The sequence below is a fragment of the Paramisgurnus dabryanus genome, chromosome 3, assembly GCF_030506205.2.
Source record: "Paramisgurnus dabryanus chromosome 3, PD_genome_1.1, whole genome shotgun sequence".
Taxonomy (NCBI): Eukaryota; Metazoa; Chordata; class Actinopteri; order Cypriniformes; family Cobitidae; genus Paramisgurnus; species Paramisgurnus dabryanus.
In genome coordinates this window covers 52,909,673-53,053,851 of record NC_133339.1, presented here as the reverse complement: position 1 = coordinate 53,053,851, position 144,179 = coordinate 52,909,673, and the positions used below count along the sequence as shown (strand labels likewise).

Genomic DNA, 144,179 nt, shown 5'->3' with positions numbered 1-144,179 from the left:
ATTACTTTATCATAAATTCTGTGTAATTAAACCTCAGAAAAATAAGGCTACTAAACAACAGCAATGCACTGTATAATTGAATGTTTTTTTTTTTTTATTAAAATTTTAAGTTTAAGAATGTTTTATGTCATACATTTTCTTTGGGGGGGGCTAAAAAAAGGTTTGATAACCACTGCATTAAAGAACCATATGTGTACTACTGAGCATTAACATGTGTACCATGGAGAGGAAAATATGATGACTAGTTGCCTATAAGTATTATAATAGTGCTAAAAGTCAAACTTCAGAGCAGGGTCGCTGCTGGTCAAATGGGGGCCCTAAGCGGGCTTTTACGGTGGTGCCCTCTTTAGTTAAAAAAACAACAACAAAATCACACACAACTATAGTATGTGTGAGAATAGAAATATGCTATTTTTATCATTTAGATGTTTTCAGCAGTAACTGAAACCGTGGGTCCGAAGAAACTGTCTATAATTGTATTTTGACAGCAACACAATTATACAAATATGCTATTATATATTATAGCCTATATTTCTGCATCTGTACTTGTGTAGATAATGGACTTTAGCTTAATCTAATGTGACAAAGCTAATCTTACATGTCAGTATAAATCCAAGCATTTTTGGAGAATTACATAAATGTCAGAAAACAGCAGATGTCTATTAACAAAAGCAAAAGTTGTTATGTATGACTATGTTCTCAATAATACAGGTGTTTGATTGATTTAATACTCAAGCATTCAGCTAAGTAGGTTTTGATAATTCAAATAATAAATACATGTACTCCTCATGTAACACAGTCTCACCCCATTTCGTCAATATTTGACGACACTTGACCATTCGTCAATATGTGACGCGGAGGGTATACCTTTCGCGTCATTTTTTGACGAACTGGGGACTTCAATACTATTACGTCGGTTGCATTCTCTTCTCCTATTTTCTTACCAATTGTACGCGAAATTAAACAGTTGTCACCTGGCGTTGGGGTTAGAAACAGTTGTCACCTGGCGTTGGGGTTAGAGTTAGGTTTGGGTAGGGATGTCATTATGTAAATCTAACCCTAAACCGACGCGAAATTGGTAAGAAAATAGGAGAAGAGAATGCAACGGACGTAATAGTATTGAAGTCCCCAGTTCGTCAAAAAATGACGCGAAAGGTATACCCTCCGCGTCACATATTGACGAATGGTCAAGTGTCGTCAAATATTGACGAAATGGGGTGAGACTGGGTTGCCTCATCGGGATCCCTGGCAGTAGCATTCAGCGACTGCAGTACATCCAGAATTGTGCTGCCAGGGTCCTGATGAGGGTGCGTAAAACTGAGCACATCACACCCATCCTCCATAAACTCCACTGGCTTCCTGTTAGGTTTAGGATTGAGTACAAGATCTGTCTCCTTACCTATCAGTGTGTCTACGGCAGTGCACCATTGTACCTAAAAGAACTAATCAATGATCATAATCCAATCCGACACCTCCGTTCTGCTGATAGTCACAAACTCCAGGTCCCTAAGTCCAAACTCCGCACTATGGGAGATAGGGCCTTCCAGGTGGTTGCACCTCGACTATGGAATTCCCTCCCCAACTACCTGAGATCACCACAGTCCTTAGAGGTTTTTAAAAATAAATTAAAGACCTATTTATTTTCTATTGCATTTTCTTAATATAATCTTGTTCTTATGCGCTCTCTTAATTGTTTTTATGATGTATGTTTTTACCTGTGTACCTGTAGCACTTTGAGACATGTCCTTCATGTATAAAGTGCACTATAAATAAAAATTCTTATTATTATTTATTATTATTATGTAGTTATTAGCATATACAAAACAACAGATGTCTTAAGCATAAATATCTTTGCCATGCTTCAAAACTCAACGCGGCACAATGTTATTTAAACAACTGAAGTTACATGATATAAATTTGTACATTTCATTTACTATTTAAATCAGGCAGATGAGTTGGTGTCAGCAGCCAGCTATACATTTACACAGGCGTGTGAATGTGAACTGACCTGAAAGTGATACACAAGTTTTATTTCGTAATTTTCCTTTTGAAGACAGAACGCTGCGTCTTCCTGAGTATAGGTTTCCATCAATTGTGACATGTGTTACTCATAGACAGTAAAATTTGTTACTGTGCAAACGGATTGCGTATGATATGAAAGTATTTGTACTTTATTACTTGACACCTCTGTTTTGGACTAAACAAGAGTCCAGCAAACTATAAGTAATGCATTTCAATTAAATACTATTTTGCAACAGCCAATGAGCTATTCATTGTTTGAATTACATTGCACAAGACAGAAGTAGGAGATCTGATAACACTCTATATACACAAGAGTATATGTGTTAGAAACACGCTGGTATTGTCAAATCAGATTGTTTCAATTAGAGGATGAAAAACAGGGTGGAAAATGGTCTTAAATTACTTAAATTTAAAATCAAACTTAAATCATGACCACTTTAAGATTCGTCACATTAAAGATGTTCATGGAATCACTTAGAAGTTTTTTGTCTATTCCCCTTAAGCTGCATAAGAAGGTTAATATTTATGAATTTTATTACAAATATGTGTGATTCAAAATGGACTAAGAACATCAGTGAGCCAAGTACACAGCCTTGTGGGACCTAAGTTAATGTGTCCAGTGCATAACTCATATCATTTGGAGAGATTGAGTTCCTCACAAATATGAACACAGTTTTTCACAGATTTTGTGAAACTCAAGATATCCTATCTGAGCATGCTACACAAGTCCTAGTCCAAGCTCTTGTCCTGTCCAGACTAGACTATTGCAATGTGTTACTGGCTGGACTCCCAGCCTACACAACCAAACCCCTACAGATGATCCAGAATGCAGTGGCAGGAGTGGTCTTCAATGAGCCAAAGAGGGCGCACGTCACTCCTCTGTTTGTCTAATTTTTTGACGTATAAATCTCTTTAAAAGAGGGCAAAATTGCAAGGGTGTGCATAAGCAAATGTCTAAATTTTCCATCTGTTTAATCCCTTGTTGTCTATAGTCTAAATATTTCTTTAAGGATCATTCCTTGTTATGAGGACTCGTCAATATGGGGAGATGCAACACAATATTTTGTTGTACCTTATACAGATGTTTTTATGAAGTAATTAAGAGGCTTTTTGATGGAGAGATGCCATGCCAAGATGAGATCACTGATGAAGAAAGAGTAACATCAAAGCGCTCGGATTTACATGTTCTACAAAGACAAAAGCACAGATGCTTCTAGGAAGAGCTGGAAACATGGATGGAAAATAATCAGGCTATGGAATGATGTCATCTGGATGAGGGACATATCATCAGGAAACTGGCTGTACCTGGCACAGATTGGTACACACTGGGCTACATCATACTAGAGCACAACATCAAAGCAGGTGGCAGACTCTTAGAAAGGCCTAGCATGAACCAGAAGCATTAATGACTGACATCTAACTGGCACATGGGCTGAACAGTTATAAAAATAATATTAACATGATTAGTACATTTCTGAAGAATAGAAGTGCTGGAATATTTTTGAGTGTTTTATAGCATGTTGTTCGTCTCTAGGATTACTCCTAATGTCTATTAGAAGATCATTCACAGCACAACTGTGGTACAAGTTGAAAAGTGACATTTGCATTTAACCCATCCCATAGTGGCGTGCACAGGGGAGGGGCCGCAGGGGCTCAATTTCGGGAGTGACAACCATATTTACTTACAGGTGTGAGTCTGCAAGTGTCCTGTTCAGACAGCACATTACAACACAAATAGAACCCTGCCTGTATGAACGAGGAACCGACCTCAAACCCGTATGCTATTCGCACGCGGTGCCTGTAACCATAGTGACGGACGTAAATATAAAAACGACAGGTATTATACAATGTACAAAACTTTAATTATGTCATTAACAAAAACAGCTGGCGTGTGTAGGGTTGCCAACCGTTCCGTATAATACGGAATCGTCCCGTATTTGACACATAAAATTCTTGTTCCGTATTGAACTGATACGGAACGCAGTTTGTTCCGTATTTTATGAAAATTAATTCAGTGCAAATACATGACAGACACATAGCTTATAATGTCAGCCATGAACGAAGACGCGTCATTTGTATAAGAAAACCCTGACGGTGCGGTAATTTCTCCCTCTGTTTGTCTATGATCTGCGTAGCGTTGCAGCCCAATCAGGGAATGCCCATTGGTCGTTTCAGTCATTGTGATGTCACGTATCATAGCAACGATGACGACAAGTGACAACAGCGGGAAATGTAAAAATGACTTCATCCGAGCAGCCAGCGAAAAAGAAACGAGCACAAAAATATAGAATTGAATTGGAAAATGACTACCCGTGGCTGGAATGCATGAGGGACAATGAATACAAGGCCAATTGTACCATATGCCGTCGCGTTTTTTTCTGTGTGTCACGGCGGAGTGTGTGATATTACGCAGCACGCATGAGGAGATAATCACAAGAGGAGCGAGAGGCTGCGGGCACAGGATGGAGGAATGTTAAGGTTCATTGTCCGTCAGTCGTCTCCAGAGGCACATATGGTATGTAATTATGTGGATTTTTAAAACTCAAATATAGTTGATAAGAAAGTGATTATATTAAAAGAGATAGTACAGATTTAGCCTAACAATCCACATATATATCTCTCCAGTGCTCTCCCTCTGTTCCTGTGTCCCGCTCCCTCCCGTCTCATAATATGTCAATCATTTCTGATGGGTTTCTTATTAAATAATTATGGAGTTAGATAGCTCAAGGTTTAAAAAGGGGTGGGGTCTTTGAAGAAGGCGTATTATAAACTTAAAACCATGGTTCATTGTTGGCAAAATGATCATGATAGCCTTTATATTTCACATCTATGTGGTTCAGTCTTGTATACTTAGGCATACTTTGCTATTCATTAAATATTTAGGGCCTAAGAAGTTGTATAAAATATATTTATCTAAATTTATTAATTAGTTTCCACTATTTTCACCAAAAGTCTTCATTTCAGGGGTTATTTTTTAAAAAAATTATCTTCTGTGGGGGCATGTCACCGGACCCGGGCAACCACCCCACCCACCACCCCCCGTTCCTTATTTTCATTTCAGAAAGGTGGCAACCCTAGGCGTGTGTGTAACGCTTACCATTGTGCAGAGAAAAATAAACAAGGGTGGTTCCATATTTAAAGTTTTAATCTGCAAAATGAATGAAGCAACTGCGCTTTTGACCAAAGCAGATATATCCAGTACAAAAGTAATCCCAATGACTGGTGATATATTACGTCTTGTGAAGCAAATCGATCCGTTTTTGCAAGAAAGTGAACTTTATTTAAAGCATTTATAACGCAGTCACATAGGAATGCTTAGGTTACTCACGTTACCCCGGTTCCCTGAAATAACGGGAACAAAGCATTGCGTCAGTTTGCTGACGCTATGGGGGGAAACTCCTGTTTACTCCGCGAATGAAGCCTATTGGTTAACGTCTGTAGAAAATACAGACCAATGACGTTTGAGCCCGCGCAGGGCGTGGCACACGTCCCTATATAAGCCCGGGGAAATACGTCAAGAGCTCATTATTATTCGACTTAAGCGCGCAGCCGAATAACACTCGCTGCGTAGACGTTTGTAGCACGGCCAGCGACGCAATGCTTCGTTCCTGTTATTTCAGGGAACCGGGGTTACGTGAGTAACCTAAGCGTTCCCTTTCAATACGGTTCACTTCGCATTGCGTCAGTTTGCTGACGCTATGGGGGAAGCTAATCCCATCCCGCCGTGCATACACAACGGACTGAGGTGCCCTTACCGGAGAGACACTGCATGTGGCCCTAACCCAGCGTATACATAGCTCTAGCGAGCGCAAGTGAAAGCAACATATTTGAGACAGTAATATGCACACAGTGAAGTTTCTAAACGCACCATGATGCATATATAATAGAGCACGAGACGGCGGGTTCCCTGAGCGCGCCGTGAACTGTGCATGATTTATTAAAAGGTAGCCATGACGGTGAGTTCGCAGCGCACCGCACCGCCGTTGTCGCCGCCACATATACTTTAAGCGTCGAGGGCGCGCGACCGCTGTCCATCATTTCCTGTAGAAAGGAGAGAATATGCTCCACTTCATAGGTGTTTGGGTTTAAGTTTTTCGTCGTGCACCAGTCAGAAAAAATAGACCACTTTTGAGCGTAAAAGCGGGGCCCTAGCTTCCGATAGAGTATTTAACACTCGTCCTGAAAGGCGTGACGGTTACCATTCAAAGACCAAACGTGTAGATTCCATAGCTCCAGCAGTGGATGCCATATTGTCCCTCTCGCCTGAGATAGGAGGTCTTTCCTCAGCGGTACTGGCCATGGTGCTGATGTTTTCAGCTGCCATAGGTCGGGGAGCCACGGTTGAAAGTGTCGTAGCGCTAAGATAACCGCCCACATCTCGAGGTGGTTGATATGTAGCTAAGACAACTGGTTGTTCCACGTACCGAAGGCGGGTTCGCCGTCGCAGTGAGCGCCCCAACCCGTCGCAGACGCATCCGTAGTCACCACTTTCCTCCTGCTCACGGAGCCGAGCTCCTTGCCCGAGAGGAAAGGTGAGAGGATGTCCCCTTTCACGCAGCTGTACGTGATTTTGATCAATAAGCGGCCCCACAACCAAGCACGGGGCGGAACTTTCGCTTTCAACCAAAACTGAAGCGGTCTCATGAACAGCATTCCCAACGGTATTAGTGGGGATGCTGCTGCCATCAGACCCAGCATTTTTTGGAATCGTTTGAGAGATGTGAACCCGCTTTGAACGATGCCGCCTCGCGTCAGACCGTGAGCGTGCGTTCCGGTGTAAGCCATGCCCGCGTCTTTATCGAGTCGAGCGTCATGCCCAAGAACCGCTGTGTGGGGGTGAGCAAACTCTTCTGGAGGTTGATTTTGAACCCTAAATTCTCCAAATCCTGGAGTACAACGGTCTTGTGCGCGATAATTTCCCTCTCTGACTGGGCTAGAATAAGCCAATCGTCAAGGTAATTCAATCTGCGGATGCCGCTCTGTCTGAGAGGGGCAAGCCCCGCATCTGCACATTTGGTAATTGTTCGTGGTGCCAGAGATAATCCGAAGGGCAGAACTTTGTACTGGTATGCTGTCCCATCGAACGCGAATCTTAGAAACGGCCTGTGACGTGGTGCTATCGGAATGTGACAGTAAGCGTCTTTCAGATCCACTGATATGAACCAATCGCCCGGTCGAATTAACGCCATGATCCGTCTGGCTGTAAGCATTTTGAATGGCCGTTTGGCAAGAGCGCGATTCAAAACGCGTAGATCCAATATCGGTCTGAGGCCGCCGTCTTTCTTTGGAACGAGAAGGACTGTAAAAGCCTGATTCGCATTGATCCGCCGGGACCGTCTCTATCGTGTCTTTTAGCAATAAAGAACGCACCTCTTCCCTGAGGATCTGCATGCGATCATCTGGGACAGTGGTGTAGAGAACGCCGCAAAACCGGGGTGGTCTCCGAGCGAATTGAAGTGAATAACCGTGTTGGATCACGTTTAGAATCCAGCCCGGCATCCCGGGGGTGGATTGCCAAACGTGAAGTTTGACGGCGAGCGTCGATATGCTTTGGACGTTAAGCCGTGTGTGTGTGTGTGTGTGTGTGTGTGTGTGTACAGAGGAGGAAATTTGCTCTTTTTGTGAAAAGTTAAAAATTTGTTTTTCGCTGTTACAGCGAGGGTGTGTCCAGTGCCCGAGGGGACTGAAACATGCAGAACTTTCGTGGGCGGGCCGGCCGAAGCGGGACCAGAGCCTCTTTTCCTCCTCAGACGTTCTTCAGGGAAGGTCCAGCGTGATCCAGGGACGGGAACCGCGGCGTCGAGGCGGGCCAGCCGGTCGTGCAGGATGCTGGTGCTTGACCTCCGGTTCAGCTCTCTGCTGGGGTTGAGCTGGTGCTGGCTTAGGGCGCTGAGCTGGTGGCGGTTTTGTGCGACCGGTCTCAGACGCTGAGTCAGATCGTTTTGGTAGGAAATGCCGCATAGCCTGCGACGATTTCTGTGCCTCAGTGAAGCGCTGAACCGCTCCACAGCAGAGCCGAAGAGCCCCGATGGCGACACGGGCGAGTCAAGAAGGGCAACCTGATCCGTATCCTTGATCTCCGTCAAGTTCAGCCACAGATGTCTCTCCAGAACAACCAGGCTGGCCATGGCTCTTCCTACAGCCTGAGTGGTGACTTTAGTAGCGTGAAGGGCCAAGTCAGTTGCGCTGCGCAGGTCTTTAAAGGTTGACGGGTCCGGGCCTGCCTCGTCCATGTCACGGAGGAGTTTTGCCTGGTATACCTGCAGCACCGTCATTGTATGGAGAGCGGATGCAGCGTGGCCATCGGCGGTGTAAGACTTTGACGCCAGGGCTTTGACGGATGGTTCATCTTCGTTCTCCATCCACCGACTGAAGACGGGCAGAGATGGGCGGCGACAGTTTCCTCGAGCGGCGGCGTCTTAGTGTAGCCGTGTTCGTCGGCGCCGTCCACTACAGAGAGGACGTGGGAGACGGCGCTCTGAGCTCGGGTGGAAGGGGAACACGCCAGGATTTGGGGAGCTCCTGGTGAACCTCTGGAAAGAACGGCGCCTGCCGTTGGCGGGATGATTGACGGCGCCCGGGCTGCAGAAACCACTTGTCCAGCCGGCTGAGTTGAGGCTCTGACGGCGGCGACCACTGGATATTGAGCTCCGCTGTAGCTTGTGTCAGGATGCGGATGAGCTCAGAGTCGTGAGGACGCGACTCGGTTGGTTCTTCAGCGGCGGCGGTGTGGGCGTCGTCATCCGAAGCCGCCCAATCCTCTAACTCCTTAGAGGATGAAATCATCTCCAAGTTGTCACCGGACCCAAAGGAAACCATGCCGCTAGTACTCGGCAGGGGGCATTGGTCCTCATGGACGAAGGTGACAGGATGACGGCGGGGAGACAGAGCACGCGGGGGATGAGCCGGCGTGGACTTGGTCCTGGGGGCGTTTTCCAACTTCACGGCTCCGCTGCTGTTTAGGCGGGAGAGCACGGGAAGCCTTCCTTTTGAATATATCGAGGCGGGAGCGCAGCACCGCGATGGGAAGGAGCTCGCAGTGAGTACGGCCTCGGCGTGGGCAGGACCCAGACAGATGAAGCCCTCTTTGTGGAGATCGTCCACAGGCAAAGGGGCTCGGCATGAGCCGCAATGCCGAAGCAACATTATATCAACGCGCCTCTGCTCTTTTAGATGAAATTCGCTCTTTTATGCTCACCGGAAAGCGGCAGGGGAACACGCTGGTGTGTAGTAGTCCGCTGCAGTGCTCTGGTCGACGGCGAGTAAGGGCTACTTCTTCGGAGCAGCGAGAAGGTTCGCGCTGAAGGAGAAAAGTAATGAGCTCTTGACGTATTTCCCCGGGCTTATAAAGGGACGTGTGCCACGCCCCGCGTGGGCTCAAACGTCATTGGTCTGTATTTTCTACAGATGTTAACCAATAGGCTTCAATTGCGGATTAAACATGAGTTTCCCCCCATAGCGTCAGCAAACTGACGCAATGCGAAGTGAACCGTATTGAAAGGGATGTTGTAAATAACGTTTAATATCCTGCAAAAACTGATCGATCTGCTTCACAAGCAGCCAATAAGTCACCAAGAGTCATGGGGATTACTTTTGTATTGGATATCTGCTTTTTGAGCTCTCAAAGTGGCGGTTGACTTCCATTCATATGAAGATGGGTTTTCTGCAAATATCTTCTTAATTGCTGTACTGAGCAGTACTGTAAAGAGCTAAGTTTTATTTTTGGGTGAATTATCCCTTTTATTTTACACCAAACATTATATCGTCCAATTTTAAGGTTTTATTTTTTTGCTCTCACTTACTGGGATACACGCGATTTAATGCAATATGCTCTGTGGCGTCTATGAAGGTAATATGTATCTCATTAACCTTATGGAGCAATCCTGCTGCTTAGTTTGCAGTCATATCATGCAGGCAAAGCACTGGATGACGTGACAGACAACTGGTTGTCCAGTGCAATTCCTTTCACACGCCACAGCTTTTCTGTAAATACGGTTGTGAAACCTGAAAATTTACGGGTGTGAGGTCGGTTATAGAATGCGGTTGTCAAACCCATAAATAACCGAATTGCGTGTGAACGGAACCGTCTTAAGGACTCAAATACGGGTTTGACAACCGTATTATGGTACCCTGTGAACGCAGCCTTAGGTTCATGTTAACATGTAGTTAAAAGCTCTTACTGATCAAATATCATCGCGAGTGCAGCCTGATTCTTGTTGTTCACTTATTTGATGTAAAAGATTGTACTTAACACAACAAACAATACATCATTAGAAAGGTCTAAGGCTCAAGCGTTTGTATTCGACCTTTCTTTTATTTTTAAAAATTTAGAGACAGTAATGTCTTAATTTGTGTCACAAGTTATGAAAATCGGACTCCAACCTGTAAAATTAAATATGACCCGCAGTCGTCATGAAAGCACTTCACAAAACAACATTCCTCGGTGCTTCTGGTTCAAAGGCAGGCATGTTTGGAAACATATTGATTGATTTTATATGTTTCCTTATAATTTCTAAAGAAAATAGTAATATTTATTCTATTTTTATTCCAAACGCGGTGATATGAGCCACTGTTGAACTGACCTTTACACGAGTCTGTTCATTCATACGTGAAGCCTGAGGGAGCCCTCGTGCACCATCGCGGAGAGACACTTTAGAATTGACACACGAAGAACGCTTCGGTTGTTGTGGAAAAAAGTCTTAGCTTGAATCTTCATAAGAAAAAATACTCAGGAGACAAAGGTTCCAGGTGCCAAACAAAAATTACTTTATTCCCTCGAGCAAACAAAGTGAGACAATCAACACCCCTCAAAGAGGTGCTCAAAGATCATCTGCCCTCCCAACATCTGACTCCATTTTTATACAGTAAGATCAAACACTTCTTATCTGAGATGACGTACATTCTTCACATTGGTCTCGGTCTGCCACAATTAATTTATTTTTGTTTGATGTAGCAAAAGTGCAGCTGAATCCTTCCTCATATCTAAAATGATATATTCTGCTTATTGGTTCTCATGGCCTTGGCTTTCCCTGACACAAGCAACTTATTGTTAATGTGGCGAAGTACAGCCGGACGAATTCTCTAATCTAAAATGACGTACTCTTGTTTATCAGTTGTTTTGACCTTGTTTCTTATAATAATTGTGGCGAGAACAATTGCGGCATAGTCGCAGGATTGCACTTGGTCTCTTTTAATTAGGAAACTGAGAAAACAAAAGTTAACTAATCTAAAATGACATCCTCTTGTTTATCGGTCGTTTCGACCTTTTCTCATAAAACGAAAGTTTAACTGGGTGTCTTATAGCCTTGTGTAGAAACAATAGGCCTTAGGCCTAATATGTTATTAATACAGTATATGATCAGTAATATACTCAACAAAAACTACTATACGGTCCGGTTCGGAATTTACACTTTAAAGGGCATTTATCTACCCTGCTGCTAATAACATGCAAATAAAGATGTTCTGATGGATAAAACAAGAAGACAATAAACTAAATTAGGATTATATATGGTATATCTGTGTTGTTCCGGTCATGTTGGGAATTTTCATAATACAGTAACGTTATATTTATTTATTATAATGCAACGCTTTAGCACTGTGCAGAATACCAGAAAGAAAGAGTGTATTATCTTTTTCATTTTGCGATCTGAAGCCACATCAGCTCAAAACACTTGATCTGCTATAAAGTTAGTTTGGAGCAAAAATATTAATCCCACTATTTGTCTTGTTTTGATGGTGTGCTAAACTAACAAAGCGGTGTGTTTTAGATATGAAAAATAGGTTTAAGGAATAATTTTTAAATGGTTAAGCTTATTGTTTCTTTTTTTGTAAGTGAGACATTTAATCAAAGAAATAAGGAATTAAAACACTGGGATAGATCGGTTAACTTGCCGATTTAATGATGATAATAATAATAATAATAATAACTTAATTTATATAGCGCCTTTCAAAAACCCAAGGACGCTTAACAAAATATGGGGAGGGGAAGGGGGGGGCTACAGGCCATAGGCCTCAGTGAAGAGATGTGTTTTAGCTGCTTTTTGAAGGTTGTTAGAGAGGAGGCAGAGCGAATGGCATAAGGAAGCTTGTTCCAAAGTGATGGAGCACCCACATAGAAAGCTCTATCTCCAAACGTCCTTAGCCTGGACTTAGGGACAGCGAGCAGGTCCTTGTCAGAGGACCGTAGGGATCGTGCTTGATTGTATGGTTGTAGTAGATCACTGAGGTACTGAGGTGCAAGTCCATGGAGAGATTTGTACGTCAGAAGAAGGATTTTATAAGTGATCCGGGACTTAACTGGCAACCAGCGAAGCTTCTTCAGCATTGGAGTAATATGAAGTCCAAGTTTTGTGTGTGTAAGCATCCTAGCTGCAGAGTTCTGTACATACTGGAGTCTGTCAGTAGCCTTACTAGGCAGACCTAAAATGATGCCATTACAATAATCAAGTCGTGAGATGATGAAAGAATGAATGAGGGTCTCAGCGACAGAGTTGGAGAGATACTGTCGGAGTCTTGAGATGTTCCTTAGATGGTAAAAGGCAATTTTGGTAATGTTTTTGATGTGTTGCTGAAAAGAGAGAGTAGAGTCCATAATGACGCCCAGGTTGAGTACTTGCAAAGATGCTGAGATTGAGCACCCATCCACATCCAGTGTGAAGTCATCAACTTTTTTAAGAAGTGACGGGGGAGCAAACACCATGAGTTCTGTTTTGTCTTTATTGAGTTTGAGAAGGTTATTGACAAGCCAGTGCTTTATATCCTTCAAGCAATTGATAAGTGGCAAGGGTGGGAGAGAAGTGGAAGGCTTAGTACTGATGTAGAGCTGGGTATCATCAGCATAGCAGTGAAAATGTAATCCATGTTTCCGGATGATCATCCCTAGAGGTAACATGTAGATGTTGAATAATAATGGGCCAAGCACCGATCCCTGTGGCACGCCGTGAAAGACTGGCACTAGATCAGAGCAAATGCCTTTTAGGGTGGTGTATTGTTGCCTGTTGGTGAGATAGGATTCAAACCAGCAATACGCAGTACCAGTAAGGCCAATGATTGCTAACACTTTTATACATATACACATATAAAGTTTACAACATGAAAATGAAGTCCTCAAAACTTGATTCTCGCTGTTTTGTTTGCGAAAGTAAATAATATTTTCCTAACTTCCCTATTTTAGTTTGATGTGTTATTCATTTGTTACAACATTATTTAAATAATGCCAAGGAAAAAAAGAATAAAAAACACCAAAGTAATAAAAACATTTGATTGTTCTTTGACGTAAAAAAAATTATGACCTTTTAAGTCCGTCAGCCCCTGCCCCTGAGGAGGCCATCCCAGTGATTAGTGAACACACGCGGAGCAGTCGGCAGCTATCACTGCAGTGATGCTTCCATTAGTTTCTTCTTAAAAGATTAAATTCATCAGTGGTTCCCAACCTTTTTAGCCCTAAGTACCCCCACAGCCCTATCAGTAAACCTCAAGTACCCCTTCATCGAACTAAAACATAGTTGTGTTTTAAAGACAAATAATTGATCGTATTAATGAATTCATTCATTAGTTTTAAACATTAAAGTAAAAGGCACTGACTGATGAAGCATTTATTTTAGGGTTAGAGCTTAGGTTAGAGCTCAGTCTGACATTATTATGAATTATCATGCAGTCATTTAATATACATTGATCTGCAAATTAGCAAGCATGTTATCACCAAAACTTGTCACAATATCAAAACATAAAGGAACATCCTTTTATTCCTTTTATTTTTGCCATTAAATAACGACTTAACTTACTAAAGACACGCAGTGGATAATTAACTCTAAAAAGGTGTTATTTTTGCATCCTTACGCATTTGTAGAAGGTTTCTATTCAGAAGCAACATTAATGGGAGGAGAGTATTTAAATTAAGTTTGCCAGAGGAACATATTCATCATTTGCCAAGCCATGCTATGTTTAATTTGACGGAGAAAAGAGGAGTCACGAGAAGCCGTCTCATCAGGTGTTTCAAAACTTCTTGTAACCCTTCATCTTTTGTCCTCTGGTTCTTCTTAGTGTACTTTTCCTTTGTAAGTTTGAATTTTACACTCCGAATTTTCATTGTGATGTCCGTGGTGCTGAACTCAAGCGCATTAACTGAGGAGCATCAGCTCTGCTTATTTGTGACCCTGTAGTAATTTGCGCTGCTCTTAGTAGATTGCAATGGTGGTTATGGAAATGTGCTTATGTCATTATTCTGCCTGTGTTATTTAATTTCCTCCTTTGTAGTAAATCACACGCAGATATTTCCACTACAATTGGCGCTTGCTTGGAATTGCGCTCTCACGCCAGCTTGCCTCGTTTAGTAAATCTGGCCCTAAATTTACTAAAATCTCAATTGAATTTACTGATGATTCAAGTTTGCAAAGAATTGAAAGGATTTTATTCAAAATATAAAGAGAAAGAAAATGTGTTTAGATGTTCACTATAAATACAAAAGACATTGCACGTGACAAAATATGTAAGCCACTTTAAAAACAATGCAAATGTTTGTTTGCGTCATTTGAAACTATGCTATGGCAGCGGGAATGAATATAATCATTTTAACATAAGTTATAAACTTTTTGTTTTTAGAAGCGATTCAGGTTTATTGAAAATAGTTCTTGAATTGGACATCGCTACTGCGTTTTGGAGCATGCAGCGCATTTACTCACCATGGCTAATAATATTAATGCTAAGATGAATATGACATTTAAAGTGGTCATTTTTACAAAGATTTCCTCACAAAAATCACTCTTTCAGGTCAAAGAATGGATAAAAGAGAGACATTTTTATTAAAAGTAAATGAGATCAAAGCTAAATCTAAATCTTTTCACGTACCCTCTGGAAACTCTTCCCATACCCACTGAGGTTGGGAATCACTGATGATATGAGATTTATCTGTAGATAATTTGAGTTGTATGAAGGATCTTTTTTTATTTTAATAATGTTTAACAGATTCCGTAATAATCTAATTGTTTTTGTGGATTTGGCAAATAAAGCAAGAAAATGTAAGAGTATGTCTCATTGCTTTTACCGGGAAAGCCCAAGAGTCATTTTAAATGGACTCACACCGGTTTCTGTGAAACAGAGCACACACAGACACACAAACACACACATGCAGGCCAACCAAAACACTTTTAGCTAGAAAATACAGAGGAGTGCAGGACTGGTTTCACTACAGCAACACAGGAGCCCATTTGATGTGGCTTTACTTAGATATGTCAGAAAATAAGCGACTTGTGTGAAAAATGACAAATACAAACAGGCAAATGGTTAAATGAAAACAGGATCTGATCTGCTGCTCTGCCTGTTTATTCACCCTAGACGTAGATCAACCGATTGTGATTTTATTCTGAATACCCACATCCACACAAACAAATTATCCCATATTATCCATACAAACAAATTAGTCATCTCTCATTTGAACCGGTATACAAGCTGTCAACTCTACTGCTATAATCTTTCTATGCCAGGGTACCCAAAAGGAAAGCTGCACGGTCTTGAAGTAGTTAGTCTTCATTCTTCAAATGGGGCATCATCTGCAACCAATAGAGACGCTCTGCTTACGAAAGGCGAGCCTGTTTGACAGATGTCTCCTGATTCTCTTTACTCTACTGAAGTCCACTTCCTAGATGGCACATCGTGACTGATGTTTATGGTCAAGGTTGTTTACCTATTGGATAGCGAGCGTGCAGAACGCATTAATGGGGCATCTGATTGCTTTTATGCTGTATCTACTTTCACAAGCTCTTATACTCTTCAAGACAATCGGGCCATGTTTTAATTTGTCAACAAATGGTAGTTTGTGGGATTTTAAGAATGGTCTTATTTAGTAGGTTGTTGATTTGGCTTCACTGCTGACCCTTAACACCATCAAATGAAGAGAGAAAAGTACGCCTGCTAGATGTGTTCAGGTATGCCTAACACCTTAACCATACCAAGACTTTATAGTGGATCCCCGGGGGTGCCCAAAGAATTGGGTGTCACTTTTAAAGAAAATGAAAGCAAGTTCTTTAGAAAGGTTTAATAGATGGTGATCTCCGCTTTGTTCTTGGAATGAAGACCTCCACCTGTTCTTGATGATGGGAGCTGGAGTCGGTTCCTTTAAAGAGTCTGATCCTTCTTGATCTCTTTGATGTATCTTGACATAACAGTTCTAGCGAGAGGAATTTGATGAGTCTGGATGGGCTCTTTTACTTGTGTAGAGATGTATGAGGCAATATGAGTACCAATGGACTTGAAAAAGTCATATACTGTAGAAGAGCATTAACATTTACATCCATTTTACTTACAGAAGGTTTTCTGAGAAAACAAACAAGAGATTCATCAGCAAATAATGCAGCCAGTCGGTTCAGAAGCAAACCATTAAAAAGGGAGAGAGATACTGAAAGACGTACATGTAAATATACCAACAAGCACTTCATTATATTATAGTAACACCAGTACAGACTGATCTCGTGAGAAATGACTGTAGTGTGATTAAATGTGAATCAACATTATCCTATTGAAACTAGCAGTTACTTTAATAAGCTCCTAAGCGTAATTCAACCCCTGCTTACACCAAAACTGACACAACTTGATTCGTTAAGTTTACAAATATAATAGTTTGTTAGCCCTGAAATCAAAATGGTCGTAACAGAAATGATTTTTCAAGTTGTTCCAGCTTAGTCCACTAGAGGACAGTGAAGAAATGTGAAAATCAAAGACCTTTACCATCTTAAAAATAAAGGTGTAACACGTTGCCATCATAAAGGGAACCATTATAGCCAGTGTGTTTTAACATCCAGAGAGATTTGCTGTTGCTCAGTCTGTAGGGTTTTTCTAGTTATAAAAGATTCTGCCGAGTAAGGAATAAAAATGCTTCTTCTGTTAAGACGCTGTGACTGAAGGGTTCTTTGGGAAACCAGAAACGCTTCTTCAATAGCATGGCTGTTAATAACCTTTTACAGCACACATATTCATGTATATGTACGTTAAGAGCTGGGTTTGACTCTGGATCAATCTTTTTACATTTACTGCTCAAAAACAAACATTTTGTGTCATTTCAGCAACTGGCATTAAGGTGAAAGGTGACGGATTTCTCTAAGTAAAGATATTATGATTTTTAACTTGATTTCACATGGATTCACACACTTTGATGTATGGGAACTTAAGTGTGACGGTCTTGTAAGCAGCTCTGGCAGGCAAGAGTTAAACCTGTGAATCTGTGAAGGGCACATGCAACAGATCTGAGATGAAAGAGTGCCTTTGACTGTCACATACGTTTGGCTATACAGTAGGCAAGTGAAGTGAAGTGAAGCACTTTCAAAACTCTCTTTTGAGTCAACTGGACCAGCGTGAGATACTTACACATCTAGAGAAGATCTCCGCACAGCACGGCGATGTCAGAGTAATTTAATCCCCTACTGATAAGAACGTGTAGCAGAGGTAAAGATCCATCTGCCAGTGATTTAAAGGCCACATTACCAGAGATGATAAAAATGTGAGGTTTGGGTGAAAGTGACTAGACTCGATCAGGGACAGGCCCTGAATCCGGCACACGCTCTATAATCTGTACTACAAACATCTGTTTGAAGTTCCTCAATGAATACCATCAGTCAGTCCTGCTGGTGTGACCTCATAGTTACCATATAGACAGAGACTGACACTCATTTAATAAACTCTCACATTATTATTACAATACTTTACTACAATCAACTTTTTAATATTACAGAAACGTCATTGTCACTGTGATATCTACTTAAAGCCTTAGAACAAGTTGATACAATCAGCATTTTACACAGGTCAGCATGTTCTTGCAATTATATATCTTTTGCATTATATCTTTAAGGTTTTAAGTACTAAGATAAAGTATAAACACGTAAATGGTAAACTATGAGACAGTGATTGTTAAATAATTTGACGTCACATGGTTTACAATGAAGACACAAACACACACACGCACGCACGCACGCACACACACACACACACACGCACACACTATTATCAATAATAACTACTGCCACTTAGCAATGCCATGCATACATTTTAAGTAAGTGGTCAAACAAGTCTCCGGAGACACTGACTGTAGATTAGATGAACATCATGTGTTTGGTTGTTGAATGGATCTGCGTCTGAATGGAGGATGGCTGCTTTATTCTTTGTGTGTTTAGCATCTGAAGAGAAGAGGACTGGCAGTAAGTGACTGAATGAAACCACACTGATGGGCGAGTTCCCCCGCTTTCACAAGTGAGAGAAGAAACAACAGGCTTGTGTCAAATCAACTGTTCCCCTAAAACCCTTTAATCTCACCGCTCAATGGCCCATTAATGAGCGCCATGCATACAGTATTACACATTAATGTGACGCTTAATGAAGACATCACTGGAGAGAAATATATGAATGAAAAGTAGAGAGCATTTTATGTATGAACAGGTTATTATGAAATGATTAAAGCGTGACGAAAAGTAAATGATAGCTTTGCCCTTCTTACATTGAAAGAGGATTGCTGTATAATGTGCAGGTCTGACTGCAGTAAAGGAAAGGTTTCTAAGGGGTTTCATAAGGGGTGGAGGGGTGAAGACTTTGATCTTTAGGGGCCTGTCTACAGTCTCCATAGATAAAGGGCGTCTCTAATATTAACAACCTGAAACCTCCTCTCAAGTCAGATGAAAGTCCTGATAGTTTTTCTTTCCTTGTGAATAAAGGTGACAGATATATGTAGGCTTAGCATAACAGAAATAAATAAATACAATACCAATAATGCATAGAAATAAAGATTACAGGCCAGTATAAGAGTATGGCATAAAAGACACAACAACAATAATAGTAATAAAATGTTGTGTGTGTAGATCCTCACAGTATTTTCTTGAGTATAATGTTTTTCCAGTATATGAAATGTCTAATTCTCACTCTATAAAATCGCGCGGATTAGGAAACAGACATTTCAAAGCCAATGAAAACTACCACATCAAGTCAAATATCGTAGATCAAACAGACCAAACTATGGGCATTTTTTCCCCAATACATTTAAAGGACAGACATCAGTCTGTCTAGACCACGCCCCCTGTAGTGCTCTTGACTGTGATTGGTTCATGAGACAGCCTTAAATAGGCAGAAGGTGTCGAGGAGAGGAGCACGCTGGAGAAGTTTAACTTTCATTCATCTCTCTCTCTCTTTCTCACCTGTTTGTTGCTCACCCCTACTACTTAACCTATCCTAACCTAACTTGTTGTCATTTTTTTATGTCGCCGAACCGCGTGCGTTAAGTGCAACAGGTATTGCGGTGTTAGTTGTGGATTTTTAAGAGCGCGCACGTGATGAAGATGATGAGTGTCAGTCACTGGCTCGTGATGCTCGCGCTGCTTGAGTGCGGCGCGCGCGCCGACGCTCGGAGGTTTCGGGGAGGTCGGAACCCGCAGCCGCGACGCCCGCAGCCGTCCACCCCTCACCGGGAGCGAGCGGACACCACAGAGAGCTTCTCACTGGACTTCACGGCCGTGGAGGAGAACATGGACAGTTTCATGAGTCAGGTGAAGAACCTCGCGCAGTCTCTATACCCGTGCTCGGCACAAAAGCTCGAGCACGACATGAAGCTTCATCACCTGGACAACACATCTGTCACGTGCAACGACGGGAGCGCGGCGGGGTAAGATCAGCACTGCTCACCTGTGCACAGCTTTCCCTGGTAACCATGGTTACACACTTCGTAACCAGAGGTAACTTGCGCAGATACGCGGCTCTGTATTATTAGACAAAATCTAAGTGTGCGCGCGCGCGCCTTTGTGTGTGCGTGTGGTTAAATGATGGAGCTTTGCGAACATCAGAAGCTTTTTTTTACTATAAACGCGCGAGTTATTTAGTTTGTTTGTTGTTTTGCACCCAATTAAAATACAACATGCCGTCAGTGATAATGGCATTGTGAATCATGAGACACACACAATGCACATCATTACAGAAAAACACAAACTAACTTAAACTTAAGCACTTAGGTAAATAGGGAACGGATGCACAACAAAAGTTGACCATACAGTACCGCACTTATAAATCCTTACACATAGCTTACTTTGATACATATATCACATACTGTAAATGATGAAATGATTTTTGATAGCTGATCTCACCTGCTCCAGTTTTATCATCAGAGAAATATTTGTATGTGTCATATAGCCGTGCAGTAATGAATCAAATCATATATGCCCTCTTAGACATTGTCTAATAGGATTGTATTGTTAGGTTTAAAAACTTTTTATAAATCATTTATTGTGAATTAATTATCCGTTCATGATGAAAATGAAAGATATCTGCCAGTTAGAAACAGCTGGTCAGGTGTTTGAGATGTTGGGCTCAGTTTGTACAATAGCTGAATGCCCTCTTGTGGATAGAGATGACATTGCACTGCAGATATCCATAAAGAAAACTGATCAGTTGAGCAATAAATGATACAGAAGTTTACATAAAGACAAAAAGAAACAATGACTAAACAAGCAATAAACTGTGTTTCATTCATGTACAGTATACGACAAAAGCAATCAAATGATTTGTTCAACATTGAAATCTAGCCTCATCCATGTGGCCGACTTTAAACATCATTCATCATTTATTCATTCATTCATCATCTAGTTGTTACTAAAGGTCTGAATTTCTGAAAACTCTTTATTTGTTTGTGACATTATTATATACTTTATTTGTTTGTATCTAAGGTTTATTTGAACAATGAGTCCATCAATGTGACTTGCAGAGTGATGAAGTCCAATTAATTTTTAGGATTGCAGTCAAATTTATATTAAATTTATACAATGACACGAACTAAAAGAAAATTAATTTGTATTTTAAAACCATATTTTGGAGGGATTTGATATTGAGACGTACAGTACTGCAAGTGTTAAAGTAATGCAGCTTTAATGTTGCTCTCTTTTATTATATTATAGGTATTACCTAAAGGAGTCGAAAGGAAGCAGAAGATGGTTGATATTTCTGGAAGGTAAGTGAGATGCTTACACTTACAATATTGCCAAAGCATTATACATAAAACAAGAAACATACTATAACACAACAGTAACAAACATTAAGGTGCAATTAAGGTAAGGAGCTGGGTGATGGATGAAGTACTACTGCAAATAAAATATTGGACTGAATATTTACAATATAAAGTAGACTTTGAAATATAAACATTTGAAGTATACAAATGTACATTTATGGAGGCAGATGAGAGGTAAAATAAAAGTACTGTACAAGATCAGGGCTGTGGATTATTTCTGATGGTGTGTAACTGATAAATGAATTTAGCAGCAGCTGATGGGTGTCTGTCTTCCCCCAGTAACATCTTCATTTGATCTGAGTCTGAAGAGCTATGAAACTCTGGTATGAGCTTTGAGATTTTGTCAAAGTGTTTTTCTCTAAGCTCTTTATATTCTCTCTCTGCAGGTGGCTGGTACTGTTTTAACAAAGAGAACTGTGACAGTCGATATGAGACCATGAGGAGACTTATGAGCTCTTCCAAATGGCCACAAACCAAGACTGGTAAGAAAAGCACAGACCGACTTTACAAACTTTACCAAAGGTTTCTTTACATGTATGCCTAATTTGATCAGGATGAACTCGTTCACTTGTGTACTGCTGAAATACTGCTGAGACTAAAGTGCGCTAAGCGTGCTGCTGCGCATGCTTCACGGAAGACCACATCAAGGTTGCAAAAGGGGCGCTGATGAGCACACTTCAGAGCGTAAAAATGACAGATGGGACACCCTACGGACTCGTAGACTAATGCTGAGTTTACACCAACCGCGTTTCGGGCGTCAAAATCACGTTTACCGCCCGTGGTTTGCCGCTTGAACAATTTGGATGCATTCGCACGTGTAGAGCGGAGTAGGCGTGTGGAAAAAGCAAGCATTTGACGCACGTCAGAGGCAAACTCCGCTTCTTGTGGGAGGGGCAAGTGCTATGCGGTTGTCTGTTTGCAAAATGACTGATGTTGATTGTGCATTTATCGAGAGAGTTACCAGTTTGTATTTGGTAACCTTACTATAGGGGGAAAATAAACGGCGCGGGTCGATAAACGTCAAGTGACTCAAAAGTGAAATGTGTATTACAACTGACCAGGTTGCCCAATGTCCTCACTGACACTCTTCCAAGCGAGGTCCTTTTTATTCCTGTCTCCTCTATAGAAATAAGAACTTGTCGTATAGCTCCGGGTGACTGCTTATGGACAATATCAAGGTTGAATGAGTGATTCCGGGCGGGGCTGCCACCACAGCAGCAAGCAGGCTCCTGATTGGTTAACTCGGCGCAAAATAAAAAAATTTTCAACTCGGGCGTCAGCCGCAAATTCGCATGAACCGCAAGATGCACAAAAAGCACCATTGCGCTTACCACGTGTACCGCGCACAGCGCTCATGTCGCGCGAGCTTCACGCCTCTTCCGCGCCGCGGGACCTCCTGACGCGCGTCAACGCGTCTTTACATTGACTTAACATTGAAATCACTTGCGCTTCATGCCCGCGGTTGGTGTAAACGCAGCATAAGCGAGCATGCGCAGTTTAAAGCAACACTATGTAGTTTTTTTACCTTTAAATAATGTCTCTAAAATTATTTCAGTGATAGAACAACTTTTAACTGGACAAATTGTACTGTTGCAGCAACCTGAGCAGCCTCCTAGCTGCTACAAGCACACTCTGAAAGTGACGGTGGAGGGTAGGAAACACAGCCCCGCCCCTCCCCCTGCCTGCAGAAGAGTGTCTGATACCAGGCACTGTTGTGCTTTTCATTTTTACATGGAAACTACATAGTGTTGCTTTAAGGCCACGAGACTGAAAGTCCACTTGAAGTGCGCCATTTGGGACAGGGCCTTAGACTTAAGGAACTGAGTAAAATCTCAAAATTACAAATCATGTTGTAAAAAGCATGTACCTATTTGAATGATCTTTACAGTTTGTAATTTTCGCCACTAGAGGTCACTAAACAACAATAATGGCGTAGCTTGAACGATGAGAGTTGTAGTCTTCACCTTCACTGTTGATAGGAATCAATCTGAAAGGACTCAAAAATCATGTTCATGGATGACGTAATGAAATAAAGTTTTATGACTTTTACATTATAATGTAAGATCACAGTGTGAATTGATAGAAAGCAACAACAGGTGTGCTAGATACATTTTTTATTTTTTATACAGATTTCCTTCCCTCTATAATCCCCTAACATTTGGTGCTTGACTGTACTTTATGAAAAATTCATGAGTCTTATATATGCTCCACTAAACAGAAATTAATTTCTATTTGAATTAAAGTAAAAAACATGAAGAAAGCATACCTTACTCTTTTTAAATAAAGTTTCAAACTTGAATTCGAGTGACATTTACTATTATTAATATTACAACTTATACCAGATACTTGTGTTACTGAATGGAGAGCCGCAGGACTGATGTATTTGTGTAGGTAAAACCCCAGAAATGAGTTTGTATTTTAGCACTTTCAGTTCTCTTGTCCTAAATTCAACAACCTTTAATATGATCATGGGTTAACAATTAAGTTCAAGACAGTTTAATAGTCATTTTAGGGGTGGTTGCTACATCCAGACGTTGTCCACGACTGTGGTGTAGTTCACTTATAGCCTAATGTTAACTTTTTTCTTGACTTTTCTTGAATTTGATAAAAGTTGTGTCCAATAAATTGAAATGTATTGCAGACTTTTGTACCCTATAGCATAAAAGGAGAAACCATTGAGACATTAAAGAGATGCCATTTCTGATCCTCTCTCTTCAGGTACAGGAATTCTGTCTTCACTTCCGGAGGAAAATCCACACTGGTGGAACGCCAACATGGTGTGAGTGTTTATATCTGAAGATCCTGTTAAACTTCAGGAGACTTTCATTTCAAGTTGAGCACAAATCTTTATGTATTGTTTTCAGGTTTATCCCGTATTGCTCGAGTGATGTCTGGAGTGGAGCCTCACCAAAAACAGATCAAAGTAAGACTCAATATGAGTTAGATTTTTTTCTCTTGTGATATTGACTTGTTAAAATCATGTTGTTTAATGTGCCAGTAATATTCACTAATACAGTGATTTTCACCTGTACTAGACTACTAACAAATGATTTTGATTTATTTTTCAATAGAGAAATCTTGTTATTTCCGCGTCGTGTCACATTTTAAATTGAAAGACGTTTATCTGTCCGCTGTGACTCTGGTGTGTGAGACCTGAAACAAAAGCAGCTCAGCTCCAGTTCAGTGTAGGTCACAATGCACACTTCATGCTCAGGGTTTTCCTCTGTTTTGTTATGCAGGGTACTTTCAGTTGTTCAGCTTATGCGCCACTTAAAGACGCCTTTAATTTTTTGCATGTGTGTACAAGCAGATATCAGATTTTTAATACAGCCACCGGAAAATGAAGATACGACTTCAGCTTTAATCGTGGTTTCTGAATGTATTGTGACCGTTTCAGTCCAATGTCTGTCGAATTGCAACAAAAGCAAACCTCAGGAGTCACAATATAGTCAACCTACAGCGATGTTAAAGACTGAGAGCTTGACAAGAAAGACACAGGAAAGATGTGATTAAGGTCAAAAAAGATGTGGTATGGATTCTAATGAAAATCTGTTTTTGATCCCTGGGAAAAAAACATTCATCTGTGAAAAGTCTTGGCTTTATTTTTGACTCCGAGCTCAAATGAATGTTTATTTGATCTTAGATTGCTAAGTTAAAGTCTATCCTGTCTTTCAGTGATTTGGAGAAGGTTGTTCATGCCTTGTGTCTGGATTATTGCAATGCTTTGTATCTGGGTGTGAGTTCAGAATTCAGCTGTTAACGGGTACCAAAAAGAGAGACCATATTACTCCGGTTCTGATTTCACTACATTGGTTACCGATTCAATGCAGAATTCAGTATAAAGTGTTGTTATATGTTTTTAGAGTAGGTGTCCGACTGTAGTTAGTCTACATGAGATGTCTTTGCTCGATGGATCAACTGTGCCTGATGATTCCTCGTTCACGCTTGAAATGTAGAGGAGATTTTCCGTGGAATGACTATGGAATGACCTTAAAAACATCTCCTACTTTTCAGAGGATGTTAAAAACTTTATTTATTACATTTATTTTCTTTGGCTTTTAATAATGTGTTGTAATTTGTATGTAAATGGGTTGTATGTATTTGTTTTTTTCTCTTTCATGTATAGCACTTTGGTGCCTATTATGGTTTTTGAACGTGCTCTGAACTCATAAAGTGAGTTGAATAAAAATCAAGATTATTCCATCAAACGTTCACTTTTGAACTATTTCTAAAACACATGCAAGACATTAGTATTGTGTTCTTGAACTTTGCAGTACTGCACTAATAGACCTTAAGAGCACTAATATTACCGTGGTAAATATCATAGCATATAAATAAACTAATCCTTTAGTAACATATTAACTTTTGGTATACGGGGTAAAACTAAATGTTATGTGTTTCTTTATATAATCTCATTCCAGTTTGTCTGTATTTTATCCGGTGGCTTATTTGTATTAATTCGCACGACCTCATTCGTATGTTTTAGTACGATTTGCTTTCGCGTCTGTGACGTTGAGGTTAGGGGTGGGGTTTCATTATTATTGTTTTTTCTTCTAAAAAGTTTTGTACGATCCAGAGGAAAGAGCCAACTTGTAAAATCTGTATGAATTCCCATGAGATCCGGCTGCTATTTAACCAATCACAACTTGGCAAATCTGTCAGAATGGCCACGTGAACTCCTCTGTACACAAGGTGCAGAGTCTTTTCTGAAGGGGTTCAGTAGGGGGCTTTTGGACCTCACTATATATTGTTAGTGTCGGGTCAGTCCAGTATGGCTCTAATAAGCTGTTTTTAATGTGCACAGATGGCTATGCGTTCATGGGCTCACTCATCATAAAGGAAGTCATCAAAGAGCTGCTGAGCAAAGGTCTGGACGGTGCCAAGATACTCCTGTTAGCCGGAAGCAGGTAAATTCATACGTAGCATTTAAACAACGTTTTGCGATTTGGTGACTGATATACGGACTTAACACATGCGTACGGTCTATAGTGCGGGCGGCACCGGAGTTTTGCTGAATGTGGACCCAGTTTCGGAGCTTCTGGAAGAGTTGGGTCACACGAGTATCCAGGTGAGGGGTCTGTCGGACTCCGGTTGGTTCTTGGACAACAAACAGTATCGCTGTACAGACTGTGTGGATGCCATCAGCTGTGCTCCTACAGAGGTCATCAAGAGAGGAATCAAGTAAGACTTCACACAGTACAAGACTGATGGGTTTAGGTTATCATTGATAAATAGCATATGCAAAGTTGCTACTGTAATTAAAGGCACCGTGTACATTCAGCTGGTTGTTATTGCACAATAAAGCCTGATATTCAGATCATCAGGACCCGGCGAGATCTTTTATCAGGCCTTCATTTTACACTTACAAGCGTCTGCCTGTACCGCACATTACTGTGCATTATCCCACTTATTACACAACTAATTAGAAGACACAAAATATTCATTTGAAATACTTTATGAGCCCATTTGTAACATTTGTAACATTTGCATGTGCAAAGAGACCGTGGAGTGATTGATTATATCAAAATATGAATAAAACGAACCTTGTGTAAAGGTGTGAGTGACCATAAAAACGTCCTCCTCTTTCCTCACCTCTCTTATACATGATATGAAGATCAGCAACATTTAATAAACTTCAATGTCTCATCATCAGATACTGGGGTGGTGTCGTACCCGAGCGCTGCCGACAGGCTTATGAAGGAAAAGAATGGAATTGCTTTTTTGGATACAAAGTTTACCCGACCATTAAACGTGAGTAGTCATTAGTTACGTTGCCTTGACAATACACACAGACATGTTTTTAAGTTTTTAACTGGTGTACCATTACTACAGGTCCTGTGTTTATAGTCCAGTGGTTGTTTGATGAAGCTCAGCTAACAGTGGACAACATTCATCTGACCGGTCAGCCCGTCCAGGAAGGACAGTGGCGTTATATTCAGAATTTAGGAATTGAGTTGAGGAGCACTTTGAAGGATGTGCCGTGAGTATGACCTCATATTAAGATATAATATCTCTTTTAAAACTGTTATGCGAACTAATCTCACTTTCTCTCATCCAGTGCCATGTTTGCCCCGGCCTGCCTTTCACATGAATTCATAACAAGAAGGTGAGCGATCTCTTTATTACTCATCGTTCAAAGATGAAAACGGATAATGTTGTTGTGAGGATCTGAGGGAAAAATGAACCCAAACGCAACGATGTCGGGGAAAACAGAAAACTCTTTATTTAAACAAACAAAAACCCTCGAGGGGGTACAAAACATGAAACACAAAACTCTGACATAACACTAAACTTCGACTGGATAACTAGACTTCACTCAAACACGAACATGGGAAACAGAACACAATGAACCTGCACAGAACTTAGGATACAATGACATTAAATAGAAAAAAACAAACAAGATAACGAGCGGGAACAGGTGATGGGAGAAAACCAATGATTACTAATAAGCAGGAGAACGAGGGGGCGGGGTCACAAGACAAGACACCGGAGGCAAATGCCACACAAAAAAAAACAAGGCATGAACCTCCACATAAGGCCTGGGACTGCCAGAACTCTGCCACCATGACAAAATACAAATATAAACAAGACCTTATGGCAGAGCCCTGACAGTTGTCTAGTTGACCATTAGTGAAAAATATGGGCTGAAATTAGACTTAAAATGATTAACAAATACATGCACGTGTATCTGTGAACTTTAAGCATGTTACAAATGTATTTTACTATCCACGAGGAAATGTCTTGAGATTTAAATATGTGAAATTCAGAATTTAAATGAATGTGCATCGATTTGTACAAACAGAGACATATTTGTGAATTCAGGTAGCATATTTCGTATCATTATTTTACAATTTGTGCACGCAAAAAAGAGAATGTGCATTTGTCGTCTCATCCACAAATGCACTTTGTCTTTTTTGCATGCAATAATAATATCTACAAACAACTGAATTCACAAATATGTCTCTGTTTGTACAAATCGATGCACATTCACGTAAATATTAAAATTCGCGGACACAAAATTAAAGACATTTGTCTGGTTGATTCATTGATAGTTGTTTGTTTGGCTCATAAAATGCTTTAAACGGTTAAATGAAAGTCTCAATATACAATGCAATATTAATGCACGCGTGTCACCTGATCCACAAATGCACATCTCCTTATTTGCATGCGCAAATTATGACATTTGAATACAAAATAAAACATTTTTATTTGTACAAATCTATACACATTCATTTAAACTCTGAATTTCACAGATTAAAATCTCAAGACATTTGCTTGTGGATAGTAAAATACATTTGTAACATGCTTCAAGTTCATGTGCATGTATTTATTAATCATTTTAAAATTAATCTCAGCCCATAGAAAACATTGCTCACTATCTGAACTGTTGACTGATAGAAATATACCTGATATTACACGTAAAGGCCTGTCACATATCATTATGATTCCATGCGATTGAAATGTTTTCTGTAATGACGTAACTCTGCCCTCTGGTGTCTGTTTGCAGTTACTGGACAGACGTTCAGGTTAAAGGCACATCTTTACCCCGAGCTCTTCACTGCTGGGATCGCAGCCTACACGACAGCAGCAGAAACAAATCTCCACCCAAAGGCTGTCCTGTGTACTTGATCGACAGCTGCCCGTGGCCTCATTGCAATCCCACGTGCCCGACCATCCGAGATCAGTCCACGGGCCAGGAGATGAACGTCATTCAGTTCCTCATGCACATGGGCTTTGACGTACAGAAGATGGCCCATCAACAGGGCATGGACCCGAGTAAGCTACTGGGCATGCTCAACAGCGGCAGCTAAATTCCATTGAGAAACTTCCCATCGTTGTTTCCCATCAGTCCGTTTGATATCTCCTTGAGCCCCTTTACCAGCCTAAAACTGAGCTGGCCGTCCCTCAACCAGAGCTCTGTGTCAACGGGACTACCTTGATTAGACTCCATTTTGCTCCGCCCCATGTAGCCGATGTAGATCCCAATACAGAGATTTGGAACGGGGACCCTGAGTTAAATGAATGGGCTGCTGACTGTTGAACACAACAGAAGGACAATATAACCAAGACACCTGCATCATTGCTCTTAATTTATCTTTTGATTATAAAAGTTTCATCAGGAATGTAATCCAGTTTTAAGGATCTTCTGCATTGTTGTGCTTATTAATTCATATATATATATAGTTTGACACGTCCATTTGAAGGAACAGATGAAGTATACAGTATGTCAATGATAGGGATTAAGAACAGGAATTAGGGACAGGCAGACACATTTGTGTTGAAAGCACTGGATCAGTTTCTCTAAACTCTTCATGAGTTTTAAAGATAATCGTTTTATTTAAAAGAAACAGTACAAGCAGAAATCGAAATGACCCGGCTTTGACTATAGCCCTATAGTAATTGTTTCTCGTGGGGACGTGAGGTATTTTTATCATTCATAGGGGGTTGTCAGTGATTTAATTGCTGTACGAATCCGTAATGACCACCCGTGTAAAAATCACCGGCCGAATTGCCTACTGTTTTTTGACAAACACAAAGGTCGTGTGGTAATTTAATTGCCGTCTGAATCCACATCTCTGAGTTTATAAAAGAGGAAGTCCTTCTGCACTTCCTTTTAGACTGCTGAAAAGCACCGTATGCTCACGCCCTTCTCATTTATTCTGCATCTTTGTGAACATTTTAAACATCTTCATGACTGAAATGATGAGAAGTATATGGGAACAAAGTTGGCATGCAAATATTTTTTAACAGACATCCTCATAAGAAACAATTAGGGCTTATGTTGAAACAAATAAGAAAAATATATACAAATGCATATGTATGTGTATTTATTTATCACAAAAGAAAATCATACAGGTTTAAATTGTTGATTTGGGGATGAATTATTCCTTTAAGCTTCTGTTTATTCTGAATTTAAAAATGAGCAAACAGATCCTGAGATCAATACAGATCCAGACGTACATTGATCTGAAGATGACCTGGCCTGTGTTACTCAGCTCAGTCTCTCAATACACCACAGATTATTTAAAAGACAAAAAATAATTTGACTCGTGTTTCTTTTGTGGTTAAATACAGTGAAATCTCTTTTCTGTTATAAAGTGTAACATTAGTATCTGTCTGTACTGAGAGATGATGCTCTTCTGTTTATATTACAGATCTATAATAAGCTGAGGTTTTTTTATTTTTAATCTAGTAGTCTAATGAGAAATGAAATAGAAATGTGAAGGTTTTACTCTGTAACATATTTTTAACAGGAAACTCAATCTGCATATTTATTTTGTTATGTAAATCATATTTATAGTGATTCTTTGTCAATTGTAAATAATTCAGTTTTGTGTGATAACTGCATGTATGTGTCCCTGAGAGAAAACATTACAGTCAATGAAACCTTCAATCGTGCCTTTTCATTTACTTCTCATCAGCTTAGGAGCTTTACAGTGATTCAAAACAAGCAATAACAACTCATTTGACTTGATATCTGTGTGAATATTCTGTGCGTATGTGACTTTATATTATCAGTTAAGATAAATGCACTGAACTCATGCAAGTCTACAGCAGACTGAAGGCAGGTGCTTATATTGTAGAGGCAAAACAAGAACAAAATTGAAAGTAATTACAGAAGTTATTACATAAATAAAATTTTTACCACACTGATCTCTTGTGCACAACAGGAGCAGAAATGTTTATTTTTCAAACACAATCACTGGGTTGCACTGCTGCCCACGGCCCGGTTCGAGGCACGGCTAGATCAGATTCAGGAGGTCTTTCTGTGTCAAGTTTGCATCTTCTCTCTGTGTCAGCGTGGGTTTACTCCCACAGGCCAAAAACACGCAAGTTAGGTGAACTGAAGATGATAATTTGCCCCTTAGCCAACATGTGTATGGATTAACCAATTCTTGACATGAATATAACCATAGATGCTGGAATGGCGTTAAGAATAAATAAACAAATAAACACAACCAAGAGCTGAGATCTAAAGCTTACGAAAATGTACCATATTTTTTGTGGTAAAAGTGTAGGAACCATGTTTTTTGGTGTATTAATTACTATCAACAAAACCATGGTTTAACTACAGTAACCAAGGTTTTTGGGTTTTAACTGTAGTAAAACCATGTCCTCAGAACAGGCTGATGTCTTTCTTGTTCTATGAAGTCCCTCCTTCAGAAATACGTATCGAGTTCTGAAGGGAAGTTTAGTCGGAAACTCTAATATTGACATCATTAAAGCAGGAAGTAGAGGGCTGTAGTCCAAACCGGTCGTTCGCTTTGAAAGGGGAATTCTGTTAAAGAAAATATATCGCCTGGCAGTGAACTTTAAGCTTTATCATTTTACAGGTATTATTTATCCTCTAACAGCAACATTACATACTAACTAGGGTTTAAAAATGGGATCAGGACAACGTGGCCTTTAATAATATCAGGAATAATAAAATAAGAAAGAATGGGCCAAGGTTGCATGCTTTGCTTTTCTAGAAAACATCATTTTAAACATAATGAAGTAACTGTTTCGTGCACATTTACATAAGAAAATTGCTGTGTAATACTGCGGTGAATGTTTTGGTAATGTCTGTCACACACATGAGGTGTAGGGTCCAGATCTCCTCCCAGTCCTGTCTAACAGCACACATACACACAGATGTTTGAGAGCGTATGAAACACGACTCCATGCACTGTTGCTTGACGCAGGATTGCCAGCCCATTCCACTGTGAATATAGAGCACTATTTATAGTCTTCACAGTACACACTCGCTCGTATAAAACTCAACTCAGTTCAGCTCCTGTGTGTGTGTGTGAGTGTGTGTGTGACTGGACACTGTGTTAGACAAGAGAACCTGTTGAAATAAGACAACGTTTGAAGAGATACATATATCACATCTTGACTGGGAGAAGTTTGAACAGTTTTGGACTATTGCTGTTACTTGTGCTGTGGATCTGTTTAATGAAGAGACACAACACCAACAAGATCGTGGAGGTGACACTGGACTCGCAAGGGACTTTCTGCTTTAATCTGATATTAATAATCAACAGTGACACACCACCAAACTCAAGACCTGCGAGGGACTCTCAGCTGTAAGGTCAAGACTTAACCTTATCCACTGATTGGTATTGAAAGCTTGAACATAATAGCAGCGATGCTTGCAATGTAAGATTTATTTCGTTGTGCTTATTTTTGCTATCCAGACTACAGCAAAGTTAGAATCCACCGTCCATACAGTCTTTTGAGTGTAATCTGATCCCACACGCTCTCCAGTAATTACAAAGCAGGACTGGAAAGCAGTAAAGGAGATTTGTCATTACGTCTGCCCAAATATAAAGGGAGGCGAAGGGCGAGGTCTGTGGATTCAGCCGCGGAGGTGCCGTTACGCCCTTTAAGGATTCATCTGGGAACCGCTCATGGACCATCAGGGAGGTCATTATCTGAACAAGGCGGCGGTGCTGTCTGGACTCGGTGCCGCCCGTATGTGCCAGCTAATGTTAGGGTGCACCACCATGGCCTTGGTGGCTCACAGCGCGGGCTTCAGCGCCACGTACGGCACGTACTGCATGTTCGTCTGGTGCTTCTGCTTTGCCGTCTCTTTGGTGGTCTTCACCCTGGACGTGACCAGGCTGCACGGATGTATGCCCATCTCCTGGGACAATTTCACGGTGGCCTTCGCCATGCTGGCCACTCTCATGTACGTCACGGCGTCCGTGGTGTACCCCGTCTACTTCCTCAGGTCCGAGTGCCCGTCCGAGGGCTGCGAGGTGCGCAACTACCGCATCGCCGTCACCGTGTGCTCCAGCGTCTGCTGCTTCGCTTACGGGGCCGAGGTGTTCATCACACGGGCCAAGCCGGGGCACGTGGTGGGCTACATGGCCACCGTGTCGGGTTTGCTCAAAGTGGTTCAGGCCTTTATAGCCTGTATCATTTTCGGCGCTTTGGCCAATGACAGCGAATACAACCGGCACGTCCCCACACAGTACTGCGTAGTGGTGTACAGCCTTTGCTTTGCCCTGACAGTCGTAGTGGTGGCTCTCACTGTTTCGGGGAGGACGTCCGCCCTTCGCTTCCCTTTCGATCGCTTCGTGGTCATCTACACCTTTCTGGCCGTGCTGCTGTATCTGAGCGCCGCTGTGGTCTGGCCCGTGTTTAGTTTCGATAAGAAATACGGTACACCGGGGCGACCCGACGACTGCCCGAGGGGAAAGTGTCCGTGGGACAGCAAACTGGTGATCGCGGTGTTCACTTTTGTCAATCTGGTGCTGTACTTCACTGACCTGGTGTACTCTCAAAGAATACGATTTGTCTCGCATTCAGTCGCGTAGCACCTCCAGTCCAGTGGACAGAACAGCTTTGGACACAACTATACACTTATTCTCTCCTATATTTTAAAATATAATTTTTGCTGTTGTTAAAAGTTGTTAATTTTCTTTTGTTGTTATTCCCAAATGAAATTAATGTAAATTCAGTTTCAGAGCATTCAAAGTGTCCAGAATAATCTGAAAGGGCTCTCTGTGATGTACACACTTTGTCAACCTAAAAAAATTATCCAGATTATAAACTCAAGAATATTTCGGATTAGAGCATTTATAGATTTGTTCAACTAAATACACAGTTTTCTTTATATAAGAATGAAATGTTACTGGTTCAATTTGACAAGGCATTGCTATTATTCAGTTACTAGTTTGACTGGATTATGACTTTCACTATTCACTTCTTACCAAAATGATGTCTACTCAGGGCCTAATGGTACATTAACATGACTTTTTTTTTCTAAAATGTATTAGTATCATATTTTAAAGATATTTAAATAAATTAAAATATACCCATATGATTTAAATGAGATATATTTTTGTTTCTGGCGAAGAGTCAGAATAGAGTTAATGTTATTTTAGCCATAAACAACATGTATGTATGTATACACGTGAAACAAACAAATGGTGCAACTCACACTTGACTCTATGATCATTAAGTGATCATAAATACAGTAAAAAATAATAATGTTGATATGAACTAAAACGATATATTATACATAAAGTCATTAACAACAACTGACAGACAGTCCATTCACTCACAGTATTGAGGAGTTTGATGGTTTGACTGTGGGTGCCTGGTTGTATGAAACTCCTAAGTAGGCTAAGAGTTTCCCTGAGGGAGAAAAAATCCCTAAGGTATTTCTTTAAGAGCGTTGCAACAAAGGTCTTAACTCTCACCCTTACCTAAGTGTTTATAGTATTTTACGGAAGTCTCTGACAAAACACGGCAATGGAGAAGCGGTTGCTATAGTTACAAAATCTCACAGCATAAACAAATCAACGCACGCAGCTCAACAGACGGCAGATTTGTGTACAATGAAATGTTGCAAATAAACATGTAGCCTACCGACTGTAAAGTACCGCATGAATAAAACCTCAAAGTAATTCAAACTTAAAACACTTTTGATTGACTGACGATCAAACCTCTATTCTCCTATGAAATACACATTACGTTTTTTTTAAAGAAAATCGATCGTAAGAAATGCGTGATGGTACTTCCTCCTTTGAATTAACATAAAATCAGACATCGCGTGTGACGTCAAGGGTCTCTTATAGTCCCTTTAGTTTTTAAGGGAAAATGGGACTTAAGGACTTTGTAGCAATGCATAGCAGAACTTAAAGGAACAGTATGTAAAAAATTTATATCAATTAATTATAAAATGGCCCTGATATATGTCACTAGACATTAAGAAATCATTTTCATTTCAAATACTTATATCACTGACAACAGTGGTCTGGCCAGGATATTGTCATTTAAAAAGTGGAGTTGCAGCCCTCAACTGATGTTTAAGTTGTCATTTTGTGTTTTAGCCACAAGTTTTGTGATTGCAATACAAGTTTTGGCCACAATCCTACATACTGCTCCTTTAAGGCAATACTTAAGTATTTACCCCCCAGTCACATTTGCTACAAGAGACAGAGCGACAGGCTACCATTCATTTTCAATGGTAGTGGCCGTTTGCCAGCGACGAGCTCGCCGCTGTGCGAGCAAGGTGGGGCCAAAATAGACTAGAAGGCTATTTTATGCAAATGCTGAGCGATGTGACAAAGCAACTGCCAATCGGAGTGAAGGGGCAGCGTGATGTAGGTCTGTGGCTCGAGTCAAAGAAAATTATTCAAGATCTGTCACAAATCACGAGGAGAAGGACACATTTCTCTGAACACTTCTCATCTATATGGGTGCTTACGTGTGTAAAGTTAAATAATCCATCATAACCTTCAGGTAATGTCAGAGTAAATCATATTATTTATAAAGCGTGCGTATGCACAAAACGGGGCTGAAAACGTGCGTATGCCACTTCCCACACAAAGGTTGTGATCTATAGACCAATTTAGAGTAGACGTCACAATTACGTCACCTCAAGCCTCAATGTCCTGTTGTGCTGTTAAGTGTCAGAATAAGAATGCCAAAAAAAAAATGGCTTTCATTTTTATAGAATACCATCGTCGAAGACATCATTTGAAGATAAACGTAGATGTTTATGATTACAATAAGCCCTTAAACGGACAGAATGGAGTGAGGAAATCATCTGGAAATCTTTTAATAATTAGAATAGAAAATAAGTAGAAAAGATGTCCGGTGTTCTGTCGAAGTCTGTTCCCTCTATGTGTTTCTTATAGCGTTTTTACCACGTTACAATTATAATTTATTTAGAATAAATGTTTTTTTATACTGAAAAAGCAATAATATCAATCTTTTTTTAATATTTCATAATTTTTTCGTTTTCTATTATTTATTTTTATTTCCTTATATCTTAGCCTATGTCTTCTTCCTGTTTGTTCTAAATTTATTATGTTTACATACTTAAAAAATATATAAATATAGCACACACACACACACACACACACATGATGTAAAGTGTTATTAATATATAAACAGGCCTTTTTAATGTATGTTTAAACATAATACTTTTATAATAGTTTTAGAACAAACACGTAAGATAAATAAGGAAGAAATAATAGAAAACAGGAAAATTATGAAATATTTAATACACGTTATTATATATGATAGTATTGCTTTTATATGTACTTTAGCGATTCACACTGTAAAAATAATTGATTTAGCAAAAAAGAACAATACATATACATTACATACATGCATACCAGTAGCCAAGCCATTTAAACTTTTTATCTATCTAAAAAAATAAACGTTACGTGATTAAAACGCTATAAGAAACATTGCACTAAAGGGAAAGGGGAATCAGACTTCGACAAAACACCGGATCCATAAAAATCACGGTTTAATGCTAAAACACTTCACAACCCTACTGCGGAGCAGTCACTTTCTGCAGTTTGGCTCCGCCCACAAAAAAAGTCATCTCTGTTTGCAAACATGAAATTGGTCTATAAAAAACTTGACGGCAGAATGTGCGCACCTAAGCAAACTTTGACCCATGCGTACGTACTTTTTTATATGTCTGCTGTTTGTAGAGCTGAGGAGAACGCTTGTGCTGCTGGAGAACAACAGTCCGACCGCATATATCAGACGCGTGCACTGAAGGAGCAGTAAACACATATTTATGTTATTTTAGTGCTACCTCTCATTTATGCTGTGATTTTGGCAAGGTGTACAATATCATTGCTGTAAAAATATATAAATGCTGCGGTGATCATGGTGTGTAATGCTGCATGATTGCAATGCTGGAGGATTACGACGATGGCTTGCGTTTATTGGCTGGGCGCATAGTTTACATTCTCATTAATATTCCGGAGGGGATTTGCATTGACTATTTATGGTTAGAAATGGGCGTGTATAAGGCGGGAGACAGATTCACGTATCTGTGATTTATAAAAGCAACATTGCTTGCTGGTGTGCGTAAGCATTGTTTTATAAATCTCAATATTTTCTGCGTACTTTTTTTTTGGCTTTTGTGCGTACGTAGACTTTTAGTATGCACAGTTTTATAAATAAGCCCCCTGGAGATTTCGTATTAAAGTGTTGTAGTGTTGACACCTGCCCACGTGCTCATGTGAAACGATGATGCAACAGCAGCAGAATTTAACAGGATTCGCTCGCACCGAGTAGCGCTGTGATTGGCTTGTGGCACAGCAGCGCTTTACTATGATTGGTCGAAACCGGTCACTCAACATCCATCAGTAATGTGACAGTGAAAGCAAACTTCCTGGAGATAACCTACTGGATTAATGTTAACTAATCTACATAAATGTGATCGAGCGGATCGTGTGTGTGTGTACATTAGTTAGAGTACTCACAGTTTCTGTGTGCGGATCTGCTGGAAAGTTTTAACTTGTTTTCATCGCGATCAGGAAATAGACGTCAGTGAGTAACTTACAGTCATTTTCATCTGTGTGTATTCAAATCGATTTACAGATGAGATGTTGATGTTTAGATGTTGTGATGTTGTGTTATCAGGTGAAGATGAGTGTCGGGTTCATAGGAGCGGGTCAGTTGGCTCACGCGCTCGTGAAGGGTTTCGGGGCGGCAGGTAAACAGCAGCAGCTCATCTTTATCATGCACATAGAAAGCGCTTACCATACATTTACCATAGTCTCACTGTATTGTCTTTTATAGAGAAATATATATATATATATTTTTTAAAACCATAGTAGTAGTACAAATGTCAGACGTATGAAAATATTAAACTACCCACCAAGCAAAACCTTAACTGGCCAAACGTATAAACAACTTAAGATTGAGTTGAAAAGTGAATGGATGATTCTGCATTAAGAAAACAAAATTTACAAATAAAAGGCTATTAAAATTTTCATCATGTTCATCACATTCAGTGATTCAGCTGTATGGAGCTGACAGTAACTTCTGGGAAATCTTGAGAGTCTTCATCCACCTTTATTGTATAAAAATTCTTCCATTGGATTCATTGAATGGAGATGAAGTAACTCTGTAACTAAAGGGTGCTGTAGTGAATCAGACAGTGAGTAGGTGTGTTTATAAGCAGGGCATCTCATTTGATCCAGAAACATTTTTAGTTATGCTGGTTAAAAGTCTCCTCACATCCTGATAGCAATCACTATGTCTGAAAGGGTCGTTGCACTGTTTATTTTGGTAGGGTAGGTATGCGATATGTTTGTATTGAGATGGATTCAGATATTCTACTTTGAAACATTGTGTTGCTTATGAAATTTGTGTTCGTTTACGGATTAGTGTAACAAAATAGTTACTAAGTCTACACCACTAATTCTCAAAGTGTGGTCCGCGCACCTCTAGTGGTCCGCCAAACCCCCCCAGTGGTCCGCCAAAAGATGACCTAAACTAGGCAAGTGTTTATACAATCGTCACTTATTTAAGTAGATTTTTAATGCACTTGCAAAACTGTGTTATCAGTTCTTGCCTTTCTGTTTTAATAAAGTAAAAATGGATTGGTGGCTAAACCAAAGAGGAGTCAAAATAAAAGATTAAGCGTCAACTGAAAGCAGCTAAAATCCACAGATCTATTAGTTTTGTAATGTACTAGTTTTTGTTTCATGTGTAAAATCCCTGTAATTTCAGTGATTTTGGACATTACGGGGAACATTTTTTACAACCATAGACTTCATATACCCACCACCTAATGGCTCTTTGGAATGACATTAAGTGGAACCTAGGCTGTTACAGTATGTTTAATTGCATTTTTTTTCACATCGGCAGTTTGTTGTTCATATTAAGCTGCAACTCATTTCACATTTACTTTTTCTAATGAAATAAATTCATATAATAATTTCTGAACATAGGATTGCATTTGTGTTTAAAAAATTAGTTTTTGACTTGAAACAGTTGCATATTAAACTTAAACTTAGCTTATTCTTCCTTTTGGGGGAGTTTTTTGGGGGAGTGGGATTCTGTTAGGTGGTCCTCAGAAAAAAATTGGAAGATAAAGTGGTACTTGGGCTGAAAAAGTTTGAGAAACACTGGTCTACACAACCAAAAGTGTGCTTTAACTCATTTTGGTAATTTTATTAACTTTGCACTGCAAAGTTTTCTCACTGGTGAATGAGACATGAGATGTGACCGTCTGATCTGTGTGTGTTCATGTGTTTTGAAAGAGGCGTGACTTTGGATGGCTATTTGACTGGAAGGAGGGATCGTGATTTCATTGCTAGTCGGCTACCGTTATCAGTTCTCAAAATTAGATACCCTACCTTTAAGCGGCACTACGCCTACGCTGCTGATAAGGATATGACATGAGCACATGAGATTTTAAATGCACCCGAATTGCTCCTGCACCGCTGATGCTATCGTCTTGATTGGGGAGATACACAATGGGGGCCATGCATATTTAGAGGTGGCGGTGCCCCCTTCTAGACACGCCCCCCTGTTGGGCTTGAGCACAAAGTTTGTTTTTACTGCTGCAAGGACCAATTGTCGTGTGATGAAGTTCTCGCGAGAGCCTTTTGAAAGAATACAGATCACTGTGCTCTCACGGAGCTTTGTCATCAACCGTGCGCTAATGTATGAGATGAACACACATGCATGCCTCTACCCATTCATGGATTCAATTCAATTCAATTCAATTTTATTTATATAGCGCTTTTCACAATTTGGTAATTGTATCAAAGCAGCTTTACATAATAGATGTAGTGAAAAGCACAGAAAATCGACAGATAGCATAACATAATACACGATAGCACAAGCAGCTAAATTTGCCGCGGCTATAAATCAACATTATAAGCAAACGTATTACTAATGTAACGTATAGAAGTTAAGCCCAAAAAGGCTGCCTCCCCGGGTTGAAAAACCCCCTAGGAGAACCCCCCCCCCCCGGAATTTTAGCCGGGGAAGTAAAAAAAAGTCCTAGGAGGAAAAAACCCTTGGGAGATATATATATATATATACACATTGAAACGGAAGGAGATTAAGCGGAGATTAAGCGGGTTCTGCCGGTGGTCTTTGGTCAGGCATCAGCTGGACATCACGTTGAAGAACAGCCAGTAGATCAGAGGTGTGCCGACTTTCACATTTACCGGAACTGGATCTGGATCTGTTTGTCTTATTGTCCTCGGGATTGAGGACGAGACAGGGAGAGAGAAACAAAATCTTATTAGCGTAGGGGCCGTTCACATAAAAAGCAGGTGTCACACAGTAATATGGTTTTAGTCAGCTCGGTTCCGGGCAGGCTAACTATTGCTGGTTAGGTGTATTACATATAGTTAATGATTTTAGAAACAGAAACAGAACTCGTTTGACTAAGGCCAGAGGCCCCACTGCCGGATCTGGTTTGCATGTACGTGCACAGCTGTGACAGATGCTTTGCAAAAGACAAACTAACTTCTTGACTTCCTTTTGAGAGACCAAGGAATTTTAAAGGCAGTAACTTTAATGTAACTTAAATCCACTTCAAATTCAGTGAGCAAAAGTTGCTGTGGAGTTTAATAATCAATAATAAATCTCTATTAAATGATCACAGTAATTATTCTTACATTTTTGTGTGCTCTGTTATTACCATTCATATATGCAAGTAAATATTTTACAAATAGAGCACAACAGTGTTTACAAGAGCAACAAATCACCAAAAGTTTTCATTTCACATTGCCATTGACTATGTTTACATGCACCCTCATACTGCATCTTTTGTACTTTGGAGTAAAAGTAGTAAAAGGCAACCGTTGCAAATATGAGTGTGGCCCTTATCATCATTCTCATCATTACTCAGAGATCTTAACTTTACTATATTTTATCATCCATTAGGTATAATCGCCACTCACAGGATAACAGCGAGCTCTCCAGACACAGACCTGCCTACTGTCATAGGGCTTAAAGTGAGTGTTTCCACATAAATCAACTCTCAAATCACAAGTGTTAAAAATGGCTAATACAGGATATTTCTGTCTCTGTTTTTCAGAAAATGGGAGCATACTTCACCACCAGTAACAAAGAGACTGTAAACAAGAGTGATGTTCTCTTTCTTGCGGTAAAGCCACATATTATTCCATTTGTTTTGGATGAGATTGGACCAGACATTGAAGACCGGCATCTGATTGTGTCCTGTGCGGCTGGGGTCACCATCAGCTCAATAGAGAAGGTCAGGATGTATCTTCTACTCAGTTTTTGGTGGTCATGTTTTATCCTGTCATCCTACCTACCGGTGATGGGTGGGTGGACTATTACTCATGTGACTCATTTTATTTCATGATAATAGTACCTGTCCATATATTTCATTTAGTTATTAAGTATAAATAATTGAAAATGAAAAGAATTTCAATTTTTTGATGTTTGAAGCTGTTGTAAAATAGCAGTATAGAGTTGGACAGTGTTGTGTCATAGCTGGGGGCTTGAGGCAAGTGTGGGGAAAACAATTAATTCCCCCTCATTGAAAATGAATGGTGTAAACACATATAGCCTACATATAATCACTATTTCAGCTCGACAAAACAAGATATAAAGAAGAATTGAGCCGTATTGGGTCAGATTGTTTGTACACCATCTGTGACTAGACAAACAGCCCAACCCAATGTCACCTCATTAAGGCGTTCCCAGTCATGCGTGCCCACCAAGTCTATATGCATACAGTACCTGTGACATACCAAGTTCAGTCATAAACTCATGCAGCTGGTAGTGCAGCCAATCGATCTTCCCTTCCTATCAGCGTGACCTGTTTAATTTCATTTTGTCCTGGTTCATTTCAATGCAGCGTGCCATGGGATTATTCCTAGCCCTCATCCTCCCCCAGCACCACCTGCCTAGACCTGCTACTGGGGGTTTCTCCCTATTTCCTTACAGCAGCATGTATTCCTGTCCTCTGTTATTATGAAGATGATTCAGCAGAAGATAATAGATTTGTAATCTTTAGGTGAACTATTTCTTTGTTGTTTTATCACGTACATTGATTTCAGAAACTGCTGCAGTATAGGACAGCACCTAAAGTAATTCGCTGTATGACAAACACCCCAGTGGTGGTGCGAGAAGGGGCTACAGTGTACGCCACAGGCACTCATGCCGAGGTGGAGGATGGCAAGCTTCTCGAGCAGCTAATGGCCAGTGTGGGCTACTGTACCGAGGTGGAAGAGGACCTGATCGATGCCGTCACGGGTCTTAGCGGCAGCGGACCAGCTTATGTAAGACACAGCCGAGCAATATAGATTTAAACTTTAACATCCGAGCGTGTGTAAATAAATATCAATGGCCTCTTCTTTTTTAGGCGTTCATGGCGGTTGATGCTCTTGCTGATGGCGGGGTTAAGATGGGATTGCCCAGAAGACTTGCTGTGCGCCTGGGAGCTCAGGCCCTGCTAGTTAGTGCTGGACCGTCACTAAAACATTTATGAGAATCAATAATTTCGACTGTTCCCTGTCTTATAGTATTATGATGCTTTTTGTTAGGGGGCAGCAAAAATGCTTCTGGACTCTGAGCAACATCCCGGACAGTTAAAGGACAATGTGGCTTCTCCTGGTGGCGCCACAATCCACGCTCTGCACGTAATGGAAAGTGGCGGCTTCCGAAGCCTCCTGATAAACGCTGTGGAGGCGTCGTGTATTAGAACCAGGTACAGCAAATACAAAGATCCCTGTTATTAAAGGAAATTTATGAGTAATTGTCAGCTGCTTTTATCTACCTTTTTATTTTCTTTATTCAAACTTTAGCTTTTCCTTAACTTTGCTAGTTAAAAATGAACATTATTTAATTATTCATTAAGTACATATATCAGTGTTCAGACTACCCGTTCTCACCAAGATGCGTACAAATGACACGCAGTGTGATTATCGTGCAATAGATACGCCAAATTCCGATTTTGCGTGCATATGATACGCCAGTCCTTCCCATTCACTTATATGGCGAATCGTTTCGTGACGTTTTATTTATTGTTTTCTCATTTGTTTTCTGTTTTTTAAACCATTTTCGCTTGGGTTTAGGGTTAGATTTCACATTTGTTTAAGCAGGTTATTTAATATACAGGTTTCTCTGTATTTTTATATTTAAGCCATGGTCGCTTGGAGTTGGGGTTAGAGTTGGGGTTTGGGTTAGGATGTCATTTTTATATAACAAAAAGTTGTTCTAACCCTAAACCCAAGCGAAAATGGTAAAAAAAACAGAAAACAAATGAGAAAACAATAAATAAAACGTCACGAAACGATTCGCCATTTAAGTGAATGGGAAGGACTGGCGTATCATATGCATGCAAAATCGGAATTTGGCGTATCTATTGCACGATAATCACACTGCGTGTCATTTGTACGCTTTTTGGTGAGAATGGGTTGGTTCAGAACTGTCCTAGTGGGATTTCGTGGGAAATGTGAATGCATTTGACTTTTTTAGTCTTTGGGTGATTATGTCAGGTTTGTAAACGCATAGAAAGGACTTCTATGGCTACGTTTAGACAGCAAGTCTGAATGCATAGATCCGATTTATGTAAAAAAATGTTGCCTGTTTACAATTAGTTAAAGGGTTAGTTCACCCAAAAATGAAAATAATGTCATTAATGACTGACCCTCATGTTTGTTCCAAACTCGTTAGACTTCCGTTCATCTTTGGAAACACAGTTTAAGATGTTTTAGATTTAGTCCGAGAGCTTTCTGACCCTCCATTGAAATTCTACGTACGGTGTACTGTCCATGTCCAGAAAGGTAATAAAAACATCATGAAAGTAGTCCATGTGACATCATTGGGTCAGTTAGAATTTGTTAAAGCATCGAAAACATATTTTGGTCCAAAAATAAAAACTATGACTTCATTCAATTCAATTCAATTCAATTTTATTTATATAGCGCTTTTCACAAAAGTCAATTGTTTCAAAGCAGCTTTACATAAATAGAAGCAGTGAAAAGCACAGAAAAATGACAGATAGCACAACAAAATACATGATAGCATGAGCAGTTAAATTTGCTGCGGCTATGACTCAATATTATAAGTGCACGTATTACTAAAGCAACGTATAGAAGAGGAAGCTAGGTAAAGCCCAAAAAGGCTGCCTCCCTGGGGTGAAAAACCCCCTAGGAGAAAAAACCCCCAGGGCTTTTATCCGAGGAAAAATAAGTCCTAGGAGGTAAAAACCCTTGGGAGAACGGAAATGGAGATTTAGCGGAGATTAAGCGGTTCTGCCGGTGATCGTTGGTCAGGTATCAGCTGGGCATAACGTTGAAGGACAGCCAGTAGATCAGAGGTGTGCCGACTTTCACATCTACCGGGACTGGGTCTGTTTGTCTCGTTGTCCTCGGGTCGAGGACGAGACAGGGAGAGAAAAACAAAATCGTATTAGCGTAGCGGCCGTTCATATGTATTGAAGTGTCACACAGTGATGTGGTTTAACTCAGCTTAGTTCCAGACAGACTAACTATTGCGGCATAATTATATTATCCACAGTTGAGGATTTAGCAAATTGGGGGCCCAATGCGAGGGTATATATGGTAAATAAGGGTCACCTTCCGATCTTTAAGAGAAAATGAAACCTGACGACCCGTTTGACTAAGGCCTAAAGCCCCACTGTCGTCGTTAATGCAGGTTCAGTGGCAAACGGGTCTATATTGTATACCATTAACAGGACCAGGAGAAAACGGCAAAAACATCGCAACCCGTACATACATACCAACCCGTTTGACTAAGGCTGGAGGCCCCACTGTCGTCGTTAATGCAGGTTCAGTGGCAAACGGGTCTGTATGGTATACTATTCACAAGACACACAAAAGCGCGAAAAACGCAACCCGACCATACATACCAACCCGTTTGACTAAGGCTGGAGGCGCCACTGTCGTCGTTAATGCAGGTTCAGTGGCAAACGGGTATGTATGGCATACTATTCACAAGACACACGAAAGCGCGAAAAACGCAACCCGACCATACATACCAACCCGTTTGACTAGGCTGGAGGCCCCACTGTCGTCATTAATGCAGGTTCAGTGGCAAACGGGTCTGTATGGCATACTATTCATAAGACTTACGATACCGCCAAAATCGCAACCCGACCATACGTGCCAACCCGTTTGACTAAGGCTGGAGGCCCCACTGTCGTCGTTAATGCAGGTTCATTGGCAAACGGGTCTGTATGGCATACTATTCATAAGACACACAAAAGCACCAAAATCGCAACCCAAGCATACGTGCCAAACCGTTTGACTAAGGCCGGAAGCCCCACTGTCGTCGTTAATGCAGGTTCAGTGGCAAACTGTGGCAAACTATTTAATGCAATTCATTTTAAGTGTTCATGCAGAAAAGGTTTTTATTTATTTATTTGGTTGGTCTGTGTTATGACCGTGAGTGCTTTGTTCCGTGAAAATAACTATTGCGAGTTAAGAACCTTTACTAGACAAATTATGCGAATGCTTTGTTGAAGAGAAAAGTTTTAAGTCTAGATTTAAAATGATCGACTGTGTCTGATTCTCGGACATCGGTTGGTAAATCATTCCAGAGCTTAGGGGCTAAGTAGGAAAAGGATCTTCCACTTTTAGACACTTTTGATAGTCTAGGGATAATCAATATGCCAGAATTTTGCGACCGTAGTGTGCGTGATGGATTGTATTCTGACAGTAATTCTCTAAGATATGAGGGTGCTAAGCAATTTAAAGCTTTGTAGGTGATTAGTGATATTTTAAATTGGATGCGATATTTAACTGGTAGCCAGTGTAAAGATGCCAGAATTGGGCTTATGTGGTCATACTTCTTAGATCGAGTAAGTACCCTTGCAGAAGCGTTTTGAACTATCAGCATTGTCTTCTCTTCCGGGTCCTCAACAAATTCTTACTGACCCACCGATGTCACATGGACTACTTGTATGATGTTCTTAGGCATGTGAGAGGGCTAGGTATCATCGCGCACCAAACAACCCAGAATAAAAAACAGACTTAATGTTAAGATGGGCTCCAGTGTTAAGAGAGCGCTTTACTTCCTGTTTTCTTCAAATCAATTGCATCCTAATGAAAAAGAGTGCATGCTTCTGGGAGAGTACGCTTGGGCAAAGTTTGGTTGGGTTGGGTATGATATGAGTGCACCTTTACACAGCATAACTACAAGCAAATGCCAACTGAGTTTATGTTTTCTTGCACTTGAGCAGACCTATATTAACATAAAAGTATCTCAAAATGCCGTGTTTATAGTAGTACAGAGACCATTAAGCCATGTCAGGTGATATTAGGAGGAGGGACATTTTTACTTTAGAGGATTTGTAAATGCTTATGCAAGATTCATAATTAATGTTCATCAGCTTGTAGGACTACACTACTTTGCAAGGCATCTGTATTCTAACAGTTGTTAAATATTCAAGAGAAATAGTTCTGTCTGCAAATAGGAAATTTCATGCTAACTCAATTTTGGCAGGGAGCTTCAGTACTTAGCTGACCAGGAGAAGATTTCTCCAGCGGCCATAAAGAAGACGACTTTGGATAAAGTTATGCAACAGCCGGGCGTGACCGCAGCAGGTGTCGGGGTCCGGACAGGTCTCAGCCTCTTTAACAGCAACCCTCCTAAACACAAGAAACACTAAATCACATCACTCAAAGAATCACTCAGTCCAACACTGGTTGGTTAGCACGTTTTCTACGGCATCTTTAGTTGAACACCTCTTTAAAGTTAAATCAAACATAATAATACACACACACAATAACCTTAAAAAATGTATGTTTTGCTCTCTATTCAAAGATTTTTTTCAAAGATGCATTAAAAAACTATTGTATTCATGTTGCATTGGTGTGTTTGGATTATAAACTGAAGCTCAGCTTGTTGAAGAATTTTAAAAGGCTTGGCAAAACAACGACAACACATGCAAAGACATAGCCAAGGACAATGACTATGAATAGTCAATGTATGCTTAAGTTCCCGTGATGTGTTTGTTTTTCTATGCATTTAAGAATAAAAGCCAGATTCCCCAATACATCCAGAACAATACCTCTCAGCAAAAAGACAACTTCTAACATCAAAACAATGTTAAGATTTGGTTAAGAGGTTAATAGCTGTTTTTTGGTTGAACAGTCGAGAAACTTTCAAAGGGCAAATGAGCAAATCTAATAATCCACTGCTTTTCTTGGGTACTATGAATTAAGGGCTGTAAAACCCCAAGCTCATCTTTGCTAGAGGGATTGGCTCTGAAGACCTGGATGAAGGAAGGGGAAATCACTATTTCATATTGTGGATATGAAGGTGCCAGGTGAAAAGCCGGCGGAACAGAAAATAACTGAAACCAAGCATTCTCCACCTGCCCTCCTCTAGAGGAAACATGGTGCCTTCACCATCTCCCGAAGAGCGATCCCCTCCATCTCCAGGTCGCACATCTCAGGGCCGCTTGCTCTTACGTTTTTTACCTCGGGTAGCAGGCGGGGCAGGCTGTTGGTTACCGAATCCTCTGCGCTGCCGTAAAGTAGTCCATTGGAGAGGAACAGAGGCGCTCGCAACAGGGCGCCCTCGGCGAGCAGCACACTGAGGTGCTGACGTCGAAGGACCAGGGGCAGCTTTCTTCCGATTGTTGGACAAAGTTCTCGATGGTCTCTGCAGAAATGCCATAAGGTGAAGGGTGGAGGCTGCCTTCCCGTAAGGCCAGTAGGCAGATGCTGTTAGTGCGGACGACTGCTTGCACTTCTGCTGGCTGTGGATCAGGGTGCTGAGAGTCAGAGGACGTACCAGCAAACCAGTTCAGCATCGTGATGCGGAGATTGTTCTTCCAGAGCTTTTGACCCATATATTTGCCACATACAGAACTGCACAGACGGGATAACATCTTTAAAAAGACGCATTTCCCGTATGTGAGAAAATGGCTCTTTTAGGGAAATGCTTTTTGCAGCGCTGAGTTGATGAAGCACGCAGGGGAGTGGAAATGCACATACTGATCTCAAATTCAAAATCTGAGAGAAAATAAAGATGTGGAAATCCGTGAGCCTCCGCTGTGGTGCTCTCTCTCCAACCAACTTCAGCAAGCGGCATACTTCCGAGCAGAAAGAGAGCTGCTCGATAGCAGTTGACTGCCGGCTTTCGAAGCGAAAAAGCTGATTTGGTATCACACCTGCTTCTCGTTTTATACTTGCGGCGCGTTGCCAGCATATGCAAATACCTGCATGCCAAGTTCATTGGCGTTTTAGAAGCTTCTTTAAGTTGATTGGTCCGCGAAGCACGTTGCCAATACGTTGGTCACGATGTGAAGTTGTAGTGACCGACTGAAAGGGAAATATTTATGTAGCACTGATTTGGTCTGTATTTGATTATGATGTATGGCAGGGCTATTCAAATCTGAACACTGCAGAGTTTAGCTCCAACGCTGATCAAACACACCTGATTAAGCTAATCAAGGTCTTCATGATCACTAGACAATCACAGGTAAACTCTGTAGTGCTCCGGCCCTCCAGGGTATGATTTGAATAGCCCTGATGTATGAATCAACTTAAAATACAAGCTCAAACTATTAGACTGTTGTGGAGCAGTGAAGACAACACCCATTCGAGCTTTACAAGTCTTGTTAGGAGAGATGCCGTTAGAAATGAAAAAGAAACGATTCGTTTTGGGTGGAGTAGTAAAATATATGCAGAAGAAATACAGGTAAGATAAGCCCAACACTTTTAATTCCAGAATATGAACCATGGGTATATGTGACACCTCAAATAGATTTGCATTTGATAAAAGTCAAAAAAGCTGAAAGAGAAATAGACATGTCTTCTGCATTTTCAGAGTATGCCAGAAAGCAATATTCCAAAACAAAGATCAAAAGATCCAGAGTGTTAAAAAACTGCATGGGGCAGCTTTTTTAGTTCCAGGCAGTGGAAACTTCAGGAACATAATCCTTGGAATTAGAGATGCACCGATACCACTTTTTTGGAGTACGAGTACTTGCATTTCAGTACTTGCCGATACCGATACCGAGTACTTAATAAAAAAACATGATTTAAATTTACAGGTAACAGCTTTAATCATATAATTTAACAAAAAGACAAAGGACTTGTTTTCCAGTTTGTTGTAAACTCTGCCTCTTTAGACAACACGAGGCATTAACCCCTTACACGCCACTCAAACATAGACATTTCTCAGACCGTGGTATCGATTCCAGGTATCGGGGGACTTTTAACGAGTACCAGTACTTTAGAAAATGTGGTATCGAGGCCGATACCAGTATCCGTATCGGTGCATCCCTACTTGGAATGTTTTCATTTGTTCTGACCCAGTATCAGTTTTAAAAAGTTTAAATCTAGCCATTAAGATATTCTGTTTAGTATTTTACACTTAAGAATTGTTCAACATAACATTTCAGTCAGTTTTATTTTCCTGTGTGAAACAGGCATTACAGAGAGAAACCATAGAGATTCAAGTTCCATTAAGTAAATCAGAGATGAAGGCTTTAATCTGGAGTAAATTGATTGAAGAATGGCAAGTAAAGTGGAATAATGGGCAAAAAGGTAGATTTCTTTACAGCCTAATTACTACTAAATCAAAATATAAGATGCATTGGTAAATCATGGAAATAAGAGCTTATTTACAATATAATAATGTTAGGTGATTCAAATTTAAATAGCTCACTTAAAATTATAGGGAAACTTGCAGACGGGTTATATGAACAGTGTAAGGTTGAAAAATCAATACCTCATGTGATTCTTGAATATAGTATGAGCAGGAAAGGAACAATAAGATAGAAGAAATAAAGAAAAGTGGCGTTTAAGATTTAAACTTTAAGGTTTGAATAAAATGGTCAAGTGATATTAATATTTTCATTTTATTAGGGAGACGGGGTTGACAAATGTAATATACATCTGTTTGTTCAACACTCCGGAGCAGAAGGTGGCAGTAATGCATCTAATACACTGGTTGCCAACCGCCATTAAAATCCAAGAAGAAGAAGAAGACAGACGCATCTGTGCACGTGGAGTGATGGGCTGCGTCCGAAACAGGGGGGCAGGGTTTCATATTTTATTGAAGCAGCCCTGGGCACCGCCATTAGCTAGCGGACCCCCACCTGCTGTTAATATTCCATTGACTCCCATTCATTTTGGCGTCACTTTGACAGCAAATAACTTTACATCTGAGGCGTTTAAAGACTCAATTTGTGCATCAATTATTTCTAAAGAAACACGAAAATGTATAAAAGGCTCCATTACCTTGTATCTTACGTTATGGCCCAGTAAAAGCAGTTTTAGTAAAACTATGCTAAAGATTGCGTCATAACCACGCGACTCTCTGTCGCACAGTAGAGAAATTACCGTATGGACAGGAGGAGAAGCGTATGTAGAATATGGCGTACAGGCGTTAAACTTTAAAATAAATAAATATGCAAAATGACAAAGTAATTAATCAGAATACTAAATATACTTAATACAAAATGTACTCCTGTTCACGCTCGCCGTTTCTGCAGGATTCGGTGGGTGATTCAGATTTCTCTTGGCACAGCTATTAGAAGACTTACAATTGTCAGACAGGTTGCTCACGTCACCAAGCTCAGTTTGAGTCTGCGCAGTACGCTCGACCCCCCGGAAGTGTGAGCTTCTAATTGGCTTCACTTGTCACCGTTGAATCCAACGGGGTCGCTGTGTCCATTTCTTTTACTGTCTATGGTCCGAAACCGCATACTGTATAGTAGGTACTGAATTAGTTGAAGTACCTACTTACTTGCCGTTAAAACAGTAGGTAATATACATCTGTTTGTTCCACACTCCGGAGCAGAAGGTGGCAGTAATGCATCTAATACACTGGTTGCCAACCGCCATTAAAAACCAAGAAGAAGAAGAAGTATGAATCTTGGTAGTATGAATGAGATTCGGACGTACTACATCCGCCATGTTGCTACATCAAGTGACATAGGTAGTCATCACGTCATGTCATTAGGTTTGTTTGAGATGAGCAAATTCTGCGCTGAATCTATCACCGCGATCAGCGCAAGATGCATGTCGGTTAGAAAAGTTCCGACCTGCTCTGATGTCACGCTGACGTGTGCAAAATAACTCTCGCGATGGAGAGGCGGGCTCGTCGGATTCTACAGCCGAGCGCAGTTGCTCTCCACCGACTGCGTTGGCGAAAAGCACGATGGGAAAAGACTTTCTGACGACATAGCTTTATGCTCATTTGCCCGGGGATGTCAGCTGATGACTTGTTAATTCTAAAAACTCTTAATTCCTGTAGTAGTTTTTATATTTATTCAATTAATATTTTTAATGAATTCCTGTAACTCCTGTTTGTATTGGTGTTTAATTATTTGTACTGTGAGCTGTTTATATTTCACACAACAGAAAGAATTTGTATTACCACTAGGTTTAGATTTATTCATCCCAACATTTACTAAGTAACCTTTTCCAGTAACGAACAGTTCACCTTTGTTGATTCTCCTTATAAACATCTGTATGTAAACGCATTTATTGGTATTTAAGGGCGTTTTCACATTAGCACTTTTGGTGCGCACCCGGGTTCGCGAAACGTACTCGAGTCCGCTTAAAAAGGGTGGTCTGGGGTTCGTTTCATGTGAACTCCAGATCGGTTCGCTGCTCATGTGAGCGCAATCGTACCAAATCGCGGAAGTGAACTGCTGTTAATTACGTATTATATGGAATGTCCCACCAAAACAGACGTGTGTGTTTGTGTGCGTGCACTTACCTTGACAACAAAATGCATAGAATGCTTGCTTGAGTTTTGTTCTTATTTTTTTAAACCTTTTTTTAAACCTTTGGTTTTGTTTTCAAAGAAATAATACAGAAACGCACTTTCGTCTGTCTGCCGCAAATATACTAAAGTCGTTTCGATGACAACGCGGTCTGTCCGCCGACGTCAATTTTTGCGGAGGCATTCAGAAATCATCTCTCTGCTTGCAGTTAGTCAATCACACTTGTCGTCTTCTCGTTTACAGCGGTTGCCAAGCAACATGAGAACGCGCTGGCTGCAGCTTGATGATGCAAGCGTACCGCGGTTCTGATGCAAAAATAATATGTGAACACAGTCCATGGGGGCAGGGCCGGATTAACCATACGGGCAACTGGGCAATTGCCCAGGGACCCAAGACCTCCAAAGGGCCCAGGGTAGCAAGGGCACGAGCAAAATACTGTATCTGGTAATCTCCCGCTGGCCGCTTTATATTAAACAAACTGTCAACACGGGCTTTGCGCTCAATGCGCTGCAAAGAGAAACGCTGCGCTTTCTAACGTGAGTTGAGAGCGGTTGAGTCTCATGCGGACTGACCAATGAAGAGAGGGCCTCAGGTTAAGACCCTCTACTCATTGGTCAGTCCGCATGAGGTGGGTCAAAGGTTCGCCAAACATTACGTGACGCAAGGCGTTGGTACAACAGAAAAAAACGAGACACGGAGAAGCTAAGTGGGAGCGCGAAGTGGAAATCAAAAAAGGAAAATGACATCAGAAACGCAGAAAATGTAAAGTATAAACAGTGGTGTAGTCTACGTGATACGCAGGTATCTTCGCGATCCGATCGGCGTATGAAATCAAATAACTATAGCGGCGCGAAAGTGACTGGGGAGCAGAGAACCCACAGGCGAGTGACAGCTAAGTAGCGCGAGAGCGATTTCAGTTATCACATGGAGAAATCTGCTTTGAATCGCTCTCACGGTACTTTGACATCACCAAGAGGTCTGCTTAGCGCCAATAAAATCGAACCTGCAGACAGTGTAGCTGCTCACATGACACTGTAAACAAACAGACACAGACCATGTGGAGAAGTGAACGAGTGCTGCAACATAAAATCCGGAGAGTACAACGCATAGTAAACAACATTTAAATCATCAATCCATTATCTGGAGGTAAGGCTCCAATAAAATAAAATAAGCCGGTGTTTATGTCCTGATGATTTTTAGCTGCCTTCCAGCATGTTTGCTTGTGCTTCACAGTGTTAAACTTCCTTTCCCTGTGTTCATTTATATATCTACGTTCAAGATGTTAGCCTATATGATCTTAAACTTCTGTGAGAAAATTCATGTCTGCGTTGATGTTCAGTTTAGACTTGCAAATTGAAGATAATTTTCTTCAATTTGGTTTGGGTGTCTAATATTAGGCTATATGATGGTTTTGTAATAATAAGTAAGTAAAAGCCTATTTTCATTTTTAGACAATGCTTGTATATGCAAAAAATAAGCTTTTTATATCAATGACTATGCAAATTAGAGTTTATCCATGGTCATCTTAAATGTGTATTAATTAAAAAGTTCTGTTAAGTGAGCTTCCGTCAACGACGAGGACAACTCAGCTAAATTAACCAGGACTTTTCTACACCGCCAGCTTATTTTACAGCCCGGAGATTATACAGACGCTGATGTGTTTAGTTTTCATAGCATCATATGTGAGTGAATGTCTTTGATAGAAGACATTGTAGTGCATTTGTATGGGCATTTAAATATTTGTAAATCAAAATACACCTGATGACAGTTAGAATTTGAAGTATTGAGTATATGTACTGTATAATACAGTAATATATTCTGTATATGACCTTATTATGGTGATCCTGGGGTCGTGATGATGGGGCCCTTGAATATTGTTGCCCAGGGTATAACAAAGTGTTAATCTGGCCCTGCATGGGGGGCATGGGGAGGGGGGAGCAATCGAACTCTGGTTCGGACCAGGCAATCGCACCAAATGTGAAACCGTCCTAAGTTGCATCTATTTAATCCGCGATAAAATACGCGAACGTGATCTCTGCCTCTGTAGTCGACTGGACTGCGAGATTGGTGAAGTGTCTGACTTAAAAAAGCTCTTTTTTCCCTCCTCCCCTCACTGCACCGTCTGCTCTCGTTTCAAATTCAGGCAAGGCAAGCTGCATCTTAAACAAGCCTATTCCAGCGCGAAAACAGCTGCATGCCTCTTCTTCTTTGTTGGATAACTCCTCTGCCAGGGCATCATGGGATAGTGAAGTGTCCATCGTATGCTGACAGCAAAATCTAACCGGAAGTAGTAGGTCATCCGGGTACTTTTCGCATACTTTTTTGCGAATACTATGTATTCGGACATACTACTCACCTCGCCTACTGCATTTCGCGTACTATATAGTATGAAGTAGGCGGTTTCGGATGCAGCAATGCACTGTACTGTAAACCAGGAGTTTTCAAACCTGTCCTTGAGGACCACTTGTACTGCACATTTTCCATGTCTCCCTCATTAGACACACCTGGATTAAATCTTCAGCTCATTAGTAGAGACTGCAAGACCTGAACTGGGTGTGTAAGGTAACTGAATGAGGTGTGTCACAAAAGGGAAACATGCAAAAGTACTAGTGGTCCTCCAGGACCGGTTTGAAAGCCCTGCTGTAGGCTACTAAACTGTCAAGGCAAATTTCAGATATTTAAAAACGAAAACTGAAAAAAAGTTTATGATCATTTTGTTGTAGTTCGTTTTGGAGCAGTGCTTAATAGTTTTAGTTTAGTTTCAGGTTATTTTTGAAGGTTTTAGTTTATTTAGTTTTTTCTCTCATTTTTGGAAATTTCGTTTTAGTTTCACTCTCAATTAAAAATGAAAATCTTCACGCCATGTCGTAATGACCATAATTACAAGACTTCAATGTGTCAAGTGCATGCTTTCTGGCCAGATTACAATGTAATTTAATGAAATTTATGGCATGAATGTATCTTGTCCAATCAAATGCTCTCGAAACGTCTTACCCCATCAGTATCACACACATGGAACCTGGGCCTAAAATCAAACACTTCTCCTATGTGGAATGGCAAATAGTGCACTACAGTAGGTCACGAGTGGGAAACCCTGCCACCGCTGCAGTAGGCTATGTAGGGGACAGGGAATGATTCAGACAGCTTTCCATTGGGGTGAATAAAATCTGATGTCACATTAATGTCACGTGAGCCACACAAACACACACAATCATAAACATGAGACACATTAACACACACAGACACACAAAAGTCATTTAGGGTTAGGGTTTTTACAATAAAACTGAATGTTATATTAAACACAATGCAAAAATATCGGTACAGTTAACGATCACGATAATTTTTCTTGTGATAGTGTAACGGTATTTCAATCTCTACTATCAATATATATTTTTTTAAATACATCAAATAAATCCCTCTGTGTGCATCAAACGTCCTCATCTGCCACTGCTGTAGTTCACTGTCATATACGGCCATTCGGCCAATGTCTCAGGAGTGAAAAAATGGCAGAAAATGTAAAAACACCTGCAACGTTCAAAGCCGACGTGTGGAAGCACTTTGGCTTTAAAAAAAGAAGAAGAAAAAACACTCAGCTCTATTTTTTACATTTTTGATAATAAAAGAAAAAGTATTTATATATATATATATATATATATATATATAATTATTGTGTATATATAAAACATTAAAATCAAACTTTTTAATTTAATAAAATAATAAATGATCTATAATTAGCATTACTATTTACATTTAATATAAACACTTATTAATAATGTAGAACAATAAACGTATAAAATATATAATACATAACATTTAAACAAAATGTAATTAAATTAATAAATGTATAATAATTCACATTAATAAAAATTTATAAATAATGTATAATAATTAATCTATTATAATAATGTATAATAATTAATCTATTATATATAATAACTATTAACATCATTAAATGATGTATAGTATTGTCAGAGTTCTGTGTTAAGGACGAAGATGACAAGAGATATTCAAACACATATATCTTTATTCACAATAAACTGGGTTAATACACAACACACTATCATCACTATAAACGAGAGCTGATATCAGACAGAGCACGAGGATGCAGGCAGGCACGTGAGGATGATCATCACAGACACAAACAGGTGAAAGAGAAATGTTGTCCAGATGAACAGGGAAAACAAGGGACTGTGACAAACATACAAACATTACATTCGAAAATAAATCTAATGGTTTTTCAAATAAAATAAAAAAGATGGAAAAATGCAATAAACAAATTCTCTGGTGTCTGTTTAACGCCGTCTTTAAATTCATTTTGACCGTTTCCAGCACCCGTAGCATACATGTGCTTTAGACGCTCGACCGCAATCTGAATTAAATCATCGTATTCACATTCATTAGGTAGTGGTGGGCAGAGCGAGGCTTCGTGAAACACTGAAACAGTTGAATCAATTGTGCCGTATGTTTCGAGGCTTCGAAACATCAATCCGAAACCGCCTCCACAGTGACACCTAGCGGTCGTTTGCATGTCTTTACATGAAGCAGCATTGACAAGATTTTAGACGAGCGCTGACAAATTGTATCCCACATGTTGTTTGATTAATACACAAGTGATAGAATGGGAGAGTGGATAGTGCTCTCGACTCTCATTCGTAGATCTTAGGATCGAACCTGGGAAATGTATGTGCTACGTCATCATAATAAAATAGTTTTGTTGTTGTTTTAACATCTGTTTGACAACTACATGAGCTTTTAGGCTCACAATTGTCGATAACTATAGGCTATTCGGGTCTATTTAATGAAAAAAAAAAAATAGAATAGAGATATACCAAATAAATAATAAGAGATTCATAAAATATATCAAGCCATAATATGCCACATTGTTTACATATAAAGATCTTTATTCAAATATATAAATTGTTCTGTGTTGATAAACTCAACCAGCTACTTTTTTACATATAATTTCTCCAGCCTTTGAAAACATTCTCACACAAGGGACACTTGCTGGCATGCATTTTTTGTAAGTAGCCTAAGTGTTACATGAGGAAAAATTACTTCTTTTCAGTAATTTATAGTATTTGATCTTGCCAAAAACGCATCTATGAGGTATTGTCAGTTTTGTTTCCTACCCTGTCAGTTTAAGATTCGAAGCAGATTCGACAGGTACGCCACCTTTCGAAATACTTGTGAAATGCACCGCTTGGTGTTTCGAATCACTTCATCACGTGACATGGGTGTTTCGAATCACATTTCGGAGCAGTGTTTCGAAACATTTACGCTTCGGGATCTCGACACAGTGTCGAAACGTCAGTTTCGCGGGAGCCATCCCTATCATTAGGTTGCTTGTGGTTGGTCGTCGGCTCAAGAATATTTGACTAATATTTATATTGTTGGAAACGTTATAAAGCTATTAAGTCTTAATATTGACGTGGATGTGGTAGTAAATGGTTAACACTGTCCTTTACTTCCTGGTTACCGTCACTTGGTGACTAAAAACAAACATGTTAGCTGTGATGAACGCTGCTCAGGTAAGAACACGACGACGATTGTTTGTTTGTTTGTTTGTTTGAAAACACTTTATATTCACACTGAACTGTCAAACAAAACATTCAATATTTAAAGACGCTATAATAAAATAGAAATGTATACAAATTAAAGTTATTGTACCTGATATAAATATAGAGATTACTGCTGATTGATAATGTCTAGAAGAATAATATGAGAAACTGATTTATCAGATGTAAATCTAAACTAAACTTCTGATATGGTTTTGCAGATAAAGATATGAATTAAAGTCAACTCATGTGCTCTTCATCAGATGCACATCTCAAACAGAGGATGGATACAAGTAAACTCTTACTTCTTTATTCATGTTTGACCTTTGTTATTATAGAGATTTTTATTTCCTCTGAAGGAAAACCTGACAAACTTATAAAGGCAAATAAACGTTTATTGTGAAGGTCCCAGCACAGATTATTTAGAGAAAGATGTGCTGCCATTACTGACATCTGGACTGGAGGCTCTGTTGAAGGAAGCACAGACGCATCGCTGCACAGAGGTCAGATGAAGCGTAATAATGATCTCACATTTAATTACAGTGCATTGAAAATGCGCTGTACTGTTCTTACTGGGCTTTTTATTATTATTATTATTATTAGTGGTGCTTGCATTTATGCAAAGCATCACTATTACTATTGCTCAGGGATATTATTATATTTTATTCTTACATCCGGACACTTTTTTCGGCGATTAACTCGTCCCGCACGCTTTGTTGTAGACCCATGAAAGAGGGCTCAAATCGACCGGATTATTGAGGAGAGGTGTGCTATGACTTTTATAAGGGATCGGGTGCAGGATTTCCGAAAGGGGGGCGTAAAACCACCCCAAAAATCCCATTGACTTAACATTGGGCCCAACTTTGATGGGTCATAGCTCCGCTCGTGGATTTTGTAGAAACATGTGGGTTACAACATTTGAAGAGGGTGGTAGGCTCTGTAAAAACATAGATCACAATGGGGTGTAAGTTGTACCCCTGGGGTGTAAGAGGTGCCCAAAAGTGCCCCAATGAAAAGTCAATGGGGCAAAATCCCATAGACTTACCATTGCAAAAATTTTGACGGGTCATAGGTCCGAGCCAGGATTTCATAGAAACATGTGGGTTACTACATTTGAAGAGGGTGCTAGACTCTGTCAGGACGTCCCCCACAATGGGGTGTAAGGTTACCATAGCAACCATTTTGGGCACCCTAGCAACCTATACCATAGACTGCCATTATAAAATGCCCGGATGGATATCTTTGCACCACAGTGTCATAGAGACATGGGGGTGGGCTCATTTTACTCAGGCATCCAATCAGTCTCTCAGGATCCTTACAGACTTACTAAGCCACGCCCCTAGCAACCACTTTTGAGCACCCTAGCAACATAAAATACAAACAGTTATATCTCGGCATCAGAACATCGTAGAGACACGGGGGTTGGACCGTTTTACTTGTGACTAGGGGTGTAACAATTGGGCACATCATTGGCCACTCCCAAGCCACGCCCCTAGCAACCAAATACAGTACCCTAGCAACAGAGTAAACAAAGCCTTATATCTCCGCATCAGAACATCGTAGAGACACGGGGGTTGGACCGTTTTACTTGTGACTCGGAGTGTAATCACTGGGCACATCATTGGCCACTCCCAAGCCACGCCCCTAGCAACCAAATACAGTACCCTAGCAACAGAGTAAACAAAGCCTTATATCTCCGCATCAGAACATCGTAGAGACACGGGGGTTGGACCGTTTTACTTGTGACTCGGAGTGTAATCACTGGGCACATCATTGGCCACTCCCAAGCCACGCCCCTAGCAACCAAATACAGTACCCTAGCAACAGAGTAAACAAAGCCTTATATCTCCGCATCAGAACATCGTAGAGACACGGGGGTTGGACCGTTTTACTTGTGACTCGGAGTGTAATCACTGGGCACATAATTGGCCACTCCGAAGCCACGCCCCTAGCAACCAAATTTGAGCACCCTAGCAACCGAATAAACAAAGCCTTATATCTCCGCATCAGAACATCGTAGAGACACGGGGTTTGGACCGTTTTACTTGTGACTCGGAGTGTAATCACTGGGCACATCATTGGCCACTCCCAAGCCACGCCCCTAGCAACCAAATACAGTACCCTAGCAACAGAGTAAACAAAGCCTTATATCTCCGCATCAGAACATCGTAGAGACACGGGGGTTGGACCGTTTTACTTGTGACTCGGAGTGTAATCACTGGGCACATAATTGGCTACTCCCAAGCCACGCCCCTAGCAACCAAATACAGTACCCTAGCAACAGAGTAAACAAAGCCTTATATCTCCGCATCAGAACATCGTAGAGACACGGGGGTTGGACCGTTTTACTTGTGACTCGGAGTGTAATCACTGGGCACATCATTGGCCACTCCCAAGCCACGCCCCTAGCAACCAAATACAGTACCCTAGCAACAGAGTAAACAAAGCCTTATATCTCCGCATCAGAACATCGTAGAGACATGGGGGTTGGACCGTTTGACTCGTGACTCAGAGTGTAATCATTATGGGATGCCAATTTTTCCCTAGCAACCAAATACAGTACCCTAGCAACAGAGTAAACAAAGCCTTATATCTCCGCATCAGAACATCGTAGAGACACGGGGGTTGGACCGTTTGACTCGTGACTCGGCGGGTAATCACTATGAGATGCCAATTTTTTCCCTAGCAACCAAATACAGTACCCTAGCAACAGAGTAAACAAAGCCTTATATCTCCGCATCAGAACATCGTAGAGACATGGGGGTTGGACCGTTTGACTCGTGACTCAGGGTGTAATCATTATGGTCTGCCAATTTTTTCCCTAGCAACCAAATATAGTACCCTAGCAACAGAGTAAACAAAGCCTTATATCTCAGCATCAGAACATCGTAGAGACACGGGGGTTGGACCGTTTGACTCGTGACTCAGATTGTAATCATTATGGGATGCCAATTTTTTCCCTAGCAACCAAATATAGTACCCTAGCAACAGAGTAAACAAAGCCTTATATCTCAGCATCAGAACATCGTAGAGACATGGGGGTTGGACCGTTTGACTCGTGACTCAGAGTGTAATCATTATGGGATGCCAATTTTTTCCCTAGCAACCAAATACAGTACCCTAGCAACAGGGTAAACAAAGCCTTATATCTCCGCATCAGAACATCGTAGAGACATGGGGGTTGGACCGTTTGACTCGTGACTCAGAGTGTAATCATTATGGGATGCCAATTTTTTCCCTAGCAACCAAATACAGTACCCTAGCAACAGAGTAAACAAAGCCTTATATCTCCGCATCAGAACATCGTAGAGACACGGGGGTTGGACCGTTTGACTCGTGACTCAGAGTGTAATCATTATGGGATGTCAAAATTTTCCCTAGCAACCAAATACAGTACCCTAGCAACCGAATAAACAAAGCCTTATATCTCTGCACCAGAACATCGTTGAGACACGGGGGTTGGACCGTATGACTCGTGACTCAGAGTGTAATCATTATGGGATGCCAAATTTTTCCCTAGCAACCAAATACAGTACCCTAGCAACCGGATAAACACAGCCTTATATCTCCACATCAGAACATCGTACAGACACGGGAGTTGGATCGTTTAACTTTTGGCTTGGAGTATAATCATATATGGTCCCCAGAATTTTGCCACGGCAAGCACCACTCACATTTTCTTCAGGAAATGTACCTATCTAGTTATTATTATTATTCTTCCAACCAAATTTCCGCAATTAATACGGCTCGAACCGTTTAACTTAGAAACTTCATTCAAACTCTCAAACGTGCGGACTATTCGGGAATAGTGTGCTATGACTTTTATAAGCGATCGGGGGTACGGTCTTCGCCCCAGGGGCGAAAAAGCAGCCGAAAAATCCCATAGACTTAACATTGCGACAAACTTTGACGAGTCGTAGCTCAGACCTAGGATTTCACAGAAACTTGTAACTTGCCACATTTGAAGAGGCTGGCAGCCTCTGTAAGAACATACCTCACACTGGGGTGTAAGCTGTACCCCTGGGGTGTAAGAGGTCCCCAAATTTCCCCATAGACTTATAATGGGGCAGGAATCATGCCCATATAAGGAACTAAAAATGTCCCGGATGGGATATCTTTGCAGCGCAGTGTCATAGAGACATGGGGGTGGGCTCATTTTACTCAGGCATCCAATCAGTCCCTTAGGATCCTTATTGAGCTATCAAGCCACGCCCCTAGCAACCATTTTGGGCACCCTAGCAACATCTCCCATAGACTGCCATTATGAAATGCCCAGATGGATATCTTTGCAGCACAGTGTCACAGAGACATGGGGGTGGGCTCATTTTACTCAGGCATCCAATCAGTCTCTCACCATCCTTATTGAGGTATTAAGCCACGCCCCTAGCAACCAAATATGAGCAGCCTAGCAACATAATAAACAAAGCCTTATATCTCTGGATCCGGACATCATAGAGACATGGGGGTTGGGTCTTTGGGTCATATTAGCTTCATGCTTGCTTCATGCTAAGTCATGCTAGCTTCGTGCTAGTTTCATGCTAGCTTTATGCTAATTTTATAATAAATCTTGCTAACTTAATGTTAAATCATGCTAGCTTCATGTTAAATCTTGTTAGCTTCATGCTAAATCATGCTAGCTTCATGCTAATCATGCTAGCATCATCTTAATCATGCTAGCATCATGCTAATAATGCTAGGATCATGCTAATTTCATGCTAAATTCATGCTAACTTCATGGTAATCATGCTAGCATCATGCAAATTATGCTAGCTTCATGCTAATCATACTAACATCATGTTAGCTTTATGCTAATCATGATAACATCGTGCTAGCTTCATGCTAATCATGCTAGCATCGTGCTAGCTTCATGCTAATCATACTAACATCGTGTTAGCTTCATGCTAATCATGATAACATCGTGCTAGCTTCATGCTAATCATGCTAGCATCGTGCTAGCTTCATGCTAATCATGCTAACATCGTGCTAGCTTCATGCTAATCATGCTAACATCGTGCTAGCTTCATGCTAATCATGCTAGCATCGTGCTAGCTTCATGCTAATCATGCTAGCATCGTGCTAGCTTCATGCTAATCATGCTAGCATCGTGCTAGCTTCATGCTAATCATGCTAGCATCGTGCTAGCTTCATGATAATCATGCTAGCATCGTGCTAGCATCATGCTAGCTTCATGCTAATCATGCTAACATCATGCTAGCTTTATGCTAGTCATGCTAGCATCATGCTAGCTTCATGCTAATCATGCTAACATCATGCTAGCTTCATGCTAGTCATGCTAGCTTCATGTTAATCATGCTAGCATCATGCTAACGTCATGCTAATCATGCTAACGTCATGCTAATCATGCTAGCTTCATGCTAGCTTCATGCTAATCATGCTAACATCATGCTAGCTTCATGCTAATCATGTTAGCATCATGCTAGCTTCATGCTAGTCATGCTAGCTTCATGCTAGCTTCATGGTAATCATGCTAGCATCATGTTAGCTTCATGTTAATCATGCTAGCTTCGTGTTTTTCATGATAACATTGTGCTAGCTTCATGCTAATCATGCTAGCATCGTGCTAGCTTCATGCCAATCATGCTAGCATCGTGCTAGCTTCATGCTAATCATGCTAGCATCGTGCTAGCTTCATGCTAATCATGCTAGCATCGTGCTAGCTTCATGCTAATCATGCTAGCATCGTGCTAGCTTCATGCTAATCATGCTAGCATCGTGCTAGCATCATGTTAATCATGCTAGCATCGTGCTAATCATGTTAGCATCATGCTAGCATCATGCTAATCATGCTAACATCATGCTAGCTTCATGCTAATCATGCTAGCATCATGCTAGCTTCATGCTAATCATACTAACATCGTGTTAGCTTCATGCTAATCATGATAACATCGTGCTAGCTTCATGCTAATCATGCTAGCATCGTGCTAGCTTCATGCTAATCATGCTAACATCGTGCTAGCTTCATGCTAATCATGCTAACATCGTGCTAGCTTCATGCTAATCATGCTAGCATCGTGCTAGCTTCATGCTAATCATGCTAACATCGTGCTAGCTTCATGCTAATCATGCTAGCATCGTGCTAGCTTCATGCTAATCATGCTAGCATCGTGCTAGCTTCATGCTAATCATGCTAGCATCGTGCTAGCTTCATGCTAGTCATGCTAGCATCGTGCTAGCTTCATGCTAATCATGCTAGCATCGTGCTAGCATCATGCTAGCTTCATGCTAATCATGCTAACATCATGCTAGCTTTATGCTAGTCATGCTAACATCATGCTAGCTTTATGCTAGTCATGCTAGCATCGTGCTAGCTTCATGCTAATCATGCTAGCATCGTGCTAGCATCATGCTAGCTTCATGCTAATCATGCTAACATCATGCTAGCTTTATGCTAGTCATGCTAGCATCATGCTAGCTTCATGCTAATCATGCTAGCATCATGCTAGCTTCATGCTAGTCATGCTAGCTTCATGCTAGCTTCATGTTAATCATGCTAGCATAATGCTAACGTCATGCTAATCATGCTAGCATCATGCTAACGTCATGCTAATCATGCTAGCTTCATGCTAGCTTCATGCTAATCATGCTAACATCATGCTAGCTTCATGCTAATCATGTTAGCATCATGCTAGCTTCATGCTAGTCATGCTAGCTTCATGCTAGCTTCATGGTAATCATGCTAGCATCATGTTAGCTTCATGTTAATCATGCTAGCTTCGTGTTTTTCATGATAACATTGTGCTAGCTTCATGCTAATCATGTTAGCATCGTGCTAGCTTCATGCTAATCATGATAGCAACGTGCTAGCTTCATGCTAATCATGCTAGCATCGTGCTAGCTTCATGCTAATCATGCTAGCATCGTGCTAGCTTCATGCCAATCATGCTAGCATCGTGCTAGCTTCATGCTAATCATGCTAGCATCGTGCTAGCTTCATGCTAATCATGCTAGCATCGTGCTAGCTTCATGCTAATCATGCTAGCATCGTGCTAGCTTCATGCTAATCATGCTAGCATCGTGCTAGCATCATGTTAATCATGCTAGCATCATGCTAATCATGTTAGCATTATGCTAGCATCATGCTCATCATGCTAACATCATGCTAGCTTCATGCTAATCATGCTAGCATCATGCTAGCTTCATGCTAATCATGCTAACATCATGTTAGCTTCATGCTTATCATGCTAGCATCATGCTAGCTTCATGCTAATCATGCTAGCTTCATGCTAGCTTCATGCTAATCATGCTAGCATCATGCCAGCTTCATGCTAGTCATGCTAACATCATGTTAGCTTCATGCTAGTCATGCTAGCTTCATGCTAGCTTCATGCTAATCATGCTAACATCGTGCTAACGTCATGTTGAATCATGCTAATCATGCTAGCATCATATTTCATCATGATAACTTTTTTAAATCATGCTAGCTTCACACTAAAACATGTCAACAGCCAGGTAAACTACTAGACTAAATTTCTTTTACATTTCTGGCAATCAACTTTTTGCATTTTCATGCACTGGTAATTCCTTGGGAATTGCATATCTAGTATTATACTGCTCCTTTCACTTTCTCTATTTTCTTATGTTGCAGTCTGATACTACAATCCTTTACATTCATTTTGCTCTCATTAATTTTCACTTTCAATTTTCAAAGTAAAAACAGAACTTTATAAATGTCTGTCAATGTATTACATATATAAAAATATATTTAAACAAGTATTCAGACCCATGAAATTGAGCTCAGATGCCTCCCATTTCTCTTGACACCTTGATTGGACTTCACCTTGTGGTAAATGAAATTAATTGGAGATGATTTGGAAAGCCACAGAATTCTCTCTCTGTCATTACAGCTGACAATGCGTCTGTTTTCACTTTGTCATTATTGAGAACAATGTCAGAAGAAATGGTCCATAGCTGTCACTGGGGCACTATACTTATAAAAAGTACACATTTGTACCCATAGAGTTCATATTAAGACCTCAAAAGCACACACTGATATTAAATGTGTAGATATGTGGGATAATGTGTAAATATAAAGGATAATGCCTCAATGATATCTGCTATTATATGTATTTTTTTAATGATTGACCGCAATGATTGTTTTTTATTCCTATTTGTGTATAATCCAGAAGAGGATGACTGCATTTAATGGCTGTGACTTTTTGACTGAATGGCTATACAAGTGAGTAGGACGTTGTGTATGGTGGTCTGTCTGTATACATCTGCAGTATGACTGATTTATTTACATCTTTTCTTTTATTGTTAATTCTGTTTGTCCTTCAGTAAAAATCCTCGTCGGACCGAACACATACACCTGAAATTTCATGAAATTCCCTTTGTGCAAGACTGGCTTCTTATACAGTAAGTATACAGTATACTACCTTACTGTAGCGTCATGAACACGTGTGCAATGAACATTTTATTGTTATTTATGTCAGTCCTAGGAAAAGCATCCCAGTTTTCCTGCTTCTTACAGATGAGCAGGCTGCATTGCTGATACAGGCGTACTGGAGAGGCTATAAGGTAGGAATATCTTAAAAACCCAACCCATGTTATATCTTTGGACATTTAGTATGGTGCTGTGCTGATGCAGGTTTGAGTTGTGAGAGCGTTGATGGAGTGCACATTGATTTTTGTCAGTTTACCTTTACTGCAGATGATCATCAGAGTTTAAGGCAGAATATTAAAAGTTGTGATTATATATCTATACACAGATCAAAAGTTAATATACATTGCCAGGTAAAAGCCTTTCCAGTCAATACAACCATCTCTCTTGTCTAACTTGAATGCACTGATAATACAAGCCAAACACATAAATGTATATTTAAAGTTGAAAATCCGAATAGAAATGGACTTCTAGCACACAGCCTCATGACGTACTTTCAATTTGAACTAATATAGCTCACTAGTTTCCGGTTGTACAGTATGTATTTACAATGGGCTGTTGCTGCCTATCAAACTTAAACTGTTTAAAATAAGATTTGTAAGTACATACACATTATTAATGACATAAGAAGAAATATTTTAAACATCAGTACGTTCATCATCTACAAAAATTGTTTCAGTTTCTCATCACACAGAAGTCCGCTGCAGATATTTAACCAAATCAGAAGTCTAATCCACATTCAACAATCATTGTATGGTATGATTTTATTGTGGTTAAACATTTATGAAATCTAGTCTATGAATAAGACCCTTACCGTTCAAGACAGCGATGGATAAGGAGGTGAACTTCAGGTAATTTAAAGGGAAACTCCCCTTTTTTGAAAAAATGCTCATTTTCCAGCTCCCCTAGAATTAAACATGTGATTTGATTTTTAGCGTTTTGGAATCCATTCAGCTGATCTCCGGGTCTGGCGCTACCACTTTTAGCAAAGCTTAGCATAATCCACTGAATCTGATTAGACCATTAACATAGCGCTCAAAAATGACCAGAGTTTTGATATTTTTCCTATTTCAAACTTGACTCTTCTGTAGTTACATCGTGTACTAAAACCGAAGGAAAATGAAAAGATGTGATTTTCTAGGCCGATATGGCAAGGAACTATAGACCAATTTCGTGTTTGCAAACAGAGATGACGTTTTTTGTGGGCGGAGCCAAACTGGTTGCAGAAAGTGACTGCTCCGCAGTAGGGTTGTGAAGTGTTTTAGCATTAAACCGTGATTTTTATGGATCCGGTGTTCTGTCGAAGTCTGATTCCTTTATGTTTCCCTTTAGTGCAATGTTTCTTATAGCGTTTTAATCACATTACGTTTATTTTTTTAGATAGATAAAAAGTTTAAATGGCTTGGCTACTGATATGCATGTATGTAATGTATATGTATTGTTCTTTTTTGCTAAATCAAATATTTTTACAGTCTGAATCGCTAAAGTACATGTAAAAGCAATACTATCATGTATTATATATAATAACGTTTATTAAATATTTCATAATTTTCCTGTTTTTTATTATTTCTTCCTTAATAAATTATAATTGTAACATGATAAAAACGCTATAAGAAACACATGGAGGGAACAGACTTCGACAGAACACCGGACATCTTCTCTACTTATTTTCTATTCTAATTATTAAAAGATTTCCAAATGATTTCCTCACTCCATTCTGTCCGTTTAAGGGCTTATTGTAATCATAAACACCTCCGTTTATCTTCAAATGATGTCTTTGACGATGGTATTCTATAAAAATGAAAGCCATCTTTTTTGGCATTCTTATTCTGACACTTAACAGCACAACAGGACATTTTCCAGTGAGTTATCTTGCTCTTTTCACTCGTGTCTAATTCATTTCCACTGTTTTTCTGCAACCGCATTGCGCGCGCAGCTTGCAGTGACGTAACTGTGACATCTACTCTAAATTGGTCTATACTCTCATTTCAGCGTAATAGTCAAGGACTTCACTGCCGTACCATGGCTGCAACAGGGGCAATGATATAACGCAGTCCCCGAAAATAGTCCCCTGCTCTTTAAAGTTACCAAGGGGATTATTTTCAGGCAGTGCGTAATATCATTGCGCCTGCTGCAGCCATGGTACGGCAATGAAGTCCTAGATTATTACACCAGAATCAGAGTATAGTTTCCTTTCTGACATCACAAGGGGAGACAAATTTCAATGAGCTATTTTTTCACATGCTTGCTGAGAACGGTTAACCAAAACTAAGTTACAGGCTTGATCTTTTTCACATTTTTTAGGTTGATAGAAGCACTGTCCATGTCACACTGTATGATCTCAGTTTCAATCAATGTCAGACTGTACCCGTTTAAAGACTTTTAAAAATCGGAGGCACACAAACAAACGCGTTCGTATCTTTACGTCAACAATCGGCAACGGCTTTTAATGTTGACTAGTGTACATTTGTATGAATTGATCAAACATTTTGGGGTGGGCTGCAATATGAAGTAAATTAAACAAAATGTGAACCAAACTTTAAACCTTGTTTAAAAAAAATTAGGGTTATCATGAAACCATTATCCTGGTTTTAAATGATAAAAAGGTTTAAATATTAAAACTGTAACCATCCAACCACCAGAAGGAGCCATCTCACAAACATAACCTTCATGTGTACGGTATGTCTTCTCTGCTTGTTTTCTGGGTTACAGAAACTGGCCCACAAGGCATTTCTTTCAAATGTTGGTATTCCAGTTGGCTGATTTAATTAATTACAAATACAAATGATGGTATGAGTCTGTATTGCCCAATCAGTTTACTGCTGCATTATACAAAGCCAAATTTGATTGGTTGCTGTACATGTCAGTCATATGGGCTCTTGGGTGGTCATTGTCAATTTAAAGAGGCCATGGTTGCAGACCTTCAACATGAAGTTTGTCTTAAAGTGTATTAAACACACCATATAGTCACAAAAACAACATTAAAAACTAGATTATTTGACACGATGACATTATTGCACACTAAAAGATGTGATTGTGGTATTTCTGTTCAGGTGCGTGTACGTCCAGATGTGCAAGAGTTGAGGCAGTGGCAAAGAGAACTGCGGGAGGAGAACTCCAACATCAACAAAACAGTTCAGGAGTTTTGGGCACGTCAGGAAAACCGAGGTCAGAAGCACATAGAGTATTGTTTCCTTTAAAGTCAAACTCTAGTGTTTATAAAGACCACCATAACGACCCGGTCGCTTAATCTGATGGAGTGCCAGAACTACTGGTACACTGTAAAAAAAAATTGCCTCCCTATAACTCAAAATGTTCTAGTGACTGGTAACATTGACATTTTTCACTTGGGCCAATAGATTTTCTGTAAATTGAATTGTATCAATTGTGGCCACAATCTTTAAACATTAGCTCAATTGCACAGTAGACATTAGAAAAAAAATATATTTAATAGAAAGTTTTTTACATAACACTTTTATGTAAAATTTTAATAAAATGCAAGTAACTGAGTGTACCATCCCAAGGGGCGATTTCCTGAACAGGGTTTATCCTGGTTACAGACTAAAAAGCATGTTTAAGCTGTCTTCATTTAAAATCATCTTGCACCGACATATCTTAACAAATATCAATGCCATTGTTTTGTGTCAAGATGCACAGCAATAAAGTTTGAAAAAATCGACCTAAATGTCCTAATATAACTAAGGCCTAGTCCTGGATTAATCTAAACTCTGTACGGAAAAACGCCCAAGTGTTCAGTAAAGCTTCACATGGATTTTAGTACTCAAAGCTCATGGAACCGCCACTTAACAAATCAAACGTTAAACGTGTAAAACATTTTATCTCCAAAAACACCAATATAAAAGTGGGGAGGGTTCCTCACGCAAAGCTAATCACAATTTCAATTGAATTTGACATTCTCACACTAAATAAGAGCTTATGAAACTACTTCTTTAAACATCTTACAAATATTTTCAAAAATTGTCAAAACATTATAAAATGTAAGTCACTGAGGGAAGGCTTCCTCAGTCAGTGTTCAGCAAAATGTCAGCTTTCTGTAAAACTTCTGGGGTTTGAACGTTTTGACACGCAAAGCGAAGCGCACATTTCAACGTTAACAACACAGGCTTTGAATCGAGGCTTCATCTGGCGCGCCCACTTTTGCTCGACACAAGCTCTGAAACTTTGCTTCAAATTTAACAACACGATGATTGTATATACACTGGAGAACACTTTGCACATTTGGACTTTTAACACGCTTGGACTTGTTTTAGGTTTTTTTTTTGGTTTCCTTTCTTTGAACAGTTTTAAGTTTTAATGTGGTGTTTTAAGTTTAATGTGATTTATTTTTCTAAATACACTTCGTCTTTAATTGATTTAACTTGTTTGTCATCATTGTTTTAATCTCACACAATAAATCTGACCTAATTTTTAAACATTTGTAACTCAGATGATAAGGCTGACGCTTACAACATTATTGATAAAATGTTGGCTTGTGGGTTTTCTAAGCATGGTGTGTTTTCTGACAAAGTAAAAACTTTCATTATGAGATCTACAGCTTTCTGAAAAAGATTTTTGTTTGTTTTAGTTTGGTCAGAGCTGGTTGAACTTGGTGATGATGTTGAGCAGCATCTGGAGTCTGGTGTGTCGATCGAGGTTGTTCCCCCCACACCACAGAGCCGAGTGTTGTATACACCTGCTTTACAGAGCACCCTCGAGAGACAACAAGATCTTCTCACAGCATCACACTTCCAGCATCACACCAGTCTGTAAAGACATCTCTTCATGCTCAATTACATATGTTTTCTTGAATTAATTCATATTAAGACAATGTTGTCGTCTTTTATATTGCACTTTTCCCAATGCACATTATTTGTTTCTCTACATTTACTGTGCACAACATTGGACATAAAACAACACGCTATTATTGCTGCAAATGAGTAGGATTTACTTGAAGAAAGCTCGAAACATTTTGCACTTGGATGCAAAACTTTATTAGAAATTCTCACATAGAGTTGATTTTGAAGAGCGAGTCAAATGTATTTAAATTTCCATTTGTAACCCATAGATAGCAAGCAGCCATTCAGTCAATGCATCCTTGTTCATTTTATTTTGGTCGCACTATTAATATACAGAATATCAGCTTAGCTTGTTGTCATTGTGATAAAATAAAGAAATTGTCGTCTTCCCTATCCTAAACGCATCCAACTCCACATTTATTTGACTTAATTAGACCATGTACAAAAAAGGTATCCCTGGATAGTTTCAGTTAAATGTATGGATTAAGTCAGGGGAAAAAGTTTTTGTTACATCAAAGTGGTTTTGCTCAGTAAATGGGCATTCACTGACCACTCCATATGTCTGTACTGTATGGATACTCTTGGACTTTCCCTGAGTGCCTGCAGATGATATTGGTGTACTTTGAATTATTACACCACACCTTAAATAACATTAGACCTTGCAGCTGATCAAACGACAGATCTGTTATTATTTAGTAGTATTACATAGCACTCTAAAATGCTAATTCACGTCTTGCAATAAACCTGACAACATCAGACATTTGGTTATTTGCATGAGGATTACCTTGAATACAGCCCAGCTTGTAAGGGTGTAGCTGACTGAATTGGAGAATAGTCGAATGTCACTCGCCTGTCTTATGAGCTGGCTAGCTCCCCGCCGTTGAGTTAGAAACTAGAAGTTGTTCACCAAAGAGTTACCCTTTATTTCAAATGCCTTGCTTGAGTATGCAGTCAGATAACGCCCTCCAAAGACAACAAACCCAGAAATGGTTTTCAAGATTTACTGTTGTCCATGTAATAATGTAAAACTGTAAAAGTACAAAATAAAGAATTCTAAGTATACACAGGGCTCAACGCAAATCATTTTTTATACTGGCCCGGGTTGGTTCAGGTTTTCACTTGCCCTGCCAAAATTTTCACTGGCCCCAATCAAAAAATTTAGTGTCTGACTTTTGAATTGTTATTTTTAAATATGTGACAAATATACATACACAACAGACATGTTCCAACAAAAAAAGGCTCTCAACTGACAGCAAAATGTGCAAAATATTGCATCGTTTCTTTTTTCGTGTTTTACCCAAATAAATGTCTGCTTCCAAGATGTTAAATAATATATATTGTTGAAAATATATTGCAAGTGACTTTTTACTGGCCTGTACGTCTCTCATGCTTGCCCTGGGCCATCCTTTATGTTGAGCCCTGATACAGATCAATATTATGTTCACATAAACACAACAAAGGCTCTTCACTTTCCTTATAATTAGCATCAACTATTTCAGAAAATAGTTGCAATACATCTATTGCAATTTACAAAAAAAAAGAGATGTAACAATTCACAGTAAATAGGAACTATAATGTAGCAATATTTACATACCGAAAGTGCCTTCAATTGAACTTAAATCAAGGAGCAGTAGCCATGACCGCACGCTCTTTCCTGTCGCTGCTGAAAACTAGACTCACATTTGTGATGTCATCATATAAAGACTTAAACAATAAAATGCAATACCCAAATTTGAAGAGAAGGGGTCACTCTACTATAACATTTCAATTAACAATGCAAAAATGTTCATAGAGAACAGCACAGTCTAAAGTGTCATACTGCTTTAACATTACTTATTACACAGCTCTCTGGAATGCTTGATTCTGATTGGTCGGTTGAGACATTTGCAGGTTCGTTCTTTTCAAATAATAACCGCTCCAAAGTAATAACGCATAGCCGGTAATACTTGTACGATTTAAATCGCTCTGCGCCAATAAAGATCAATAAAGATTACTGTTTGGTGCCATTTTGTGACAAACACTGGACAACCACAACATTTTGACATAAATTTTAACATGTACGGAAAAAACAAAACATTTAAACAGTGGATAGAAGAACGAACAACGACAAGACGCAGAGAGCTACTGAGACTGAACTTGACAAAATAGAGCATGACAGCTACGAAGCCAACACACAAAAAAATACAGAATGGGCATTAAAACTTCTCAAAGACTGGCTAAAAGAGAAAAAAATGGAGACAGACAAGTATGAAGCAGAGGATCTTAATAAGGTATTACGATCATTTTATGCATCTGTGCAAAGTTTCGCGGAAGGATAAAAATGTTAATTTAAAACAAATATGCCAATAAAATGTTTCAAATTCATATTCATGTCCAGTTTTTTTCTTATGTGGCAAGTAGCCGTGTAATAAGCGGGATAATGTAGAGGCAGCCGGTAGTTATCGGGAAATAAGCCCCGACAGTGTGATACAAGACCCGACGCGAAGCGTCGGGTCTTGTATCACACTGTCGGGGCTTATTTTCCGATAACTACCGGCTGCCTCTACATTATCCCTTACATGTGAACGACCTCTGCGCTCGGTTCCCTGAGACAGACAGAGTCAGTTCAGTGTGATGCTCATCCTCATGCTGCCCAGCGACGACTGACTGCTTCCTGTGTGCTAATTGCGTTACTAAGAGTTTTTACTGTTTGCCCTAAGGGAACACTTCTGGGTTTTATAAGTTGTGTAAAGAGCGCCACCTAGTGGATAATAGCGGATTACTCGTCATGGGGAGGGAAAGAGTTAACATTAACTTGCTGTGCACATTACATTAATACTGCTTTCATAGTTACAATCTTAAAGATTAGCAGCATCACATTAGCATTACTGCTCACATTATTCTATTAGGAAATGAATGTGATTTCCTGCACACAGTGAAAGAGGTTTTGTTGTTTTGGCTTGGGAAGCTGGGTTGCCTTGAGATTTGGGGATCTTTTTTACAGTGCATAAACATGAAAGCTGCTTTCTAACAATGAACTGTAACACTTATGTGGCTTTTCCATTGCATAGTACCCCACAGTTTGGTTTGGGTGGGGTCAGCTCACCTCACTTTGGCTTGGTTAGCTTTTCAATCGAGTTTAGTATCACTTCGCAGTGGGAGGGATTATAGGCGTCAGGGGCGTCGCTAGACCCCTTTTACTGGGGCACGTGCCCCAGTGTAAATCTTTTGTGCCCCGGTGTAAATCTCAAGTTTAAATTGTAGCAGTTGACTAGTGCAATCTTTTACAAAGACAATCGTGGCAAAAACGGATCTTTAAGCAAAGTAGGTACCCAATTAATGCTTGTAAAAGCGACGAAGCAGTCGCATTGACGCGTGCCCGCACGTATCCATGGCCGCGCGCGTTTGCGTTCACCGCGCACAACCGCATTCAAAAGGTGACGCCACGCGAGTGCTTATGAATGCATAACGAAACTAAAGTAAGTTTCTAAATAATAATGCTAATCTTATTTTGACTCGATCATTATTGGCTTCTGTAGATGGACATCAGAAATGTTTTGTGCAAAGCAGGGAAAGAGAAGAAGAAAGGAGAGATGATGAGTTTAAGGGAGGTAAGACAAACTACCGGTACATCTTCACCCTGTCAGGTCTCAAACATTAGAGGAAAAATCTCAGGAAAACCTCTTGTCAAGTCTATAGAATTGCATTGTTGCTGAGAAAATCAACAGATGTATGTGATATACTGTTCTGTATTTTCAGATATGAAATTAATATTTAGTTAACTAATATTTAACTTTAGGACACTAACTTACATAACAGTTAGCAGTAACTATGACTGAGATTATTTAGTATTAAGTCATAAAATGACTGGTTTCTTAAAAAATATTTTTGTAAAAATAAGTTAATAATCATTGCTATCATTGTATAATGTAGAAAATATTTCTCTGCTGTCATTATTTCCAAACATGTTATGCCATTGCCTCCAAACATGTTAATAATGTTAGGTATGATGAAGATTACACTTGTATATATGTATCTTTCACAATAACTGTTGCACTCTAGAATAGTGGGTTAAGCAAAGGACTTAAAGGTAGGGTAACACATTTTGAAAAATGCTAACGGTAGCCGCCTAGCAATGAAATCCCGATCCCACCCTCAAGTCAAATCGCCATCCAAAGTCACGCCTCTTTCCAAACACATGAGCACGCACAGATCAGACGGTCACGTCTCATGTCTCATTCACCAGTGAGAAAATCCTAAACGTAAACGAACACAAATTTCATAAGCAACACAACGTTTCATCAAAGTAGAATATCTGAATCCATCTCAGTACAAACATATCGGGTACCTACCTTACCAAAATAAACAGTGCAACGACCCTTTCAGACCCTTTGCCTCCTGTAGCTGTTTGCATCTCGCGGTAAAGCAGTAAAGTTACTGATGTTAATTTGGATTTTTGCTCTTGCTGATCCAGGCAGTTTTTGCTGTTGTTGTTATAAAAGATGCATTTAGTTTTGTTGCTCCTGTGTAGGTTGTCAATTCAGCAGAAAAGTTTGCTGTTCTCGCTGTTTACAGACAGAGCGCACGTGAACGCGCCGATGACGTATGGTATCTGCGTGGACTCGCTGCGCGGTGGGCATTCAAATTACGCTTACGTATGAGGGACATAAAAGGAAACGTCCGTTCGGACCGAAATCTATGATTTGTTGAAGATTTTTTGGTCCTACGCCTTTCACAGATGACATAAATTTTTACAAATACATTTAAACAACTTAACACAGTGATTGCTATCAGGATGTGAGGAGACTTTTAACCAGCATAACTAAAAATGTTTCAGGATCAAATCTGTTACCCTACCTTTAATATATAAGTGTTGCACACAGCAGGCTTTCAAAAAAAGTCAGCAAAAAATGGGGCTCTGTGCCCCAGTAGAGCTTTATGTCTAGCAACGCCCCTGATAGGCGTGTCTTTATATTTGTGCTGCCTGCTGCTGTATCATAGAAGTGAGAGCGTTGTTGGAAAGCTAAACATCCCCATACATTCATTTATTTCTCAGTCCACCACAAAATCAAAATTGGCCACCACAAATAGATCTCGTGTTTACTGTATCACATGACCGTTTCTGTACAAACACAGGTGGGGTTGTCAGTTAAAGCATCATGAAACCCCGCTGTTTCAGATCCATTCTAACTTACTATCATTTTGAAAAATGCTACTTAAATGGGCGTGGAAGCTGAGCCGACCCAAACTAAACCAAACTGTTGGGTACTATGCGGCATTAGTTTCAACAAGGTTGTATTTGGACACAAATTGTTAAAGCATTATTAGCTAACATGAACTAACAATGAACAATACTTCTACTGCATTTAATCTTTGTTCATGTAAACTTTTACATTTATAAAATCAAGCGTTGTAACTGTTAACATTAATGCACCATGGATTAACGTGAATAACTGTATTGTCATTAACCCTTTAACTGTCACCCCCCCCTTGAGTTGGGAGGGTGAAAATGTGATATGCACCTTCAAATGACTCTGGCAATCTTTGTTCTAGAAGCAAAATCTTGGTCTTGTTTTAAAGAAGACACTTTAAAGATTTTCACTGAAGAGTTTGAAGTTGAGAATATTAAATTAAAAATCTATGCAATGAAGTATATACCCTCTAATCAAATTTATATACAAATTTAAGTGTTTTACTCCCAAAACACCACAACAATAAAGGCACGAATCTCAATTAGTTCTGAACCAAATTTCAAGTTAAAATAACAAAAAATAAGGTTTCTGTCACACTTTAAGTGGATTTACCAACGAAGGCCACTAGGTGTCAACGGTTCGCTGCATTATCTTGTCACAAATTAATAAATTACTGTCTCTGCATTGTTTTCAATGCCAAAAGGTTTTGAAATATGAAAGCTACATTCCTAGAGCTTTCCAATGGTATATAGTTTGTCAAGATTTTTGAAGATTCATCAATTTATTTGAAGAATATTAGAATTATGAATATGTACGAATTCATATTTATTCCTACCGGGTCAGCGACAATTAACAAAATTACTGTCACTACTAAATTTCTATCATCAAATAGCCTTGAAATATGAAAACTACATTATCAGAGCTAACAATATATAGTTTGTCAAGATTTTTTCATGTTTATAGGGTATTAGTGTTATAAATATAAAATCATTCATATGTATTCCTATGGGGTGAAAAGGAATTGTTTGGTGACAGTCATGTTGAAAATTGTCAATCATCAATTGGCCGTGAAACATGAAATCTACATTCCGTGACCTTTTAAACAATATATCGTTTGTCAAGGTTATTTCAGGTTTATAGGTTATTTACAAGTAAATATGTTTTAACACCGTGGGCCCACCTGTTGGCCTGCAACATTTTAGAAAATAACTCTTACTACATAATTTTTTTTTTTTTTTTTGCTAAATTGTGTTGAAATATAAAAACTACATTCCTAGAGCTTTAAATATGTAATGCCAAACGTCCCACCTTTGGGGTAGTGACAGTAATAGGGTTTTTAACTAACTTGAAGAAACATTGAACAATATAGTTTCTCAACATGTATTAATTCTTGTTATTACACGGCTCTCTGGAATTCTGATTGGTCAGTTGAGACATTTGCAGGTTCGTTCTTTTCAAATAATAACCGCTCCAAAATAATAACGCATAGCCGGACTACTTGCACGAGTAAAATCGCTCCGCGCCAATAAAGATCAATAAAGATTACTGTCTGTTTGGCGCCATCTTGTGACAAACACTCGACAACCACGACAAGACACAGAGAGCTTACTGAGACTGAACTTGACAAAATAGAGCATGACAGCTACGAAGCCAACACACAAAAAAATACAGAATGGGCATTAAATCTTCTCAAAGACTGGCTAAAAGAGAATGAAGTATGAAGCAGAGGATCTTAATAAGGTATTACGATCATTTTATGCATCTGTGCAAAGTTTCGTGGAAGGATAAAAATGTTAATTTAAAACAAATATGCCAATAAAATGTTTCAAATTCATATTCATGTCCAGTTTTTTTTCTTATGTGGCAAGTAGCCGTGTAATAAGCGGGATAATGTAGAGGCAGCCGGTAGTTATTGGGAAATAAGCCCCTTCAGTATGATACAAGACCCTCCGCTTCACGTCAGGTCCTGATCACACTGTCGGGGGTTATTTCCCAATAACTACCGGCTGCCTCTACATTATCCCTTACTTAATGTATTTACTAATTTATTGTAAAGTATACCCAATGAACAAATGTAAAAAGCGTTGTTTAAATCAAACTGAATTAAAGTCAGAAATATTTGACCGCCATTCACCACTTCGAGTCAGATAGCGATTGGTAAGCAGATAAATCAGGCATGTTAGAAAATAATCAGACAATCAGACAATTTTCTAGAATTTCAAGTAATTTACTATAGAAATACAGCATTTTTAACTTTTAATAGCACCACCTCCATAAAATGATGCATGCAGTGTTTGTGAATTAATGATGCAGTAGGTTCAGAGAATAGTACTACACTGGTTAAGTTAAGGTCAAAAACCCAGTACAAAAGTGCAGTTAATCTTAAATACTCAACAATGTTTAGCACAGACCTCTGGGGTCAACTGTCGGCTCCAGAGAAATGATTGAATGATAACGACTATGCTGTTTTAAGATTCACTCAATCATGCTTGGACAAAGAGACAATGTGCAGACTAGACTTCCATATTCCACACACCCACCTAAAGGATTATTAGGAACACCTGTTTAATTTCTCATTAATGCAATTATTTAATCAACCAATCACATGGCAGTTGCTTCAATGCATTTAGGGTTGTGGTCCTGGTAAAGACAATCTCCTGAACTCCAAACTGAATATCAGAATGGGAAAGAAAGGTCATTTAAGCAATTTTGAGCTTGGCATGGTTGTTGGTGCCAGACGGGCCGGTCTGAGTATTTCACAATCTGCTCAGTTACTGGGATTTTCATGCACAACCATTTCTAGGCCAACTGATTGTAGCTGATAGAAGAACAACTTGAACTCAAATAACCACTCGTTACAACCGAGGTATGCAGCAAAGCATTTGTGAAGCCACAACACGCACAACCTTGAGGCAGATGGGCTCCAACAGCAGAAGACCCCACCGGGTACCACTCATCTCCAAAATAGGAAAAAGAGGCTACAACTTGCACGAGCTCCCCAAAATTGGCCAGTTGAAGACTGGAAAAATGTTGCCTGGTCTGATGAGTCTCGATTTCTGTTGAGACATTCAGATGGCAGAGTCAGAATTTGGCATAAACAGAATGAGAACATGGATTCATCATGCCTTGTTACCACTGTGGAGGCTGGTGGTGGTGGTGTAATGGTGTGGGGGATGTTTTCTTGGCACACTTTAGGCCCCTTAGTGCCAATTGGGCATCATTTAAATTCCACGGCCTACCTGAGCATTGTTTCTGACCATGTCCATCCCTTTACGACCACCATGTACTCATCCTCTGATGGCTACTTCCAGCAGGATAATGCACCATGTCACAAAGCTTGAATCATTTAAAATTGGTTTCTTGAACATGACAATGAGTTCACTGTACTAAAATGGCCCCCACAGTCATCAGATCTCAACCCAATAGAGCATCTTTGGGATGTGGTGGAACGGGAGCTTTGTTCCCTGGATGTGCATCCCACAAATCTCCATCAACAGCAAGATGCTATCCTATCAATATGGGCCAACATTTCTAAAGAATGCTTTCAGCACCTTGTTGAATCAATGCCACGTAGAATAAAGGCAGTTCTGAAGGCGAAAGTGGGTCAAACACAGTATTAGTATGGTGTTCCTAATAATCCTTTAGGTGAGTGTATGTATATATTTTTATTTATTTATATATATACTTTCTCAAAGTCAGGTGTACACCAGTCTACTACTTCTGCTTCTTGTACACTAAATCAAAATCAATAGGTCTGGGCCAAAAGCAGTTTAAAAGTAATCCATTGTAACTCACAGAATTAAAGCTATTAATTATGTATCTGCAATAATGTGTCTTTGTATAGCAGCACGCTGCTGTAACATTTCTTACAATACAGCCGTGTGTGTGGTTAATCTTAAAACACATCTTCACTGCTGGATGAATGTATGAGGGTTATACCATAGATGGACCCTTTAACTTTGTCCTTGACACCATGAATTCTAGTGGTGGCCCTGTTCAACGTATATACGCACAAAACACAGTGACTCCAACTTCTCTCCTGACCAGTGGTTAGCAGGTGCTATCAGTGAGGTTTATGACACAAACATATTGTACAATGATTCAGAGTCAATAATACATGACAAAACAGACCAACGTGCAGAAATCAAACTTTGCCTCGGATTTTGGGTTGAAGTAGTAATGAAAAAGTTTGGTGGTGTGAAAACTACCATTAAACTGTTTAATACGGTAAGCAGGACACAAGGTCTCTTTCAGAAAGATACAGTGTTAGGAGCAAACAGCAACCACACACATTTTCACTTTATATTTAAAGCTGCAATTCATAACTTCTCTATCGCCATCTCTGCTTGAAACATAAAATTGCAGATTACTTATGTTTACATGTGCGGAAACTTGACCCCCCGCAGCTCAACGTATAAATCATGAACGTGAAAACACATCATTATTATATTTTATACGTTTTAAACGATGACTGTTTACTTGCTTAAAAACTCGTTTTTTTATTTTTATCCAAAAAAGTTACGGATTGCAGCTTTAAAGAAAACAACTGACTAACAACATCATCACTGTAGAGAAAACTGTCAGAATTATGAAAACAAAATGAAGTAACCAGATCACAACAGTAAAGATCTCTGATAATGCAGTGACAGCAGTTAAATACACTTCATAAAAACCATCCGGACACACAGAGATCAGTTATATACAGGTGCCTGCCGCATTATACCACCATGTATGTTTACAAACATCACTTTCTTTTGAACACAAACAGCTGATCTGAGATGAGCTCATAAAAAACCTAAAGCGGTTTACTACTTAATGGCACAATTGAGGTTAATATTTCTGTTTACCACCAGGGTCCACTTTATTTTATTTTATTTTTTGCTGGCGATAGTGAGTGAATTTAGAAAATTAAATTGCTGGCATATGATTTGAATTATTTCTTAACATTATTTGGTTAATTATTTTAGATGATTAGTTGTTATAAAGCTGTTTTTCTTATATTTGTGCAGGTTATTGTGTCATTCAGTGATGTTAGAAGACACATCTGATAGGTAGTTTGATAGTCAGACTATCAGTCTTTTCTATTCATACCATGTATTATTTAACAGTTCCTTATTAAGTTACCATCATAAAACTTGTGTTTCTTTTAATAAAAAACACTTGAACTGCATCAATATATTAGTTTACTAACTCACAATCAGTTGATTTATTGTCTATATCAGGGATTTGTTCTGCTATAGCAAACTCTTGTCACACACACACACACACGCACGCACACACACACACGCACACACACACACACACACACAGCAGTGCTGGTAGCCAGTGGACATTGTGCCAAACTAAACGTCCTTCACTTTAGGGATTTTTTACTGTAGTTCATGATCGTACGTCGTGTTTCCGTTTCCAATCTTCCTCCAATACTTCTCCTCTACCAGAGTTGTCTTCCTGTGTATGTGGGAGGGGCAGATGGAACCTGTAACAATTAAAAAAATATATTTTACTAAGACATTTAGACTAAAAATAAGTCATTTATGTTTTTTTCAGATCAGCTTTTACAAAAAAAATAAAAATTTTAAGCCCACAGTGAGCAAGTAGAAGGACAAAACTCCAGTCCAGTGTAAATGAATGTGATGGAGTGAGATAAAATGATCAACATACTTCCAGCTCTCACGCCACACCAGGGCTGTGGCCACTATTGAGATCCTTGTGGTGTGTAATAAAAGTCAGGAAAAAATGGCCTAATATGCAGTAAACATTGTACAATCTCTATCTGGTCTGCCTCAGTCAGCAGTCTAAAAGATGAGGTTGCCAATCAAATCAAAGAAGGCGGAGTTATTGTTTACAGACCCATATGCGTGATGTACAGTGTGTGATGGTAAAAGTGAAGTGAAACTGTTTTCCGTTTCAGGGTACCTTCACTTCACCTCTTGTGTGCCACCACTTCTCATGTTGCTGGTGTTTTGCCACACAGTCAAAGGGTGTTTCACTTTTAGCTGCGCTGCTCGGACCCAAGTCACGTATGACACCCACAGGAGAAAGTCGTTACAAAATGCTCCACCTTTACCATTGCTCTTGTGATACTCTGATGTTATACGATAAATGGTCAAGCGCCAGTGTCTGGTTGATAAGCAGGCCTACAGGGATTCTTTACCCACAGAAAGCTTTTTAGTGTCCGTTGTTGACAAGTATTCAAACTCCCTGTGTGTGTGTGTGTGTTTATGATCAGTAGAATACTGATTGATGTTTGCTGTGACTGTTTAAAAGAAGAAGAGCAAAAACCATTTGGCTCCATGCCTGTTAGGGCTTGATATGCAGTAGATATTAAATGGCTTATTTACAGTGTAATTTGCATTTGGATTACACTGTAAACCTTTATTCTGCAGAGTTTTGCAACAATTCAACACAGAAATATAGCAAAAAAGGCCACACTAGCATCAAATAAGTTGTTTGAAATGTAAATAACTTACATAATTAAGTTATTATTTAATCATCATTTAGTAAATAATAATAATTTAATAACCACCCCAGGATCCCAACCCTCTATGCACCCCTGAACACTCCCTCTGGTAAATCTCACTCCAAGCTGAACTCAAAACTTTGCAGCCCTGATACTAACAAGAAGCAGACTAAACACTGTTCCACTTATGAAATTGGAAAAGGGAATTTTTTATTTGACAAGAAAGTGTAGTGATAATTCATCACAGGAAACCACAGTAGTATGTAAGTCTACTATATACTTTGTTATCTAGTTTTTCCATTGCCTTTTCCTCAGCTGTGTTCAATCTGTTACTGTGCACACATTTAAAAAGTGCATCTACTGCGCCAGCACTGGTGTCAGCCTCCGTGTGCAGCCCTCCTCATGTAAAGACCTATGAGTGTAAAGATCAGCAGCTCTACCTGCGTGACTTCACTGATCAAGGAAACTGACAAGCTTGAGTGTTGTTTACTTATCACTTTTAGAGGTCGGTCTGGTTGTATACTTTATCCATTTCCTTTCAGCAGCCGTGAGTGTAGTCCGTTGCTCACAGAGAAAATTAGACAACCATGGGCAAGAGGGAGTAGCACGGGCTGGTCTTGATGACAGAGGGAAAAGATTATCTAAACATGATGTTAGAGTAGAGCATAAGGGGTCAGTGGCCGCATCAGCATCTAAAGACAGAAAGTGAGAAGGAAGAGAAGATGCCACCAGAGAGAGCGAAGGTTACGCCTGAAATAACCTGGAGGTGTCATGGGTGTGTGATGTAGGAAGGTGTATGTTGAAAGTGATGAAGAAGTGGTCAGATAGATGGAGAGGAACAACCTTAAAGGCGGGGTCCATGATCTCTAAAAGCCAATGTTGACATTTGAAATCACCTAAACAAACACGCCCCTACCCCAATAGAATCTGGACCTTATTTTGATAGACCCGCCCCACACATACGCAACCCAGGCAACGATGTTGGTTAGTAGACACCCACCTTACTGCTGATTGGCTACAAGTGTGTTTTGGTACTCGCCCCGACTCCCTTTCCGAAAAGCATTTTTCAGAAATCGTGCAATCTGCCTTTAATGTTGTTACAGAGTGATATAGCCAATTAGTATATGAGGGGATGATAAGTAGGCCAAATGGGCAAGTTTTGGCCAGGATACTTGTTTCGAAAGACATCCTGGAGTAAGTGCCCCCATGGCTTGCGTCTGAGATGTCCGTAGCTTGCGTCTGAGATGTCCGTGGCTTGCGTCTGAGATTCGTCTGAGGCCGGACGACTGCTTTTAGGCACGTGAGGGAAGGGTTGGCCGGTCCCTCCAGGAGGAAGCGATGGCCGGACACAGCTGCATCGCGACCGAACGCTCCACTTTTGGGATCCCGACTAGCCCTTAGCAGCCCCGTTGGTGAGAGAGGTGGGGGTAAGGATTGAAACGGTTGCAGGCAGTTGGAAAATGGAGCTTTCCAAGACCGAGTCAACCCCTCACGGACTTTGGGAAAGAAAGGTACCGGAGGTGTGGGTTGAGACGCCCGAGCAGCTCCCAAGTACCAATCATCCAGGCGTGGCGGTTCGGGAAAAGGGGGTTGAGTCCACTACAGCCCTATCGTATCCGCCGCCCCAGCGAGCATGGCCGCTATCTCCGGATCGAATTGGGCTGCGCTACCCGGCCTGCAGGTGGGAGCGGATTCGAATCGGGATTGGAGACAGACGGGCCCCCCTCCGATGCATCGACAAAAACTGAAGAGTCCAAAGAAGGACCGTTTTAGTAGCTTCTCGAAGTAGATTGGTCTCTCTAAGCGAGTTCCCAATTTGTGAGGCATGACGTGATGTCGTAGTGACCAACTGAAAGGGAACCAGCTAACTTAATGGGTTAGGGTTAGGTAAAGTTATAAAGTTTCAATTTTATTTATCATGTTTGCAATGTCAGTGACATTTTCCCCTCTGAAATGCTTAAGTTGAGGCTCAGGCAATCTACAGTAGTGCAATACAGTAAAAATACAAGAAATAATACTAAAAATACAAATTAAGAGAAGGAAAGAGAAAGAGAGAGATTAATTAAATAATCTATAAATATAAGCAAAAAAAAAAACATAAAACAAATAGTTGTATATTTGTTTTGTATTTTTAAAGTGCATGTTCTTTGTAAAATAATATTCCTCATGAGGTCACTATGTATACATTTAAGGAGAATAGACACTTTACAAAGTATTAAGAGCTCTGACAGCCTGCAGGTAGAAGGTGTTCTTCAATCTGTTGTCCCTAGATTGAATGCTCCTATACAGCCTGCCTGATGGCAATTTGTTGAACAGGTTGTGTGCAGGGTGACTGGGGTCAGCAATGATGTTACAGGCCTTCCTCAGACACCGTGTATGACAGATGTCCTGTAAGGTGAGTAGTTTGGTGCCTTTGAAGAGCCTTGCGATCGCTGATGGAACAGCTTCCATACCAGACAACCAAACATCCTGTCAGGGTACTCTCAAACATTTCTGAGGATTTTGGGGGAGGTCAAACTTCTTTAGACTCTGTAGAAAGTACAGTCACTGATGGGCAGAGTTTACCACTGATGTAACATGCAGGGACCAGGAAAGGTCATCAGAGAGGTGCACACCAAGGAACTTGGTGCTCCTGACAATTTCCACAGCATTTCCATCAATGTTTAATGGGGCGTGGCTGTCCTTCTGCATCTTTCTAAAGTCCACGATCATTTCCTTATGTTTTGTGTTAGCCAGTTATTTTTTATGATGCTGCATTTGCAACATTATAAACTATCTATAAATGGGCTACCTTGCATGGAGAAAAGTCAACAAACATTAACACAGCCAACCTAAACAGAAGCTCTTAAAGCAACACTATGTCGTTTCCATGTAAAAATGACATACAGCTCCCCCATGTGGTTGAAAAGCGCAACAGTGCCTGGTATCAGACACTCTTCTGCAGGCAGGGGGAGGGGCGGGGCTGTGTTTCCTACCCTCCACCGCCACTTTCAGAGTGTGCTTCTAGCAGCTAGAAGGCTGCTCAGGTTGCAGCAACAATACAATTTATCCAGTTAAAAGTTGTTCTATCACTGAAATAATTTTAGAGACATTATTTAAAGGTAAAAAACTACATAGTGTTGCTTTAAATGCTTTCTATAAAGTTCAAATGTTTTAATAAAAAAAAAAGTTTAAAGTATAATTTTTTCTTTTTTTTACACATGGTGGTACTGACTTTAGTACAGAGTACAGGGTACTAGATTTTCGGTACGGTGACATCCCTAAATCAGAGTAAGAGCAATACAACAGCACGCTGCTCTGTATGCTTACGAATCACTTTGCGTAACTTTGCTCTCATATGCCTGTTGCTCTGGATGGCAATGCTTGACGTTGAACAGCAAGTCTTGAGTTTTGCGTCATACGCAAGTTTTGCATCATACGATCAATCTGCCTTTATAGAGACCGCATCAAACTTCTTTAACTCTTTCCCCGCCAATTAAGAGAAAACGCTTCCTACCAATGGACGGGTTTGTCTGGCAATCCTTATTTCCACTATTAACCACCAGGTGGCGCTCTTTCTCAACTTATAAAACCAAAAGTATTCCATTAGGGCAAACAGTTAAAACTCTGTGTATGTTTTAATCATTGCTCTTGAATCTGATCTTTATCAAAAGTCAAAGGCCCGATTAATCGGAGCACCCTTACTAGCTATGTGCAACGGTTAATCAATTACCCATCAAAACCTTCTCTTTTATCAACAAGACAGAACTCAAACTTGATGCTTGACTTATTCATGAAGAACAGTTATTTTAAAGTAATTTGAAATGTATTTGCATAAAATAACTTTTATAAAAAATGTAGTGTATATGGATTAAATGGGGGGCAACTCCAGATGAGGAAGCATGGGCGACCACTGCCGTGATTACCTTGATGGTTGATATGTTATGGGCTGGCTGAGCTGTCCCAGCAAATCAGCACATGCTTTTGCTACAGGTTGAAAACGTCTCAGGGCCAACAGGACCGCCAGCATCTCTAGGCAGTTAATATGCCAATGTAGCCAGAAACCCATCCATTGACCTGACAATGGATCCCTTTTGCAAACTGCACTTCAGGATAAAGTATAGGCTGTAAAACCTGCTGGACTTTTTCCCACAGAGTTTTTCTCCAAGGAGTTTTTTTAACCCCTTGGGAGTCAGCTGACATAAGCTAAACTTAGTCCCTTCTTCTATACATTACACTTTTACTCCACTCGTACGGATGGCATAAAAAAGTCTCCAGCAGTGAATGAATAAGACAGTGGGCAAAAACTCTGCATAGGATCTGAAGAACAAGGGATGACAAAAAAGGAGCCAAATTATTTTTTAAGTGCCACATTAGGATGAACTTAAAGGAATACTCCAGCCAAACATCAAAATTACCCCATGATTACTCTCCCTCAAGCAATCCGAGATACATACAATGTCCATCATCTTTTAGACCAACACAAAGTTATTATAAAAAATGTCCTTCCTCTTTTGACCTTACTCCCTTGAACAACTTCTGACTTTAAAGCCCAATAAAGTGCATCCATCCTTCACAGAAGTAATCCACACAGCGCCAATGGGTTAATAAAGGTCTTCTTAGGGTAATCTAATTGATATTGTAAGACAAATATCCGCATTTAAAACTTAAAACTATAAGACCTAGCTTCTGGCAGAGGCCAATGCGCATTATGCATACCATAAGATCCACTGACTCTCGTGAAAATCCTTCATTGTGAGTTGTTTTAACTATAGATAGGGATCACTCAATAACATAATGGGCCCTATCTTGCACCCAGCGCAATTGACTTTGTCAGTGACACATGTATCATTTGTATTTTGCACCGGTGCACAGCGGGTTTTTCCCTCCACAGACGGACCTCGGCAAACTAGGGAATGAATTTGCGCTCCCTGGGCGGTTCAGCGCAAAAAAGAGGCGTGTTCCGGCGCAAACCATCCCTGATGCTATTTTGCAGTTTCAAAAAACAATTGCGCCACTGACCAGAAAAAAAAAGTTTAAAGTCAGTGGCGCGTTGCGCGTTTTTCATTATGCTATTTTAAGGGCGCATGCTTGACCATAATGTCTAGCGTGCACAATGCGCATACACTTTGCATCTAATCTACACAGATGCAACAGTTATTTTTGCAAATCATAAATTGTTACACTTAAAAATATTAATACACGAGATAAGGGGAATCATAGTGGTGAGCATTGTGGTGATAGTTTTTATTTATTGTGTGGCTGCGTTAAAAAATTCTCATGCAAATAACGATTAAAATATTTTCATAAGTTTGTTGTGTGGCTGTATTACGTTTATTTTATGTAAATAATGATTAAAATGTTTTCATAAGAAACCTTAATGTATATGAACTTGATTTGTAAGAGTACTTTGGTACTTTGGAGTTGGACCTTGCTTGCGTTTCTTGGGTCCGATTTCAAAGCCCCTAAACCTTTTCAGCGGTGAGGGTAGACGCAGCGATGTCCTCTGCTGGCGTCTGTGTAGAGGCAGATCCACCTCCCGTTACACGGCGTGCCCGATTTATGCTGGCGCAACGATGGGGATGCCAGCTGATGAGACAATTGTGGCTATTTCCTCTCACGCCTGTTTAACCTACGCTGATTTGGGCGGGTTTCTCCTATCCCCATACAAAACAACTTCTCTGTCTTTGACTGCTCTTACAAGAACGTGGGTCTCCTCGGCTGTAAACCGCTCCTGGCATACGCCTGGTAAATCCGTCATAATAATAGCAACCCGCCATGGAACTTGCGCCCTATCGTTTAAAGGGAATGTTGGATAGCATTCTGATTGGTTTATTTGACGTTACGCCCAAACCCCACCTATGAATAATGAACCTACTCCTTGAATTGCTTGAGGGGGAGTACATCATGGGGTTATTTTGATATTCATCTGGAATATCCATTTAAAGGGATAGTTCACCAAAAAAATTTAAAAACCCTGTCATTTCTTCGCCTAAACCTGTATGAGTTTCTTTATTCTGTTAAACACAAAAGATGATATTTTGATGGTAAGCACACAGTTAATAGTACCCATATTATTTCCATCGTATTTGTTTTTCCAGCTGTAAAAGTCAACGGGACTGTCAAATCTGCTTACCATCAGCTTACCATCATTTATTATAATATCTTCTTTTGTGTTCAACAAAATAAAAAAACACTCGTACTGGTTTAGCACAACATGAGGGCTAAGAAATGATGACAGAACTTTTATATTGGGCAAATTATCATATTAATTTTTCATATATATGAATAAGTGTGTCAGCCTTCTTTCCCTAGAAAATTAACCACTGTTTACAGGTGCTGGTCATATAATTAGAATATCATCAAAAAAAAAAAAAAAAAAAGAAATAAAGATTTATTCACTAATTTCATTCAAAACATGTATATTATATTCATTCATTGCACACAGACGGATATATTTCAAATGTTTATTTCTTTTAATTTTGATGATTATAACTGACAACTAAGGAAAATTCCAAATTCAGTGTCTCAGAAAAATAGAAATTACTAAAGACCAATTCAAAGAAAGGATTTCTAGAAATCTTGGCTAACTGAAAAGTATAGACATGAAAAGTATGAGCATGTACAGCACTCAATACTTAGTTGGGGCTCCTTTTACCTGAATTACTGCATTAATGCGGCGTGGCATGGAGTTGATCAGTCTGTGGCACTGCTCAGGTGTTATGAGAGCCCAGGTTGCTCTCATAGTGGCCTTCAGCTCTTCTGCATTGTTGGGTCTGGAGTATTGCATCTTCCTCTTCACAATATCCTATAGATTTTCTATGGGGTTAAGGTTAGGTGAGTTTGCTGGCCAATTAAGAACAGGGATACCATGGTCCTTAAACCAGGTACTGGTAGCTTTGGCACTGTGTGCATGTGCCAAGTCCTGTTGGGAAATTAAATCTGCATCTCCATAAAGTTGGTCAGCAGCAGGAAGCATGAAGTGCTCTAAAACTTCCTGGTATACGACTGCGTTGACCCTGGACATCAGAAAACACTGTGGACCAACACTAGCAAATGACATGGCAACAACATCACTGACTGTGGAAACTTTACACTGGACCTCAAGCAACATGGATTGTGTGCCTCTCCTCTCTTCCGCCAGACTCTGGGACCCTGATTTCTAAAGGAGTTCATCAGAGAACATAACTTTGGACCACTCAGCAGCAGTCCAGAAGCGAGACACTTCTGATGCTGTCTGTTGTTCAATAGTGGCTTGACATAAGGTAGGCGACAGCTGAAACCCTTGTTTTGCATACGTCTGTGCGTAGTGGTTCTTGAAGCACTGACTCCAGCTGCAGTCCACTCTTTGTGAATCACCCCCACATTTTTGAACGGGGTTTGTTTGACAATCCTCCCAGGGTGCGATTATTCCTTTTGCTTGTACACTTTTTTCTACCACATCTTTTCCTTCGCTTCGTCTGTGTGCTTTTAATACAGAGCTCTGTGAACAGACAGCCTCTTTTGCAATGACCTTTTGTGTGTTGCCCTCCTTGTGCAAGGTGTCAATGGTCATCTTTGGACAACTATCAAGTCAGCAGTCTTACCCATGTTTGTGTAGCCTACAGAACTAGACTAAGAGACCATTAAAGGGTGCACTCACATCCAAACCAAACCAAACCAAACCATGCCTCAGCGCGATTGTCACCCCTCCCTACTCCCCCAGGTGCACGCACTCACGCTGTACTTTTTATCGATCCGAGTCCAGGCGCGCTTTCGTCATTAAGATGCGATTGTTTTGAAAAAAGCAGGAAGTAAAGCTCTCTCTTAACACTGGAACCCACTGTAATGATAAGTCTGTGTTTTTTATTCAGAGTCGTTTGGTGCGCGATTACAGACAGCCCTCTCACATGTCATCATATTGCTAAGTTGATCTGTCACATGTGCAGCTCGGACATTCACGTAACTCCGCTGCTCGCATTAAAAGGTTTTTACGGAGGCAGATGAAGGTGAGTGGTCGCGCAACTGACGTCTTCACCTTTTGAATGCGCTCACACCACAGCCTTCCGCGCCTGAGCCCAAGTGAACCGCGCTCCGGCCCACCTCTGCAACCCGGCCGCGGATTGCCCGGGCGCGGAACAGACCGATCACACTAGTCAAACAAACCAGGCTTTGGGGTCAAACGCGCCCGAGCGCGGTTTGGTTTGGATAGTGTGAGTGCGCCCAAAGGCCTTTGCAGGTGTTTTGAGTTAACTAGCTGGTTAGAGTGTGGCACCAGGTATCTTAAATTTTGAACCTTTTCACAATATTCTAATTTTCTGAGATACTGAATTTGGGATTTTTCTTAGTTGTCAGTTATAGTTATCAAAATAAAAAGAAATAAACATTTGAAATATATCAGTCTGTGTGTAATGAATGAATATAATATACAAGTTTAACTTTTTGAATGAAATTTGTAAAATAAATCAACTTTTTGAGGATATTCTAATTACATGACCAGCACCTGTATATATGAAGAGTTTGGTTCCAAAACGCAATAAACGCCATTTTTGAAAAAAATGAGTTACTGCCAGAACCAGCATTATATCAGGTCAGTATTAAAAAGTAAATTCTTAATTTTACGCAAAATCCAATATCCGCCGTGTTATTCTGTCATCTTTTCTCCCTTTTTTCCAAAACGCAATAAACGCCACTCCTCCTTTTTTACAGAATGCCATAAATCCACTCCACAGATTTCAGCCCACCATTCACGCAATGTAAACAAACAATGGCGGCGCGCTGAGTACACGGAGTTCTAGTTTTCCTCATCTACTTTGTACTTCATGATCAACAAACAAACAAAAACAAAATAATACTTTAATAGCATTGATAAACCTGTGATGGTTTTCTGTGACGGGAAAGAAACGTAAGTCATCAACATCTAATAATTTACGCAAAGAGGCACTTTGGGAGACGATCGCTTGTTTGCCCGGACCGACAGCATCTAGTTTCTGTCATGATAACACATTGACCCCAGGGGATCTTATGAAAAACTCAACGAAACGAAAATCGTGCAAGACCAAAATTTTTTACAGCTGATCGCTGTGAAAAACGTTAAGCGAAGACGTCAAGTATAACCGCAGCAATGACAGTGTTCTTAATATCACAAAGTAAGTGTTTTGATTAATGACATTGATTAAAAAAAAAACATTAGTGTGTACAACTGTTCAACTAAATGAATATAACATGGCGAAGATGAATGCACATTTATATAGGCGATTGATTGAATAGATTTATAGCATTTTGAATAAAAACTTGTCATGGATTTATTGCATTTTGTGGAAAAAATAATCAGTTTTTATAATAAATCTTTGAAAATCAAGTTATGGATTTGAATTTTTTATGTTTTTATAACCTAAAGATGCTATGTGAAAGTTTGTAACAGAAAATAGTGGTTTTCATCTTGACACTTTCTTGGTATAGAAAACACGTTTTTACCAAAATTTGTCAAAATGGATTTATTGCGTTTTGGAACCAAACTCTTCATATATACTGTATATTGTATAAAAGTGTTGTAACTAGGGCTGAACGATACATCAAATTTTCATCGTCATCCCGATATGAACTCACGTGATGAACACATCGGAACAGACAGCCTTGACGCGATGAATGAAGGGAAAACGGTAAGCGCATGTAATAAACGTTTGACCTGTCACGTTTAGTCCTGAAGACATGCCCTGCGTCCCAAACCGGATACTTATATACTATATAGTAGGCGAAAAGCACTACTTCTTGTTCTCTTTTTCCAGGCTTTTCAAAAACATTTTAACTTTTCAGAATGACACAAGCGCAGCGTGCAGATCATGTGAATGGCCCCTAAAACATGGAAAAAATATAAAATATTTATCGCAACTCACATCGTCATCGCAACATCAAACAATGTCACAGCACATCGCAACTTTTCCTCACATCGTGCAGCCCTAGTTGCAACCCTGTTTTAGTATAGTACAAGTAAAGCAACCAGCAAATTAATTTTAGTTTAGATAAAGTAAAGTAAACATGTTTAATGTTATTACCATTTGAATAACCATTATTTTAATACAAATGTCAAGGTTACCTCTTGAATTCACTAAATTGTAAAATATCATTTAGCACTTTTATTGACAGATGATCCTCAGTCATTCTCTCTTTCAGATGGAGTTGCTAGTTTATTAGCAGATGTATTATTAGCGCTAGTGCTTGATGAAAATGATGATTGTTTAAAAAAGTGTGATAATTTTTTCTGGCTTTTATAGTGATTTTCGCTTTACAACTCCATATTTTAGCACTCTAACTCTGTAAAACTTTGCATGTGTAGCTTCTCATTTTATTACATCAACACAACAAATGATGTGAGAGGCTATAGCATGCAAATTTTAAAGTCGTAATGTGTAAATTGCTATTGTCACCAGTGGTGAAAAGATCACTATTTTTGGTCGCAAATGCAATTATTTTAGGTGCAGACTGGAGCCCTGAGATGAAAGTTTGTAAAGGTGTGGTCTAGTTATTTTTGCGACTGACCTTATTGCATATTCATTTCTAGGAGTTTCCCTTTAAGACGCAACATTTATGGGAGGAGATTATTTAAATGATTCAGGCAACACTCTTTACTAATGTTTGTGTGTGTGATATAACTGGTATTTGCACCATTATTTAACGCTGAAAAAGCATGTCTTAAATTACTTTGCGCTTGAAATGGCTGCAATTGTTGCTGATAGAAGGAGGCATCAGAGATCAGAGAGCATGTGATACAAGGGAGAGGAAGTTTATTTGGAATACAAGAGAAACATATTATTAAAAAAAATTTTGTCAAGCCATGCTAAATTTTATTTGCTAAAGTAAATAAAAGAGGAATCACTAGAAGTCACTCAATACCAGATGTTTCAAATCTACTTGTAAACCTTAATTTTTGGTCCTCCAGTTCTTTTCAGTGTACTATGGCTTGGTTAGCTGGGATTACACATCCTGAATTTTCCACTGTGATGTCCGTGGTGCTTAACTCAAGTGCATCAGACGTTAGTAGATCATCTGCACCTCATCAGCTCTGCTTATTTGCATCCCTGAATTAATTTGCGCTGCTCCTAGTAGATTGTGTTGGTCATTATGAAAATCAGCTGTTGCGCCTGTGTTATTTAATTTGCACCTTTTTAGTAAATAACTCGCAGATATTACCACTCCCATCTGCGTTTTGTTGGAATTGCCCTCTCACGCTAATTTGCCCTGTTTAGTAAATCTGGCCCTAGGTTCCCAAGGGGACCAGCCGCGTTTGAGGCGTCAAATTCACGTCTATCCTGTCTAGCTTGCAGCTTGAACATTTTGAGTTTACTCGCTTCATTCCTGGGTGAAATTCTAGTCATCGAGACATTCACGCGTCATGAGAGGGCCTTCCATAGGCTTCTGCAACTACGCTCACTTCCTGTAATCACGTCACTACTAGAGCAGCAACGCTCAATTCGGAATCGCGTCTACTGCGCCACGCTAACTGCCTCATTCGCACCGCGAGATCTCCAGACGTGCTTCAACACATGTTTACATTGATTTAACATTGAAATCACTCGTGCTTGATGCCTCTACCATGGCTGGTCTGAACGCAGCATTAGTGTCACGTCATCAACACACCATTGAGTGTCTGTCACGTATGGGTATATTCCCCTTATAGTTCACATTCACAGTTAGAATAGAGATCTATGTGTCACGTACGGGTAGATTAGTATTATATTAAATATAGTCTATCTTAATATACAGTATATGATACATAACTGCTTTTCAAGGTGCTGTCTATAAGGCTTTACTCTACACTATTCTTAACTTTCATATAACTAAGATGAGCATTGACTTGACTTCCCCCTGAAATAGTGCCGTAAAAGTTTTTGGATACCCTTCACCTGTTTTTCAGTTGGTTATTATGCTGTGTTTATATATATATATATATAGTCTTTCTTTTCCAGTAGTGTTTGTCAGTTGATGTCTACACATGGCATGTTAAGCTGCTATTTTGGTAGTTTGCTCTTTGGATTTCTCTTCTGTCCTCTCCATTAAGCTCCTGCTATTTCACATCATTATTTCTGCAACTCCACCACGTAACTGAAATTAGTTGGACTGGATCTAACTGGAGAAAAATGTAATTGTGCAAACATATTTATTTAATTGCAAACTTTAATTTTTTAAGTGACCTCAAACATTTGGACAGCTGTGAATTATATATAAATTTGTTAACTACAACAACATCCAACCATATCACATAAGATGCAGAGAAGAACGATGTTCTTAGACATCACCACCCACAGATGTCACTTTTAAATCAAATTATCTGGATTAGCGCCACTTTTTGACGTGCATTCCACAATCAATTTGCTTTCCCTTTCAGCACCATAAGTGCAGGCAGGTTACTTTCAGATGTTTGGCTTTTGTTTCAAATGAAGAAGACACCTTTAATTTTTAGCATGTGGACAATTAGAAATCATTTATTATATATTCTTCCTTTAAAATTCAAACTTCTCAAAGATTGAATTTTAAATGTTTTTTCCTGCTGGAAATGAGGCCCGTGGTTTCCCATTGGCTTTCTTAGGGGCTAATCACACCAAATGCGCTTTAAACGCTTGGAAACGCAAGGCGCGATGCGGCTTTTTATATTGATAAGCAACCACAGAGTCAGCTGTCTTGTCAATCAAATATTGAAGCGTGAGCGCTCTTTTGCTGTTAACTGTCATATTGGCAGAAACTTTAAAAAGATGGCGCTTGCTCTGACCTGGTTTGAGGGTGAGGGGTGCACAAACACACAGGAGAGAGTGAGCGAGTGTAGTCCGGTTCTTCAAAGCAAATGTAAACTTCGCTCACCACAACGTAAGGCCAGCCTCTCCCCTCATTCGATTGGACAATGGAAAGACGAGAATGACGTCTGGCGCTTCTCCGCGCTCCTTCAAAAGCGTGTTGCAAGGCTGGCGGCAAACGCTCCCTGCCCATAGAATATCAATCAAAAAAGTCCCTTGCAACTGCCATAAACGTTTTGGTGTGATCAGCCCCTTAGACATTCAGCGTCTTCATAGTGACACTTACGGCATGTAAAAATGCTTCGTTTTTTGATGCCTTTGTATGTTTTCACTTTTTTGTTATTCTGTGTTGTTCATTCTATCATATTCGGACATGTGGTCTTCGTAATGCGTTTGAACAATCTTAGGAAAAATCATTTTTTAGAGGAAAAATCAAAGATCATATTATTGATTACCATACTTTAAAAAACTGCCCATTTATTTTGACCCAGCATCTTACATTCTTTAGCAAAGAGCTCTAATGTTGAGTGTTTGTGTTATCTCTCACATCAGTATCACACTGAGTCTCTCTCCTACGGGAGAGCAAGGATTTAGGGACATGTATCTGCAGAACAGCTCTTACTCAACATCTGCCATTTCAGACCAATCTCAAGCAACACAGAGACAAGCAAACATTATTGGTTTTATATTGTTCATTTGAATAATTACTTATTGATTAGGTTACAGTAGTTTTTTGGATGAAAGAACGTGTCTGTCCTTAAATAAATCAGCCATTATAACCTAAAGTGTTTAGGATGAATATGTACTGGTCTGAGAGTTTCTGTTCTTTGTGACTCATCCTTGATGGGCTGAAATATGTGCTTTTATTAGCATTAATGTTAGCTCTGCTTACTAAGAGGCTCTTGCTGCACAGCTGCATTGTTGACACGGTCTCCTCTATTTATAGTTGTGGTCAAGGCAAAGGAGAATCCCCGCCCCCTCCCTCCCCCTTAATGCCCTCTGTGTATTACATCACCCATCATTCAAGAAACAAATCACAACATCAAGAATACTCCAGAGATTCACAATAAATATTCAACTTCATTTAAATATCACATTTATAAAAACAACCTTTGTTCCTGAACTGTTATGATCCAAACCACTGATCTATATAAATGACTGGATTGCGCATGACGTCACAATTGCTCATTCTGAAATCTAAATAAATAATCATGCTTTGTACCGTATGTGCATGCAATAATTAGCTGGTTTTGTAATTATGGTATCTTTACAAGTTACCTAAACTTATTCAGAGAAATAAATCCATTATCCTGCCCGATTAAAACATAAACATTGCAAATAACACCAGAATTAACAATTAATTTACGTACACATATCCTAAAAATGAACCTTGTGTGGCTGATAGACTGTAAACTGGGTAAATTTAGAGGATGATTTTGAATAGAAGTCAATGACGCCCTCTGCCGGTTGGGTATACCAAGATGGCCGCTCGAACTCTGCACTGGCTTCACCTCACGCTGTTACGTTAAGCATTCTATGCGCAATCCAGTCATTTATATAGATCAGTGATCTATGCATGAGGCAAAAGAGACCATTACTGTCTACAGTCGCGAGAGGTATGTTCTGTATGCTATTGTTTATCATGTAAATAACTGATAATCTTACGATTACGTACGAACATCTATTCAGCCTGCTGTTCTGTGCTATTGTGCCTCTACAGATGAAATGTGTGTTCTTCGGCACGGATTTTGTAAATAATTTTATAAATAAATGCCACGTATAGTTAACTGCGACTTATATATGTTATTTCGTCTGACTGACGCCTTTTTGATTGGTGCAACTTAGGGAGGAGAAACTCTCTGAGTTTACAAAATAAAACCTGCTCCCGACCAGGTAATGTTCTAATTACCTCTCCTTCTGAAACAGGCTTGACTTACCCCGCTGTATTCTGAAACCGAAAACTCAAGAGTTTCCCTCATTTCAGGGTTAACATACTCAGAGTTTGCACTTAACCTCCTTTCTAAAACGGGCCCCTGGTCAAGACAGCGGACAAATAATCCTCAGTGCTATAATAACAACATAAACTGGAGTCCTTACCACCTTTACTTTCTTGATTTAAGTTCAGTTTGTAAATTATTTCAAGAATGAAAAGGCACACAAAGAAAAAGCAAATAAATTAAGGAAGTTATGGGGAAATGCTTTTTCCATGCGTTTCGTTATTTAGGGCAATTTATAAAACGTTTATATACTCACTGCTCCTCCATTCAGTATCATGGTCATCTCAGTAGGTTGGTAGACATTACTTCTGAACGGTGCGCTGGGTCTGGCCCCTGTGCTGCCATTATGATGGCTGCCGCTCCTTAACCCTACAGAAGAAAACAGAGGATGGCATCTGCTACTACATCCATATTCTAGTCATCTTTGTGCCTATTTGTACCTGCAGTGTTTTCATCAAAAGCATATCCCTGGTTCTCCACAAACTGCCTGTGTGAAAGTGGGATGTCTTCTTCAAGACTGGCCTCCCTCATGCGTGAAGAATTTTGGGACGTGTCAAAATAGTCTGGAGCCAAAGGCTGAGGTGGTGCTTGCAGACAGGCGTGAGCTTCAGGAGCAGCGTGGCAGAGCAACAACAGCCAGCCCTGTGCCACCAGCGCCACGGCCAACGACGGGTCGTCCCACTCCGGAGACTTGCCGAGCGTTTGGTTTCCGTAGATGTAGAAGCCGACCCAAGCCACCCACAGGAGAACGGACGACGAGCAGGAGACCAGAAGCCATACGGCATTACACCGCCACTTTCGTGTCTTCCCACACAGTGCCAGCCCAGCGGTTACCAGAGCGGCTAGCAGGAGCGCCAGCACGTAGGAACAGGCAAGGGTAAAGTCCAGGGGCTGGTACTGGCAAGCTGGGTGACCCTCCCTGAGCACTGTTAGGAGAAGCCACTCTGCAGCGATGATACCCTGTACTGCCGTCAGCCCTAGCGCTAATCCCACGAGAGTACACCCACCTGGGGTACGAGACTCACGGGCGAGCCTGCGCAGCCTCACACCCTGTGCTAACATGCAGGAAAAGCATAGGGCGAAAAACATCCCCCACAGGGCACGGCGCACCACACAAAGGCTCTCGTTGGCCTCAATAAGATATCCAAAGCTGAGCCCATACAGACCGACAATACCAAACAATAGCAGGAGAATCAATCCAATGCCACTCCGCTTCTGTGCCTCGGTGACTGAGCGCAGGCGACACAGCAACACCAGCGCCAGCAGGATAGCAGCTAATACACCAGACGCTGCTACAGCCTCCACCACCACGCCCCACATGGCATCCAGGTCACATAAAGGAGTGAAGGGTCGGCTCGGACCAAAACCGCAGCCCCGTGGGACAGTCGGCTTCTCTTCTTGGGACAAACTCACATCCAGCCCAGTGAGGAGTATGATCATCACATGAAATAATGCCATCTAAAAAAGAGAGAAAAAAATGAGAATGATGCATACAATGCTCCCAAAAATATATGGACCACACAAACAGTGACAGTCACAGGGTTTTGTAATTTTTTAAGGCACCATGTTCACCCTGACCTCTAGGACAGTGATTCTCAACAACAGTGGTCCCCACACACGCCATCTGGTTGGCCACATAGCAGTGATAGACTACTGACAAATGATTTCTAAAAATCTTTAAAAAAGTTATATTAAAATCAGATTTTTCTTATGAATTTATATGATTTAAAAACGCTCATTCAAGATCAGGGCTCGCAAAATATCAAAATCCCTGGTAGCCCTTCAGCAGGTACTCTTCAATTTTTGGTAGCCCGAAATGAATATAAGTGTCCCAAATAAAAAATACATTATGTTTAATGTAGAATTCGGATAAATCCTGGATTTCCGTACAAGCCAGCTGTTCCTGCCCATCCCCAGCTAACAATTTTTGGTTCCCAAAACATTCCCCTAACGTTAGTTTTTAGTTTCCAGAACGTTAGTTTCCAAGGTTTAATTTTGGTTAGCCAGGAAAGTTTTCTTTAAGAAAACGAAACGTTCTTTTTAGCTAACTTTGGAATAATTTTATGATTCTATTACTGAAATATTATATGAATGTATTATAACACAGGTTATTTTTAATAAAAAAATACCTCAACACATTACACATTGTATTTAGATAACATTGTATTTTATCAAATATATAAACAACCAGTGACTTCAACACAATATAGATGACTTAAAACATATATCACTAACGATATTTTCGTTCGCACATGTTTAATTTAACTTACTAAATGAAAAAAGAAAAAAGAAATTGCTAGAATAATGTTAGACTCTGAGGTAAAACAAAATAACAAATAAATAAACATTTAATTAACTTTAGGTTAACAGATCTTACCACTGCATTTTAGTTGCTTATCCATTATTACAACCAAAAGTTTTAACTTTGTCCACATAGACGTGTTAAATCGATTGAAAAATTACTCAATATATTCCTTCTCACATATGCAAGTTACTAAATGAACAAAGAGAAAAAAGTATGTCAGCTGGTGACTTTTTAATTCTAAAAACTTCACTTCCTGTAGTAGTTTTTATATTTTTTCAACTTATTCTTGACTTATGACATTTATATTTTTAATGAATTCCTTTAAACTTTTGAATTGGTGTTGAATTATTTGTACTGTAAGCTATTTATAGTTCACACAGAAAGAAATTTGTATTACCTCTAGACTTAGATTACATCCCAATATTTACTAAGAAGCCTTTTTAAGTAATGAACCGTTCACCTTTGTTCTTTATTATTCTCCTTATAAAATTCTTAGTGTGAATGCATTTGTTGGTATTTTAGTTGCATCTATTTAATCCGCGATAAAATAGGCAAACGCGATCTCTTCCATTGTTGAAGTTACAAGCCTAATGTGTGTCATGCAATATCCACTTCGCCCCACATGGTTGTAGTTTTTTTTACTAAATACATCAATAAATACATCAATAAGAAGCTATTTGAATAAATCGCAGAAATTTGGTAGACACATTTGTGGTGGTAGATTAGCGAACTTCCTGTCAGAACATCAGAACTGCAGGCATCAATCTAAAAACCATGGGTCTGAATCTGAATCTAACTAAACTAATTTCAACTAAATGGGCCATTCCATTTTTTTCCATGGGTTTAATTATGCTTTCACTCAGATAGTAAAGACTGACAAGACAATGTCAAATTACATACAATATAATTGCCCAACTAAATCTGAGAGAATGCAAAAACATTAAAATATTTTTCCTCCCCAAGATAGCCCCACGGGCAGGGCGGAGATACATTTTAACACATACCTATAAATAGCACATTTATATAAACTGAAATGGTCTCTTAATTTTTCTGCGGCTGTATATTTTGCCTATAGATTTAAGGCCCTATCATACAGCCGGCGCAATGTGTGATGCAATTGTCTTTTGATAATTTGAACCTGCCACAATTATCATTTTCACATTCAGCACCACGTTGTTTAAATAGCAAATGTATTTGTGCCCAATTTTGCACCCATGGGCGTTCTGGTCTGAAAATTAGGTGTGTTCAGGCGCATTGTTGGCGTGTTGCTATTCTGAGGCAACTAAAATAGACTAAGCCATTGACCAACAAAAACCTGGTCTTAAGTCTATGCCACAATATTGTTTTTGTTATTTCATGATAGACAGACAGACAGACAGACAGACAGACAGACAGACAGTCTATATTTTAACTTTTTGTCAATGTTGCAGCTATAATGAACTAACTTATTTAAACACTATTAGTCCAAGCTAAAGACCTGATGTTTATGTGTTACAAAATGTAGTCGTTGTATATCATGGTATGTTTATCATGGTATATTATATATGTTGCGATGTTGAATTTAATTCAAATATGCCAACAGTAAGACTACAGCATAAGTACATCTTAATTCTTACAAAGATGTGTTCTCTGTCCTTACGTCCTTCTGAGTTCGCTCTTTTAAGGTTGTCAGGCAAGACCTGTCTCCACGAGAACACCCTTTGTTATTGTATTAGTCTATAGTTCTTGCAAATTTAAAGTAAGTCAGCTGGTGATTTTGTTGTTTGAGCAACCTGCTAGCTAGGTTTCATGTGCCTGTTGATTAGATATAATTTTTGAGCGCTCTTGCTCATGTTATTTATGTGCATTATTTACATGCTACAGTAGTTACACTCCTTTAAGATAATGTAATTAATAGTGGGAAATAATCAGTTTTTAAAATTTTTTCGCTATCTATCATCGTTCATCAGACGTTCTACAACATCTGCTTCAGTTTTGTTTTTATTAACCCTTTAGTTTCACTTCATCACGCAGCTATTCCCGTTAGAGGTAAAAACATTTAATTCATTAATAATCTAGTATGTGTTCATTTCTGTCACAGTTTCTTCAAAATTAAGTTTGATTTGAGTGTTTTAATAAAAATATTTAAATTTTCTTTAATTTTCAACTTTTCTGAGGGGAAACCCTGAATATAATGTGGAAAATGGATTCTCTTTGCCAAATGTTTATGTGTGCCATAAATCAGCTGATGCAATACAAGTGTTATGTAGGTTAACAAACCTGGATTCAAACAGCAGGACAAACAGTTAACCTTAGTGAGAAAAACTCGGTGGCAAGACCACTGCCTTGATGAATGTGGGAAAAGAGATGAAACCTGCAGAACAAAAGAAAAGCCTTTAGTTTTTAAATATTACACGTTATATCTAGATAACGAAAATGTATGTCTGTAAACACTGTGATTTGGTACTGGAAAAGTATTTGTATAGGAAACGGAACAGATAGTATTCCAGTGTTCATTCTATAGAGTCGTATATCATATCAAAACATATCTGTGACCCTGGACAACAAAACCAGTCATGTCGCACGGGTATATTTGTAGCAAAAGCCAAAAATACATTGTATGGTTCAAAATTATATATATTTCTTTAATGCCAAAAAAATCATTGGGATATTATGTAAAGATCTTGTTCCATGAAGATATTTTGTAAATGTCCTATTGTAAATATACAGTGAGGTGAAAAGTGTTGCCCCACTTCCTGATTTTTTTGCATGTTTGTTACACTTTAAATTTTTATGAAACAAATTTTGTTTTTTGGCCATTTTTTCCTTTTGCCAGTGAATGAAGAGAAGACAGGAAAGTACAGGGAGGAGAAAGGGGTATGGGATCGGCCACTGACCACGAGCCAGGAATCAAACTCATGGTGCTTTCTCACTTTTGGCGACCCATGTTGGAGCGCTGCCCACTACACCATCGGCTCAGACGAAAACAATTTTAAATATTAATCAGAGATGACACAAGTAAACACAACATGCAGTTTTTAAATGAAGGTTTTTATTATGAAGGGAAAACAAAATCCAAACTCACATGGCCCGATGTGAAAAAGTGATTGCCCCAATTAAAACATAACTTACTTGTGGTTTATTACACACGAGTTCAGTTTCTCTAGCCAGTCAGTCCTGGCCTGATTACTGCCACACCTGATCAAAATCATGAAATCACTTAAATAGGACCTCCCGGACAAAGTGAAGTAGACCCAGCTACACATCATGTTGAGATTCAAAGAAATTCAGAAACAAATGAGAAAGAAAGTAATTGAGATTTATCCGTTTGGAAAAGGTTATAAAGCCATTTCTAAAGCTTTGGGTCTCCAGCGAACCACAGTGAGAGCCATTATCCACAAATGGTGAAAACATGGAACAGTGGTGAACCTTCCCAGGAGTGGCTGGCCAACCAAAATTACCTCAAGAGCACAGCGACGACTCATCCAAGAGGTCATAAAAGACCCCACAACAACATCCAAAGAACTGCAGGCCTCCCTTGCTTTAGTTTAGGTCAGTGTTCATGACTCCACCCTGCTGAAAAAACAGCATCAAACCAGCATGGGAATTATGCTGGTCTTTGCTGGTTTGATGCTGGTTTAGCTGGTGGTCACCAGCATACCAGTACCAAAACACAACATATGCTGGTCTTGCTGGTATGACCAGCATGGGATGCTGGTGCTAATGCTGGTTTGATGCTGGTTTAGCTGGTGGTATTGCTGGTTTGGTGCTGGTTTAGCTGGTGCTAATGCTGGTGCTGGTTTAGCTGGTGTTCATTAGCAAACCAGCACCAAAACACAACATATGCTGGTCTTGCTGGTATGCTGTTTTTTTCAGCAGGGCATAAGAAAGAGACTGGGCAAAAATTATCCAAGATCTTAGACGAAAACCACTGCTGAGCAAAAAGAACATAAAGGCTCGTCTCAGTTTTGCCAGAAAACATCTTGATGATCCCCAAGACTTTTGGGAGAATAATCTGTGGACTGACAAGACAAACGTTAAACTTTTTGGAAGATTTGCGTCTCATTACATCTGCTGTAAAAGTAACACCGCATTTCAGGAAAAGAACATCATACCAAGATTAAAATATGGTGGTGGTAGTGTGATGGTCTGGGGCTGTTTTGCTGCTTCAGGACCTGAAAGGCTTGCTGTGATAAATGGAACCATGAATTCTGCTGTCTACCAAAAAATCCTGAAGGACAATGTCTGGCCATCTGTTCGTGACCTCAAGCTGATGTGAACTTGGGCTCTGCAAGCAGGAAAATGATCCAAAACACACCAGTTTGTCCACCTCTGAATGGCTGAAGAAAACAAAATGAAGACTTTGGAGTGGCCTAATCCTCCAAACGAAGTATAAATATCAATTTCAGAAAATTTTGTGTTCCAGGGTCACATTTATAAATAAGCTGTAACATAAAAACATGTTTACACTTTAAACTCGTTTATGATTACAAGGTTCTTCAATATTTTTTACCTTTATTATGGCAAATATTTTTACTGAATGGACACAGTTTTCTAAAGTATTGGAGGTGGTGTTTTTTTTTTCAATTACTCACATTTCTAAACTTCAAGAGTATCCTGGAACTATTTCAGTCGGTTTTTAGAAGATATCATAGTACAGAGACTGCCTTGCTAATGACAAATGACCTACTGACTGCTGTTGACTTGGGTGAAAATGTGATTCTGATTTGATTAAATCTTACAGCTGCCTTTGATACAGTGGACCATGACATTGTCTGGAAAACTGGTTGAGCATCAGAGATTCAGCTCATACCTCCAATCAAGGACTTTCTCAGTGTCAATAGGACAGAAAATGTCCTCCAGCTGAACCATGACAAAACCGAGATCATTATTTTTGGTCCTTAAAAAAAAAAATTCAAACCTGCCTGGGAAGTAACTTGGGCGTATACAGTATTCCCCATATGTAAAGTCTCATGTAAAAAAAATCTGGGGGTTATCTCTGATTCTGAACTCAATTTTGAGAAGCAAATTAGCTCTATTGTTAAGAACAATTTCCATCAACTACGACCAATAATCAAGCTCTTCTTCAGGCTCCTCGATCACGCCTGAAATCTAAAGGTAATAAAGCTCTTGCAACAGTTGCACCTGCTCTCTGGAACCAGCGTCCTCTCAATATAAAGAATGCGTCTTCTGTTTCGGTTTTTAAAAAACAGCTAAAAAACCATCTGTACGTTCAGGCTTTTCCTGCTGAGTGATATTTGTCTCTCTTTTTAACATTCATAACTTTTATTTGTTTTATTGAGTACTTTTTTACTGACTGTGTTATGAGTGTTTGTTATGTCTCTGTACAACACTTTGGTCAGCAAGAGCTGAATTTAAATGTGCTTATATGAAAATAATTCTTACTTACACAGTGCTTTCTGTAAAGTACACAAACGTTATCACATATAACTTGTGCAGAACCTAAATGAAATGTACAGAACACAAAGTGGCTGCATTATTTTGATAATAAAATCTCTATATAATGGAATATAACAATGTATATTACCCACTATAATTAAATGAATGACAAGTTGAGTAGATGGGATTGAGTTGAACTCCCTGAATGTCTGCTCTTTAGAAGCTCTTGTTTTAGTAACATTCAACATTATATGTATACAGTATTGTGCAAAAGTCATAGGCCACAGTTTCAATGCAGTTTAAAATTGCAGTTTCAGTGCAGCTTCAAAAGCTGTATATCATCCCAATTGAGGCAATTGTCTTATCTAGCAAAACAATTGTCATTTTTGGCAAGAAAAATAAAAAAAATTCTGATTTTGCATCCTTGAGCAGTTTTGACCAGCACTGACATTTGTGCTTTTTTAGTTGCTTTTATTTGCTTTTTTTAGTTGATTACATAATAATGGCAAAAGTCTCATAACACTGTGTTCAGCACAAACTGGACTACAACATTTTATGATCATCACGTATGTACATGTTTGTATTTTTAAGAGAAAAATGATTATGCATGGTTTTGGAAAAAGCAAAATCAGTCCACAAAACCCATACTAAACATCCCAAGACTTTTCCAAACTGGATCTAGTAGTCTAGAGTTTTTTTCTTTAAAATGATGTAAGATCATTCTGCCTACTCATTAAAGGGACACTTCACTCATTTGCATTAAGCTTTGTATCGTTAGAACCCCAGTCATGTTTTTAAATGGTCGTGCATCATTCCCTCAGTTTCCCCTGAGAGAGGAAAAATACAGATTTCAGTGTTGCACTTCCTTCTTTCAATGATGTAAAAATCATCATTTTGCGTCATTGAAAGAAGGGAGTGCTATATCTTGGTCGAGGGTGTAAGTCTACAAACGCTCATTGCTTATTTTCCAAGGGGGGCTATGGGTGGGACCCACTCACGCTACAGTCCTATTACAGATCAGTGGGTGGGACTTACGAAATACACGAACATACCCAAAAAGAAACGATAAGCTGCCATCTTTATGCTAAGCTAAGCTAACAGATGATGTGGAGCGAGCCAGACTTCATGTTACAATAATAGTGGAAGGTAATCAATATGATATGGAAGAGGGTGATTTCGCATGATGCTCTAATCCGCTGTTCATGGCACCTTTATGAGCCACAATACAGGGAATAGCTGAGGCAGATGAAGGAACAGGAGGCAGCTGCGCGAGAAGCCCGGGGAGGAGGCAGCAGCTTCGGCCTCTGCTGCTTAGAGGAGCCCGGACTGGCTCGGGCGGAGTAGTAGTGCATGTACTCTCGCTTTGTGCCTTCTGTACGAAATGTATGCATCAGATCAGGATATAGACGTTTGTGTGGCGAATAGTCCTGGGGAAGAGAGTTACTTTGCGTACGTGGCAGGCGTGTTTGTTTCACAGATGCGTTTCAGTTTACGAGCACAGGCGCTAAGCCAAAGCGTGTCTGTGGAGTAAACATATTGTGCGGTGGACACGTTTGAGTGCGGCATTTTCTTCTTTGGGATTATTTACATGTTTGCGACAGCCAATGCCTGCAGGGATAAACAGACGTCTGACTATAACGTGAGTATTTCCATTTTCGGTTAATCGCTGCATCCCTAACTGCAATGTGTGCAAAATTCAGCTGCTAGGAAAAACACAACACTCTAGTTTCTCTAGTTTCTTTTTGTGTCCACTCCCAATTAAAACAGTCACTTTTAAATTTCTAAAGGCTCTGCCGGCACCTCCACGCAACTGCAGGTATGTCTGCGATCTGTGCTAATATTGCTAATAGAAACTGTCAACAAACACTTCCTCATCTGATAATACACTGCGCAGCTGACTTCGGCAGCGGTTTAGTTCAAAATGCGCAGTACTTTTGCAGTTAGGTCGGTTCGATCTCTGATCGGGGTCTCACCACAAACGAACCGCTCTAGAGTTCATTTCAAAGAGTACTCGGTCCGCTTGTTTGATCCGCACTAGAGTTCTCACCTGCCCAAACGAACCGCACCAATTGAGCAATCGAACTCTGGTGTGATTCAACCGAACTAAACAAGGGGCTGGACACACCAAAACTTTTAAACGCGGCTGAAAACGCCTTGAGGATGCCGAATGCAGCTGTTTTTCAGCTAAGTGCCAGCTTTCTTCAGCTGAGCGTTTGGTAGCTGTGATACTTCAGCTGCGAGCCGGTTGGTTGCTGTGGTAATGTCCCGCCCTCTCCTCCACTGTGATTGGGCTGCCGTGTGAGAACTGACTTTGACGAGCGGACCTTTTCTCCCAAAGTTGAATCTCTTTCAACTCTAGACTCTCAGCGCCGAGCACGTGACAACCGTCGAACGCCGGTTTTCAGCGCGGAAAAAACACGCTAGCTGCTGGCTTATTTGAAAAACGCAGAGCTTCCATTGGAAACAATTGAAAACATGCGCCGGCCGCAGGCGTAAAGGTTTTGGTGTACACAACCCCTAAGTCTATTTGCGCAGTGATTAAAAAAGTTTGTGTTTTGAGTTTGTGGCGCATGCGCCACAGTCGACCCCTGGGAGTTAAACAATAAACTGAAACAAAGACATTAATTAGTATTCATCCACATACATCAACGTGTGAACGCTCCACTTTCTCCACACTTGTAAGCACTGGGCCGGTAGTTTCGCATACGTCATGGGTGACCTTTCCACATGCTTACGCATTATTTAATGTCGCACTGGCGCATCACATGGCTAGTGCAAGACGAGAAGCTGTGGTTTACATATGTTTTCTACAAGTTTTCTAGCCAAAAATGAAAATTGTTTTGCTAGATAAGAGCCTTATGCCTCGTTTGGGATCGTTTAGAGAAGCTGTGTTGAAACTGCAATTTTAAACTGCATTGAAACTGTTGAGGTCCATTAAAGTCTATTAAATTGGGAAAAATCCTGTAATGTTTTCTTCAAAAAACTTACGTTCTTTTCGACTGAACAAAGAAAGACATCAACATTTTGAATGACATGGGGTTGAGTAATTTATTGGGATTTTTTAAGAAAGTGGAGTATTTCTTTAATAATGAACTGTGTTTTATATGCACAGCGTGAAAACTAAAGTAATATTGTACTTGGCCTGGCTGAGTATCTTTTTTCTTAAGTCTATTAAGCGCACTGAAGTCTACAAGCAAACAGATTTCTCCAAGCAAAGATTAACAGCCACAAAACTACATTTTTGATTTGCTTGCAAGACTTACGAGTTGTAATGTGTGATTGTGACATATGAGTTTTTCATCAAGTTCTTCCAACTCTTTTGTTGTGGTGTTTTCCACACCTTGCCACTGTGTGAAAGAGGGAAAAGCTGATGCCATGGTCTTCATTATGCAGTGATTACCATGGTAACGTCACTAAAAAGCCAAAAGACAGAAAGAGGTTGGGGGTGGGGGGTTTTGTCCACCCTGCCTGTGCACATCAACAACAAGCTTCCAGCATCAACACATGGCATCTGAACACAAATATTGTGAATGCATCTTATCCGTCTTTCAGCAACTGTGATTATTTTAGGATATGATTTGCTCTCTCCTGCACCCCCATCCACTATTAGTCTGTTCCCAGTCTTTTGTGCTGTTTGAGTCTCCTCCTCTTACATAACAAGGATCCAGCTCTTACCAGTTCTGCTGTATAGCTGAGACAGAGGCTTTGTCACGTGAGCCTTTTCAAACTATTGCTAGAAAGAGCCTGACCGACCAGCTACTAATCATGAAATCTATTTTGTGAGATGTTAAGATCTTTATTAGATATATATATAAACATGCATTTTTAAAAATGATTTGAGGTCTGTATTTCTCCATGTCTCTTTCAAGGGCCACTCAAAGTGAATTGCTCTGATTCAAAGACAGCTGTTAACAATTAACATTCTCGTGCATAATCTATAAATACTGTAAATATAAATAAAGTTGATATATGTCGCTTCACACATCCTAAAAAACAACAAGCCCTGTCTTACCAGTCTACCTCTTTACTCGTTCACTTGTGCTGCTCAGTTGCTATATTTGCTTTAGGCAGAGGCTGAGTTTACATAATATGCTAATATCTACATCCCTAATAACTGCTAGTGTGTAGCTTTCTAAACATGTCAGTCACAAGATTTATTTTACACATTTATAGATTATTATTTATGTCCAGACAACATAGAATCTCGGCCTTGTTTCTGGAAGCAAATCCACCTGTCAAACACATGTAAAGCTACTGTAAATACTGGAGCTCAACTCCACAGGACGGCAATAAATCCACCGAGAAACAAACTAAAACTCTTTCCGTGCTTCACATTTCTGCTTCGTTACATCTCTGATTTACTGCACTGCTGTATGCTAATGAACTTGACACTGGAAAATATTCAACTCCTCCTTTAATCGACTTTAACACGAAATACACGAATTTTGTGAATGATCGCACGTGTTTAATGGAATGGATTTTAATGCCCCTTTATATCAATGATGGTCTAAAAATTCCTGTATGCCAAATCGGTTTCAAAAAATGATATTAAAATGACATATGCAGACGTGTAGTGTTTTACATTAATCGTACCGTTTGTTATGTAAGATATGTTCTGTTAATATCTAAACAGTACACATTTTCACAGAAAATAAAGAATAGGCAAATGAAATATCAGAGAAAGCATGAGATTCGGTTGATGTTTGTGTGCACGTACCGTAAGAGATTCGAGCGTCTGTTGTGATCGATCTTTCAATGCGCGTGTCTGAGATGTCACATTTCGTCTCGTGCAGCCGCAATATTCAGTGTCGTCCTGTGTGTTTTTTTATTGTCTCCGCAATCTTCGGATCAGTCGAGGAGGCTTTGCTGCATTTTCTCATCATCCGATTAATAAATGTGATCATCGTTGAAAACAGACCGTTATAAAGAAAACCTCTCAGTGTCGTTGAGCGCGCGCTTCATCATAGCTATTTTTGAAACACGCATCGTGCGCGCACACGTGCCTCCTGTGAGATTTCTTCTGTTATGCGCTCGATTATTTCATGTTTTACTCGTTTCTTCTTTTAGTCAATCCGCTGCGCTATATTCCCTTAGCTCGCTCTCAGCTGTTCATTTCAATCTATCAGCGAGCAAGCCCCGCCCATCACTGTCACTCACGGTCAAGCCCCGCCCCTAGCTGTCACTCAACAGCTCTGCTGCTTTTAGCGCGTTTACTGCAACGTCATCCAGCACGGACAGCACTGGGGTGTATTTATTATATATCTATGGTATTTTTTTTATACCACATTCATATAACTGTGGGTCAATGACATATAGAAAACAGGCATATTTTTGGGGGGTATAAAATAACTTTTTGACATACATTTATCACTTTATTCTATAAAACCTAGCTATTTAGTTTAAATACATTTTCAGTATTTTTAATAATAAATTGTTTTGGTATCTTGTTAAATGTTTAATGTAATTTAATGTAATGGGTAGACTGGTACCCTTTCTAATTCCTGTAAAACTAGATTTAAATTCCTATTTATATATCATTTGAAAATTTATTCATTGGTTATTGTATATTTTATAATATAAAATAAAGAAGCTTTATGAATAAAGTTAAAAATCTGGACTGGGCTTATGGTATTGGCACCATTTAAGCCCAAATGTTCTAAATAAGACAACTTGATGACAGATTTAAAAATAAAGTAGTAAAACATCAATACATTACGGAAAATACACAGAATTGATTTTTGGTTCATTCACACTGCCAATCAGGCATTTGATATACATTTTTTTTGCTCACAAGCCAAAGTTACTAGCCACTCAGCATTTTTACTGGCCACAATTTTGTTGTTGGTAAAATACATTTTATATTATTAAACGTGACTTTGGCATCCTAAAATGACTTTTAAATGCAGATTGACTTCCAAAATTAAGACTAGATTTATTAACTGGTTACAAGGTATATCAGTTTAGAATCATATCATACATATAACATGCTAGAAAGGCATTAAATAGATTAACTTCTTATATTAAAAGTGAGGTTCGGGTGTAGAAGATAAACTGAAAAGATAAACTGATAAACACAAAAACCATCGACAAACACACAAAAAAATTAACAACAGCAGTAAATATTGTCAATATGTACATGAATTTTACTGTCAACTTGTTAATGCAGATTGTATTAAATAAGCTTGATAATGGTTTCTGTTAAAAGTGATTTAAGAAGTCAAGGCGATTTTTTACTGACAAATGTAAAGAGGGCATTATTGCCCAAAGTTGTCACGGTTAATCCGTGTCATGTCTTGTTTCTGTTCCGATTGTTGTCACCTGGACATTCATTGATTACTTACCTGCCTCATCACACCTGTATGTCATTAAGTCTGTGTATTTATACCCCTGTCTGTGTCACACTCACTGCTGGATCATTGTCGCTGATTCCATGTTTGTACCTGTTTCTTCGAGGGGGAGTAGGGGACATTGGGATCTGCAAGTTTCAAAGTCCCGATGTCCCTTGGAGCTGACCGAGAGGGATCGCTCGGAACTCCAGGATGGGCTCAAGCTAGCAGTCACCACGCCCGATTTATTCCCGGGGTGGTTGCTGCGACACACGAGCCTGTTCCTGCGAGGGATGAATCGGTCCAGTTAGCTCCCCTGCTGATGGATTTGTCTGGTCCGGTTCCTGGGAGGTCCACAGGCGTGATCGATTCAGGATTCTCTACGGATGCCACGCCCGATTATTTCCCCGGGGTGGTCGCTACCATGCGTGAGCCTGTTTCCCCGATATGATGGGAGTCAACTCCTGGGTTGATCGGATCCTCAACGATTCCCAGGAGTCATCTGGGTCAGTCCCCGAGATGACCACTCCGGTTTTTCCAGCTTCGCCCAGGCATTCGGTCCTGCCGGTTTCACCCTGGCTCCCTGCACTGCTGGTTTCGCCCTGGCTTCCTGCCCTGCCGGCTCCGCCGTGGTCTCCAAGCCCTCCTGTTTCTGGTTTTATCATTAAATGTTACCATGACTTGTGAACTCTGCAATTGTGTCCTTACTCTTGTTACCAGTCATGACAAAAGTAGCTTACATTAATATGATGTGTGAATATCTCCGCTCGCAGGTTTCCCTTGACTTCGGAAAAAAATGGGACGTGTGCATTTAAGTATGTGCTATGAATTTCTCTCCGCTCTTGCTCAGAGTGTGCACACACTTTAAATCTCTTCAATACTTCCATGCAATTGTTTTATCTTTCCCAAAGTGTGCAAATATGCACTAAGGCTGCGTCCCGTGCATTCGCAAATCCATCAGTGCTTGAGCTCTCTATGGTAAATAACCCCTATTGTACGTTGCACTGGGTTCAGGGAGTGCTCATGGGAGTTGTAGTTTCCCAGTGTCGCATTACGCATTGTTTATCATTTCGCATATTTTTTTTTTAAAACTACAAAAAGATTTTATTCAACCTGCCAAAGTGGCTAGTGGGATTGGCTGTCTCGGGGGTTCATGATCTCTGAAAGCCAATGTTGACATTTGAAATCACCTAAACAAACACACCCCTTCTCCAATAGAATCTGGACATTCTTTTGATAGACCCGCCCCACATATAAGCAACCCAGGCAACGATGTCGGTTAGTAGACATGCTCCTTACTGCTGATTGGCTACAAGTGTGTTTTGGTACTCGGCCTGACTCCCTTTTCCAAAGTGTTTTTTTCAAAAATTATGCACCCCGCCTTTAATGTCAAGCCCTGCTGCCAATGATTTTCCGGAATCTATGTGTATGTTCACAAACATACCATAAAGATCCTTTAAAGTCGTGTGACGTGACTTTCTTCTCCAAAGCATCTGAAGTTTGTTTATTATCTCGAAATAAGGAAAAATCCAAAGTGCTCAGAAATAGATTATAGGGCAGGGTTCCCCAAATCTTACCCTGGAGGGCCGGAGCACTGCAGAGTTTAGCTCCAACTCTGATCAAATACAGCTGAGCAAGCTAATCAAGGTCTTCATGATCACTAGAAAATCACAGGTGGGTAAGTTTGATTAGGGTTAGAGCTAAACACTGAAAAAAAACTTTCATCCTATCTATATTTTTTCTCTGCTTATAAACTTAAATATGCAAAAATTAGCAAAAACCTGAAAACTTTTACAGATTAACATAAAACCTCATTAGGAACACGTTTTTTCATGCAAATGTTTACTCTTAATTGAAGAGATAACTCGTTAAGATTGCTGTGGTTTAAAGGCAGGGTAGGCAGGAATTATCTAAAAAACTTTTTTACAAATTTGTTTAAACTGTCTTTATATACAAATGCATAATTACAATGTAAGTACTCTGAAAAAGAGAATATAAAAGTCGAGTGTCTGTAGACCTCTCACGACTGTTTTAAACACAGTTAATTATTTCCATTCGGGACGAAACAAATGATTAGCTTGCGCGAATATCCCTCTCTCTCGCGACCATGGCCCCACCCGTTGTTATGGGATCTGCCCAGACATGCGCACACCCGATTGATTTGAACGTGCACGAGGCACTCTAGAAAGAGCATTCACAACTCACAGAAAGTGCATTCAGAAGTCACAGTACCTGCATATCCAGTCAGCGAATGCAAAAAGGGAATAAACGAAGCAATCAAACGTGAGTAAATATCACGTGGCTTTTCCTCGAGTCGATGATACGGTAACTTAGATGTATTGTCTGCGGAGTGTAGTCCTCATCAGTGTCAACAATGCTTTCATCACGGAAACTCTTCCATGCAAAACACTGGCTTAATAGTGAGTACTAAAAGCCATCCTATCTGTTTATATTCCTAGTGATAAAGTTAGGTGTATTATTACATGTGATTGTGACATGATGTTATTACATGCACCGCGCTCCTTCCTCTCCGCTTGTCTGAGGTAAATCCTTCTCCCAGCAGAGCTGTCAGTGTCCCGCGTTCATGTGTTTTGGGGGCGTGGCTTTAGAAGAAACCCAGAAGGGAGGGGGTGGAGTGAATGGAAAATGAGCTGTGTTTAAAACAGTGGTGAGAGGTCTACAGACACTAAATTTTTATACTCTCTTTTTCAGAGTACTTACATTTTACTTATGTATTGATATATAAAGACAGTTTAAACAAATTTGTAAAGAAGTTTTTTTTAGATAATTCCTGCCTATCCTGCCTTTAAAATTGGTAAAAGGTGTTGAGAAAGAAAGTGATCAAAATACCCACGTACCTTCTGCATAAACAGTAAATGCACTTGTGGCTTTGCTGCGAGACTGTGACTACATTGTAACATTTATCTGGTCTAAGGTGTAAGGTGGTGAGAATGGTAAGTTTACACACTGGTTAAGAGAATTAGCAGTTTTTTAAAAACTTTCTACAGTGCTTGCATTATGTTTTTTCCATGCAACCGCAAAATCAAAGAAGCATCCATTAATCTGTTATTTGACATTTAATCTGTTTAACATGTGTGATACACCTTTATGTGATAACACAATTTTGTGTTTCAAAATATATATGTGTTTATGTGATAACATGCAGCGTCTATTAAAATTGTAACTTCATTGTGTAGTACAATATTAATGTAGAGGGGAACCAAAGGAAGCGGAACCAAAGTGCGGGTATTGTTGCACTGTGCTGCCTAAGTGACGGACGCCTCCCTCTTCTCTCATATTGAGATTTACGCCCTGTTCCAAATGGCACACTCCGGACTTGTGGTCCTCCTCAGAGTCCACACTTTGATGACATCATGTAGTCCAGACTTTAGGGACCCTTGATGCGAGTCCACGAGAGTCCACAAGTATTTTGGGACAGACTCGAGCATCACACCGGAAATAGGTAGAGAAGTTGCCCGTCAGTGTGAACTTCTCCCTTCCGTCGTCTGATTGGTCTGATTGCCCTTTTGCAAGGACTTCTGGGTTGGCAAAGTGCGCGAAGACTGCTGCAGTGCGGGCTTCGCTGAAGACCGCATCAAGGGGGCAAAGGAGGCGCTGATGAGCACACTTCAAAGCGTAAAAATGACAGATGGGACACCCTACGGACTCGTAGACTAAGCGAGAACGCGCAATTTAAGGCCACGAGACCGAAAATCCACATGAAGTGCGCCATTTGGGACAGGGCCTTTGAGATGAAGATGGCGGTTTGCTCTTTCACTCATTGACTTCACATTCTGTTTTCCAGGTTCGTACTCTATAAAAACAATCACAAGAACTGTTTCACCCTGAAGTGTATGTAGTGTATTGAAACTGTGATGAGTTGGTTATGGAGTTTTGATGAGTTAAAGCGGAGTTAAAGACCCGTGTTTATAATCGCGGGAGAAAGCATGCGTAAACAATGACGTCATCGGCTGTATAATGTGTGTACATTGTGACTGAGTGTGTGAATAGGTGTACAGGTGTCCCCACTCCCTGGCAGGGACGGACTGGCAATCTGTGCGTTCTGGAAAAGTCCAGAACGCCGGCCGATGGCAAAAAAAGTCTAATAACGCAATGTTAACAGCCAACAGCAGAGGCACTAATACGATCACTTATATGCTGCTACGTGTAAAAACACAAGGAAGAAGAGTCGGCCTACTAGCCGTGATTGGTCCACGGATTCCTGGAATTCGCGAGCGTCTATGTTTGCGAGCCTGAGCATCCACAGCCTGGTCATGATGAGGGACAGACCGAGTTAACTTCATATCAGCAAGAGCTAAGTGCCAGTAGTAGCAGGACACGTGACATTATAATATAATATACACGATATAAAAATAAATAAAACTCGCGTGAAAATTAACGTAATGGGCAACTAGTGTTAGAGAAAGACGTGATGTGAGTGTGTGCGCACGCGTGTGTGTGTGTGTGAGAGAGAGAGGCGCGGGCGCGATTGAACAGTGGAAACATAAAAACAATACATACTCTGTCATTTTGTTCATATGGGACATAATTCAAACGCAAAGTGATTGCTTATATTTGTATACAGTCGCAATAAAACAAAACATTTTGCTTTTGTCAAACTGTAACCTACAACTGTCATCTAACCAAAATCACACACATCAAAGCAAAAAATATTCATCCAACCCCGTTTAAAAACAGTCTGTGGGTGGACATTCATCGTATTGCATTGGTTTTCATTTCTTTCATTGACTTTATTGTATATGAGAGGTTGTAGTGAGCTCACATTTTCTGCTACAATGAAGACTAAGGTATTGAATTAAACGGGTAAATATCAGGCATGCATTGCAACCACTCTAAACGTGCTAATAAGAAAGGGGGCTAAATAATTGACCAAATATTAGTTTAACCAAAAAATCCTAGCTTGCACTTTCTGTCTGTCTTCCATCAGAGTGCAGTTTTTCCTTGTCTTTCATATTTGTGTTTAGTATTGTGGAATTGGCAAAGACCTGGTGGTTGTTTGTGAAAGCTGTACAGACAACATTAATAGGCCTAGCTATTTTCATTATTTCACAGCCTTATTATACATCAAAGTTTAATATGACATGGACAAAATATAAAATATCCTTGTCTTATAGTCTGACAGTATTGTGGCATAGTATCAGGACATCCTTGTGTCTGTTGCGCATGGCTAGGGGCGAATGGCCGGATGATGGGCCTATTTGGCAAAAAGTCCAGGGCTGTTTTTTAGCCCCAGTCCGTCCCTGCTCCCTGGTCATGCTTTATTTTGTGTTTTTCTGGTGTCCTGACAGTTTATAAGCTATTGTAAATGTTAAGGAAGAGGAGTATGTTTTTAAAACCTCTAAGTGAATTTACTACTAAAGTTGTACAGAAGCAGTTAGCTGTCTTACAGCAGTTAAAGTGTTGTTTTACAATGTTTTATAAGTTGAACAGCCTTCCCTATGTACATGATTCATGTTGTGGCTCTAAAGTCATTTAAATATTCATTTACTCCCAAAGAGTGGTTATCATTCACATTACTACACTAGTAAGGTAATAGACTTCTGAAGTTAAAATGAAGAAAAAACAATTAATTAAATATAAATAACTATATAGCTTAAAACATGATTTATCCTTCTGATGTTATTGCACTTTAAAAGAGTGATGTTGGTTTTTGCAAATACATGATTATTTTGTAAATGTGAAAGCGTGAAAGATGTAACTCACTGATATGTTGAGAATAGGAAAAAAACTGTATTGAAGTGTTGAAATTGAAATTAACAGACTTTGAAACTGAAACATGTTTACATTAAGGGAATGTTATTGTTTTATACTATGATTTTGATACATTGACAATAATGATATTGAGATTTAGAGATGAAGATGGCGGTTCGCTCTTTCACTCATTGACTTCACATTCTGTTTTCCAGGCTGTCATCCATGATAGTTGAGAGTAGTGAACCCCAATAAAAAAATTATTATTATTTGTTACTCCAGTTCCATACATTTGAAACTCGTAACAAACTGTGGGGGCTCGTCCGGGATCTCTCCTCATCAACCATAGGGGGAGCAGGTCCAGAGATACTAGAACCACGCGACCAAGGTGACAAGACGTTGCTGCATGCCAGGAGTCAATCCGTGGGTGTCCGACGAGGGGGACCAAAGAGGAAAGGGATCTCAACCTCACTGAGGAGCCGCACTGCTGATCCTGAGGCCAGCGCACGCTACTTTCCAGAGGTCTACGTGCTGATTCTGTGGTCATCGCACATCAGCCACTTACCTGTGATCGAGAGGTCGACACGCACACACACAAGCCATTTTCTAAGTCACAACACCACTGATTTACTGAACCACATACCATGTCGGCAACTCGTAAAGTTCGAAATAGCTCAGCAACTCTTTCAATGCCTCTTTCACTATTACGGCCTAGCTAAAAATATTGTCTCTGACAGGGGTCCCTAGTTTACATCCAGGGTTTGGACATCCTTCCGCCTAGGGATGGGTACCGAAACCCGGTATTAAACTGGCCCCGGGGCTAAATTATGAAAGACCGCAGTATCAGTAAGATATGACGCTATCGGTCCTGCTTTCGGTACTGGAGAAAAAAATAAAAATAAATGTACTATGTATTATTGCTTTATAATGTTTTCTTGCACATTTTATCTCCCCAAACATTTCTAATTTGCAAAAATATTAAGACGTTTGTCTGTAAGATCTGCGAGATCTCTCATGCGCGCCGCGGAGGCTGTCTGTCACACACACAACAACGAGCGCGGCGCATGCACACGCATAACAGCACAAAAACTCCCGCTTAATACAAAGAGTGACATTGGCGGAGAGTGCAAAACGTTCAAAAGTGTGGTTATACTTTACAAGAGTTGATGCAGACAACGCTCGTTGTCATAAGTGCAACAAGATTTTTGCATGTAAGTGCGGAAACACTAGCAATCTGTCTAAGCATCTTTCAAAAGTGCATTACGTGCAGACAGAGAAATGCAAATTTTTCGACTGCCTAGCTAGCCCGTCTCTGGTGGTTGCCCCATCTACGTCAGGTATGTATGCTAAAATCATGTTGAATCAATGTTGTTCACAACATTTAAAATAAATGTTCAACTCCCTAATTAGTTTGCTTACCTTACAATGAAATTCTGTTAAAATGAAGTTGTGCATTCAACATATTTTCTACTTTAAACTAGGGATGCTCATATCAGTTAATTTTCCCGACCGACAACCGTAGCTTCTAAACCGAACATTAACCGTTAAATTATAAGATTTTAATGTGATATTGTCCTTGAGTAAAAATACAGTTGACGGTTGTCTGTGAACTAGTAAAAACAAAACATTTAATTTGAACGTGCAAACAGCAGCGACAGATCAACAACAGAACCAGGATTCATACATTATCAGATAGTCACGCAACATTACCTTATTAAAAAGCACGCGATCGGTCCAGAGGATTAATATCCAAAGGGCAGATTGTCTCCGTTGCATCTACCACAGTGGTCATTTCTAAAGCAGGACGCTTTTCAGAAACTTTTGGTTTTGCGTCATCTTTCTCCGTTTGTGCAAAAAAGAGAGATGTTTATGGTTAGGGTCAGAGGCCATCAGCGAACGTCTGTCCGGATGTGCACGAGACGGGAAACGCAGATGGAAATGCAGATGGTCTGTCTCGTGTCCCCCTGCCTGAAACTACAGATGCAGGAACAGAGACTATGACGGCATACCTACATGCACTGATCTGTGAGCACCTGGAAGATGCACCACTGAGTGCAAAACAAATTTCGAAGGCAACATGTAAGGATGCGGAGCTATCTAGGCTGTACAGATACATCATGGAAGGGTGGCCGAAAGACATATCAGAAGAACTGAAAGTGTACTACAAAAAAAAAGAAGAACTATCTGTTGAGCAAGGTTGTGTTCTATGGGGAACAAGAGTAGTGGTGCCGACAAAGCTGAGAGCAGCAGTGCTAAATGAGATCCACAGCGGACACCCTGGCATTGTGAAGATGAAAACCATTGCAAGGCAATATGTCTGGTGGCCACATGTAGACATGGACGTTGAAAAAACCTGTAAACAGTGTGATAGGTGCCAGTTGGAGCAGCGTATGCCACGTCTAGTCCCTCTGCACCCCTGGGAGTTTCCAGGAGATGTTTGGAAAAGACTCCACATTGACTTTGCTGGGCCGTTCATGGGTCACATGTTTATGATAGTTGTCGATGCATATTCTAAGTGGCTGGAAGTTTTCAAAATGGCACAAATAACATCCTCCGCAACCATTTCGAGACTTCGGAGACTTTTTGCATCATATGGATTGCCAGAGCAAGTTGTCACAGACAATGCCACAACTTTCACATCAGATGAGTTTCAGCTGTTCATGAAAAGGAACGGGATCCTTCATACTACTGGTGCACCAAGGCATCCAGCTACTAATGGCCTCGCTGAGAGGTATGTTGCCACATTCAAAGCAGGCATGAGGAAGCTGAATGGAGAGGATTTGAGTGTTGAGGACAAAATCTCACATTTCCTACTGCGATATCGCACAACCCCCAATAGTGCAACAGGTGAGTCACCTGCAGATTTGCATTTGAAAAGACATGTGCGTTCGCGATTGGACTTCCTAAAGCCTAACATCGCCATGAAGGTGAGGAGGAGGCAGTATCAGCAGAAGGAGGAACATGACCATCGGGCTGCTGAGAGACACTTTGATGTGGATGATCCTGTGTATCTACGCAATACTGCAGGAGATAAACCCAAATGGATCCCTGGAGTAGTAACACAACAGACAGGTCCGGTGTCGTACCGGGTGCAGGGAGAGTTAACTGACCAAGTGTACAGACGTCACGGAGATCAGTTGCGACCTCGATACCCTCAGGGTGTTTCAAATTCAGAGTCTAAGGAAGCAACTCAGTCATCTGAGCAGGAGACTGACCTTGCTGTGTCAGTTTCCGCAGCACCTGCACCACCACCTTTAACGCTGGACCAGCCCGGGTTGCCTGATCCAGAAACAGTGACTTTGAGGCGCTCGGAGCGCGTGACTAAGCGGCCGTCACGTCATAGAGATTAAATATAGTTGATACTGGGGCTTGTTCAATTGTATAAGAGGGTTGAGTTATTGCATGGTTAAACATGCTTTTGTTACATTAACCAGGGTGAAATCACTATCCGGTTCACTACACTAAGCAGTATAGTTTTAAGTTGGTGTTATATGTTTATGCTCTGTGGAGATTACCTTTAGTTTTAAAGGGGGGGTAATGTGGTGTATTTAATACTGTTAAATATGTGCATTACAGGTGGTCCCTAATGGCTTGCCGTTAGTTTAGTGGGTGTGCCTTTCTGCGCAGGTCATGACAAATGGTTGAGCCTGTATACCCTCATGTGTGAGTTGTATGTTATGCTGAGAGACCTCTTATAAAGTTAAGAAACGTGTGCCTTGCCTCGTTATTAAAGTACATCACAAAAATCAACACAAATATTCACTCTAAACTGAAGAGGGCTGTTGCTGCTATTTTGTTAACTTTACTGTAAAAAATCACTGCAAAAATGATTGACAAAATACAAACATACAGCAACTTAAATTATTTAACTTAAAACTTTAAACTTTAACTTAAAATACAATTATTACAAAAAAGTAATACTTCTACTCTACTTCAAAATAAAATCTGTTACTGTCTCTCATTCCTCCCTTACAGTGGCAACCTTCTGGGGGCCATGTCCCTGTAGATGTTTATTACTTCACTGTGGTTTATGGGAATGTCTTTCTCAATAGCTAGGAGGAGGAGATCAGAAAGCCTCTCTTCGGTGCATAGGCTTCTGAGTATGTCTTTAACCAGTTTAAGCTTGGAAAATGACCTCTCCACTGTTGCTGTTGACACTGGAATTGTTGCATACGTTCTTATCATTTCCACCAATGTTGGAAAGATATCCTGTCCACTGTTGTCTCTCAGTGTTTTTAACATCTCTTTTATGGTGGATGTGTTTGGGAAAGATGCATGAAAAACCCTGAGCTCTGTTTTCAACTTCTGCTCCTCTACTCCATAAAATTCACACAATGTGTGAAGGGCCTCAAGAGAGCCAGGACTCACTCCATCTTTGCCTATCCAGTTGTTGGCCTTTGTCAAACTGTGGAGTGCGTTCAGTATTTTACTGGACTGTGTCTCACCTTCTCCCCCAAACCTTCTTTGTAGTTCCTGAGAAAGAACATCTAAGAATGAATAGTACACCTTTACTCTGTAGTAGTTTTCTACTGACTGGAAGGAGTGGCTCTCTGTGGGTGCACCAGTACTTTGTCTGTACTTTGCAGGCACCCTCCTCTGCCTTTGCTGTCCTGGGGGCTCTTTGGGAATGCTGATCCCAGTGGCTTCTGCCTTTTCCGTGGCACTCTTAAACAGTTTTCCAAACTGTTCTTCTGTCCTGAGGTTGGACATGGTGTCCTTCACTCCATCAACAACAGTATATGCTGTGGACAGATCAATATCACAGTTCTGTAGAGCATCAGAGGCAAGAGCAGTGACTTCAAAGACAGGAGTGGCAATCTCAAGGCAGAGCAAAAACTCTATGTCTATGGCTTTAAGGTACATCCTGGCATCACCAGCAGCAGTGTCTGGAGGCTCCTGCTCTGTAATGTCAGTGAGGACCTTGACCACAGAGCTCATCACTTTAAGGATGGCCTTCAGGGCTTTTTCTCTGCATGCCCAACGTGTGTCAGAGAGTTTCTGGAGTTTGATTACACGCTGTCCAGGGTGCAGGGCCTTTTGGCATTTCTCAAATGCAGTGTGTCTTTTCGTAGAGCTGGTGAGAAAAATGTCACAGGAGTGACGATCTTTTAGGCGGAACCAAAAATTGGGAAAGTTTGGTTCCGCCCAGATGTTTCCGCCCAGACCGGTAAGAGAAAACACCGGACATCCGGTAGCGCCGCGAACGCTGTAATCAGCCGAATTACACACAGCTGAGTGTCATTAAGAGGAGCGCCGGGTGATTGGACGATGGCAACACTCAGGAGAGTATTTGAGAGCAGTTTAAACCACAGTTGTTGTTTCGGGCACGAGTGCCACTACTGCCTAGGGCAGACCCAAACCACACGCTCCGTCCTCGGAGGAGCCGGAGGACGCCGTTGATCCACAGAGCGCTTAAAGCGAGAGGAGAGAGTACGGCAGCCGAGAGAGGCGAAAGAGGACGGAGCTGTGAGGGAGTTAAAGGGACACTGCACCGTGCTTATTATTCCTGTTGGTGGTGTGTATCGTGTGCTGAGTTGGGCTCACCGGGTACGCTGTTTTGGATTGTTGTAACTGCTCTCTCTCTCGGTTGGATTATAGCCTTACATTGATGAAGATACCGAAGACCTTATAGGTAGAGGAATTAAACGAATACTGACCTTGGATGAAAGAAACGAAGGAAGGAAAGACGCATCATTGTGAGTATACGATTGTGGAAAAGTGGTGTTGGTGGCTGAAAACCACTTTGTCTATGCATCTAGAGTCCTAGCAGTGTGAGATAAATCTTGGAGAGCGTGGGACGAAGAAAGTACAGCAGCTGTGAGTAACGGAGTCTTTTTATGGATGTGTTGTACATATATTTGACCTGTATACCTCTTTGAGTGTTTTTGGAAGAGAGCGGGTGGCCCTACCCCTGAACCAGCGCGGTGGGTGAGCCAAAGGGTCTTTGTGCTGAAACAGCTCCAGTGACGAAAACAAACCCTAGGCCAAGTTACCATCTCCATATTCTTCGTCCAGAGTGAGGTGAAGGAAGACGGGCGTCTATTGTGTGCACTGAGCGTGGTGGGTGAGTCTTGGATGTAGAAATTTTCACTTGGAGTGGTGCTGTGTAATGCTGTGTATTGCAGTGAGATTGCTGTGTCTTGTCTGACGTACCCCCGCCTCCAGTCACTCGTTCTTGAGACGACGAAGAGGAAGAACGGTTTAGAGTAAGACCTGTATATAAATATGCTGTGAGTGTGTTCCAGTCTTAAAATCACGGAGTGGCGTCTCGAAGTATTTTCCCAGCCAAAACGCTCGGCGGATTGGAGTTTAGGAGTGGCGGTGAAGAACTGTGCTATTGACGGTGTGTGAGTATTGCCTCTATACTGCTACCTTACCTGTGCCCTTTTATCATCACAGAGTTGGAGGCGAAGGAGATCCGCCGCCCCGAGGTCTCGACGAAAGGGCGCCCCGGTCCAGTTTTCGATTGACCAACGGAAAGGGCAGCGCTCGACCCGGTGTGCCGGCGTGACGTCCTCGCCCCTCTGTAGACCAACGAGCTCGCCGAGAGGGTTTTGGCCCCCGGCGTCACATAGGAAAACACTGTCTAGCTGACGCACCGCGCAGCCAGTTACCGTAAGTCCGCCACCCTGTTAAAATAACATATGACCTGTTAAAATTGCCAAATCAACAGGGAAGAGGAGTGTGATGTGAGAGCTGTGCAGAGAGCCATACCTACCTCGAAGCGGTAGTCAGCAGCCATCTGCGGAGAGAGAGAGAGAGAGCCAGCGTGAGCACTGAGATACTGAACTGTGCAGAGAGCCATACCTACCCAAAGCTGTAGTCAGCGTAGAGGTGAGAGAACCATTGGAAAATCGATTCATTGTGCCTTGTGTCCCAGCAGTCATCTGTGGAGAGAGAGAGAGAAAGAGCCAGCGTGAGCACTGAGATACTGAACTGTGCAGAGAGCCATACCTACCCAAAGCTGTAGTCAGCGCAGAGGTGAGAGAACCATTGGAAAATCGATTCATTGTGCCTTGTGTCCCAGCAGTCATCTGTGGAAAGAGAGAGAGAAAGAGCCAGCGTGAGCACTGAGATACTGAACTGTGCGGAGAGCCATACCTACCCAAAGCTGTAGTCAGCGCAGAGGTGAGAGAACCATTGGAAAATCGATTCATTGTGCCTTGTGTCCCAGCAGTCATCTGTGGAAAGAGAGAGAGCAAGAGCCAGCGTGAGCACTGAGATACTGAACTGTGAAGAGAGCCATACCTACCCAAAGCTGTAGTCAGCGCAGAGGTGAGAGAGCCATTGGAGACCGATGCATTGTGCCTTTATGTCCCAGCAGTCATCTGTGGAGAGAGAGAGAAAGAGCCAGCGTGAACGCTGAGATATCGGACTGTGAGGAGAGAGCCATACCTACCCTAAGCTGTAGTCAGCGCAGAGTCCTCTGTGGAGAGAGAGAGAGACAGAGTCAGCGTGACCGCAGAGATATCAAGCCGTTCAGGAAAGCCCAACGTACCAGAAGCTGTAGTCAGCGACGAGGTGAGAGAAACTATTGGAAACCGATTCACAGTGCCTTTGTGTCCCCAGTAGTTATCTGTGGAGGAGTAGAGAGAACCCGTGTGCGTGTTAAAGGAACAGTAAGGAAGGAAACCTATACTTACCAAGAGCTGCAGTCGGTGAAGAGGTGAGAGAATCCTCGGAGATCGATCCACCGTGTCCTCGTGTCCCGGCGGTAGCCTGTGGAGAAAGAGAGAACAGGGAAGGAGAGTGAGTCGACAAGCAAGGAGCTGTGTGAGATAGGCGGTGGACCGCCTCGAGCTAGCTACAGGTACACGGATGAGAGAAAGTCTATACCAACACTGATTTGATTTATTCTGCCTCCAGGAAGGAAGAGGAGCGCGCCACGGGCAGAGGGAACCAGAGGCGGGAGCCCGTTCCCCGACGCAACTTTCACCCCCCTGTCACTCACTTGCTCGTGGCCCCTTGGAGGACAGATCCAGACATTAGTTTTAATTTCCCTTTCCCCAATCCCCAGAATCTTTTAAATATTTAAACAAATAAAGAATATTTTTTTATACTTACCTGTTCCTCGTTGTTGTTTGGTCATTGGGTTGGTTTTGGGGACCTCCTCGAGGTGGGAATTTAGAAGGGGCGTGGCTTAATCACTAGCAGCCAGCCCCTGGCTTGTGACAGATTTTGGCGTAGTCGGCAGGGCCCCACCTCGAGTTGAGTAACCAGACTAGCCCAATGACCGACAACGCGGGGCCCGCAGCCCAACCCCGTGCGGTGCCTGTCTTTATGGGTAGCCCTTGGGTCCAAAAGTATGGAGGGATAGAGTCGGGAATACGACTAACGGAATGGAAGGCCCAGTTGGAGTATTTAGCCGACCTGCAAAGCCTTAGTGTAGCCCAGCGGCTCCAGTTCGTGTTAAACTCCTTAGAGGGAGAAGCGCGGCGAGAAGTACAGGCCGCCCCTGAAGCTGTCCGAGCCAGTGCCCAAACTATATTTCAGTTCCTTACCGAGCAATATGGTGACCACACCCCCGTAGCTGTCCTCCGTTCCCAATTCTTCAACAGTAAACAAGGCCCCCGACAACCCATTAGAGCTTTTGCCCTGAGACTGCGAGAACAGTTCACCCGGCTACAGGCCCGCCGCGACCATGGATTGGGAGATGGCGAGACTTTGCTGCGCGACCAATTCCTCCTGGGGATGAAAGAGGGCCCCGTGAGACAGAGTTTGAGGGTCCAGTTTCGCAGAGACCCCGACCTCACATTTGAAGATCTAAGGAAGGAGGCGTTAGCCTTAGAGGGCGACGAGGTCATGGTGAGTGAGACCCCAGTATGTGCAGCGGTAAACGAGAGTGTGCCACCACCACCAGAACGCACGGATTGGAAGCAGGCTCTAAAAGTCGAACTGTTGAAGGATGTCCGGGAGCAGATGTCAGAATTATCCAAAACTCTTCTGGGAGAGCTGCGCCAAGGTAGGGCGCGGGAGGAGCCAAGGCCGGCACCCCGAGAGCGAGTATACTCGGAGAGGAGCCGAGAGCCGCCGGGACGCCCAAACCGTTATAATCGACCCCGTTTCGAATGGGATGACCAGGGACGACCAATTTGCAATCGTTGTGGTGAGCCTGGACATTACAGTCGTCAGTGTGGGCCTCGCAGGGCATCTGAAGGGGGTTTTTAGGACGACCGGCCACAGTGGGTCGTGTGGCCGGGACCCCTCGAGAAGACCCGGGAAGGAGGGACAGCTCTAGGCAGCAGATGATCGGGCATAGCCCGGTGGCAGAAGTAAAAGTGTGTGGCAAATGGATTCAGTGCCTGGTAGACACGGGCTCACAGGTAACGATGTTCGCAGAAAGCCTCTCCAAGGAGATATTCGGACAGGAAGGAACACGAGGAACAGAGGCCCCCTGGCTGACGTTGAAGGGCGCTAATGGCCTAGAAATCCCCTACATTGGCTATCGCCTGGCGGATCTTGAAGTGCATGGGGTGGTCGTCCCCCAGAAAGGTGTGATCATTGTTGAAGATAGGTGTTTGGGCGCCCACCGAGCCCTATTGGGCATGAATGTCCTCTCCGAATGCTGGGAGGAGATATTCCAGGCTAGGCCTGGTCCGAGGATTTCACCCACTGAGAGACCCAAGTGGGAGCGTGTAGTGGCCGACTGCCGTCGGGTCCAAATGAACCAGGTGCGTAGAAATCGGGAGGAAGTGGGAAGAGTAATGTGTCGTTTTGCTTTGTCTATTCCCCCTAGGAGTGAGGCTATCGTATGGGCAAGAGTGCCCCTTCGAGAAGCGAGCCCAGAGGAGTGGGTGTTGGTAGAGCCACATACAGACTGCCCACAAGTGGAGGTAGCACGGGGACTAGCGGCGGTCCACCGGGGGAGAATCCCGGTAAGGGTACGAAACGAGCACCCCTATGCAGTACAGCTACACCGGCATCAACGACTGGCCCGGCTGACGACGGTCACACCCCACCAGGTGAGGGAAGAGAGGGACGTCAGTTTTCGTCAGGTGTGCCCCACTGTGATCGAGGTGGCCCTGACCCAGTTGGATGCCCCGACGAGTAGCCAGGAGGGAGGTGTGCCAAGACACCTAGCGGGTGAGTCACTGCAAGGGGACGACCTGGGACAGGTACAGACACAGAAACTGCAGGCACTCCTTCGAAAGTGGCAACATGTGTTTGCGAGGCACGATGAGGACTACGGGTGCACCAGGGTGGTGGAACACCACATCCCCACCGGGGATGCAGGGCCGAGTAGGGAGAGATATCGACCGATCCCACCTACCTTGTATGCGGAAGTACGTACACTCCTGCAGGGCATGTTGGGCCGGGGCATTGTCCGAGAGAGTAGCAGTCCCTGGGCGGCCCCCATCGTGCTCGTACAAAAGAAGACGGGAGCCTGGAGGTTCTGTGTGGACTATCGCAAGCTGAACCTGGTAACCAAGAAAGACGCCTTCCCCTTACCACGAATCGAAGACTCCCTTGCTAGCCTCACGCAGTCAGCCTGGTACTCCACCTTAGATCTGGCCAGTGGATATTGGCAGGTGCAAGTAGCCGAGGCCGACCGGGAGAAGACCGCCTTCACGACCCCGTTCGGACTATTCGAATGGGACCGGATGCCCTTCGGACTCTGCAACGCTCCGGCCACCTTCCAACGCTTGATGCAACGTTGTCTTGGAGGTCAGTTGATGGAGTCAGTATTGGTATATCTGGATGATGTGATTGTGTATTCCCCAGATTTCGATTCCCACCTCCGGCACCTAGAGGAAGTCTTCCGAGCCATGGAAAGGTACGGGCTGAAGCTGCAGCCGGACAAATGCCACCTGCTGCGGCGAGAAGTGAAGTTCCTGGGCCATGTGGTCAGCGCAGCGGGGGTGGCCGTGGACCCCGAGAAAGTCTCGGCAGTGAAGGAGTGGGACGCGCCTAAGACTGTGAGGCAAGTACGATCCTTTCTGGGATTCGTGGGATATTATAGGCGATTTATTAAGGACTTCTCAAAGATTGCCAAGCCCCTTAACCAGTTGCTGGTTGGCACGGGACGAAGCCGGGGCCGTGGGTCGCCCCCTATTAGCTGGGACAAAGATTGTGAGATGGCTTTTCAGAGGCTGAAGCAGGAGTTGTTACAGGCCCCCATCTTGGCGTATGCTGATTTTTCTGAACCTTTTGTCTTATATACAGACGCGAGCAACCTGGGATTGGGGGCAGTATTGGCCCAACGGCAAGAAGGAACAGAGCGGGTGATCGCTTATGCGAGCCGGAGTCTCCATCCGGCAGAGAGGAACGACGCAAATTACAGCTCCTTCAAGCTGGAACTGCTGGCCCTGAAGTGGGCCCTGAGCGAAAAGTTCAAGGACTACCTTTGGGGAGCTAAGGTAACAGTCATCACAGATAACAACCCTCTAGTACATTTGCAGACGGCGAAGCTGGGGGCCGTGGAACAGCGATGGGTGGCTCAGCTGGCCAACTTCGATTACAAGCTGCAGTATCGGCCTGGACGAGAGCACACGAACGCGGACGTCCTCTCAAGACTGCCCGAGGGAAAGAGCCCCAGACGCCAGGGGGATCGAAGGGAGAATAGCCGTGAGGAGGGCTACATGATAGGGGCCGTGGAGGCGCCAGGAGGCCAGCAGGAGGCTGCACCAGGGAATTGGGGGTGGGACCCCCGCCGGTGGATAGAAAGGCAGGCCCAGGACCGGGACGTGTGCCAAGTGAAGACGTGGGTAGAGCAGGGCCGACGGCCCACGTCGGTGGAGAGGCTAGCCCAGACGGAGACTGGGAAGAAGTTACTGGGACAGTGGGAGAAGCTGGAGCTACAGGAGGGGGTGCTCTGTAGGAAGACCTGCGATCCGAAAGTGGGCGAGGAAGTGTGCCAGATCGTGGTGCCAGCCAACCAGGTAAACGCATTGGTCTCAGCCTATCATGACCAGTTGGGACACCAAGGACAGGAGAGGACCGTATTCCTACTGCGTAGGTTCTTCTACTGGCCGGGATTGGAGGCGTCTGTGCACAACTTAATTCAAGCTTGCCCCCGGTGCATGCTGTTTAAATCTAGATGGGAGGCCCGAGCACCGATGGTACCCATCCACGCGAAAGCCCCCCTCCACATAATGGCAATGGACTTCCTGACGCTGGGCCGCCCTCAGGACCGGTATCAAAATATTCTGGTCATCACTGACCTGTTTACCAAATACGCCTGGGCAGTCCCGACGCTCGATCAGACAGCCAACACCACCGCCACAGCTCTATGGCGAAATGTGTTCCAGACATTTGGATGTCCCGAGTTCCTGCACTCCGACCAGGGGGCAAATTTTGAATCCAAGGTAATCCGTGAGTTATGCCAGTTGTATGGATGTACCAAAACCCACACCACGTCGTACCATCCCCAGGGAAATGGAAGCTGTGAGAGGTTTAATCAGACCCTATTGGGGCTACTGGGGACCTTAGATCAACGACAGCAGAGTGATTGGGTGAGTGCTTTACCAAACCTTTTGCAAGCATATAACAACAGTGTTCATAGCACGACGGGGTATGCCCCTACTTACCTGATGTTCGGCAGGCACGTACGGATGCCCACTGACCTGGTCCTGGGAGTAGCAGCAGACCGGGAAGAAGTGAGTGTGACGGAGTGGGTGGGGCGCCATCACCAGCGCTTACACTTTGCGTACGAACAAGTTTCTAGGAAGATACAGACGGCAGGAGAAAGGAACAAACGATTGTATGATCGGACTGCTCGAGATGCCCCCCTGTTACCAGGTGAGAGGGTCCTGGCAAGGGATAACCGGCGGCAAGGAAAGGGAAAGCTGAGCGACCGCTGGGAGGCCATCCCGTATGTGGTTTGCAAGCAGCAGAGACCGGGACAGCCGGTGTACACCATCCGGCCCGAGGGAAAACCTGGCCCCGAACGGGTAGTACATCGGAACATGCTTCGCCCCTGTCCGAATTACCCCGAGACTGTGATAGAGGGGCCCACAGAGCCAGTGCCGGCGGCCCCCTGGATGGAAGGATGGGCTGTGGTACCAGGTCGACCCGTGGCGGCGCTACCCCCTGCCGCCCAGATACAGCCAGAGATAGTACCCGAGCCAGCTGAACCCCCAGTGGCCCAGATACCGCCTGAGTTGGCACCTGAGCCGGTTGAACCTCCGGCGGCCCAGATGCAACCAGGGGTAGTACCCGAGCCAGTCGAATCCGATTCACCCGTGAGACGCTCCCAACGGGAGAGCCGAGGACGCCCCCCTGCCCGATACGGTGAGTGGACAACGCCGAGGCATTCCAGGGACTAGAATGCATTGGCGGGGGAGGATGTCACAGGAGTGACGATCTTTTAGGCGGAACCAAAAATTGGGAAAGTTTGGTTCCGCCCGGATGTTTCCGCCCAGACCGGTAAGAGAAAACACCGGACATCCGGTAGCGCCGCGAACGCTGTAATCAGCCGAATTACACACAGCTGAGTGTCATTAAGAGGAGCGCCGGGTGATTGGACGATGGCAACACTCAGGAGAGTATTTGAGAGCAGTTTAAACCACAGTTGTTGTTTCGGGCACGAGTGCCACTACTGCCTAGGGCAGACCCAAACCACACGCTCCGTCCTCGGAGGAGCCGGAGGACGCCGTTGATCCACAGAGCGCTTAAAGCGAGAGGAGAGAGTACGGCAGCCGAGAGAGGCGAAAGAGGACGGAGCTGTGAGGGAGTTAAAGGGACACTGCACCGTGCTTATTATTCCTGTTGGTGGTGTGTATCGTGTGCTGAGTTGGGCTCACCGGGTACGCTGTTTTGGATTGTTGTAACTGCTCTCTCTCTCGGTTGGATTATAGCCTTACATTGATGAAGATACCGAAGACCTTATAGGTAGAGGAATTAAACGAATACTGACCTTGGATGAAAGAAACGAAGGAAGGAAAGACGCATCATTGTGAGTATACGATTGTGGAAAAGTGGTGTTGGTGGCTGAAAACCACTTTGTCTATGCATCTAGAGTCCTAGCAGTGTGAGATAAATCTTGGAGAGCGTGGGACGAAGAAAGTACAGCAGCTGTGAGTAACGGAGTCTTTTTATGGATGTGTTGTACATATATTTGACCTGTATACCTCTTTGAGTGTTTTTGGAAGAGAGCGGGTGGCCCTACCCCTGAACCAGCGCGGTGGGTGAGCCAAAGGGTCTTTGTGCTGAAACAGCTCCAGTGACGAAAACAAACCCTAGGCCAAGTTACCATCTCCATATTCTTCGTCCAGAGTGAGGTGAAGGAAGACGGGCGTCTATTGTGTGCACTGAGCGTGGTGGGTGAGTCTTGGATGTAGAAATTTTCACTTGGAGTGGTGCTGTGTAATGCTGTGTATTGCAGTGAGATTGCTGTGTCTTGTCTGACGTACCCCCGCCTCCAGTCACTCGTTCTTGAGACGACGAAGAGGAAGAACGGTTTAGAGTAAGACCTGTATATAAATATGCTGTGAGTGTGTTCCAGTCTTAAAATCACGGAGTGGCGTCTCGAAGTATTTTCCCAGCCAAAACGCTCGGCGGATTGGAGTTTAGGAGTGGCGGTGAAGAACTGTGCTATTGACGGTGTGTGAGTATTGCCTCTATACTGCTACCTTACCTGTGCCCTTTTATCATCACAGAGTTGGAGGTGAAGGAGATCCGCCGCCCCGAGGTCTCGACGAAAGGGCGCCCCGGTCCAGTTTTCGATTGACCAACGGGTCTCGAGGAAAGGGCAGCGCTCGACCCGGTGTGCCGGCGTGACGTCCTCGCCCCTCTGTAGACCAACGAGCTCGCCGAGAGGGTTTTGGCCCCCGGCGTCACATAGGAAAACACTGTCTAGCTGACGCACCGCGCAGCCAGTTACCGTAAGTCCGCCACCCTGTTAAAATAACATATGACCTGTTAAAATTGCCAAATCAACAGGGAAGAGGAGTGTGATGTGAGAGCTGTGCAGAGAGCCATACCTACCTCGAAGCGGTAGTCAGCAGCCATCTGCGGAGAGAGAGAGAGAGAGCCAGCGTGAGCACTGAGATACTGAACTGTGCAGAGAGCCATACCTACCCAAAGCTGTAGTCAGCGTAGAGGTGAGAGAACCATTGGAAAATCGATTCATTGTGCCTTGTGTCCCAGCAGTCATCTGTGGAGAGAGAGAGAGAAAGAGCCAGCGTGAGCACTGAGATACTGAACTGTGCAGAGAGCCATACCTACCCAAAGCTGTAGTCAGCGCAGAGGTGAGAGAACCATTGGAAAATCGATTCATTGTGCCTTGTGTCCCAGCAGTCATCTGTGGAAAGAGAGAGAGAAAGAGCCAGCGTGAGCACTGAGATACTGAACTGTGCGGAGAGCCATACCTACCCAAAGCTGTAGTCAGCGCAGAGGTGAGAGAACCATTGGAAAATCGATTCATTGTGCCTTGTGTCCCAGCAGTCATCTGTGGAAAGAGAGAGAGCAAGAGCCAGCGTGAGCACTGAGATACTGAACTGTGAAGAGAGCCATACCTACCCAAAGCTGTAGTCAGCGCAGAGGTGAGAGAGCCATTGGAGACCGATGCATTGTGCCTTTATGTCCCAGCAGTCATCTGTGGAGAGAGAGAGAAAGAGCCAGCGTGAACGCTGAGATATCGGACTGTGAGGAGAGAGCCATACCTACCCTAAGCTGTAGTCAGCGCAGAGTCCTCTGTGGAGAGAGAGAGAGAGACAGAGTCAGCGTGACCGCAGAGATATCAAGCCGTTCAGGAAAGCCCAACGTACCAGAAGCTGTAGTCAGCGACGAGGTGAGAGAAACTATTGGAAACCGATTCACAGTGCCTTTGTGTCCCCAGTAGTTATCTGTGGAGGAGTAGAGAGAACCCGTGTGCGTGTTAAAGGAACAGTAAGGAAGGAAACCTATACTTACCAAGAGCTGCAGTCGGTGAAGAGGTGAGAGAATCCTCGGAGATCGATCCACCGTGTCCTCGTGTCCCGGCGGTAGCCTGTGGAGAAAGAGAGAACAGGGAAGGAGAGTGAGTCGACAAGCAAGGAGCTGTGTGAGATAGGCGGTGGACCGCCTCGAGCTAGCTACAGGTACACGGATGAGAGAAAGTCTATACCAACACTGATTTGATTTATTCTGCCTCCAGGAAGGAAGAGGAGCGCGCCACGGGCAGAGGGAACCAGAGGCGGGAGCCCGTTCCCCGACGCAACTTTCACCCCCCTGTCACTCACTTGCTCGTGGCCCCTTGGAGGACAGATCCAGACATTAGTTTTAATTTCCCTTTCCCCAATCCCCAGAATCTTTTAAATATTTAAACAAATAAAGAATATTTTTTTATACTTACCTGTTCCTCGTTGTTGTTTGGTCATTGGGTTGGTTTTGGGGACCTCCTCGAGGTGGGAATTTAGAAGGGGCGTGGCTTAATCACTAGCAGCCAGCCCCTGGCTTGTGACAAAAACATAGAGCTTCTGTACCAGGTTAAAAAAGGTAATGAAGTGGAGGCTTGATTTTGCAGCTTCAACTAAGACAAGATTTAAGCAGTGGGCTTGGCAGTGCACATACAGAGCCTTGTCATTGTGTTGCAGTATTCTTGACTGCAGTCCTCTATATTGACCACTCATATTGGCAGCGCCATCATAGCCTTGACCACGCATGTTTTGGATCTGTAGGCCGTTGTTCTTTAGCAAGTCAAGAACTGTTTTCTCCATTTCCTCACCTGTTGTTTTTGACACATTGCAGACCTGGATGAAGCGCTCCTTGACTTCCATTTGATACACATAACGCACAACAAGAGAGACCTGCTCGCAATGAGCTACATCAGTGGTTTCATCTATAAGTACTGAATATATATTGGCCTCCTCTATCTCTTTCCATATCTCTCTTTTTGTGAATGTGGCCAGGGCTTTGATGAGATCATTTTGTGTTCTGTTTGAGAGGAGTGAAACTTGACACCTCTTCTTACCCATTTTCTGGTCTTTGACATTATCCAAATGTAGTCTGAGTACACTGTCATACTAGCTTAACATTTTAACAAGTTCAAGGAAGTTACCCTGGTTTGAGCTTGTGGCAGACTCATCATCACCCCTGAAAGCCTTCCCCTGCCGTGCAAGATATAAAGTTATGTCAATTAATCGGGTCAAAATTTCTCTGTTTCTTTGTTTCTCTCTCTCTCTTTTTGCCTTGTCTTGAGCATATGATACATCAAAAGCTGATTGTAAAGCACTATTTTTATACGTGTTCCATCGCACCATGCTTGTTAAGTGGGCCTCTGAGTCTGCATGCTCTTGCATTTTTTCTAGTGCCCTTTTCCAGTTGTCAACACCAGCCACTCTCCACGTACTCGTTGTGTACTTTTGTTCATTAAGAAAAAGCCGACAGCTAAAGCAGTACATACGATCCTTGTCAGGTGAATACTCCAACCATGACCTATTTTCATACCATGTCTTCTGAAATGATCGGCCTTCAGTATTTTTGGGAAATTTGAGAACAGGTTGACATGGTCCTCTATCAACACACATTTTCACATAACTGCCATTACACTGGAGATCAAAACCTTTGTTGTGTGCGGGATCTGTTGGATACTTTAAGGATGCAATTTTTGATATGGCCCCTTCTACACTGCCAACAGTTTCCTCAACCTCACCATCTTCTATTGCTTCCTGAAACTCAACATTTTCCACTGTTTCCCCCTCTATAGTCTCTTCCTCTTCACCACAGACAGTGATTTCCTGATCATCTTTGTAATCTGTGTCAGTAGTTGCCACTATAACCTCCCTTTGTCTTTCAGTTGTCGTTTTAGAGATTTCACCTGCTATCTCAGGTGTAACACTTTCAACATCTGAGTTATTTGTTTTCTCTTGGGTTTTGCTTCTGGTACCTGCTTGTAACCATGCATTTAGCGATTTACTACTCTTGGCTGTTTCCTGGCGCTCCTTCTCCTTCCTTTTCTGTATCCTTTCTTTTTTGGCATTATGCTGCCTGGCTCTGCAGGCATGATTAAAATTAATTGTTTAAATACTTTTTGTTTCACAAGCAAAATAGCATTTTAGCTTCCCACAACCAAGCATCAGAATACTGAATTGCCTTATTTTTTAATCAAACACATTAATATTAATATTATTATTGCTATGCATGCACACACACACACACACACACACACACACACACACACACACACACACACACACACATATACACATACACATACACAATAACTGATGACTGACATGGACTTAGTTTCACATTTGAAGGAGGACTGTATCATCATCATCATCATCATCAAATAAAACCTTCAAAATCCACATTTAGATGGAATTTGTTTTAAACCTACTACACTCTAAAAATATATTCCGTGGCTTAGTAAATATTACAGATATTTAACTTTATTAACTTAATACAATCTCTGAAAATCTTACTTGCCTGTTTGAATTAAACTTACCAAAAAATTGTAAGAATTAGATAAGTAAAAAAGCCAATGTCATATATTTTGTGGTTGTATTGAATACTATTTTATAAAGGTTTAGAGAAAATAGAAAAGTGAAATTACACATAAATAAAAAGTTAATTTATAAATATTGTTATTTTTAATGTTTAATGTTAACTTATTTATACTCAGTTTTATTTATAATGAAATTAGTGAAATTCCACAAGGGGGTGTATTTGTTCCTCAGACGTTGCACAATAACGTGACACCAGAATATTTTGATTATAAATCATAAATGAAAAGTGAGAGTCGAACGATTGTCCCGAAGTGAACTTATTGTTTACAGTATTTATATTGTAATTCGGTCAGTAACATCAAGATAGTGAGGCGAACAAATAGTTTTGGATTAAAAGGCTTGGATATTCAATTTCCTTGGACTTTTGGGGATTTATGAACAATTTGTTTGGACAATTTCACCAAAGCGGATAAAAGGAAGATTTTGAAGGTAAGTAAATTAACCTAAATCGGCGCCGCCCGTATATATTTTGAAGATTTAATGCATTAAAGTTACAATGACGTTTATGCAGCTCCACGTGCATGGGAGGGGGTGTGCCGTGTACGGCACAGTGATCCTTATCAGGTTAATCTTTTGTTCATCGACACTTACCTCAGCAAAAGCCAAGAAAAACACTGCTAAACACTATTGCTTGGAGGGGCTGCTGCTGCTGCCTGCAAGTTTGTGTGTGTATGATGTGTGCCGATGTGCGCGGCGCAGGCAGGGGGGAGAGAGAGAGAGGGGGGGGGGGGCGCTTCATAACTTCTGACCTGATATTTAAATACACTATTCTTTAATAAATATATTTGTTTGGCAGGGAAGCTGTGCGCAAACAGAATAAGCAATATATATATATATATTTTTTTAAAAAGCACCCCCGAAAAAAAGGGCACTTTTTCTTCAGGAATAAAAAGGGCAGGTGCTCAAGCCCCCTTTGATGTCTATGTGTGCACGTGCCTGGCTCTTGGTAAGTGCAGGTTCTCTCACAGCTCGTGCTCTTAATGCTCCTCTTGTTCTCTCTCTCCACAGGCGGCGACTGGGACACAAGGACACAATTAATCTGATTTGGATAGCTCTCACCTCTTCGCTGGCTACAGCTCTTGGTAAGTGCAGGTTCTCTCACAGCTCGTGCTCTTAATGCTCACTCTTGTTCTCTCTCTCCACAGGCGGCGGCTGGGACACAAGGACACAATTAATTCAGACTTGGATAGCTCTCACCTCTTTCCGGGCGTAACGTACTGTAAGTACGTGGTTTCAACAGTGGCTCCTCTCAGGTCAATGTACACAGCACACTCTTCGTCTCTGTTGACCAAACAGGCTTAACAGGATAGTATACTTTTACAGGGTGGCGGACTTACGACAGCTGGTTTCCACAGTGTGTCAAATAAGCAATAGTTCCCGTTGGGCGCCGGGGACAGACCCTGTCGGCGAGCTCGTTGGTCTGCAGAGGGGCGGGAACGTCACACCGTCTACCGGGTCGAGCGCTGCCCTTTCCTCGCTACCCGTCGGGCGATCGAACACTGGACAGGGGCGCCCCTGTGTAGAGACCTCGGGGCGGTGGACCTCTTTCGCCTCTAGCTCTGCGACAATGGAAATCACCCAGGTAAGGTAGCAATGCTATTGGCCCGAAGTCATACTCACACACTACTAACTCTGCAGTTCTTCACCACCACTCTATAAGGTCCACCAAATGTTCAGATGGAAAGTCACTCCAGGATACCACACAGTTGTTTGAAACTGAAACACACTCACAGCATAAATATCTACAGGTTTCTCTAGGGCCGCTTGCCTCTTCGTCTTTCCTCGACGAAGTGAAAAAAGGCGGGGGTACGTCTGACAAGACACACAGCAATTTCACTGCAGTACACGGCAATACACAGCACCACTTCAACGTGCAAGTTTCTACATCAAAAGACTCACCCACCACACTCGGTGCACACAAAGGACGCCCGTCTTCCTCTACTTCGCTCTGGGCGAATACGGCGATGGATAACACGGCCTAGTGTTTGTTTCGTCGCTGTAGCTGCTTCATAAAAAGAATCCTTCAGCTCACCCACCACGCTGTCTCAGGGGTAGGGCCGCCCTCCTTCTCCTGGAGGTACTCAGAAAATGCACAAGTCAAAGATACACAATTCGTTCCAATGGAATAGGTTTTTGTTACTCACGGCTGCTGCACTTCCTTCGTCCCACGTTTCTCTACGTTAGTCCACGCTGCAAACACTCCAGATGCACTGGCAGGGCGGTTTTCAGTCGCCAACCGGTATGCCACACTTCCAGTAAAACACACTTTTCCACAGGTGTATACTCACAACAATATGTTTCTTCCTCCTTTGTTTCTCTCTCTAGACGTCGGCATTCGTTCGTTCTTCAACCTATAAGGTTTTCGGTATCTCCATCAACATACATCAATAGCACAAGAAGAGAGAGAGAGCAAATATAGCGATCGATCAGCGTATCAGGCGAGCACAACTCAGCACTTCAATACACACCAACACCACCCCAAACTGTGATTCAAACTGCTCTTAAGTATTCCTCTGGGTGCTGCCGTCTTCCAATCACCCGGCGCTCCTCTTAACAACGCACAGTTGTGCTTCGTTTGGCTGATTACAGCCCTCGCGATGCTACCGGATGTCCGGTGTTTCCTCTTCCCGGTCTGGGCGGAAACATCCGGGCGGAACCAAACTTTCCCAACTTTTGGTTCCGCCCAAAAAGATCGTCACCTTGTGACACTAGCAATATGGATATTGCTATCAAGAAGCTACAGATCCTAAAAATAGGATGTTTTGCACACACATTGAATCTGGCTGCACAGAAAATTTACAAAATTGCATCTATTGATAAATGGGCAGCCCGAATCAGAGCAGTGGTTGTGTGGTTCAAGAGATCCTCAATGTCCAAAACAGTGTTGACAGAAAAGCAACAGCTCCTTGGTAAGTTGAATCTATAAGTGTTATTTTGAATAATTCACACATCTAACAATATAAAATCAATATTTAAGTGTGTGCTAAATAAATTTAGGTTGTTGTTTTTTGTTGTTGTTGCAGGCCTTCCACAACACTCACTCATCCTGGATGTCAAGACCAGGTGGAACTCTCTATATCTAATGATAGAGAGATTTATGGAGCAGTTTCCAGCAATCCAAGCAGCAGCCTTGGACCCACGACTGCGAAAAGCATTGTCCAAGGACAACCTGGACCGTCTGAAAGATGAGGACTTCCATAAGGCTGAGGAGTTTGTCCAGATCATGAGAATCCTTTATACATCCACATTGTGTGTGTCATGCGAATAAAATGCCACCTGTGGACAGATCTTACCCATCCTTCAAAAACTGGAAGAACATTTTACTCTGAAGGATGATGATACCATGTTTGTGGCATCAATCAAAGAGAAGGTGTGGGATAACCTCTCCCAGCGATATCAGAATGATGACATTCAAGCCTTCCTGCATGAGGCCACAGCAATGGACCCCAGATTCAAAGGGAGGTCAGTCAGTGATGCAACTTGGGACAGACTGAGGGTGAAAGCTGTTGACAGTGGGACAGGACCAACAACAGAGCTGGAACAGACAGATACAGAGCACCAGCAAAAGGATGGGTCATCTGAAGAAGAAGGTGAGGAAATGGAGGAGACAATACCTCCAATGCAGAAAACAAGGAGTGCCTTGGAGGAGCTGTTCTCAGAGGAGGACAGGAAATTAAGGTTGACCATCCAACAGGATACTTCTGCCCTCACCCTTAGCGAACGTGTTGGCCAAGAGGTTGAGGTCTACAAAAGCCTGCCTCCCATTCCTATGGCTGAAGATCCTGTGTTGTGGTGGTGGGAGAAGAGAGCTGTTCTGCCCCTCCTCACAAATGTTGCAACAGGCTACCTCTGTGCTCCAGCCTCCTCCACCCCAAGTGAAAGGGTGTTTTCAACTGCAGGCAACACATTAAACCAGGAAAGGTCCCGTCTTTTGCCAGAAAAGGCAAATATGTTAATCTTTCTTCAGAAGAATGGCTAAAGAGTCCCTTTGCAGCCTACCTACATGCCCCACATCTGTGTATCACTGTATGTTCTTTTACAGAAATTATTTTTACAGAAAAAGTTTTTTTAATTTGTTTTACATTAATTTGTTTTTTTGTATAATTGTTATTTGTTCAAACATGGCTGTTTCTTTAACAATAAATAATTGTTTTATTATTTTTACATTAAAAAAATAAGCAATGTTAATTCTGTTTTCAATTGTTGTATGTTCTTAAAAAAACACACACAACACAAAGTACCGATAAGAATACCGTTAAAGTACCGGACCGTTAAGCAGTACCGGTAAGAGTAGTAATGTCACAGGTAGGGGTGGACCGAGATGTAAATAAGGTCACGCCCCTTTCTCCACCTCGAGGAGATTCCCAAAGCCACCCCAATGACCAGACACACAAGGTAAGCATAATTTAAAAGGTACTTTATTTAATTTACTTAAAATAATAAAAATAGGGGAGGGAAAAAGGGGAACTTAAAATAACGGCCACTTCAGGCTCTGGGTACGTAGGACTGTCCGCAGTTCGTTCTCTTGACGTTCACTTTCGTTCTCTCTTTCTCCACAGGCAGCTTGGACACAACAACACGGTTAGTTCAACTTGGATGCTTCTCACCTCTCCGCTGTTTACAGCTCTGGGTACGTATAACTGTCCACAGTTCGTTCTCCTGACGTTCACTTTCGTTCTCTCTTTCTCCACAGGCAGCTTGGACACAACAACACAGTTAGTTTAACTTGGATGCTTCTCACCTCTCCGCTGTTTACAGCTCTGGGTACGTATGACTGTCCACAGTTCGTTCTCCTGACGTTCACTTTCGTTCTCTCTTTCTCCACAGGCAGCTTGGACACAACAACACAGTTAGTTCAACTTGGATGCTTCTCACCTCTCCGCTGTTTACAGCTCTGGGTACGTATGACTGTCCACAGTTCGTTCTCCTGACGTTCACTTTCGTTCTGATCGACAAGGCACGGGGGCGGGCTTACAACGGCTGGCCTGCACAGAAGGGCAACGGCGATGATTTCACCAGAGGCGCCGGGGGCAAAACCCTCTCGGCGAGCTCGCTGGTCAGCAGGGGGGGGCGAACTCTCACACCGTCTCACCGGGCCGAGCGCTGCCCTATCCTCAATGCCCGTAGAGCGATCGAATACCGGACAGGGGCGCCCTTTTGTAGAGACCACGGGGCGGCGGAACTCCTTCGCCTCTCACTCTGCCACAAAGGAAAACACACAGGTAAAGTAGCTATGCAGAAGCCCGTAGTTGTACTCACACACACACTGCCATCTTTCAAGTCTTCACCGCCACACTCCGAAACCTGTCGGCATACAGACGGGGGCGGCTTCCAGGGGCCCACACCGTCGCTTCACACTCAAACTGCACACAGCGTATAATAGATGATGTTACTCGCGACCGTCAGCCTCTCCGTCTCTTCCTCAGTAAAAGGGATGATGCGGGGTACGTCTAACAAGACACACAGCACTTGCACAGCAACCCACAGCAAATACACAGCACCACTTCAACGTGAAAGGGTTTCAAATTACATGGACTACCCACCACAATACAGGTGTACACAAGAGACGCCCGACGTCCTCCACTTCGCTGAGGTCGGATGGGGGCGATGACAATACGGCCGGGATGTTTAGCTCTGCTGCTGTGGCTACTGAATCCAACTATTCCTGCGGCTCACCTACCGTGCTGGATCAGGGGTAGGGCCGCCCTTCTCCTCCTGGAGGTATTCGATAAATGCACGGGTTAATTGTTATACTTCATTGAAATCCAGAAGTCAATACTCACAGCGGTCCTCTTGGTTAATGTTTTACAAAACTGTTTCGTTTCCTTTTTCCTTGGTTTCTCTAAATGTGTCACGTATACCGACGTTTCTTCTACCCACAGGGTTTTCTCTTACTCCAACATCCACTGCGAAACACTAAGCACTCGACAGCACACTGCTCTCCTTGGGGTGCTCCTTTTCTCCACCCACGCATCGCCTTTCTTTCGCCCCAGGCAGCTCCTGTCTTCTCTCCGCGCGCTCCAAGCGCAGCCCGGATCAACAGAGCCTGCGGGCTCTTCCAAAGGTGCGTGCTGACTTTTTACTGCCTTAGGCAGAGGAGCTTTCCCCGCGTCGATCCCCTCTCTACCTCTCCGCCCTTGAACTGTGATTTAACTGCTCTTTAAATCCTCCTCCGTGTACTGCAATCTTCCAATCAACCGGCGTTCCTCTTAACCACGCACAGCTGCGCTTGATTTGGCTGATTACAGCCCTCGCGATGCTACCGGATGTCCGGTGTTTCCTCCCTCCGGTCTGGGCGGAAACATCCGGGCGGAACCAAACTTTCCCAACTTTTGGTTCCGCCCCAAAAAGATTGTCACCTTGTGACAGTAATACCGTTAAAACCTTAACGATACCCATCCCTACTTCCGCCTCTGTAATGTGGATTTGAACCTCTCTCCAGGGTATCACTCAAACCAACTGCCAATTTTAACAATGGCCATCTTAACCATGAACTAACTAAATTTCTTTGTTTATATTGCCAGCAAAAGTAGAGTGATGTCAATCCCTGCCCTGGGCTCACACCTTTCCATTGTGTTCTGGGGTTTCAACCCCCAGTGTTGCCATTGTCAGGAGAACCAACGGACGTCCTGTCTGTCAGCTTCAGGCGAGTGAGAAAGTCTAGAATCAGGCTCACGTACAGCTAAAATGTGCCATCAGGAGAAACAAGCCGAGGCCCATCATCATTGTTGCTCTAGCCCCAGCTATTCGTCTGGACAATGAGTGTGGCTTTCCACAAGGGATCTTTATTATCTTCATCTTGCATGTAAGAAATTAAGTCCCAGGTATGTGGGTCCTTTTAAAATGTAAAAATAAATCAACCCAGGTACATTCCGCCTACACTTTCTGTTCAGTACTGCATTTGTCCTTCTTTCCATGCATCGCTGTTAAAATCAGCTGGTGTTCCCAGTATCTGGTCAATTGGGAAGAGTACGGTCCTGAAGAAAAGTCAGTACCAATGACATCCTCAACCCCTCCCTTATTACTGAATTTCACAAGTCTCATCCAGATTAACCAGCCTCGTGGTCCCATTGTAGACTCAGACGTCAAATGCTCTTTTGTTCCAGGAGCAACTCACAGGTGCCACCCAGCTCTGTCACAAACCTCAACTTTTCCTGACCACCAGAGGTCTCACTCACCAGAATATTAGGATTCAATTTACCACAATACCTTGCTCTCCATCTGAGCACAACTATACCTGCTAAGCATTACCCAGACTGTTTAGCCTGTTACACCTCACTTGGTCCTTTTACCCCGGCTGCAATTCTAAGCGTATTTCTGTCTTGTTTTTCTGTTTTTTTTACCTTGCCATGGAAATTCACTGTACAATTGTTTTTTGCCTGCCTCAAACCTGTGCCTGTATACTGACTATGATATTTGTTTTAGCTATGCTATTATTGTTTGCCCTGGTGACCATGAGTGAGTGCGTTTACATGTGCAGTCTTACAGCTTAATAAACTGATAACACGTGGGGTCAAGTAAACGCATAAAAAGGTATCTATTTCATCCTCACTCAGACCGTCACCACGGTCTTACCTTGAATGATGCAATCCTTCAACCTATCCTCGAGACATTATATCAACAAAGTCTTGTGACTGACCTCTGGAGGCTTGGCCGCCGTCTATAAACCCCCCCGGTGGCCACGGCTCTTCCTCGTCCGAGACAGGTAAATGGTGTATTTTGAAACTATTTTGGGACCCCGCTGTTGTTTATCCGTCACTTTTTGTGCAGGTGCCGTATGTCCCTGAGGATTGTGTGTGGTGTTCCCTTTGACAGAGAGTTGTTTATTTTTTCTCTACAGGAGTAAAAAACATTTACTATTGATTGTGAGTTCACTCCCGTTTGCTGTCCACTGTAAGTGGGGTTTGTTAACTCCCCCCCATTGTGCGTTCGCACACATTATATGGGGGAGGTGTGTTTTTTACAAATATAAAGTAAAATAAAAATAAAAACTTTTTGTTTGAGCTTTTTCTGAATGTAAAACATTTGTGTTTGAAGCTGACCGGCAGTTAGCCCAATTAGTTAATTACTTATTTATTTTAATTAATTAGGTAATTAGAAGCATACTGTGTGTATTATCTTTTGTTACTCTCTTTCCAGCTATTCATAGCTGTTGGGTCCCTGACCATTGACATTTTTTGGGGGGATTATTTGCAGATGCTCAGAAAAGCATGAAGCGCCCCTTGTGGGGCCCCTCAGTTCAATGCGGGCTGCCAAAGATTGGCTGACAAACCAGATGCTCCTGACACTGGTATGGGGGATATGCCTCTGGTCGAACGGGAAATGGCAGCTTTGACGTCTCTGGACCCGGAGCGTGTGACGGCTACACCATGCTGTCCGGTTAAAGAGTGCGATAAGACTGACTGTCTGGTGTGTCGCACATACAATGACGCCACACGGGCGGCTCGCTCTGGTAACGCACCTGCCATTTTGTTGGTGGCCCTGAGGAAGACTGCCAATCCCGATGACAAGGATACCATGAGTCTCATAGATTTTGCCCTTGTTACACATTCTCTGCTAACCAGAGATATTGGGTCTACTATGGCATCAGCCGTGATGTCACGAAGGCAGGTTTGGTTAGCACAAACGTCTCTACTGGAAAATATTCGGAAAGAGCTTGTGCAAATGCCGGTTGTCCTAGGACAGGTTTTTCATCCCGACTCCCAGGGGTTGTTGGATAAGGCTGAGCAGTCTTGGCGAACTAAAGATTGCGTCCAATGCACTTTCGGCAGGACTGCTGTTGCCAGGTATATGCCCAGGGGCTCCCGGCCACCGCACCAACCCGCTTGGGGGTATGGCAAGCAGCAGACTGTGGAATTATCACCTCCTGATGGTGGTTATGGACACCCACCCTACGCCAGCAAGGGTTTCGGCCCTACCCCCCAGCCAGAGGTGCTACTCAGAGAAAACACCCTCCCAGAGGCTCAAGGCCTCATGTGGGTCACCCCTAGGGGTATGGGGGTAGCCACCGGAACTTGTCCCCAGCTGTGACTGGACAGCTTGGTGTGAGAGGATTCAGACCCGTGGGTACTGGCTACAGTATCAAACGGGTACCGACTTCAGTTTCGGCATCCGCCCCCTCCTTTTTCACGGGTCTGCATGACCTTCGTCAGGAACCGGGTCCAGGCTCAGTCTTTAACACAGAGATTTTAATTCTTTTATAGAAGAATGCAATCATGAAAGTCGATCCCAGCGAACAGCCTGCTGGCTTTTATTCCACGTATTCCCTCGTTCCAAAGAAAGATGTTGGTTTGCGCCCCATCTTTGACCTTAGGCGGTTAAACACCTTCATGAAGGTTCTGCTCTTCAAGATACTGACCACAAATCAGGTCTTGGAATCTTTAGAGCGCGGAGA

General features: G+C 41.5%; 5 protein-coding genes across 9 annotated transcripts; 4 read left to right on the top strand and 1 right to left on the bottom strand.

Moving 5' to 3' along the window:
- The first annotated feature begins 19,158 nt into the window (after positions 1-19,158).
- notum1a (notum, palmitoleoyl-protein carboxylesterase a) lies at positions 19,159-30,454 on the top strand. The gene is made up of 11 exons (XM_065263655.2): positions 19,159-19,657; positions 20,940-20,992; positions 21,436-21,531; positions 23,768-23,828; positions 23,914-23,972; positions 25,854-25,956; positions 26,039-26,230; positions 26,703-26,800; positions 26,882-27,029; positions 27,108-27,155; positions 28,557-30,454. The coding sequence occupies exons 1-11, from the start codon at positions 19,329-19,331 to the stop codon at positions 28,858-28,860; spliced, it is 1,491 nt and encodes a 496-aa protein (XP_065119727.1). The 5' UTR covers positions 19,159-19,328; the 3' UTR covers positions 28,861-30,454.
- Positions 30,455-32,129: 1,675 nt separating this feature from the next.
- Positions 32,130-34,473, top strand: LOC135745361 (myeloid-associated differentiation marker-like protein 2). The gene has a single exon (XM_065263663.2). The coding sequence runs from the start codon at positions 32,443-32,445 to the stop codon at positions 33,352-33,354; it is 912 nt and encodes a 303-aa protein (XP_065119735.1). The 5' UTR covers positions 32,130-32,442; the 3' UTR covers positions 33,355-34,473.
- A 2,456-nt stretch (positions 34,474-36,929) lies between these two features.
- pycr1a (pyrroline-5-carboxylate reductase 1a) lies at positions 36,930-46,817 on the top strand. 2 transcript variants are annotated; one of them, XM_065263661.2, is made up of 8 exons: positions 36,930-37,341; positions 37,439-37,511; positions 40,709-40,779; positions 40,863-41,042; positions 41,854-42,075; positions 42,159-42,251; positions 42,340-42,503; positions 46,265-46,817. In XM_065263661.2, exons 2-8 carry the CDS (start codon positions 37,445-37,447, stop codon positions 46,428-46,430), a joined length of 963 nt encoding a protein of 320 aa, XP_065119733.1. In that variant the 5' UTR covers positions 36,930-37,341; positions 37,439-37,444; the 3' UTR covers positions 46,431-46,817. The 2 variants fall into 2 exon arrangements, with proteins under 2 accessions (XP_065119733.1, XP_065119732.1); XM_065263660.2 differs by having other exon boundaries at positions 36,933-37,345.
- Positions 46,818-55,284: 8,467 nt separating this feature from the next.
- iqck (IQ motif containing K) lies at positions 55,285-72,710 on the top strand. 3 transcript variants are annotated; one of them, XM_065263664.2, is made up of 9 exons: positions 55,285-55,910; positions 56,848-57,037; positions 57,286-57,357; positions 57,470-57,567; positions 65,209-65,261; positions 65,363-65,440; positions 65,518-65,602; positions 68,519-68,633; positions 70,051-72,710. In XM_065263664.2, the coding sequence occupies exons 3-9, from the start codon at positions 57,312-57,314 to the stop codon at positions 70,233-70,235; spliced, it is 660 nt and encodes a 219-aa protein (XP_065119736.1). In that variant the 5' UTR covers positions 55,285-55,910; positions 56,848-57,037; positions 57,286-57,311; the 3' UTR covers positions 70,236-72,710. The 3 variants fall into 3 exon arrangements, with proteins under 3 accessions (XP_065119736.1, XP_065119737.1, XP_065119738.1); XM_065263665.2 differs by having other exon boundaries at positions 56,848-57,357; XM_065263666.2 differs by lacking the exon at positions 55,285-55,910 and having other exon boundaries at positions 56,571-57,037.
- A 6,386-nt stretch (positions 72,711-79,096) lies between these two features.
- On the bottom strand, positions 79,097-109,461 carry gprc5ba (G protein-coupled receptor, class C, group 5, member Ba). Of its 2 annotated transcripts, none has more exons than XM_065249979.2 (5): positions 109,037-109,461; positions 101,200-101,293; positions 97,076-98,093; positions 96,892-97,004; positions 79,097-80,908 (listed from the first exon to the last, which is right to left on the bottom strand). In XM_065249979.2, the coding sequence occupies exons 3-5, from the start codon at positions 98,091-98,093 to the stop codon at positions 80,864-80,866; spliced, it is 1,176 nt and encodes a 391-aa protein (XP_065106051.2). In that variant the 5' UTR covers positions 101,200-101,293; positions 109,037-109,461; the 3' UTR covers positions 79,097-80,863. The 2 variants fall into 2 exon arrangements, with proteins under 2 accessions (XP_065106051.2, XP_065106053.2); XM_065249981.2 differs by having other exon boundaries at positions 101,231-101,293.
- Positions 109,462-144,179: the final 34,718 nt, after the last annotated feature.

Bases quoted from the DNA above. Each gene is read 5' to 3' on its own strand.
- iqck (XM_065263664.2), top strand. From the start codon at position 57,312: ATGTGCTCTTCATCAGATGCACATCTCAAACAGAGGATGGATACAA. The intron at 57,568-65,208 runs GTCAGATGAAGC...TGTATAATCCAG, and splicing joins AGACGCATCGCTGCACAGAG to AAGAGGATGACTGCATTTAA. The intron at 65,441-65,517 runs GTAAGTATACAG...TATTTATGTCAG, and splicing joins CAAGACTGGCTTCTTATACA to TCCTAGGAAAAGCATCCCAG.
- LOC135745361 (XM_065263663.2), top strand. From the start codon at position 32,443: ATGGACCATCAGGGAGGTCATTATCTGAACAAGGCGGCGGTGCTGTCT.
- gprc5ba (XM_065249979.2), bottom strand. From the start codon at position 98,093: ATGGCATTATTTCATGTGATGATCATACTCCTCACTGGGCTGGATGTG. The intron at 97,005-97,075 runs GTACAAATAGGC...TTTCTTCTGTAG, and splicing joins TTTTGATGAAAACACTGCAG to GGTTAAGGAGCGGCAGCCAT. The intron at 80,909-96,891 runs GTGAGTATATAA...TAATTGTTACAG, and splicing joins TGATACTGAATGGAGGAGCA to GTTCCATCTGCCCCTCCCAC.
- pycr1a (XM_065263661.2), top strand. From the start codon at position 37,445: ATGAGTGTCGGGTTCATAGGAGCGGGTCAGTTGGCTCACGCGCTCGTG. The intron at 41,043-41,853 runs GTCAGGATGTAT...CATTGATTTCAG, and splicing joins CCATCAGCTCAATAGAGAAG to AAACTGCTGCAGTATAGGAC. The intron at 42,076-42,158 runs GTAAGACACAGC...CTTCTTTTTTAG, and splicing joins GCGGCAGCGGACCAGCTTAT to GCGTTCATGGCGGTTGATGC.
- notum1a (XM_065263655.2), top strand. From the start codon at position 19,329: ATGAAGATGATGAGTGTCAGTCACTGGCTCGTGATGCTCGCGCTGCTT. The intron at 21,532-23,767 runs GTAAGAAAAGCA...CTCTCTCTTCAG, and splicing joins ATGGCCACAAACCAAGACTG to GTACAGGAATTCTGTCTTCA. The intron at 27,156-28,556 runs GTGAGCGATCTC...GTCTGTTTGCAG, and splicing joins CATGAATTCATAACAAGAAG to TTACTGGACAGACGTTCAGG.